Source organism: Fundulus heteroclitus, unplaced genomic scaffold (genome assembly GCF_011125445.2).
Source record: "Fundulus heteroclitus isolate FHET01 unplaced genomic scaffold, MU-UCD_Fhet_4.1 scaffold_86, whole genome shotgun sequence".
Lineage (NCBI taxonomy): Eukaryota > Metazoa > Chordata > Actinopteri > Cyprinodontiformes > Fundulidae > Fundulus > Fundulus heteroclitus.
The window spans coordinates 944838-1089016 of NW_023397318.1; the positions used below are offsets into that span (position 1 = coordinate 944838).

Sequence of the window (144179 nt, forward strand, 5' to 3'; positions counted from 1 at the left end):
GCCATCTTTAAGTGCACAGCAATGTTGTATAGTATGGTTCAACCAGTCCATAATATAAAGCCTTAAACTGGTTTACAGTATACATCTAAGAGAACAATAAGAAAGGTCAGAAAACAGATAACCTTTGAAACTTTTATTATCACCAGGGTTTTTTTTATCAGACTTTTCCAAAGCCATGTGAGCCCTTGATTTCCATCATGGCTTTAAATCGCTCCTCACACTCCACTCCTCTTGGAAGGAAAAGGGTGATGCTGCAGGTAGGGGAGTATGGCAGGCGTTGCTCTCCTGGTTCCTGGTCAAAAAATTCAACTGATGGGTTTGGTGAAAACCCAAGCGGGGGAATGGTATCCGCCCCTGACACAAACAAAAGTATTTGCTCAAAGGAGATGTCTACTTCTCCATCTGTAGAAGGATAGGGAGAGGTCCCTCACCATTGATTCAAATGCAAATTAAGGACAGTTGTGTAAAATGGGGTACCGCGCGCAAGCTATTTTTAGAAACACAACGTCACGATGACGTCACATCACGTGGTACGCAGTGGGGCAAACTCCGGAAACCCGCCGCTGTTTTGCTGTAAAAGAGACGTGCGTCAGCCTAGGTTTTACTCTGTAAACGACTGCTTTTTCCAAATCTAAGACCATGGTTTTTAAACATTGTTGCTATGGAACGTGCAACAGCGACTCGAGTTACGCTGATCGGCCGCATATGAAGGATGTTTTCTTCAAGACTGCCAAGGAGAAATGTGTGCGCTGGTACACCAGGGCGGTCGGCCTACACAACAGTTCAACCCGGAAAAAGTTACCAAATTCATCTACATATGTAGCAAGCATTTTGTTGGAGGAAAGGGCCCAACCGAATAACATCCTGACCCAATTCCAGCGACATCAAGTCAAGGTAAGAGTATTTTGGTGGCCGACATGTTAATAAAGTAGCGCCTGCTACCATGACAGCATATAGGCTATCATGGTAGCAAGCAGGCGCTAACATGATAGCCTGCTACCAGGATAGCTTACTCAAAAACATTTCAAATGAGACAAACATTAAACATATACCCATTTCTGGACGGTGATTGCAAACAACAACAACAGAAAAAAAAAACGGCCACCGCCGCGCAGGAAAAAAAACAAAGCTTACCGTTCATCAACTCGGCCAGTTTTCCAGTCTTTTTAAACCCTCGAACCTCAAGCCATCGTTTGAGCTGAAGGTTGGTGTGTTCTTCGACAGTGCGACCAGTAAACCGTGTGCCTGGGACATCGTCTTGGGAAAGTTTAACGGCTGTAAAGTCGGTCATATCGCTGGTTCTGTTGCGCTTGTAATAGCTGGGTTATCCGTGCGTTCTCTCCTGTATGCCCTACCTAAGCGGCAAAAGGGGCGTTGCTCTTGAGACGGTGACGTCACGTGCACGGTACCCCATTACCTTGAATAGCAACCAGCCACCAATCCCACCAGAAAATGGTCTGCTCTTCAGCCTCCCTGCGGTTGCTTCCAGGTGGACTCCATTTTATAGTGAAGGGAGACTGCATGCAGCTTCTCCCAAGTTTCTCACCTACGTTTGTAAACACAGGGAGAAACTGCATACAGTGTCTTTCCACCACCTGTCAGAAACCACCACATGAGTTGAACCCACTTATATATTGTTTCACCATGCTGGCCAATCTGTAAGTTAAAAAATGTGTAAAAACACACTCGTCTTTTCATTTTCTAATTATAACAACCAAACAAACAAAAATCTCCTTCAATATTTTTATTGCATTTGTAGTTGTTGTTACCTGTGGAAAACTTAGTGCTCAACAACTGCTGAATGCAGGGATAGCGTCACATTATACTGTTTATTCGGTGGAAAATGGTATAGTTTCATGCTCACTTTGCATTCTTGGAAATTTAATATGTTTAGACCGGCCACTGATGATTCTAATCACAAAAAAGTGGTAGACAGACGTTTAAAAATTGATTTCAAACGTTGAATCTAATGAATTTGGGCTTTCACTGCCATCTGCTGTCATATGAGAGTAACTACAACTTGACGACCATAAGTTTTTCATATTTCTTTTGTCATTTTAAACATGAAACTACCAAAGCACAAGCCAAGTAGTAGAACTAAATGTTGAAAAGAAATTAAAAGCTAAATAAAATAAAGCAGGTCACTTAATAAAGCTGCATTTTCTGTATGCTTTGTATTTTTATTCACATAATATTTTCAGAATTAATAATAACATTTCTGTTAAAGATTTCATCTATCTTCTGCACCAAGGGCATAAGCAGGGAGAACAAGCAGAGTGAGTTTTTTTGTAATATCAGACTTTATTATTGAACTAAGCAGGATTTAAACAGGATTAGAAAGAAAGGTGCATCTTCTTTCTGCCTTTCCCCAACGATCAGGGATCTCCTGGTTGTGTCTGGTGCTGCAAGTGTTCTTATTGGGTAAAACACCTTTGAATCTAATGGCTGAGCACATAAAAGACAACCTCCTGATGATATAATATGCAAAAAACGGCACCAAACGTTATTAACGCCACCGCACGTATTTTACGCGAGCGCGCGTTTTTTACGCCACCGCGCGTTCTGGCTGGAAACGCGCGGTGGCGTAAAAAACTAGCCTCGTGAGACCATCCTGATCTCGCGAGCTTTCAAGGTTTCACTCGCAGATCAGTCTGGCTACTCTCCGTTAAAGAAAATTTGCAGCCGTTCACCAAACGAACGTCCAATCAGCGTTGGCTTTGAGGCGGGTTGAGGTGTGACGCAACGGGAAGCGCGACAGTTCAGTCTAAAGAACATGGCGGTTTCAGCCGATGAAACTAGCGTTAGCGTGGCTATCGAGCAAGTTTTATCGGAATTACAGAGTATTTCTTTGCTGAGCTAACGAGCCTTTACCTGCAGCAGCAAGAGTAGCTTGGCTTGTGGTTGTGTTTTCGTCGTCGCTCGTAACAGAGCGACGACAAATCTGATTGGTTCATTTGGCCCGTCTATCACCAACATAGGCCAATCAGCTAACCAGTATTTTCGCCCCTTCCCAAAATTACTTCAACGGAAGGTTTCCAGATGGATATGCGGAGCAAATCTATCTGGCGGAGTCAGGTAAGTAAAAAACGCGCGCTCACGTAAAAGACGGGTTGGAACCGCGCGTTATTGTACGGGCGAGTATTGGCCCTTTGCGCTTGCCATACACCTTTTTTTTTTTTTTTTTTTTTTTAAGTGAAATTAGTATACATCAAAAAAACATAATGAAGTATACAATACAACACAATACAACAACACAGCCAGGGTTGATTAGATAAGAACATGCAAAGACGTACATATTGAGATTGTCCTTTGAGCCTTTTCATTTGTAGAATCTGTTATTGATTTGATATATAAATCCATATCTTTAATGAAAAAAGAGAAACACGGTGTTTTATTAGCAAATTTACATTTATGAATATGAAATTTAGCAAAGAGTATTAGCAAGTTTATTATAAAGAAATGATTAGCATCCTTTCTATGAAATCTATAGAAACAAAATAAAACATTTTTCCAGCATAAGGAAAAGTTCTTCAAAATATGGTCTTCAATAAACTTGCTAAATTCTGACCAAAACCTTTGTATAAAAGGGCAGAGCCAAAAGAGATGTGTCACCGTTTCTGGATGGCCTTCACAGAAACTGCAATTAGTGTTTATGTCGCTTTTAAATTTTGTCATATAGTGTTTAGCAGGGTAAATTTTATGGAGAATTTTAAATGACACTTCCTTCACCTTGTTTACAATTAAATATTTATGGGGAATCATCCAAACTGTTTTCCAATGAATATCTGGGATGTAACGGCTCCAGTAAAATGTTATGGCTGGGCGAGAAACAATAATTTCTTGGAACAATCTGCGTATTCTCTCATTGCTTTTCCTAAACTCCAGTGAAAAACAGATTTTACCCACAGATGATTCGGCTAGAACAGGGATACCAGGTGGAACAGACAGAGTATAATTAGTGTTTTTAAACAGCATTAAGGTGCCCAAAGGTATAGCATTAATCACCATAGAGAATTCCTGGATACTAACTGGAAAATTATATATTGAGCAGAACTCATTGTAATTTATTAATTCTCCCACTTTATTAATCAGCTGAGCCACCAGTAAGACTCCATTTTGAACCCAAGTTTCAAGATACAGTGACCTATTTTTAAACAAAATATCTCTGTTGTTCCAGATGAGGTATTTGTGAGGTGAGAAGTTATGCTTATAAATGAGCGTCCACGCCAATAGTACCTGCTTATGGAAAGATGAGAGTTTTACAGGAAGTTTCTCAACATTGTAATTACAATGTAATATGAAGTTGAATCCACCAAAGCGCGAGAAAATGTGATGCGGTATGAGGTTCCAGATAGAGGCTGGATTTTTAAGGAAGTGTTTAGCCCATTTAATTTTAAATGTGTTATTTAGGGTAGAGAAATCCAGAAAGTTAAGTCCACCTGATTCGTAATTATTCATAATAACGTTTTTTTTAATATAGTGAGTACGATTTTTCCATATAAAATTAAGAAGCATACGATCAATATCTCTACATATTTTGCTGTCTAAATGTAAGGGGAGAGCAGCATAAGTCAGTCGGGATAAACCTTCAGCTTTAGAAATCAACACTCTTCCTCTTAGAGATAAATCCCTCTGAAGCCACTGGTTCAGTTTAGTTTTGGTTTTCTGTATAATTGGTATTAAATTAGAAGAGCATCTTAACTTCTGGTCTTTAGAGATTAAAATTCCTAAATAAGAAACTTCTTGCTTAACAGGAATATTGCAAATATCATTAACATGACAATCCTTAATCGGTAGCAATTCACATTTTTTTAAATGTAAAAATAATCCGGAGGCCTTGGAAAAAGTATTAATCACATCTAAGGCCAGAGGGATCTGGTTTGCATTCCTTAAAAATAGTGTGGTGTCATCAGCCAGCTGGCTGATAATGAGCTCTTTATCAGCTATGCAGATTCCTTGTACGGCACTATTGGAAACATGAGTTGTAAGGATTTGAGAGCAAAGTAAGAATAAATATGGTGAGACGGGACATCCTTGACGAATGCCACGTTTTAGGTCAAATCTAGGGGTGGTGCCGTTTGGCAATTTAATAGCACTATTGCAATTGGAGTATAATGTTTTGACTGCGTTACAAAAAAAGGGACCAAAACCAAATTTTCTTAAGGATTGAAAAATGAATTGATGTTCAATTGTGTCAAAGGCCTTATAGAAATCCAGGAAAAGAATAAAACTTTCATCAGGTACCAAATATGAATAATCAAGTAGGTCTAGAACAAGTCTGATGTTGTTAGAGATGTGTCTGTTCCTCATAAAGCCTGATTGTGTCTCATCAATAACTGTGTCCAAAACCTCTTTAACTCTGGAAGCAAGTATTGAAGCCATAATTTTATAATCATTATTGAGTAGACTTATAGGTCTCCAATTATCAATAAAGAGTGGGTTTTTGTTTGGTTTTGGAATGAGTGTTATTAGGCCTTGAGTCAGGGTAGGAGGGAGAGTGTTGTTCTCTATACTTTCTAGAAATACCTGTAAGAGAAATGGAGCTATATGATTAGAGAATGATTGATAAAACTCAGCAGATAAACCATCTGTGCCAGGAGATTTATTGGCCTTCAGAGCTTTGATGCACTTAGAAATTTCCTCCACAGTAAACGGGCTGTCACAGTAGTTTCTATCTTCTACAACAATAGTTTGTAAATTTTTAATATTGTTAAGAAATGATACTGAAATCTCTTTATTATATTTTGAGCTGTATAAATTAGAGTAAAATTTGGCACAAAAAGTTGCAATTTCTTTAGGATTGTTTGAGATAACGCCATTGATATTTAGTTGGTAAATAGAGTTTATTTTTGATCGGTATTTTTCAAGCCTAAAAAAGTAAGCAGAATTTTGTTCTCCTTCTTCCAGCCATCGTTTCCTGGATCTGATGAAGGCGCCTTCAGCCTTGTGTTTATATAAGGCATCCAGTTTGTTCTGATTTTCTATTAAACTTAATTTATCTACCTCTGAAACTTCTTCTGGGGATTTTAGGTAATAGGATGTGATCTTGCTTATGACGTCTTCCTCTTCAGCTTTCTTTAATTTAGAAATCTGACTTCCATAATGTCTTAAAAATTTGCCAATTTCGAATTTGAAAAGTTCCCAATTGTTGCAGAAAGACCCTTCCTTGTTAGCCTTATTCCAGTAATATATAACTAATTTATTAATATGAGCTTTAACTACTTCATGCTTTAGCAATGAGTTATTTAGTTTCCAGTAAGCATATTTGTAAGGAGTATTATCTGGAGTACAAAGTTGGATGCTAATGCTAATAGCTCTATGATCAGTAAGAGGGGTGGCAAGTATGTTAACAGCGATATTGTCTTTACAAATACATTTGGAAATAAGCCAAAAATCTATTCGGGATTGTCTGGAACCTGTTTTATTGCTCCATGTAAATATTTTGTCATTGGGGAATTTTTCTCTCCATGCATCAACAACATTAAATTTCTCCATAAAATTTTTTAAATTGGCACTGAATGAGGTCTGCTGCTTAGGAGGCCATCTGTCCATCGTATTGTCTAAGGCAATGTTAAAGTCCCCACCAATTAAAATTATAGAGTTTGGGTATTTGGAAAGCCAAAAAGTAATTCTGTCTTCTATTGTTTCGAATAGTTTGTTGTTATCCGATATATTATTATAACCGTATATATTAACTACAATAAAGGTATTGTTAAGGCATTCAATTACTGAGCAAATGTAGTGACCTAAAGTGTCGCAATCAGTATGTAAAATAGATCCAGAAAAATGATTTTTAAGTGTGGCGACACCAGCAGAGCGTTCAGAACCGTGAGATAACCACATTTCATTTCCCCACTGGGATTTCCAGAAATTGCCATCAGAAGATGTAGAATGACTCTCTTGAAAAAAACAAAAATCTGTTTTAAATTGTTTGGCAAATAAGAATAAAGCTTTGCGTTTACCTGTTTGTCTCAACCCCCTGGCATTAAGAGATACAAATGAAACAGACAAAGTTAGTTAGAAGGAACAACAAAGAATAAAGAACAAGAACTAAACTTTTTAAAGATAAAGTTGTGTTCACAAAGAAAGGGGACCGAGGGCTGCACCCTTTAACAGTAAAGCGGTAAGAAGCCTGACTAAATATTTAAAATAAAAGAAAAATAAAGGAAATGTAGCACTTTGCTAACAATTTTGGTTTAACTATAGTATTTTAGGATCTTACAACAAGAACAAGGTAAGTCTTCATAACTACATTATATTGACTAAAGGAGAATATATAATGTTTAAAAGGAACGAGAAGTGACAGCAGAGTGTAGATCAACCTCAACGTGTAAATGAAAAGGTGAAATTAACATTTCTAAGGATTCGTTGAGTGTGAAGGAGGGAAGACTTCTGATCCGCTGATGAAGCCACGGCCTCCAACGAAGTACGCTGGTTTACCTTCCTTGCGGGCTTTGTCTATCAAGGGCCACAGTTTGTTGCGTCGTTCTCTGTCATCCTTGTTTAGGTCCTCAGTGAATCTCAGATGGTTGTCCTTCAGGTACGAAGATGTCTTGGCTGCTTTCCATGTTGCATCTCTGAGGAGTCTGGAGGTGAACTGAATGATGACCCCTCTAGGTTTGTTGCTGCCTGTACGTTTGGCTCCAAGACGGTGCACAGTGTCGATGGCATCGGGCAGCTTCTGTTTATGTTCTGGTAGAACTGACTGGCAGATTTCTATCACTTTTCTTCGTATGTCTTCTTTCTCTGTCTCTTCAGCTCCTTGTAGTTTGAGATTCCACCTCCTGGAATATCTTTCCAACTCAGCAAGCCTCTGCTGGTAGTTATCCACCCGACCTACTTCTCTAGTAACTCTTTTTTCCAGGTCATTCACTTTCGCCTTCACATCATTCATTTCTGCGCATACAAAGTCAATAGTCTTTTTGAGACCCTCAATCTTCAGCGTGTTCTCCTTCACCATGCTCTCTATGTTGTCAGAGCGGGCGTTTATCAGCGCAGACAGACTGGAAATTATCTCATTTGTAGCAGAAGGCTCCGGGTTGCTGCGTTCATACATCACCTTTTTCGGTGCTGGCGATTTCAGAGGAGTAACAGGTAGGGCAGGAAAGTCGGCAATTTCCTCCTCATTCAATGTCAAAGATAAGGGGGCAGCTGCGTAGTTGTGGTAGTTATCAAATAACATGTTACCGGTTGTAGCGTTAGCCTCATTAGCCTTGTTAGCCTCATTAGCCTCGTTAGCCGTCTCAGACGCAGGCTTGGACTTGGATGTATCTAGACCTCTTTTCGCTCCTTTCTGGTTCGGCATTCTGTTATAACTATTAAGTATGTTGTCTTGTAGAAAATCCAAAGTGCTATTGTTCATAAAGTCAGGTATTTACCGCGTTTTATGAATTTTTGTGCAGATCTCGGTAGAGAACGTCTCCTCACTCCGCCATCTTGAGCGAAACCGCCATACACCTTTTGTCTGAAGATGTGTGACACAGACTGAGTGGCAGCCATTTAAAGACTGCCATTTAACGGCTGTGTGCAGAATATGATCGTACGAAGCTAACTTTTTGGTTAGCTGTGCCCACCACTGGTCTTGAGTGTCTAACTAAATGCACACATCTAATCCACATAGTACAAATATTCCAATAATCAAACCCACAGTTCTGCTTTTAATTCCATCCATCCATCCATCCATCCATCCATTTTCTGACCCGCTTTATCCCTCATGGGGTCGCGGGGGTTGCTGGTGCCTATTTCCAGCATTCACTGGGCGAGGGGCGGGGTACACCCTGGACAGGTCGCCAGTCTGTCACAGGCTTTTAATTCCATGCAGCCACATATTCATTTAAAAACTCATTCAGCTGGATGTAAATCCCTTTTAAATGAAATGGTATCATTCTTTTCTGTCAATCAGGCCACAGCAGGTAAAACTGAACTCAGTGTTTTCTGACACTGCTGTGAGCAGCACTGGTGCTCCATAGGGCTGTGTCAGTTCACCGTTTTTATTTACACTGTACACTGATTGTCAGACAGACAGATACAATTTTATCCAACTCCTCTCATGTGCTTCACTCTGAATTTGTGCTATTGATCTCCGGAAGAAGGTACAAAGCCCCCCTTATACAACAGATATAAACATTTGTTCATCCCATCCCAAATAATAATAGACACAAAAATAAAAATATGAAAGTTGTGTGTATTAAAGCAAAAAAAAAAAAAAAAAAAAAAAAAAAAAACATTAGGATATTAATATATCAACATTTGAATTTGATAAAGTAAATGACAAGTCAAATTATTGATTGGGAACTATACATACAATAATTATGTAATCAATCAATTACAAAACAAAACTTGTTTTACTCTTTCTCTATTTTGCCATAATTCAATGTTCAAACAATCTATTCCAGCCTCGTGTAATCTTATTCAATCGTTCTACGTAGAACACGTAAAATCTCTGACCTCATTTGGTTCTGAAGAGAAACTAGACGGAGAGGGGTTATTTTTGCTGCCTTTCCCACCCCTACTCAGTAGATGGCAGTAAACTATATTCAAGCTTGTTTCCCAACCACCAATGGATGGAAAAGAAGCTGTCAATCCCTTCCTGTTTACGTTTGGCAAAGTGACGTCACGCTAGAACTGATGAACAAAGTGTTTCGGTATTGACACATCTTATAACGTGAGAAGCAACGCCCTGCTGATTTGATAAGAAACTGTATATTTGTTCAATCCCCGTAGCCGCTACTGAGAGGAAGACCCCGCTGTTGGTGCATCTTCCACGGGAAGCAAGCTAGCCAGCCAGCGTTCTTCGACTTAGCTTTGGGAAGCGAGTATTTGCTATAAGTTATTGGGTTGGAACGAAGTGGCCGCAGAGACTCTGACTTCCTGATTCAAGCAGCGTCTGGTGTCATGGAAAACAAATATAACCTTAAAAGTCCAGGTAAGGTCATTGTCAACTGTTCACCCATTCATTTCCGTTTGTAATAAGATGATCTAAACAACCAAGTCTCTACACGCATGATTACCGCGTAATAGCTGCGTATTGTAGAGCTGAAACTGCCACGCTGACGAGCACATCCACAGCTTCTTTTAGGAACTGTATCTGCGGGGTCCCGATAGTTCTTGTAACTCCATATAAAACTAGGTTGGGTTCTTCCTGATTTAGCTGTCAGATTGAACTCGCTGATCGCTGGTTCAAATAGATGTTACTGCGATTGATTCATGAAATATGTCTTTGAACCCGATGATTGGGTGGAGCCGTGAGGGGAAATCCAAAGGAGATCTGATGTTTCTGGCTGACCAGTGCAGTTTACTGCTGTAAGGTGAATGGTGGGAGTAAAGCAGATGTTTCTATGGCTCTACAGAGAGGATCCCGGGGCCCTGCACGCTGACCAACAGCTGTTAGGTTGAGTTCCCCCCCCCCCCCCCCCTTTTTTTTCAACATTAAAACGATTTGGAGGTAAGGATGGGGTCTGTAGGAGATAAATAGTTGGCAGATTTGGGGGCAGCTAAAATTAAGTTTAGGTGTCCATTCTTGTGGCAGGTCTGAAGGGTTGCCTATACATTGGAAATGATACTGTTTCATTTGCCTCAGCTGGGAACGAGTAACACCCCAGTGTTAACACAGTCGGAGAAGTCAGGATTCCAAAATAAAAATAATAAAAAAGTCAGGTTCCCAATATGGCGACGGCCAGGAAAGCTGTTGTTTAGTTTGTAGTACCTCTTAAAAACAATATTTTACGCTGTACTTTCCACATGGAAACACCACTTTTGGATGGATGGATGGATGGATGGATGGATGGTTCAGAGCTGCAGCCGCTACACCCAACATTGATTTTAGGCGCACTCTACAACCTTTTGTTGTAAAATAAACATGTGTTCATCACAGCTTACTGTTCTTGATGTGAGGAGCTGCTGTACTAGAGCTGACAATCTGCCTTAAAAAACTTCTCCGACTTTCTGAGGGGGGAGTCCGACTTTAGCGGCTGTTCCAGTTGATTCTTCTGATCGGAAGTGAGAATTTCCAAGTTCCGAGTGGAACGGGAGTGCAGCACGAGTTCTTACGTTAATGTGTATAAACTTGTGAACTGTAATGTGGGTTTAGTGCAGCTGGTGGTACAAACAGGTGTTTTAAAGTTAAATATGTTTTACTGTTATTTGGAAGACATTTGAAGTTGCTAGCTTTACATATAAATTTGCACGTTTCTCATTTACACTCTAATTTCTGGATAGAAATTTTAACATTTAAAACCACTACTACTTATTCCACTGTACAGTAGTGTCAGCTTCAAACACCTAAAACATTCATTAACAGCATAAGAAGGAGAGACTTCAATTCAATTTCAATTAAATTTTATTTATATAGCGCCAATTCATGAAACATGTCATCTCGAGGCACTTTACAAAGTCAAAATTAGTCAGATTATACAGATTGGTCAAAAATTTCCTATATAAGGGAACCAGTTGATTGCTTCAAAGTCCCGACAAGCAGCATTCACTCCTGAAGAAGCGTAGAGCTACAGGAAGAGTCGTCTGCATTGTCCATGGCTTTGCAGCAATCCCTCATACTGAGCAAGCATGAAGCGACAGTGGAAAGAAAAAACACCCATTAGCGGGAAGGAAAAACCTCCAGCAGAACCGGGCTCAGTATGAACGGTCATCTGCCTTGACCGACTGGGGGTTACAGAAGACAGAGCAGAGACACAACAAGACAGAAGCACACATTGATCCAGTAATCGGTTCTACATTAGATGGTAGTAGCGGGTGAGCCGTCTTCTCTGGATGATGTCACAGTTTAACAGAACGTCACACCAGGTGTGCCTACTATGAAGAAAAAGAGAGAGAGCAAAAAGTTAAAAGCTGAAATGACGACAGTCATTTCAATGTAATACAATGCAAAACTGGAGAACAGTAGACTGAAGAACAGTAGAAATCAGTAGAGTGAGAAAATTAGACCCTGATGTCCTCCAGCAGCCTAGGCCTATCACAGCACAACTATAGAGGTAGCTCAGGGTAACATGAGCCACTCTAGTTATAAGCTTTGTCAAAAAGGAAAGTTTTAAGATTAGTCTTAAAAATAGACAGGGTGTCTGCCTCACGGACCAAAACTGGGAGTTGGTTCCACAGGAGAGGAGCCTGATAGCTAAAGGATCTGCCTCCCATTCTGGTTTTAGAGACTCTAGGAACCACCAGCAGACCTGCAGTCTGAGAGCGAAGTGCTCTGTTAGGAATATACGGGGTAATCAGAGCTCTGATATATGATGGAGCTTGATTATTAAGGGCTTTATATGTTAGGAGAATTTTAAATTCTATTCTTGATTTAACAGGAAGCCAATGAAGGGAAGCTAAAATTGGAGAAATATGATCCCTCTTGTTGATTTTCATCAGAACTCTAGCCGCAGCATTTTGGATCAGCTGAAGACTTCGAACTGAATTTTGTGGACTTCCTGATAGTAAAGAATTACAATAGTCCAGCCTTGAAGTAACAAATGCATGGACTAGTTTTTCAGCATCACCCCTGGACAGAATGCTTCTAATTTTGGCGATATTCCTGAGGTGAAAAAAGGAAACTCTGGAAACCTGTTTAATATGGGATTTAAATGACATGTCTTGGTCGAAAACAACACCAAGATTTTTACCTTTATTACCAGAGGCCAAGTTAATGCCATCCAGATTAAGTGATTGATTAACTACTTTATTTTTTGAGGACTCTGGCCAAAAGATTACAACTTCTGTCTTGTCAGAATTTAAATGCAGGAAATTTAAAGTCATCCAGCTTTTGATGTCATCAAGACAATGAGGTTTGGTTTTCAAATTATCTTGCCAGGAGAGGAGCTCAGATGCTTAATACAGATCTCTAAACTCGCTCTAAAGCACTCCGCCCTGTCATGAATCAGAGGACCCTGAATTCAGCCAGACAAGCAAAGGTTGTAATAAAAAGTTGACAGAGCAAAACAGGCAGAAAACCAAAAAGGGCACCAAGCCAAAAAGCTAGGAGGCAGTGACCAAAAAACTCAAACAGTCTACAGCCAGCAACCCAAAATAAACTGGTCAGAAGTCTCGTTGGTCTAATAAAACAAAGTGAGAAGAACAGGGGTCCGTTTTTCGTACGTTGCTTAAAACATCCGAGATCAAATGAGACATCCAAGATGATTTCATCCGGCTAATCCTGATCCGGCTAATTGGGTTCTTCGAACACACCTGTTGTTTACGATTAGTATGGCTGGATTGAGACAACTGCGCGTTCATGCGTTTGTTTAAAAAGGGAAATGTATCGATAGTAGAAACAATGATCAGCAGCGCTGCTATTGGCTGTTCAGCATGGCCAAAGAACGGCCACAGTTTTTCTCCCAAGCACAACACGAGCTTTTAATGGAAGGTTATGCCGAATTTGAGTCATTAATTAAAGCACCTCAAAATCTGTTAAAGCCAGGAGAGAGGGCTGGCAAAAAGCAGCAGACAAATTAATGCATAAATACTGTCCATGGTAGATGTTTCTATCACTTTCTACAGTATGAATTTTTGCATTTTAATAATTTGATATTTACTTTGTTCTTTTATATCAGAGCCTCCACGGGACCCACTAGAACATGGGGACAAGTAAAAGTGAAATACAAGAATATTCTACAAAATGGTAGCCTTTTTATTATTATACTTTATTTTAAAAAGGCACTTGTTATGTCAAGAGATCCACATTTCGGTGTCATTCCTTAGAGATGGGAAGTAAAGGACGCATGCAAACTGTGAATTTTAACAAAAAATAATCCTTATCCATAAAAAATGAAAATTTTCCTGTTCCAAGTCATCCACAGTTTACACGGTAAAACTGTATTGCTCCGTGGCTAAATAATCCATCCATAGTTTTTTTGTAATACAATATACGGCTCGACAGGAAGCAAGCCTTTCAAAGTAAACTAAACTTCACAATAAAATGGCCCGAACAAATCTTCTTACTATAGGATAAAAATAAAAAGCAAACCATCATACAAATAACTTAAATATTTTAGATTTATGGCTCCAACACCACTTTTTCCTCTTTAAAAGCCACTGTTAAATGATGTGTTTGTCTGTTTATAACAGCCACCAAGAGAAATCTCTCTACAATTACACTGTCGCGCTGCGCTAAAGGATCCTGTCTATTGCGCAATACGCGATTAATTCGAAAAACTGCAAATTATTCTTGCACCTTCCGCAACAGGTTGCAGTCGTAAAAATGGACATGGCTACAACAGACTTCCCTATCTCCTCCGCTTAGATAGAGATTAGATACAGCCGTGATCTAATCTTGTTTACATGAAATAAGCCTGCTCTGGAGCAGGCTTAAGCTGGCGCACATGTTGCTATGACAACAAGTGCAGGATGTCTTTCGAACAACCAAACGATCCAAGATCATGCAAAATCGTCAACAATGAAATCCTGCTAACTGAGTTAGCGACGTACGAAGAACGGACCCCGGGTCAAATAATTAAGGCAAAAACTAACAGGATCAGGTCGGGTTTCAGGTAGACACGCAAAACAGAAAACTGGCATGATCTGACTTACCCCAGACAGGAAAAAAAATAAACACACACACACACACACACACACACACACACACACACACACACACACACACACACACACACACACACACACACACACACACTGCAAGGGACAGAGGCAGGAATAAGTAGGGGAGTGAGCAGGTGAATGGAATGAAACTAATTAGACTAGGAGGAGCTATTCAGGGAAGTGGCTGGAGGTGGAACTGAACTACTGACATGTGAAAACAGGTTAAACTAAAAAAACAGTTCAAGAACCAATCTAGAACACACAATAAATGATAAGGCCCAACCTAAGATGGAACCAAGACTGAAACAGGACACAAGCTAAAATAGAAAAGAACCCAAAAACAGAAACTAAACTAAGGCAGGAACTCCAACTATGACAGAACCCCTCCCTCAAGGGCGGATTCCAGACGCCCCTAGAAAATCTGACACAAAAACATGACAACCCAGACCGGGAGGGTGGAAGGGGGTACTGGACGGAGGGCCAGAGTCCTAACAAAAAGTCCAAACAGAAAACAACCCTCAAAAGGCAAACCCAGTCCATGGGATGTCCCGATGAACAGACTCCAAACAGTCAGGATGTCCGGATGGCGTCCTGGAGGAAGGCCCTAGTGTGGCAGGGTCTCTAGAGAAAGATTATGCATCAAAAGGGGCAGGCAACGGAGCAGGGCTTTTGGCGGCCGGCGACGGAGCAGGGCTTTCGGCGGCCGGCGACGGAGCAGGGTCCCCCTGGACCACCCCCTCGCAGGACTGAGGAGCGCTGGCTGGAGGCGGGTCCCCCTGGACCACCCCCTCGCAGGACTGAGGAGCGCCGGCTGGAGGCCAGTCCCCCTGGACCACCTGCTCACAGGACTGAGGTGTGGGGGCCAGTGCTGGACCCTCGGCAGCCGGAGCAGGAACAGCAACGCCAGTCAGGCCCCCGGCGACAGAAGACCAGGGGAAACCACCCTCAATAAAGACCTCGGTGGCTGGCGTGGCAGGACCCTCTGATGCCAGTGAAGCGGGAGGGCTCTGAGTGACTTGCAGAGCAGCAGCAGGACCCAAGCAGGTTTGGGCCGTGGTGTGCGCCGCACCCTCATTGGACGCCGGGCTGGAGTGCGCCGCACCCTCCTCGGCAGCAGGTGCAGGGGCTGAGGCGTTGGCCGGACCCCCCTCGACAGCAGGTGCAGGGGCCGAGGTGTCGGCCGGACCCCCCTCGGCAGCAGGTGCAGGGGCCGAAGCGTCGGCCGGACCCTCCTCGGCAGCAGGTGCAGGGGCCGAGGCGTCGGCCAGACCCCCCTCGGCAGCAGGTGCAGGGGCCGAGGCGTCGGCCAGACCCCCCTCGGCAGCAGGTGCAGGGGCCGAGGCGTCGGCCTGACCCCCCTCGGCAGCAGGTGCAGGGGCCGAGGCGTCGGCCGGACCCCCCTCGGCAGCAGGTGCAGGGGCCGAGGCGTTGACCGGACCCTCAGAGACAGAGGCAGGAGCCGAGGCGTTGACCGGACCCTCGGAGACAGAGGCAGGAGCCGAGGCGTTGACCGGACCCTCGGAGACAGAGGCAGTTACTGCAACCCAACCCACAAAACCAGGAACAGAAACTGAGGCCCCAGCTGGTCTCTCAGAAACAGGAACAGAGTTATTGATTGTGGCTTTAGGAGCAGCGGGTGATGAAGGGTGATGTTAGAATGCCCGGAGGGCTATCCTGTAATTCTCCTCTAGCTCCTTTAATTTAGCCTCCAAGTCAGATGAATAATGGTAAATTAAAGTCTCTCTCAGTTGCTTAATGATGGGAGCAAAAGTCCTTTTTTTGTCCTCCAGTGATCTATAGTCAGCATCTGGAGTGACACAAGGAGGAGCTGTAGGAAACTCAGCTCCAGAAAAAAGAGAGCTCTGGTCTTCTGGGCATGAAGGTGGGCAGAAAGCGGCAGCAGGAGCAGAGAAGACAGAAGCAGTGCCCGAGGTGACTGCCAGACCGGCCGCTCTGTGTCATCGATGGCGGGACAGCTGCAGGGGAGTGCTGCTGCTAAAGAGGTGCCGCCTGGGACCAACACCGGGAGGACAGATGGCAAGCCTGGAACCTTCCAGTGATTCTCCCAGCATCATGGATCTGCCAGAGTGTAAGCTATGGGCTTGTGGTGGGCTCATGTCCAAAAATTAAGGGGGAAAAAACAAAAATATCCCCGGCAAAAAATATATTAAAAAAAAGTGCTTGTCTGGCGAAGGGTCTGATTATGGCCTGATCATTCTGTCATGAATCAGAAACAGAGGACCCTGAATTCAGCCAGACAAGCAAAGGTTGTCAGCCAGACAAAAAACTCAAACAGTCTATAGCCAACAACCTAAAATAAACTGGTCAGAAGTCAGGCTGGTGTAATAAAACAAAGTGAGCAGAACAGGTCAAATAATTAAGGCAAAAACTAACAGGATCAGGTTGGGTTTCATGCAGACAGGCAAAACAGAAAACTGGCATGATCTGACTTACCCCAGGCAGGAAAAAACACACACAATGATCGGGCAGAGTGCAAGGGACAGAGGCAGGAATAAGTAGGGGAGTGAGCAGGTGAATGGACTGAAACTAATTACACTAGGAGGAGCTGATCAGGGAAGTGGCTGGAGGTGGAACTGAACTACTGACACGTGAAAACAGGTTAAACTAAAAAACAGTTCAAGAACCAATCTAGAACACACAATAAATGATAAGGCCCAACCTAAGATGGAACCAAGACTGAAACAGGACACAAGCTAAAATAGAAAAGAACCCAAAAACAGAAACTAAACTAAGGCAGGAACTCAAACTATGACATGCCCGCTCCTTTCTTTTTGTTAGACATTCTCAAGCTAAGGGGTAGAGATAAGCAAAACAACTGTGACATTCGAGATAGTACTGAGCAGTTCACACAGTTCAGTTATCCGTAAGCACTCCAGATGTCTGAATAGAGTTTATAAAAACACTTATAGTCACAACATAGTTCTCTGCTTTCTGCAGGCCTTCTGCAAAGATGAGAGATAGATCAGCCACATGAAATACAGTTTAATATCTAAAACCTTAAAACGTCGTAGTAGTAAAGAGCAAATATATATGATAAATGCAGTGAACATAGTACATAAGATAAATAGTAAGAATAATTCTATCAAGTAGAAAAATTTTATGTTTCAGCAGATTGATTAAAATTCCAGTAGATCTCCTTTAATATCCACACCATCGCTCCCTTAATCTTTTTATGCACATTTGATTACAGGATAAATGCTTATTCGGGGAAAAAAAAAACCTTCATATTCACTGATGTAATGTATAGAAAAATCTAAAGATTTTTTTCATACATGATGAATCAGGAAGTTTAACTTTAATAATCACTGTTCTAAATACTTATTGGATTTCCACTGTTTTTGTGTTTCCCAACTTTGAGTCCAAATCTTAATCTTCATGTAAAACGTATCCTTTATATCCAGTGGATAGTGATGCATTGCGTGCAGGTCGGTTTTAAACATATTAAACATCTAGCTCCTGCAGCTGTTACCAGACTTTGTCAGCTCTTTCAGAATAGAACTGAAATCGAGAATGAAACTTTCCCGATTCACCGAGTTTTTGTGCACATCAGCAAGAACACTACAGCATATGTATGTCAGCAGATTATTTCCTCTTCGTGTGTCCAGCTCATGTTCACACGACAGGTGTCAGACTTTAGTCAGGAGGGCAAAACTAAAAACTTTATCTAAATAAATGTTTAAAAAGATATAGATAAATTTACCTGACAACACAAAGAAGGCTAAAGCAACTCAAACAACAACACCCTCTGGCCAAGATCTTTGTTTAAATATGTGGAAGGATGATACAAAACTGGTTCAGAAGGTATGCGTCCAGTTTCATTGGGTGTAAAGCTAACCCAGTATTTCAGAAAAACATGGTCATTCCCACAGGCAAGCATGGTAGTGGCTGTGGGATGATTTGGGTTGTTTTTTTACTTTTGGACCTTGAAGACTTACTATTGCTGATTGAAATGTTAATTCTGTGTTCTACCTGAACATCCTGAAGGAGAATCTCTGGCCATCAGTTTGTGACCATGTGCTCAACTGTGCCTGGGTCATGCAGGATCTCCACCTCCAGCTGGCTCAAAAAAACAGGTGTTAGATTGGCGTAGTCAAAGTCTGGCCCTCTACAAAACCAAGGGGGTGGCATAAGCAGTTCTTCATTTTTAAGGGGCAGTTACTTTTGGATGTAGGGCCTAGTTGCTGTTGATTTCCTGATCATTGTCCTTGCCTCTGAGTTGACTTGTCAGACCTGCCTCATTTGTTGCAGGTATGTGGATGTTGCTGCTTTCTTTGTGGCTTCTTCAGAGTTGCCATTTGCCAGTGGTTTTCCAACGTGCTTATACAGTTAGGCCCAGAAATATTGTGACACAATTTTCATGATTTGGGCTCTTCATGCTGCCACGTAGGATTTGAAATGAAACAACTACAATGTAATTGAAGTGCAGATCTTACGGTTTAATTCAAGGGGTTGAACAAAAATATATGATTAAACATGTAGACATTGTAGCTATTTTTATACAAGCGCTCCTCATTTTAGGGGCTCAATAGTAATTGGAAAAATAAACATTAACGTAAGTAAAATGTTACTTTTCAATGTTTTGTTGCGAATCCTTTGCAGGCAATGGCTGCCTGAGGTCTGGAACCCATGGACATCACCAAAGGCTGGGTTTCCTCCTTTGTCAAGTTTTTTCTTTAAAAAACACTTAGGTTGTTTTTGCAGTATGTTTTGGATCATTGTCCATCTGTAATGTGAAGCGTCGTCCAATCAACTTTGCTGCCTTTGGCTGAATCTTAGCAGAAAATATATCCCTATACACTTCAGAATTCATCCAGCTGCATCTTTCTTTTGTCACATCATCAATAAACATAGGTGCCAAGCCATGCATGCCCATACACTGCCTCCATCGTATTTTACGTGGTGTGTTTTGGATCACAAGCTGTTCCAATTCTTCTTCAAACTTTCTCCTTCCCATCATTCTGGTACAGGTAGATATTAGTCTCATTAGGCCAATAACTAATTGGACCTCCACGTCGAGAGGAGCCAGTTGAGGTGGCTCAGGCATCTGATTAGGATGCCTCCTGGACGCCTCCCTGGTGAGGTGTTCCGGGCACGTCCCACCGGGAGGAGGCCCAGAAGGAGACCCAGGACACGCTGGAGGGACTATGTCTCTCGGCTGGCCTGGGAACGCCTTGGGATTCCCCTGGAGGAGCTGGCCCAAGTGGCTGGGGAGAGGGACATCTGGGCCTCCCCACTGAAGCTGCTACTCCCGCGACCCGACCCTGGATAAGCGGAAGACAATGGATGGATGGATGGATAATCCAAAGAATGCTGTTCCAGATCTGGGCTGGCTTCTTCAGGTGTTTTTTGACAAAGTAAATTCTGACTTTTCCATTTTTGAGACTAATTAAAGGTTTGCACCTTGTGGTAAATCCTTTGTATTTACTCTCATGAAGTCTTCTTTTTATGGTACACTTAGAGACTGATCATTAACTATTTCCTGTAGAGTGTTCTTTACTTCAATGGATGTTGTGAAGGGTTTTTTATTCACCATGGAAAGGATTCGGCGATTATCCACCACTGTTGTCTTTCATGTACGCCCAGGCCTCTTCCACGAGCTCACCAGTGCGCTCCTAACATTAATGCTATTTCTCTAATGGGTTTCTTCTTTTTTCAGCCTCAGGATAGTCTGTTTCACCGCCACTGAGAGCTCCTTTAACTGCATGTTGTCTTTTAACAGCAACAGCTTCCAAATGCAAACGCCACTCCTGGAATCAACTCCAGAACTTTAAACTGCTTCATTGATGACAGGTTAATGAGGGAAGAGCCCATGCAGCCTTGTTATTTATTTTGCAGTCTCCTGAGTCGATTGTCCAATTACTTTTGGTCCCTTGAAAAAGAGGCAGCTACGAATTAAAGAGCTGTAATACCTAAACCCTTACTCCAACTTAGATGTAAATACTCTCAATTTACTGCTGAGAATCCATAAGCCCATATTGATTACATAATTGTATTGTGAATATGTTTTCATAAACAGCTAAAATAACAAAACTTGTGTCACTGTCCAAGTATTTCTGGGCTAAACTGTAGCTCTTCTCAACACCTGCAGTTCTTCCTTCCTGAAGTGCAGTTTCCTCTATGTGTATTACCTTCCCTCTCTTTGTCACCACCCGGCTACATTTCTCCAGCCCAATTGACATTCCAATGTCCCTGCTGTAGATCCTGGTAGTGTGGATAAGTGAGTCGATGTCTCGTTCACTCTTAGCATACAGCTTGATGTCATTCATGTAGAGGAGGTGACTGATGGTAGCCTATTTTTTAGTTGGTATCCATAGCCAGTTTTGATTAGTCAGCTGAGGGAGATCAGGCATAGGCCTGTGCATAGGCACAATAGCACAAAACATTATTGGGATAGGGAGTTGTGTATTCTGTGTGCTGTCTGAGCCGGTGTCTCACCAAGATTTCATTATGATAACAGGCAATGACAATAAAGATTCTTGATTCTTGAACAGCAGTGGGGCCAAAGCATCACCTTAGTGTACGGCACATTAGATCGAAACTTGTACAGTTAGCTCAAAGTTGGACTCAAGGGGTTTTTCCACAGCTTTGTGGAGTTTACAACGAAGGCTCTCACTCAGAGTGCTGTTGACTTTGTACAGATTCAGGCATTCCAGGGTCCATGTGTGTTGCATTGAGTCATATACTTCCTTGTAATCGATTCAGGGTGTGCACAAGATTGTCTGATTTTACAGCCTCAGGTGACTGTTCTGTCAACAAGCAGTGGGTGTTTGGCTCTTCTGGTGTTTTTACCAATTCCTTTTTTAACTCTGCCGTGTGTTGCTCCATATGCCTGGTCATATTAGCCGCTTTGATGCCTGAAAGGAGTGCCCATGTTGTAAAGAGACAGGTAATTGCCCAAATGTTGAATCGGATTGTTCCCTTGGTGGGATCCTTCTTGGTCATCAGTCTTGGGTGAGTCCCATTCCTCAGACTACTCAGTGCAGCTAATTAGGGTTCCAAGCCCGCAGAGCAGAAAGAACGGGCTATGCAAGGCTTAGCCATTCGTCTGCTCTGTGAGCAGAGAACCCTATTGTTTTTTGTTCGTTTTTTCATTAGGCGACTGCCATGCAAATGCATGGGCAGTGCAGTTACTATGTGCCTTTAAGGGTTTTCACCATTAATACAGCCCGAACCGTAGGGTTTACCCCCACAAAGCATATATCAAAACGTGTGTCTCCATGCCGTGAAGTGTGCTATTTGTACTTCGTGCCATTTCGAGTTACCATGGCGATGTAAATAGCGAAAAACCATGCCAAAAAAGTCCAATACAATATTTCCAGCAAAAACTCATAGCTTGTCTTGTTCCCCTATCCGTTACGAAATAAACACAGAAAAAAAATTACGTTTCTAGCATTTACGGTTCCGGAAAAACGAAGTGCTGCTCACCGCCATCTCTCACCCAATGCTCTTCAATCGCCATGTATACAGTTATCCTCCGCCTAATGCACGTCTATATATGCCTGGGGTTTGGTCCACTGGTTAAAATGTGGCACTGGCACTCCAGAGGTTGCAGGATCAAAACCTGGTGTGGCAGGTTAAAATCAGGTTAAAATCTGGTGTGGCAGGCACATTTTCACCCCCATAGTATTCATGTCAAAAAGTGCCTCTTCATCCAGTCAGGTGCTCTTTTTGTATAAGCTGCCATTTTGAGTTACCATGGCGACGTAATAAACTAGAAACGTTCAATTTCTGAAGAAATTGAAGAAGGCGCCCGCCTGGTGGTGCGTATAACTAAAGTTATTTAATTGTTACTATTAAAGAAAAAAAGAAAAAGAAAATTTGGGGGCTCCCCTTTGCAGCAGTGGGCCCGAGCGGCCCCTTAGTTTGCTTATGCCTGGGACCGGCCCTGGGTGTCTGTCTGCAGCATGCAGACAGATGAGTCAGAGTGTATGTAATTGGATTAGAATGGAATACTTTGCCTCGAACAGCGCTCGATCTTTCGGGAACTGTTAATGGTAGAGACGTAATTTTTTTCTGCGTTTATTTCGTAACAGATCAAGGAACAAGACAATCTATAGGTTTTTGCTGGAAATATTTGAATAGAGGCATAAAAAAATCATGAAAACGTGTGTTTCAAAACCTCTCCATAGGAAATGAATGGGGAGGGTTTGGGGTTGTTGCCAGTCTGAGGTGATTTGCGAAAAATCTATAAATCCTACACCAATGAGGGTTACATTTCCTGAATCCAGATAAAAAGACCTATGCGTTGATGTATAATTTGTGTACGTAGAGTGAAACTTGAGCGAGTAGGCTGAAGTTGTTAGGTGTTTTTTGGATAATTTTGTCACCATGGTAATTTGAAATGGCGTGATGAGAAAAATCTATAAGTCCTACATCAATGAGGGTTAAATTTCCTGAATCCAGACAAAAAGACCTACGTTTTGATGTATAATTTGTGTACGTCGAGTGAAAATTGAGCGAGTAGGCTGAAGTTGTTTTTTTTTTTTTATAATTTTGTCACCATGGTAACTTGAAATGGCGTGATGAGAAAACGATAAAAGATATCCACATACCGTTTTCACTTCTGAATAGTTCAAAGATATATCTACAAACTGGAAGCTAAACAGTGTTCGTAGGTGAAAGCATGACGACACAGTAGAGCGTTGAAAATGGCAATTTTTCGATGTTTTTTTGCGAATTTTGTTCCAACCGTAACTCGAAATGGCGTCAAGTACAAAAAGCCCGCTTCGCGTCAAGTACAAAAAGCCCGGTATTGAGACAAACATTTCGATACATAGTATGTGGGGGTAGACCTTACGGTTCGACCTGTATTAACGGTGACGGAAAAATAATTATAATAATAAAGAACCCTTATTAGGTGGATAGTACTAGGCTCCGCCATGCATTTTCAATGCATAGGCGGGCGCCTCACAAGAACCATGCAAAATCGTATTATCTCCCTTTTTGAGGCACTTCCCAGTACAGGATTTGGACCAAACTAACAGAGTACCATCACCCGGTGATACTGAACACAACTGTTTTAGCGGCTAATGGTTAGCATGTTGCTAACCGGAAGTAGCTCTAGGAAGGTCCTACCAACTTCTGCTTGGCAGAGTCTGTACTTCCTTTAGAGAGAAAGCTCCACAACAAATCTGGGCCATGTCGGATAAAGCATGTCCATTTTATGAGGTGTCAAACATTTATTTTTAACCCCTTTTTGCCTCTGCTACACGCTGCAGAAATGCTTCAAAGACACTAAAATCACACATTATACTCAGTCCCCCACATGATAAAAATAATGATGAGTAACACAGGGCTGCAACTGTCAGTGAGTCTCCATGACAACGCTGCAACCAAGAGGCTCCTTGGAGGTCAGGGACATGCTCCACTGACTTAACATGGCACCTTTCGGCGGCTACTGCGGGGGCTGGGAAGACCGTAGGAAGCTGAAATTCGCAGTGTTCCTGTTAGTATTTTTGACAGTACGTTACGCACCACGAGGCAGTCGCCTTGCTAAATTTCTTCAGAAATGTTCTACTTATTTATTCTTCTTCATAGGGTTCCAAGCCCGCAGTGCAGAAAGAACGGGGTATGCAAGGCATAGCCTTTCGTCTGCTCTGTGAACAGAGAACCCTATTGTTTTTCTTCCATTTTTTCATTATTTATTCTTCTTCTTCTCCGATAAAATGCATTCTGTGGCCCATGTGGACTTGTAACGAATCGATTCAATCAGGTATCCGAGTACAGAATGTGCACCGCTACTCAAACCCAGAAATTTAGACCCCTCAATAACTAGAGGGCGCTATAACAAAGGACAATGCATTTCGGCCTTTAACCACCAAACTATTGGTCCCACACTCAAAAACTTCACATCACTTTGTTTATTGGATGATTCTGCATCATAAAGAAAATTGGCACACCTTTCGTTTCCCAGCTACTTTTGCGCTACATGGCTACAAAGGTTAAACCTTTCTTGTTAAACTCCTCCTACATTTTTTGTGCAATCCACACAAAACTCCATATATAACCTTGTAATGGACAAATAAAAAAAAGTAACAGTGGCGGATATTTTAATTTAGATTTTTTCGAAAAGTAATGCTAAAATAAGTGATAAGTAGCTAGCTAGCTCTAAATGTAATTGCTGATAATTCTAAAACCATAACAAATTTTAACATTCATAACCCATACTCCAAATAAGATTTTGCACACGTGTTCCGCATTTGAGGATCGTCCATCACTAGGGGGCGCTGTGATGTCAAGAAATCTACTGTGTAACAATGGCTGATTGGATTTTTACAAAACCTTCTTTATTCCCCTCTAGTCATAGCCCTGAACTAAAGTATTAAATATGGTAATGATTGAAACAAGTGGGCGGGGACTATTTCCAAAAGTGTGAAAAAAAGTTGAAAACTAGAAAAATTCACCTAAAATCAATGTTTTGGTGTAATGAGCTCAGATTTTCAGGATTTATTCCTTGAATAAGGTGTAACAATTCTCTCACTGCACGTATTGAAGTTTTTGAACGTTGTACTCTGTTTTTTTAAAGTTTGTAAAATGGATAAATCAATGTATTTTTTCGCAAATATTGTTCACAGTAGATTATATAATTGAAAATAAATGTAAGGTTGTGTACTTATTTATGATTAAAATATTAAGGTATTTAAACATTTTGATTATGCACTGTAGAGTTTGCATGGTGGTGTTTATTATTTATGGGATACTAGTAGAGAAATTTAAATTTACATTTATTTCTTTAAGGTTGGGTATCAGTTTGTTGTTTTTCTTGTGTAAATATTAATTGACTGAGAAATTTTTTACATGATTTTGTAATTTATTTCTTTGTTGGTTTACTTTAAGGGTTTTACCTGCATTGAGACTATTTTGATCACCTGTCTTCACAAGCATATTCAAAAATAAAGAGAAGAAAAAAGGAATCTTGATGGTTATTGAGTGGAATACAGCTGTTTAGAACTGCGTAATCACTCCCATCCTTTTCAAGTAAGAAAGCTGCACAAATTGAAGGCATAACTTGACACCATTTTATCATCAGCTTGCTGATTTTCTGATTTTGATTAATAACAGGCATTTGCTGAACTTCAATCAGGGCAATTTGGCTTTAGGAAAAGGGTTGGAAAACACGTGAAGTGAACTACACATTCGTTCACTTTATTTAGCCCATGCCCTGACTAGAGGTTTGTTTGGATAATTGATTAGCTGGAAAGCCACTGCAAAATGTTCATTAATGGTGCCAACAATAGATAAAGGAATAACTGAATCAAAGAGTTTATTTTCTTATGAATATGAACTCGCAGACGTGCAATTTTCTGTGTCTGGAGGACATGGTGAGGTTCAGAAAAAGCAAAAACAGATTCAAAATATATAAAGATCCATATTTTTTATTTATTTATTTCAAACAGGTTTTTATAAACAAAAGTAACCAGTAGATAAAGAGAAAATGTATTCAATTCAATTAAATTTTATTTATATAGCACCATTTCATGAAACATGTCATCTCGAGGCACTTTACAAAGTCAAAATCAATCATATTATACAGATTGGTCAAACATTTCCTATATAAGGGAACCAGTTGATTGCTTCAAAGTTTCGACAAGCAGCATTCACTCCTGGAGAAGCGTAGAGCTACAGGGAGAGTTGTCTGCATTGTCCATGGCGTTGCAGCAATCCCTCATACTGAGCAAGCATGGAGCGACAGCGGAAAGAAAAACTCCCCATTAACGGGAAGGAAAACCTCCAGCAGAACCGGGCTCAGTATGAACGGTCATCTGCCTCGACTGACTGGGGGTTACAGAAGACAGAGCAGAGACACAACAAGACAGACAAAAAGCACAGAAGCACACATTGTTCCAGTAATCTGTTCTACATTAGATGGTAATAGTGGGTGATCTGTCTTCCCTGGATGATGTCACAGTTAACAGAACGTCAGACCAGGTGTACCTACTATAAAGAAAAAGAGAGAGAGAGCAAAATGTTAAAAGCTGAAATGACAACAGTCATTTCAGTGCAATGCAATGCAAAACTTGAGAACAGTAGACTGGAGAACAGTAGAAATCAGTAGAGTGAGAAAAATAGGCACTGATGTCCTCCAGTAGCCTAAGCCTATAGCAGCATCCCTCTCCCCGGCCACTTGGGCCAGCTCCCAGAGGAGCTGGCCCAAATGGCTGGGGAGAAGGATGTCTGGGCCTCCCTAATGAAGCTGCTAGCCCCGTGACCCAACACCGGATAAGCGGAAGTAAACTGACGGACGGACGGACAGACTATAGAGGTAGATCAGGGTAACATGAGCCACTCCACTATAAGCTTTGTCAAAAAAAGGAAAGTTTTAAGATTATTCTTAAAAGTAGACAGGGTGTCTGCCTCACTGACCAAAACTGGGAGTTGGTTCCACAGGAGAGGAGCCTGATAGCTAATGGATCTGCCTCCCATTCTACTTTTAGAGACTCTAGGTACCACCAGGAGACCTGCAGCCTGAGAGCGAAGTGCTCTGTTAGGAACATACGGGGTAATCAGAGCTCTGATATATGATGGAGCTTGATTATTAAGGGCTTTATACGTTAGAAGAATTTTAAATTCTATTCTTGATTTAACAGGAAGCCAATTAAGGGAAGCTAAAATTGGAGAAATATGATCCCTCTTGTTGATTTTCATCAGAACTCTTGCTGCAGCATTTTGGATCAGCTGAAGACTCTGAAAAGATCATGAAAGAGGAGGTGAAGATAACATTAAAATTCAAAAAGGAAGATGAAAATATTGCTCTGAGCCCAAAAATAGTTTCTAAGGAAACAAAAAAGAAAATAGGGGAAGTTGAAATGGCTAAAATGCTGAGAGATGGAAGCTTGCTAAATGTTTGTAAATTGGAAGAACAAAAAAGGAAAGCAATGAGTGTTAAGAGTATTGGAAATCAAAGAGTGGAAAGTAAAAGAGTGTTGGGAGAAAAGAAAGGATCCCGAGGAGTTATTTATGGAATTCCAGTTAATGAAGATCTAGAGAAATTAAAACATAAAATCATGTTAAAGTCAAGGATATAAAGAGATTGCAGAAAACAGTTAATAATGAGCGAGTTGACAGCTTATCTGTGCTTCTGGAATTTTCTACTCCAGAAGTTCCAGATAGAGTCAAAGTGGGTTTCTTGTGTTATTCAGTTAGGCCTTATGTTCCACCTCCACTTCGGTGTTTCAAGTGTCAGAGGTATGGTCACATTTGCTGCAGTGTGCAGGGGCAAACAGAGCTGTTTAAAATGTGGAGGGGACCACAAAATACAAGAATATGGTGAAAATGTTCAGTATAAATGCTGTAATTGTGGTGGGGAACATAGGGCAACATATGGAGGGTGTGAAAGATTATGTAACTGGTAATTTAGTAGAGCAGATTGGGAGAAATATAAGGAAATAAGTGAAGATAAAATTAAGGAAATTGACATGAATCTTGGTATTGATTCATTAAACAAAATCTTTTGTAGTTCAATCATAGAAGCTGTTCAACAGTCAGTTCCAAAGAAAGGAGGGATACATAAAAAGAAGATAATTCCATGGTGGACAATAGAATGTGACCAGGCTATTAAATCCCGAAATAAAGCTTTTAAAATTCTATAAGGAAATCAGAATTTTCAAAATTTAATTGAATACAAGAAGATGCAAGCTATAGTAAAAAGAGTTATAAGAAATACAAAAAGAGAATATTGGAGAAATTATTGTAATTCATTAGGAAGAGAAACAGATATATTGGACAAAGTATGGAAAATGATTAAACGAATGAATGGTATTAAAAGGGATTATAGTTATCCAGTTTTAGTTAGTGATAGAACAACGGCAGGTATTAATGAAGAAAAAGCAACAATGTTGTCACAAACATTTGTACAAATACATAGTTCCAATAATATTAGTGAAGAGTAGAAAACGGATAGAGCTATAACTTTATTGGAAAAAGGACATATGATAAACAGAGGAGGAGGAAATAGTATTATTAAAATCGATTTTTCTATAGCGGAGTTAAAACGAGCCATGAGGAAAGTTAAGATGTCAACCCCAGGGAGTGATCAAATATGGTATATAATGATAAATAAGCTAAGTGAATACTCAAAATTAATATTATTAGATATTTATAATAGAAAATGGGAAATGACCTAGAAGTTGGAAAGAGGCTATTGTGGTTCCAATTCCAAAAACGGGTAAAGATAGCTCAAAACCAGAAAATTATAGACCTATTGCTTTAACATCATGTTTAAGTAAAATTATGGAGAAAATGGTAATTGAAAGATTAATTTATTTTGTTGAATCAAAAGGGTACTTATCAAATTATCAAAGCGGTTTCAGAAGAGGAAGGAATACTATGGATCCAATTGTGTGTTTACAACATGAGGTACTAACAGCAAAAGTTAATAAAGAAAGTGTTTTGGCAGTGTTCTTAGATATAGAAAAGGCTTATGATATGATGTGGAAAGAGGGATTATTGATCAAATTGAGGAAAATGTGAATTTGTGGAAGAATTTGTCATTGGGTAGAGAACTTTTTAACAATTCAATTCAATTTTATTTATATAACGCCAATTCATAAACATGTCATCTCGAGGCACTTTACAAAGTCAAAATCATTCATATTATACAGATTGGTCAAACATTTCCTATATAAGGAAACCAGTTGATTGCATCAAAGTCCCAACAAGCAGCATTCACTCCTGGAGAAGTGCAGTGCTACAGGGAGAGTCGTCTGCATTGTCCATGGCTTTGCAGCAATCCCTCATACTGAGCAAGCATGAAGCGTCAGTGGAAAGAAAAACCACCCATTAGCAGGAAGGAAAAACCTCCAGCAGAACCGGGCTCAGTATGAACAGTCATCTGCCTCGACCGACTGGGGGTTACAGAAGACAGAACAGAGACACAACAAGACAGACAAAAAAGCACAGAAGCACACATTGATCCAGTGATCTGTTATACATTAGATGGTAATAGTGGTGATCTGTCTTCCCTGGATGATGTCACAGTTAACAGAACGTCAGACTAGGTGTACCTACTATGAAGAAAAAGAGAGAGAACAAAAAGTTACAAGCTGAAATGACAACAGTCATTTCAATGTAATGCAATGCAAAACTGGAGAACAGTAGAAATCTGTAGAGTGAGAGAAATAGGCCCTGATGTCCTCCAGCAGCCTAAGCCTATAGCAGCATAACTACAGATGTAGCTCAGGGTAACATGAGCCACTCTAACTATAAGCTTAAATTATATTCTTGATTTAACAGGAAGCCAATAAAGGGAAGCTAAAATTGGAGAAATATGATCCCTCTTGTTGATTTTCATCAGAACTCTTGCTGCAGCATTTTGGATCAGCTGAAGACTTCGAACTGCATTTTGTGGACTTCCTGATAGTAAAGAATTACAATAGTCCAGCCTTGAAGTAACAAATGCATGGACTAGTTTTTCAGCATCACCCCTGGACAGAATGTTTCTAATTTTGGCGATATTCCTGAGGTGAAAAAAAGGAAACTGTGGAAACCTGTTTAATATGGGATTTAAATGACATGTCTTGGTCGAAGACAACACCAAGATTTTTAACTTTATTTCCAGAGGCCAGAATGGATAATACAGGTAAGAGTTGGTAAGAGTCTTTCAGGGAGAAATTAAAAAGAACCACACAAGGCAGTATTATCAGTCCTTTATTATTTTCAGTTATGATAAATGATGCACTTAAAGAAATAGAAAATGAATTGGGTTGTTCATTGTTTGCTGATGACGGAGCTATTTGGAAACGTAGAAGGAATGTTAAATTTATTGTAGGGAAAGTCCAAAAAGCAATTCATAAGATTGAACAATGGTCTTACAAATGGAGTTTTAAATTTTCGGTAGATAAAACAAAAGTATTGCTTTTTACTCAGAAAAGAAATCAAGAAGTACAACTGAAGTTATATAATCAAGATTGTACTGTTCTCTCTATGTGTTTTGCTCTTGCGTGAACACAGATAAACAGCCAGCCAAACTCCTTATTCAAGAGCCAGGAAGTGAGCGGCTTGCTCCTTTATTATCTTCTTACACATTTAGTCAGCATTTCTGACTGCTTTGAATCCAGTGTAAAACTAGAAAAGAAAGATACAAAAAAAATGGCTTAATAAACAGCCATGTAAATATCAGTATTAACGTATCAAAGTATCAGCTGCTTAATATTAACTCAACAGGTATTTTCACAGCCGGCTAGAAAAGCGGCAAATTAGCAAGTAAACACACACACTCTGCTGTCACACAGACCACGACATTTTACCGTTGCTTTTATACACAAAATAACCATAAAAGACATTAACATATCTTATCGAATCTGTAAACAATGAGCAACACTTATAACCATTGCTTTCGGAGAGATTAACTGCATTGTTGCTGCCCTGAGACGATGCACACACGCTGTCTTCCTCTTGTTTGCGTCTTTACTTCCTACTTCCGGTTTGGAAGATTTTCAACATAAAAGCACCGCAAATTCATTTAAAACAGAGAACGGTATATTAACATTTCAAAGTAGTTTTTAAATTTCTTTTAAACATATTAAACATATTCAGGGCAGAACAAAGATCTAGAGAGAGTAAAGCAATTTAAATTCTTAGGAGTATGGTTTGATGAAAAACTATCCTGGAAAGTGCACATAGATAAGGTTATTGAAAAATGTAAAAGGATACTTAATATATTGAGATGTTTAGTTGGGTATGAATGTTACATTCCTGCAGTGAAAAATAAAAGGGTTCATAATAAGGTTGGACATACATATATATATATATATATATATATATATATATATATATATATATATATATATATATATATATATATATATACATGCCTACATACACATGTACTGACATATATTCACTTGGTGATAGCAGCAGAAGTTCTTCCGGATCATTGCACAGGTTATAGCACAGTGTATTAAATAGATTATTGCACATTATTTATTGCCCAAAGTTAGAACAGTTGTGGTTATATAGAACAGATTGCTGGATCAATGTGTGCTTCTGTGCTTTTTTGTCTGTCTTGTTGTGTCTCTGCTCTGATGACCGTTCATACTGAGCCCGGTTCTGCTGGAGGTTTTTCCTTCCTGTTAATGGGGAGGTTTTTTTTCCCTGTTGCTTCATGCTTGCTCAGTATGAGGGATTGTTGCAAAGCCATGGACAATGCAGACAACTCTCCCTGTGACTCTACGCTTCTTCAGGAGGGAAATGCTGCTTGTCAAGACTTTTATGCAATCAACTGGTTCCCTTATATAGGATTAAAGATTAAAAGCTTCTTTCTTTTAAAGGGCAGCTAAAGATATTTTAAAGCTGCTTACAATTATGTTTGACTGTGTAGGAATGGTTTGGAAAAATGTTGCCATCTAGTGTTGAAAATTATAACTGTTTTTCCTTCAAAACACAATTTTCCTTTAAAAATTTGTCAAAATAATATGGTTGGATGTAGCAAAAATGTTTTTGATAACTTTTGATCCTTTATGTGTGAGGAATTTTTTGGAGTAACCTTGAATGCCATAACTGTAACGGTTTAGAAGTAGTTTAATCAAATGTAACACCCAAAAATATGGAAAAATGACATCTTTGATGAGAAATGAATGATTTCCTGTAGGATGTAGCCCATTGCTTCAAGAGGCTTTTTTGTAGGCCCTGTGAAGTTACATGCACTTACCGAGTTTCATAATTCTCAGACAAAGCATGGCTTGGGGCCTACTGATTTAATGCGTTTTTAATGGTTTTCCACAAACTTGATATTTGCAATGCGACAGCTCAGGCAAATATGCATATTTCATAAAACCTTTGATAACTTTTAACCCTCAAGGTGTCATCTCCACGCTGAAAAAATTTGAAAGTGATAGCTTAAAATGCCTAGGACTAGTTCGTTAAAGTTCGAGGCAAAAACCGTCAATATTTTACCCTTTGTGCCAAAATGGCAGGCTTCCTGTGGGTTTTAGAGCATACCCACAATAGACTTTTTTTCATAACTTTAAAAAAGCTACCTAGGTAAAAAATTTCAGCTTTCTACGTGTTACGGTTTGGCCCAACTCACTCTAGTTGGCGCTGTTGAGCGGGTTTGCCACACCCGCTTTCAATTACACTCAAATCATGCAATTTCTCACGGGGGACAATTTTGGGTAAAGTTTGGTGAGTTTTCATGCATGTTTAGGCCTCCAAAAAGCCGTTTCAAAAGTCCCAAGAATAAATAATAATAATAATTAAAGCCGCAAGCGGCGATGAGCGGCCCTCGCAGCCAAGCACCGCTGGGGTACGCGCACCGCCTGCCGCCAGCCACCGCAGAAAATGTCACGCATTTTACGCGCACGTCCACCGGGCAATTCACACGAACCCGTTCGGCAGTGAAATCAGGTGCAGATCGGTTGATGCAGCAAGGAGATACAGCCGTTGAATAATGATATTGCATTTGGCCACCGGGCCGGACCAAATCGTTTGGCGGGCCGTACGTTTGACACCCCTGGTTTAAACATTACTTTACTGGTTGAAATGCAGTTCAAAGTCTTCAGCTGATCCAAAATGCTGCAGCAAGAGTTATGGAGATAGTTTCCTGCCAAAAGGTTGTAAACAGAAAAGGTGTTGCACACAAATAAAACTTGTTTTGCACACAAAAAGATGTGTTTCACACAAAAGAAATTGTTTTGCAAACTGTCCGCCAACCTTGCACTCAAAATATCATTTATAAGTTTTCCTCCAGTACAAAATGGTCTCTGCACACACAAAACAGCCTCTGCTCGACTAAGAAACAATCCCACCCACGCTGCGGTAAATTTGTGCCAAAAGTCACGTGATGCATTAAGAGTTGTTGTTCAGACTTCCCGACATTGAGAAGAATTCAGTTATCTCTAAACTATTAGGCTAATTTACTAAATGATTGCATTATTAGGTGCTGTAGAATGGATTGAGGAGGTGAGACCATTAAGAGCTGTCATATGTTCAGATTCAAGTTCATCATTGATTAGTTTAAAAAGAAATCATTCAGAAAGCCGTCCAGATATCTTATTAGTAATTCAACAAATATTATATCATATTCAGATGATGGGGTTATCAGCTGTGTTTCTTTGGGTTCCTGCACATATAGGAGTGAAAGGTAATTAAATGGCTGATAAGAAAGCTAAAGAGTCGATAAATAAAAGTAAGAGTGATTAAGAATAGACATGGGTAAATCAGAGGTTCAAAGTATTATGCTGCCATCTTGTGGTCAAAAATAATACCCGTTTTTATGACAAAATGACATCTTTGATGAAAATTAATTGACTTTTACATTCCTGCAGTGAAAAAGAAGGTTCATAATAAGTCATTTGGTTGGACAATTATTCAGAAAGCAAGAGAATTAGGATTAAATCATTGAAATATTAGTCCAACAGTACCATTATCAATAACACCACCATGGATCTTACCTGAATCAATAGTAGATTTAACAATATTGGAAAAGAAAAATAGAGATAAAATGTATATATGTAATTCTTTAATAGTGGAGGAATATATAGAACAGTTTTATAATTATGTAAAAATGTATACGGATGAATCAAAAAAATCAATTAGGACAAACTGGAGTAGGTGTAATAATTCCAGAGTTTAAACTGCATATAGGGAAGAAATTAAATGAAGGAATATCTGTTTATACGGCAGAAATGATTGCATTATTAGGTGCTGTAGAATGGATTGAGGAAGTGAGACCATTAAGAGCTGTCATATGTTCAGATTCAAGTTCATCATTGATCAGTTTAAAAAGAAATCATTCAGAAAGCCGTCCAGATATCTTATTAGTAATTCAACAAATATTATATCATATTCAGATGATGGGGTTATCAGCTGTGTTTCTTTGGGTTCCTGCACATATAGGAATGAAAGGTAATTAAATGGCTGACAAGAAAGCTAAAGAGTCGATAAATAAAAGTAAGAGTGATTAAGAATAGACATGGGTAAATCAGAGGTTCAAAGTATTATGCTGCCATCTTGTGGTCAAAAATAATACCCGTTTTTATGACAAAATGACATCTTTGATGAAAATTAATTGACTTTTACATTCCTGCAGTGAAAAAGAAGGTTCATAATAAGTCATTTGGTTGGACAATTATTCAGAAAGCAAGAGAATTAGGATTAAATCATTGAAATATTAGTCCAACAGTACCATTATCAATAACACCACCATGGATCTTACCTGAATCAATAGTAGATTTAACAATATTGGAAAAGAAAAATAGAGATAAAATGTATATATGTAATTCTTTAATAGTGGAGGAATATATAGAACAGTTTTATAATTATGTAAAAATGTATACGGATGAATCAAAAAAATCAATTAGGACAAACTGGAGTAGGTGTAATAATTCCAGAGTTTAAACTGCATATAGGGAAGAAATTAAATGAAGGAATATCTGTTTATACGGCAGAAATGATTGCATTATTAGGTGCTGTAGAATGGATTGAGGAAGTGAGACCATTAAGAGCTGTCATATGTTCAGATTCAAGTTCATCATTGATCAGTTTAAAAAGAAATCATTCAGAAAGCCGTCCAGATATCTTATTAGTAATTCAACAAATATTATATCATATTCAGATGATGGGGTTATCAGCTGTGTTTCTTTGGGTTCCTGCACATATAGGAATGAAAGGTAATTAAATGGCTGATAAGAAAGCTAAAGAGTCGATAAATAAAAGTAAGAGTGATTAAGAATAGACATGGGTAAATCAGAGGTTCAAAGTATTATGCTGCCATCTTGTGGTCAAAAATAATACCCGTTTTTATGACAAAATGACATCTTTGATGAAAATTAATTGACTTTCTTTAGGGTTTACACAATTGGTCCAAGAGACTTTTTTGTAGGGACTGAGAAGTTACATCTGCTTACCAAGTTTCATAATTCTCAGACAAAGCATGGCTTGGGGCTTACTGATTTAATGTGTTTTAATGGTTTTCCACAAACCTGATTTTTGCAATGTGACAGCTCAGGCAAATATGCATATTTCATAAAACCTTTGATAACTTTTAACCCTCAAGGTCTCATCTCCACGCTGAAAAAATTTGAAAGTGATAGCTTAAAATGCCTAGGACTAGTATGTTAAAGTTTGAGGCAAAAACCGTCAATATTTTACCCTTTGACCCAAAATGGCAGGCTTCCTGTGGGTTTTAGAGCATACCCACAATAGACTTTTTTTCATAACTTTAAGAAAGCTACCTAGGTAAAAAATTTCAGCTTTCTACGTGTTACGGTTTGGCCCAACTCACTCTAGTTGGCGCTGTTGAGCGGGTTTGCCACGCCCGCTTTCAATTACACTAAAATCATGCGATTTCTCACGGGGGACAATTTTGGGCAAAGTTTGGTGAGTTTTCATGCATGTTTAGGCCTCCAAAAAGCCGTTTCAAAAGTCCCAAGAATAAATAATAATAATAATAATAATAATTAAAGCCGCAAGCGGCGATGAGCGGCCCTCGCAGCCAAGCACCGCTGGGGTACGCGCACCGCCTCCCTCAAGCCACCGCAGAAGCTGTCACGCATTTTCCCTGCCCGTCCACCGGGCGATTCACACGAACCCGTACGGCAGCGCTCCCCCACAACTCACAAAAAATCAGGTGCAGATCGGTCGATGCAGCGAGGAGATACAGCCGTTGAATAATGATAATGCATTTGGCCACCGGGCTGGACTAAATCGTTTGGCGAGCCGTACGTTTGACACCCCTGGTTCAAACATTAGTTTACTGGTTGAAATGCAGTTCAAAGTCTTCAGCTGAAAGGTTGTACACAAAAAAGGTGTTGCACACAAATAAAACTTGTTTTGCACACAAAAATATATGTTTCACACAAAAAAAATTGTTTTGCAAACTGTCCGCCAACCTTGCGCTCAAAATATCATTTATAAGTTTTCCTCCAGTACAAAATGGTCTCTGCTCGACTACAAAACAATCCCACCCACGCTGCAGTAAATTTATGCCAAAAGTCACGTGATGCATTAAGAGTTGTTGTTGTTCAGACTTCCCGACAGGAGAGGTTAAACCATGTTGATGGAGATGAGCAGACAGGACGCTCTCGGGTAGGAGACTGAGTGACAGGCTGGTTGGAAACAGGTGCGTGCGTTGCTTCGTCAGAGAAATCTATCTGAAGGAAGAAGGAAAAGGTTGGCGGTAGGCATAAGCAAGTTTGTGACTGGATCAGGATGGCGGCTCAGGTTGTAGAGGATGAGGAAGAACTACATAGTGATATGGATACGGATAGTTGAACGCCAGTTGCTAGTTACCGGGGAAGTGGAAAATTCAAAAGTAGTGAAGCAGGCAGAGGTTCTGGGAATTCAGGAGACAAAGGAAATCTTGAAGACGACAGTACAGATGATGGAAGCAAGGGTGTGCATAAAAAGATTCAATTCAATTCAATTTTATTTACGTCAGACCAGGTGTACTTCTATGAAGAAAAAAGAGAGAGAACAAAAAGTTAAAAGCTGAAATGTCAACAGTCATTTCAATGTAATGGAATGAAAAACTGGAGAACAGTAGACTGGAGAACAGTAGAAATCAGTAGAGTGATAAAAATATACCCTGATGTCCTCCAGTAGCCTAAGCCTATAGCAGGACAACTATAGATGTAGCTCAGGGTAACATGAGCCACTCTAACTATAAACTTAAATTCTATTCTTGATTTAACAGGAAGCCAATGAAGGGAAGCTAAAATTGGAGAAATATGATCCCTCTTGTTGATTTTCATCAGAACTCTTGCTGCAGCATTTTGGATCAGCTGAAGACTTCGAACTGCATTTTGTGGACTTCCTGATAGTAAAGAATTACAATAGTCCAGCCTTGAAGTAACAAATGCATGGACTAGTTTTTCAGCATCACCCCTGGACAGAATGTTTCTAATTTTGGCGATATTCCTGAGGTGAAAAAAGGAAACTCTGGAAACCTGTTTAATATGGGATTTAAATGACATGTCTTGGTCGAAGACAACACCAAGATTTTTAACTTTATTTCCAGAGGCCAGAATGGATAATACAGGTAAGAGTTGGTAAGAGTCTTTCAGGGAGAAATTAAAAAGAACCACACAAGGCAGTATTATCAGTCCTTTATTATTTTCAGTTATGATAAATGATGCACTTAAAGAAATAGAAAATGAATTGGGTTGTTCATTGTTTGCTGATGACGGAGCTATTTGGAAACGTAGAAGGAATGTTAAATTTATTGTAGGGAAAGTCCAAAAAGCAATTCATAAGATTGAACAATGGTCTTACAAATGGAGTTTTAAATTTTCGGTAGATAAAACAAAAGTATTGCTTTTTACTCAGAAAAGAAATCAAGAAGTACAGCTGAAGTTATATAATCAAGATTGTACTGTTCTCTCTATGTGTTTTGCTCTTGCGTGAACACAGATAAACAGCCAGCCAAATTCCTTATTCAAGAGCCAGGAAGTGAGCGGCTTGCTCCTTTATTATCTTCTTACACATTTAGTCAGCATTTCTGACTGCTTTGAATCCAGTGTAAAACTAGAAAAGAAAGATACAAAAAAATTGCTAAATAAACAGCCATGTAAATATCAGTATTAACGTATCAAAGTATCAGCTGCTTAATAGTAACTCAACAGGTATTTTCACAGCCAGCTAGAAAAGCGGCAAATTAGCAAGTAAACACACACACTCTGCTGTCACACAGACCACGACATTTTACTGTTGCTTTTATACACAAAATAACCATAAAAGATATTAACATATCTTATCGAATCTGTAAACAATGAGCAACACTTACAACCATTGCTTTCGGAGAGATTAACTTCATTGTTGCTGCCCTGAGACGATGCACACACGCTCTCTTCCTCTTGTTTGCGTCTTTACTTCCTACTTCCGGTTCGGAAGATTTTCAACATAAAAGCACCGCAAATTCATTTAAAACAGAGAACGGTATATTAACATTTCAAAGTAGTTTTTAAATGTCTTTTAAACATATTAAACATATTCAGGGCAGAACAAAGATCTAGAGAGAGTAAAGCAATTTAAATTCTTAGGAGTATGGTTTGATGAAAAACTATCCTGGAAAGTGCACATAGATAAGGTTATTGAAAAATGTAAAAGGATACTTAATATATTGAGATGTTTAGTTGGGTATGAATGTTACATTCCTGCAGTGAAAAAGAAAGGGTTCATAATAAGGTTGGACAATTATTCAGAAAGCTACAGAATTAGGATTAAATAATTTAAATATTAGTCCAACAGTACCATTATCAATAACACCACCATGGATTTTACCTGAAACAATAGTAGATTTAACAATATTGGAAAAGAAAAATAAAGATAAAATGTATATGTGTAATTCTATAATAGTGGAGGAATATATAGAACAGTTTTATAATTATGTAGAAATGTATACGGATGCATCAAAACAGCAATTACGACAAACTGGAGTAGGTGTAATAATTCCAGAGTTTAAACTGCATATAGGGAAGAAATTAAATGAAGGAATATCTGTTTATACGGCAGAAATGATTGCATTATTAGTTGCTGTAGAATGGATTGAGGAAGTGAGACCATTAAGAGCTGTCATATGTTCAGATTCAAGTTCATAATTGATCAGTTTAAAAAGAAATCATTCAGAAAGCCGTCCAGATATCTTATTAGTAATTCAACAAATATTATATCATATTCAGATGATGGGGTTATCAGCTGTGTTTCTTTGGGTTCCTGCACATATAGGAGTGAAAGGTAATTAAATGGCTGATAAGAAAGCTAAAGAGTCGATAAATAAAAGTAAGAGTGATTAAGAATAAACATGGGTAAATCAGAGGTTCAAAGTATTATGCTGCCATCTTGTGGTCAAAAATAATACCCGTTTTTATGACAAAATGACATCTTTGATGAAAATTAATTGACTTTCTTTAGGGTTTACACAATTGGTCCAAGAGACTTTTTTGTAGGGACTGAGAAGTTACATCTGCTTACCGAGTTTCATAATTCTCAGACAAAGCATGGCTTGGGGCTTACTGATTTAATGCGTTTTTAATGGTTTTCCACAAACCTGATTTTTGCAATGCGACAGCTCAGGCAAATATGCATATTTCATAAAACCTTTGATAAGTTTTAACCCTCAAGGTCTCATCTCCACGCTGAAAAAATTTGAAAGTGATAGCTTAAAATGCCTAGGACTAGTTCGTTAAAGTTCGAGGCAAAAACCGTCAATATTTTACCCTTTGACCCAAAATGGCAGGCTTCCTGTGGGTTTTAGAGCATACCCACAATAGACTTTTTTTCATAACTTTAAAAAAGCTACCTAGGTAAAAAATTTCAGCTTTCTACGTGTTACGGTTTGGCCCAACTCACTCTAGTTGGCGCTGTTGAGCAGGTTTGCCACGCCCGCTTTCAATTACACTAAAATCATGCGATTTCTCACGGGGGACAATTTTGGGCAAAGTTTGGTGAGTTTTCATGCATGTTTAGGCCTCCAAAAAGCCGTTTCAAAAGTCCCAAGAATAAATAAAAATAATAATAATAATAATAATAATAATAAAATCTGCAGTTACAATAGGCCTTCGCAGCGCTTAGCTGCTCGGGCCTAATAATAACAATAATAATAAAATCTGCAGTTACAATAGGCCTTCGCAGCGCTTAGCTGCTCGGGCCTAATAATAATAATAAAATCTGCAGTTACAATAGGCCTTCGCAGCGCTTAGCTGCTCGGGCCTAATAATAATAAGAAACACTACAGATACAATAGGCCTTCGCAGCGCTTCGTTGCTCGGGCCTAATAAGTCTCTGGAGTTCTGCCATAAAGAAGTAGCGGACTTGAAGCACCAGAACATTGCCTTGAAGGATCAGTGCTCAACCCTGATGGAAAAAAAAAAAGCTGAGGATCTCAAAAATAAAATGGAGGAAGCATATCACTACAGCAGAACCCTTAATCTTAGGCTTTACGGCGTTCCTGAAAAAGGTCAGGACAACATTAAAGTTCGAATTGAAGAAATCTGCCGTAAGGTGCTAGCTGAGACGGAGGCAGTTGTGTTCGTGTCTGCAATAGATGTGATCCACAGAATTGGAAAGCGTTAGGATGGAAGCCCCAACACACACAGGGCAGTGATCATCAGATTTACATCCAGAAGAGCATGATATGCCTTATGGAAGGGAACCAAAAAGTGAAGAACCGACTCCGCTTCAACAGCCAACAGAGAAGCACATATCAAGCTGTGGCCAGCAATAGAAGAAGCTCGGGGGGGGAAAGTATGAGGTAAGATCACTGTCAAAAGAAACTTGTACATAAAAGGACAGCTGTGTGCATATTAGTCAGAAGTTGTGCATAACAAACATTTGTAAACTCATAATCTAATGCAAAAGATACAACATACAATTTAAATAGTTACAACTTCAATAACTAATATATACAAGTTTCAAGTTTAAATTTGGCCTTTACTCTTCATAAACACAAACAGCAGCGGCTGCTTGAGAATATGGATTTTTTTCTTTGAGAATACGAATTCATAACAGTGGTCTGATGTCACAGTTTTCAAGGCTGGTTAATGGAGCACAGAGTGCGAAGATAGGAGCGTCACATGTGTTCTTCAGACTGACCACTTTCCCAAAATGCACCGCGGCCACAGCTTGATTCAAGACAACGCAAACAGAGCTCACAGTGGTAAGTTAAACATTCCCTTTTCTGCTGCTGCTGTTCTTCAAAGGTACGTTTTCAGATCATTTGAGGCAAAAACATTATACTTTTAAGCTTCTCTATATGGCCTGTTTACAGAGTTGGTGCGTAATTTGAAAAGAAAAGTCCGACGTTGAGTGGAGCTGAGTGACCCGCAGACCTCCGAGGCTAACCGCAGCCAGGGCTGATGTTAGTCCGTCTGTAGTACACTTCTGTCAGCCTAGTAGTGTGCGTAGTACACTACTAGGCTACTGAGAGGAGAAAGAGGGAAAGAAAACAACGGCTCATATCTTCGCACTTTGTGCTCCATTAACCAGCCTTGGAAACCGTGACGTCAGACCACTGTTGTGAATTTGTATTCTCAAAGAAAAAATCCGCATTCTCAAGCAGCCGCTGCTGTTTGTGTTCATGAAGAGTAAAGCCCAAATTTAAACTTGAAATTTGTATATATTAGTTATTGAAGTTGTAACTATTTAAATTGTATGTTGTATCTTTTGCATGAGATTATGAGTTTACAAATGTTTGTTATGCACAACTTCTGAATAATATGCACACAACTGTCCTTTTATGTACAAGTTTCTTTTGACAGTGATCTTACCTTATAGAAAGGAGAAAAGGCTTATTATTTATATTGGTAATAAAGCTTGTGTTAACGGAAAAGTTAGGGTATGAACCTTTTACAGTGGATTCAATACAGTTCTGTTGATATGAGGTTGACAGTTGGGTTATATTTAAAATAACGTTACGGTGTTGAATATTTGTTCGATGCAGCACTTTCATAAGATACAGTTCGCTACAGTCTACGTTGACTAAGTTTACGTTTAATTTGGAGCTCTGCACCGGCTAATGTTCATTTCTATTATTTCTATTAATGCCAGGGGTATTAGGAATATTGTAAAGCAGCTACCTTTGTTTCCATTTTATCAGAATAAGGGTGCAGAGTTTTTTATCCAAGAAATCCACACACCACAGAACTGTTTCTGTGAATGCAACATTCTGGAAAAATCACTGAGAAAAACAAATGTGGTTTTCTTTTAGCAACAACAGGTCGGTTGCTGTTTTACAAGGAAAATTCAGAGGAAGCATTATACAAAAATATACAGACTCCAATGGTAGATGGATTATTTTAATAGTTATTATTGATCAAACCCAATTTCTAATAATAAACATTTATGGCTTCAATATCAAAAACAAATTATCAATTTATTTTTAATATTAGATAAACCAGGACCAAATCTTTATTATCCTTATTTACCTCAGCTAAAATAATATAGGGAGGGGATTTTAATACATTAATGGATGAGAACATTACTGTATTATAGCTGGTCACCAAGGAACTGAACAACATCCAATTTAGAAACCATCTGTAACAGAATGGGCCTAACTGCTATATGGAGAAAAATAAAGATTTGGAAGACAATCTCTTCATATGGAGTAATAAGGACAGATCTCTAGAATCCCGTGTTGACTTTTGGTTAATTTCTTCAGACATTGTATATAAAGTGATTAGCTCAGAGACAAAACCATCAATTTTTACAGACAGCAAGACTCATTAATACCCAAGCAAATATTGGGAACTAACGACATTTGAAATCAGGAAACAAGCTATAAGAATAGGGGGAAATGATAACACAGAAGAAAAAAGAAATGTTAATAAGGTCAAGAATAATCGAATTGTCGAAGGACACAAAATTATTTAAGGAAGAATGTAAAGAATACTCAAAATTTATGAAGACAAAGCCAGGGGTGCTTTTATTAGATGTAAAAGGAAATGGCTTGAAAAAGGCCATTTCAAAATATTTCTTCAACATACAAAAAAGAAACAGAGTAATCATTAATAGGAAAACTTAAAATTAATGACGTTCTTATTGAGGATGAAGTGTGTCAAAATATGTAACAACCTTCTACCAGGAACTATACACAACTGATTTAGAGAATGAAGAAAGCATGGATATATGTCTTAGAGACCAAAAGGAAAATAAAAATGTCAATGTCTACTTAATCTCCAGGGGGAGCTTAAAGTAGACATTGAAATTTTTATGTAGAGCTGCTGCTTCTCTGCATCAAAAGGAGCCAGTTGAGGTAGTTTTAACATCTGCTCAGGATGTCCCTTGTGCTCCTTCCTTTGGGGATTTTCCGGGTGAAGACCCAGAATTCGCTGGAGGGACTAGATATCCCTCCTGGTCTGGGAACACCTTGGGGTCCCCCCGAATGAGCTGGAGATTGTCGCTGGGTAGAGGGAAGTCTGGGTTTCTCTTCTGGATGTGTTACCCTAGCAACCTGATCTCAGATAAACAGAAGACAATGGATGTGTGGTGCCATCGAGCCATGAGGACAAATCAAAAGGAGGTAATTCTCGTTGTCCTCTGCGGAGCGGAGGACCTGACTGGGCTTGGAGAACTGCCAGATTAAAGCTAACTGTTGCAGAAAGCTGACTCCAGAAGGTGGAGCGGCCTCAGACAGAAGCCGACACAGGACCTGTTATCCCAAGCTGAGAACAAAAGCCGAGCTGAAATCGCCCGCTGCAACCGGGTTAAAAACCCATAAGAAGGACTCCTGAGCTGCCTGCTCCAACCGCCAAATTCCGACTAGGCCATTCCCTCACAGCCGCATGCCCACGGCTGCTAAGCAGCTTTCCCCTGGAGTTCACCCTCTCTACTTCGACTGCTTCCATCTGGATTCCCAAAGTGAAGCGAACTGACACTAAGGCACCGGCAGGTTTGGCAGAGAAATAAACAGGGAAAGTTAAATGGTTTGTTTAGAAGGTTAGTTAATGCGTTTTCATGGTGTTTTTGGAACACGTGGAGCTTACAGGGTAGCTCCCGTTAGCATTCTTCAAATCATGCAATTGCTGATGTAATTCAGGTGTGTTTTTACAGTTATAACATACGTTATCTCTACAAAGGTTTTATACATTTATTGGATATTGATGTTTGTGTTATCCGGTCCACTCATTACGACCAGACTGAAGCCAAAGCTTTTTAAAATCAGCGCCGAATGTCCACTAGCTAATGCTATTAGCTTCCGGTAACATTCGCCCTTCTCGGATACGCACCTATGGTCGTTTCAAACATAATGTTTACTTTGTTTCACTCCACCATCGTTTGGTAGTGCTATGAGTGTTATTACCACATTAATATTAAATGTTAATGTAGATTTTAAGGTGTTTAGGATTACAGCGACCCTTAGCCTCCTGGAGGCATTAATAAAATCGAGCCTTCTAGAAGTTTACTGATGTTTACTGAGAAAATCATTCTTTAAAATGTTATTTCATCAAATAATGTTTTGTTTATCTCAGGATTTGCATTATGAAGGAATTGAAACACATACCAAATGTTGTCCTGAATTACTTTAACTAATTTAACCTCAATTCACATTCTTTAAGATGAACTTTGGTTCTTTGACTCAGATCTCCAGTGAGCCAGGATACACTGATTTATTCTGATGATGATGATCGACCGACCACTTTATTTAGTCTTTTGTTTCTTTTGTGTGTACATAGTTCCTTTGCTTTTTTATCTTCCTTTTGCGTAGTAGTTTTAGTTAAGTTTCACAAGCCTCATATAGAGGATTGTTGATTGAAATATAGTGTTAATTCAGATAAACAGCATTCTACAGTGATGTTCTCTTGGTGTTCATTTTCTGTTAATAAATGATTGAACTTGAAGAGAAGTTGTCACTTATTTATTCTAAATGTGTGCAGAGTTTGCTGTTAAAAGAATGCTTTTCAACTATTGTCCTGATATCAGCTCTTGATAAAACAGACAGAGTGTTATTTATCAAACATTAAATAACTTTAAAACAGTGTGTAATAGCACAACGATGGATGGATGGATGGGTGCTGTGACACTCCCACTGAACGTGCCCACGGAGAATCATCCTTGTGCAAGCTTGTCCCGTCTGTTTGTGATGACTGTTTATATTTGAACTGCTGTAGTTAAAACGGGGTGTGGTATTTAGGCGGAGGTATGAACAAGGTGTGCTGGTTTCCTTCTGTGAACAAAGAATAATAAAAAAAAATTGGAGCCATTACATCTGCCTGGTTGCAACTTCATTTTTTACTGTTTCTGTCCTAGCGGTGAAGAGGCTTATGAAAGAAGCTGCAGAACTGAGGGATCCAACGGAGCACTACCATGCCCAGCCACTGGAAGTAAGTTTCAAACAGTTTCACCCAAATCATTTAAAACTCTACACAGCTTTACAGTGTATATCTTATCTCTAATTTTCCTACTGCATCTGTAGAAGCCAACCCAGGCTATAAAACATTACATTAGTGGGAACAATTGAATTATGAAATGGGTAAACAGTTGAGTGTAAATAAGTCATGTTCAAGAGAAGTTTATGGAAATTTAAAAGAAACATTGTGATGGGGCAAAGTGATCAAAGGTCAAGGTAAGTGTTTTCAAATTCTTCTTCAACACTTAAAGCATACAGAAGTAGTATTGCCTCAAAACTGCTAAATCATCAACTGCAGGGATTGAAAATGTTACTTCAAAATAGTAATGTATTTAAGTTAATCAAAATAATAGACATATCAGTACTAAAAAATGTATTTAAACACATTTATTTGCACTCAAAATCTATATAACCTGACGTATTCATACTTGCCCCAATTGCTGCACTTCTTCTGACTGCTACATTCCAATAACAGACACTCAGCCATTCATTTCATGATCTGCTGTATAGATGAGGTAAGCAGACTTACCTTATCTATCAGTCTGACAGATAAACAAAGAAACAGGAAATTGAACTCATTAAAGCAGAATTCTGACAGGAATTTAGAACAACTTTTGAGAATATCATTAGCTGATTAAAGATTCAACTGTCCAAGAGGATCACCTTTATCAAAAGTTAGTTCAAGGTTTTTGTGCAGAACTTGGATTCTAAAAACTGCCTTAACTTTAATGAAACTTTGGAGGAGAGAAGTAGAAGAATAAAGTCTATGTGAGCCACCTTTGGTCCATCAGCTCTCGCAACCTTGAACTGTTGCTTAGAAGGGCCCCATTTGGTCTGATATCAGACCGGGGAGTCCCCTCTCTTTGGGGAATAGCATTTGAAACTCAGCAAAAGCATTTCCCATGTTCCAGTCTCTGGAGCACCAATGGGATTGGAAATGTCTCCACACAGCTGTACGGCTGGGAAGGTTTCCCTCAGACAAGCTGGCTTCCCTCTCACAGCTCAAGCTTGGGAGCGTCTTTGTGGTCTCCACACCTGGACTTGGTAACCTAATGGTGACCAATTAGACAAAGCTTCAATCCTGGTTAAACTTATCTCTTGTCTCTAAAGCAGGCACAAAAGACAAAAACAGTTAAAGCTTTCTTAAATAAAACACTGAACAAAACAAGAAAGTTATAGTGAATAAAAACGTCACAACCAAAGCAATCCAGGCTCAACTACTCAGTCTGGGTCACGGTTCCCTCTAGGTTCTTTCTGGCTCTTCTCCTTGCATTGACTAGCAGACAAACAGAAGTCAGCCCTAAACCTAAACCTAATCCACAAATTCATCAGATGCAGACCATGGAGGAATTTTCCACCTGGATTCCAGCCACATTACCAAGGCCAACAATATCCATTCTTTCAAAGTGTTTTCTGTATATTCTCAGAGAGTAGGGTTTCATAAAATGACATACAGGGACACTGACAGGAGGCAGTGTATTCAAAACGTACACCTGCATTAAAAAGATTCACAAACAAAACAATCTTGAACAACCATAATAAGACAAACCTTTTAAACAGCATTATTATTAAATACATGTCAATACATGCAACATGGTGTTTATCATTATATCCTTATATTCACAAACTTTCACAATCTCAGAAGCACAGGCTGGGGAATAAAACGTAATTTTGACTCAGTGTAATGTCATGATGAAGGCCTTTTGCAGCTTTGGTCAAAGCATGACTCATCAGATTCTTTTTCAGCATCTAAAATGTTGCAGATGTTTTCATGGGAATTTTTTTTGTCCTTGTTCAAAGGAGACTGCAAATTTAAATCAATCATTTTGTTACCTTTTTACACAACAGAGCACTGTTACATCACTGTCACTGCTGTGACCTCTTGTTTGACTTCACACATTATAATCTGGCCTCACCGGGACGTTTCTTTGTGGCTTCAGGACAACCTCTTTGAATGGCACTTTTCTGTACGTGGGCCTCCAGATTCGGATTTTGATGGTGGGGTGTACCATGGCAGGATTGTGCTTCCCCCAGAGTACCCTATGAAGCCTCCCAGCATCATTCTACTAACAGTAAGATATAGAAACAGCCCATGTTTTGGTCACATGATCTTCTCCTGAAGTAGAACAGGAAGGCATCAGATTAGAGTTTTTTTAAACTTCTAGCTAAGACTAGCTGCAGCATGTCGTGTTTGTTTATGCACTACCGACAAAAGCTGCCCTGTTTTTGAGAATGAGAATAACTTATATCCATAGCCCTGCTATTATAACCATCTAACTAGGGTTATTCCAAATGATTGTAAATGTCCCCTTGTTCTGCAGTTTTTCTATTTGTATTATTTCACGTATTATAAGTGTTATTTGTATGTCAGAAAATATTGAAACATTTGTAGGACAGAATGTTTCATTCTGTTCTCAGGTTTTTTACATTCCCTCTGTCTATAATAACTTTGGATCATTTGTTGTATTCATTAGTCTGTAGCCAGCCACTTGCCTCCAGCTTGTATTTTTCTGTTCATTCTCTCAGCCAAACGGGAGATTTGAAGTTGGGAAGAAGATTTGTTTGAGCATCTCAGGGCACCACCCAGAGACTTGGCAGCCTTCATGGAGTAGTAAGTATTATCAAAAGAAAGGTTTGTTTTACACCTTAGAGAGTCATGTTCTGGCTTCCTTTTCTTATTTCCCTTTCCCAACAACTGCAGGCTAGATGTTTTGAGTCTTAAAATCTGCATTGGTCCTATTTTCAGCAAAATATATAGAATTTTATAATGGTAATCAAAATAAAGTAGTTGCTAATAATCACCAAAAGTAAAGAATTAGTACAGCAGGAAATCATTGAGTTATTCTCCAACTCTTTTTTTGTTTGTACGTGTTTGGGTTTTAAAGTCACAGTTCAAGATGTTTTCAGTATGCTTGAATCAAGAATAAATAAATAAAAATCTTTTTCTTTTACCTTGGTCAGGAGTAAACAAACAACCATTTTAATTTCTCAATTAAATTCACTTTATTATCTGGTAAAATATAAAAAAGCTATATGTATAAAACTAGGTTGAGATTTGGTTGGATGTTTTTGGATGATAGTATATGCAGGCACAGCCGATGGATGGATGGATGGATGGTGGATGGATGGATGGATAGATAGTACAACAATATAACTACGTTAGTTAAAAAAAGTCAGTGTTGATGTTAAGAATGCTTTGATCAAGACTATGGCCATACTTCAGAATAAAACAGATTTAATGCAGTGTCCAAGTTGTACCTGAATTTAGCAGACAGCTGATGGGAAAATCCCCTCTTTGAGTAATTGAGATAGTTCCATATGACATAAAGTTCTCGTTCAGTGCACATTTCTTTTTCCACTGTAACTGCTTAATGTTGCAAGCAGAGTTTACTGTCAAGTTCTTTTAACTCTTTTCTGCCCAAACTTGAAAATGGCTTTAACATGGAAGAATGCATGAGGACAACACTATCTTTCTCTCTTCTTTTTAGTTTATTAAAGACAAAAGTCAGGTTGATAACGTTCAAACAGTAAAGAAAACATGGATTTATTATTTACAAGTTAACATGCTTAATCTGTAGTTCACTAAGGGATCGTTCACAATTCTCAACATTTTCCAAACTGTACAAAACCTACTCTATTTTGGACCCTTAAAAATGATAAATGTTCAGACATTGACAATGTTCTACCTTTGCATCACCTTGGTTAATATGATCCACAATAACATCCAATAACCAAAGAAAATGTCTAAGTGTCTTTTACCAGTGGAATCTTCCAGGTTCATCTGACAAATTTATTGTCCTAGTTTGTCTGGGGCTGTGGCTTGGAGAGTCACACAGGTCTGTTTAAAAGCGTTGGTTCCATAATAATACCCTAATACCCTTAATTACCCCTAGCTTTTGTTCCTTGACCTTTCATGGGGTCAATAGTAGGAACTCTATTGTGGGGAGGAAAGGAGTTTCTGAGTGCTGTGCCAATTTGGGACAACCTTTAACTCTGACATCATTACGTGACAGAAACGGACATGGATGCGAGTCAAAACCAGGCCTACAGCCTTTCAAAATTGAACTTCAAAGTGTGCGCTCTCTTCTCTTCAGCCATTTTTGTTAATTTCTGTGAGGTGGGGTGTGCTTATACATCATGTCACGCAAAGGATTGTGGGGTTTCTTATAGCTCCTTAAGGTAAGGGACATTGTGAGGTTCCTAGGCCAAAGAAGGGCCAGACGCCCCCTCTCCCATCAGGTAAACGCTTCAGAAGCATTAAATCCAAAACAAATAAACTTAGAAACCACTTCTTTCCAAGAGCTGTGAGGGCTATCTCCCCCTGATGGGAGACTGTGGTCCTACATTTACATGTTAAAATTGCCCACTGTTATTTCTGCAATTTCTCAGCACAGGGTGACAAACCCCTAATGAGAGTTTGTCATATGTTACTACCATATGTTACAACCATATACCATCTAATGTCAAATATGTTATAGTCCATCATGTGTTAAAATCACTTTATTGTTGTTGCCTATTTTGCACACTCTTCTCTCAGTAGTATCTAAATCATGGGTTAAAGTTCTCCATCGCTGTGACGGATTTCTGTCAATTGGAAAATGAGGGCAAACAACAGATCCACTTGGTTTATTTAGACTTTTTATTCAAGGTATTAAACAGAAGCTTAACCAATGAAATCTGGCAGAACCGTTACATTAGCCAATCAGAAAGAGAGTAGGGCGGGTCTTTACAAAGTGGACATCTGCCAGTCTGAGGTTTGTCGTGTTCCATCATTTTAACTTTTGAAATAGCATCTCAAACTGGCCACAGATGGCATGAATGAAAGTAGTGGTGGTCAAACGTTTTCTATGGATTTATTTGAACCAGCAAGTCAGAAAGTTCAGCAGATTGAACATCTGAGAACAACTTTCCCACTGTGTCTATCGGTGCTCTGGCAGTTAAATTAATGAGTGGTATTTCCACCTGTTGCCACGTCATCTGTTAGCTTTTATTCCCTTGCTTCCAGAAACTTAGCTGATAAATGCGGGCGACCAACCAGGGATCTCCTCGTTATCCACTACTACGTTTTTATTTAAAACACGAAGAAGAGTAACCCTAAATCAAGTTAATTTAGCATGATGGGATTTTTCTTGAAGAAGAAAAAATGTTGACCGATGACGGCGGTGTTAAGAATAAATAAAGATGGGCTTAGCTGAGAGAAATGGACAAAAAATGGAAAGATTGTAGGCCATGATGCAAAAAGTTAATGTGCCAGGCGTGTTTATGAGTGTAATATGCCACCAAATACTGCACGTTTTCTGCAGCACGTCTTGTCTTTGACTGTGAAACAGCTACAGAACTGAGACACCTGTTCCATGGCGAACCGTATGTGTAACCAGAAAGTTCGCACATGTGCATTTATAGCCGAGCATGATCTGTCCCTCACGATGTTCCAGCCTCTCGTTGACCTGATCAAGTCGATTGCTGTAGATCAGAGTCCACTTTCAAAATTGTCAGTATCAAATGCACATGCCTCCGTTCTCTGCACCCATAGCATTGCTGCCCAGTATAAAACAGAATTGTTGGCCAAACAGCAAAAAAAAGTGTTTTGTTTAAATGCAGATGAGCCTACAAATGCAAACAGAATTGTTAATGTACCACTGTGAAACTGTGATTATGACGTGGGTAAAGTGTTTCAGCCTCCAGAACAGTCAATATTGCTGATGCAGTAACTGTCACATGTTGAGTAAAAATTAATATAAACCTACACAGAATGTATAGTCATTTGCATGATAATATTATAAACTCTGTCAAACTAGCAAATAGCTAGAAAAAATCAATTTGAACATGTTAAAGGCAAATTTGGTTTTAAATAATTTTCATATTCCAGTATTTTAGTAGTGTCGTTTGTCTGTGTTCACCTTTCATTGTAATATTTATTTTATGACTTCCTTAAGATCACCCTCTGAATTAATATGGTACTAAATAATAATCAAAAAATAAATAACAGAAAATAATTTGAACTTACATTCACTTGGATAGATATGAAAGTAAGAAATTTATGAAAGGACAAGGTTGTGGTTGTATGTTCATAGGATTGATTTCTATTGAATGTGACAGGGTGCCAGTGGAATTAATGTACAGGTGCGAAGTAGATGATATAATGATGCAAGCTGCTGTCTCTTGTACTAGTTGCAGTTTATGGAGAGTTTTCCGGAGGACAGGAAGGGAAGGGAGTTGAAATTGTAAAGTCGAGAGGGGAGTGGACTGTGAACCAGTTTGTTTAAAGTGTGAAGGAAGAACTTGATGCTACAAAGGTGAAAGATCCATCCATCCATCCATCCATCTTCTTCCGCTTATCCGGGGTTGTGTCACGGGGGTAGCAGCTTTAGTAGGGAGGCCCAGACTTCCCTTTTCCCAGCCACTAGGGCAAGCTCCTCCAGTGGAATCCCAAGGTGTTTCCAGGCCAACCGAGAAACATAGCCCCTCCAGCGTGCCCTGGGTCTTCCTCTGGGTCTCCTCCCGGTGGGACGTGCCTGAAACACCTCGCCAAGAAGGCGTCCAGGAGGCTTCCTAACCAGATGCCCGAGCCACCTCAACTAACTCGTTTCGATGTGGAGGAGCAGTGGCTCTCCTCTTAGTCCTCCCTGGATGACTGAGCCCCTCACCCTATCTCTAAGGGAAAGGCCAGACACACTACGGAGAAAACTCATTTCGACCGCTTGTATCCGGGATCTAATTCTTTCGGCCATGACCCAAAGCTCATGACCATAGATGAGGGTAGGAACGTAGATTGACCGGTAAATCAAGGGCTTTGCCTTTTGGCTCAGCTCTCTCTTCACCACAATGGGCCGGTACAGCACCCGCTTCACAGCAGATGCAGTACCAATCAGCCTGTCAATCTCCCACTCCATCTCCCCCTCATTCATGAACAAGACCCCAAGATACTTTAACACCTCTACTAAGGGCAGTACATCCTCCCCAACCTGTAGATAGCACTCTACCCTTTTCCAGCTCAAGACCATGGTCTCAGATTTTTTGCACTGATCTTCATCCCGTCCACTTCACACTCGGCTGTGAACCGCTCCAGTGAGAGCTGTAGATCACGAACTGATGAAGCCAGCAGAACCACGTCATCTGCGAATATCAGAGACGCGATCCTAAGGCCACCAAAATGGATCCCCTCAACACCTTGGCTGCGACTAGAAATTTTGTCCATAAATGTTATCAACAGAATTGGCGACAAAGGACAACCTTGGTGGAGTCCAAATCTCACTGGAAACGAGTTCGACTTACTGCCGGCAATGCAGACCAAGGTCTGACACTGGCCATACAGCGGCCCAACAGCCCTTATTAGAGGCCCTGGTACTCCATACTGAAGGAGTATCCCCCAAAGGTCCCCCCAAAAGACACATTTGGTCGAATGCCTTCTCCAGATCCACAAAGCACATGAAAATTGGTTGGGCAAACACCCACGCACCCTCCAGTATCCTGCTGAGGGTATAGAGCTGATCCGGTGTTCTACACCCAGGACGAAAACCCCACTGCTCTTCCTGAATTCGACTATCTGACGGATCCCCCTTTCCAGGACCCCAGAATAGACCTTTCCAAAGAGGCTTAAGAGAGTGATTCCTCTATAGTACACACCCTTCGGTCCCCCTTTTTAAATACAGGGACCACCACCCCAACCTGCAAATCAAGGGGAACTGCCCACGCAATATTGCAGTCGTGTTAACCAACACAGCCCCATAACCCTCCAGAGCCTTAAGGTACTCAGGGTGAATCTCATCCACCCTCGGGGCCTTGCCACCAAGGATCTTTTTAACCACCTCTGTGACCTCAGCACCAGAGATGGGACAACCCGACCCAAAGTCCCGAGGCTCTGCTTCCTGTTTTCAATGGAAGACGTGTTGGTGGGATTAAAGAGGTCTTCAAAGTATTCTGCCCACCGACACACAACGTCCCGAGTCGAGGTCAGCAGCACGCCACCCCCACTTTAAACAGCGTTGGTACTGCACAGCTTCCACCTCCTGAGATGCCGGATAGTGGACCAGAATCACCTCAAAGCCGTACGGAGGTTTTTCTCCATGGCCTCTCTGAAGTCTTCCCACGCCCGAGGTTTTGCCTCAGCAACCAGCCGAGCTGCCTGCCGCTTGGATTGCCAATAAATCCAGATAGGACTCCTTTTTCAGCTTGACAGCTTCCTTCACCACTGGAGCCACCAGCGCTTTCGAGGGTTGCCACCACAACATGCACTGACAACCTTGCGGCCACAGCTCCAACTAGCCACCTCAACAATAGAGGCACGGAACATGGTCCACTCAGACTAAATGTTCCCCACCTCCCTTGGGACGTGTTCAAAGCTATCCCGGAGGTGGGAGCTTCAAAGCTCCGTCTCACATGGTACTCTGCCAGACATTCACAGCAAACCCTCACAACACTTTTGGGCCTGCCAGGTCTGACCGGCTTCCTCCCCCACCATCGGAGTCAGCTCATCACCAGGTAGTGGTCAGTGGAGAGCTCCATCCCTCTCTTCACCAGAGTGTCCAAGACATGCGGCTGCAGGTCAGATGAGACAACAACAAATATTTAATTATTTGATTAAATAATTTGTTTAAGTTAAATAACCATAGTTCAACTTGAAGAAGGTAAATTGGGGTCAAATTATTTTGACTAATTCACAAGAACATTTCACATGTTTTTCAACCCATTCACAATGCAAATCCTGAGTTAAACAAAATATTATTTGAGGAAATAACATTTTGAGGAATGATTTGTTCAGTAAAATGATTACCTTAGGAGCGCTTAAATGTATTAATGCAATTATACCTCCGGAAACTAGGAGGCGCTGCGGCGATCGGTCGCTAAAATCGGTTACTTTAAAGTTACCAAAATTGTCTTTAAACCGACATTAATATTCAATATTAATGTGGGAATAAACAGCAGCCTAGTGACACAACCAGCACTTATCGGGTTGACAAAGTGTCACGACAAAACAGAAAACAAGTAACACAACCAGCAATTGTCAGGTTAACAGAGTGTTACAGCTAAAACCTACCACAACAAACAAAACCACTCAGCAGTGAGGCAAGCTGCTCTAAAACACAGCTGCCCTGTTTGTGTGGGAGAGCTGCGTGCAAATCAGGAGGGCTCTCCACGGATTGGTAAGGCAATCAGGTGAGTGTCCAATCCAGAACGAGGATGATGGCAGCAGGAAGTGACTGAAGGCAAAACAGGAAGGACTTCAGGAGGTCTGAAAACCCCCACAGTGGCACTAGCTGGCAGGAAACTGGAACTATACCTGCAAACATACACTAAGAAAGAAAAACAAAACAGACAAAGGCCACTGGCCGTAACAATTGCTTCAACTGGTAACAATTAGTTGAATTAACTTGATCCAACTTAATTTATTTAATTTATATAAAGTTAAACAATCAAATAAAGTTGGGTAAATTTTATTCAATTACTTGTTACCCTTTTAGAGTATAGTGAAAAATAACAGTAATCCAGCCTTGAAGTAACAAATGCATGAATCAGTTTTTCAGCACCACCGCTGGACTTAATATTTCAAATACAGGCGACATTCCAGAGGTGAAAAAAGGACATCCTAGAAACATTTTAATATGAGAATTAAATGGCATGTCCAAAAATAACACATAAAGTTTTTTTTTACTTTATTACCAGAGGCCAATTTAATCCTATCCCGATTAAGTAATTGATGAATCAGTTTCTTTTTCAGACTTTGGTCCAAAGGTGACAACTTCTGTCTTCTCTGAATTTAAAGGCATCCCATGCTGTCTTATTACCTCTGTGATTATATGAAGATTAGTAACTTTTGTGTATAGACCATTTGTTTTTTTTATGTTATTTTATTTTGCAATATTAACACTAATGTGATTTGAAGTTTGTTGTTCAGTCTGCCAAGGACTGCAGATGAAAATGAGCCTCTAACAGACTCTGGCTGTAATTATGTAGATAATGTGTGACCCCAGGTGAATGGTGGATGTTCATTGAGACACTGTTTGAAATCTATAATATGGTTGTTGAGCTTGTGTAGCCAGTGAAAAAGTAACCTTCTACTTTTTGCTTGTTTTGTTTTTGTCTTCCAGTCCGAACGGCACTAATAGCTATAATTGGATTCATGCCAACAAAAGGTGAAGGGGCAATAGGATCTCTTGATTACACCCCAGAAGAGAGAAGGGCCCTTGCCAAAAAGTAAGAATTTCTTTTTAGAATTTTTCAGTTGTTTCCTATTGTGTAGTAGAACTTATTCTATGCATTGGATTGGGAGTGATAGGAGTGTTAAAGGTCATTTTACACATAGTGTTCTCACCACAACAACAACATACGAATCAGCACCCAGTGCGCTTTCAGTGTTGATTTCGGATTGAACTCGGAGATTCAACTCAATTCAATTTTATTTATATAGCGCCAATTCATGAAACAAGACATCTCAAGGCACTTTACAAAGTCAAATTCAATCATATTATACAGATTGGGTCAGATTATACAGATTGGTCAAAGATTTCCTGTATAAGGGAACCAGTTGATTACATCAAAGTCCCGACAAGTAACATTCACTCCTGGAGAAGCGTAGAGCCACAGGGAGAGTCGTCTGCATTGTCCATGGTTTTGCAGCAATCCCTCATACTGAGCAAGCATGAAGCGACAGTGGAAAGAAAAACTCCCCATTAACGGGAAGGAAAAACCTCCAGCAGAACCAGGCTCAGTATCAACGGTCATCTGCCTCGACCGACTCGGGGTTAGAGAGGACAGAGCAGAGACACAACAAGACAGACAAAAAAGCACAGAAGCACACATTGATCTAGTAATCTGTTTCACATTAGATGGTAATAGCGGGTGATCTGTCTTCCCTGGATGATGCCACAGCTAATAGAACGCCAGACCAGGTGTACCTACTATGAAGAAAAAAAAGAGAGAGAACAAAAAGTTAAAAGCTGAAATGACGACAAGCAATGCAAAACTGGAAAACAGTAAAACTCAGTAGAGTGAGAAATATAGGCCCTGATGTCCTCCAGTAGCCTAGCCTTTTCAAGATGGCGCTGCGCGGACATCTGCCAGTCACCTCGGCTGTGTCTTCTATTTTCCTACTTTTTCTTCTTTATAGTGTTTTTTGGAGTGTTTTAATATTAGTTAATGCCGTATCTGGCATTCCGGGATTATATGCACCGAAGAGGCATACTTTTAGGACTCTATTGCTGAGTTTTTTGCTACTTTTGACACTTTTGACAAGTGGTAAGGGGAGACCCCTTTGTCCACGACTACGAGCCCATTGTTTATATGCGGACTCAGCTTCTCGGACTGAGAAACCTGAGATACCTGCTGAAATACGGAGGAAACGGAGAGGCTGCAGGGGCGGCAGGACAAAGCGGAGAAAGAGTTATTTACCATCGGTTGTCATGTGAAATGTAAGATCTCTCCACAACAAAACTGAGGAGCTTGCATCACTAACCCATTTCCAAAGGAGGTACAGAGACGTTAGTATCATGTGCTTCACGGATGTCGCTAAATGAAACTGTACCGGATTCGGTGGTCACACAAGATGGCTTTAAACTCATCCGCGAGGACAGAACTTTGGCGGTGAGTGGATAAAAAGAGGGGAGGGGGGCTGGCGGTGTTTGTGAATGAGCGATGGTGCAGCGCGGCTCATGTTCACGTGAAGCAGCAGATATGCTGCTCAGATGTTGAAATTCTCGCAATGAGTTTAAGACCTTATTACTTGCCGCGAGAGTTTGACCACGTGATCGTGCTCTGTGTTTATATACCTCCCTCAGCGGACGCCACCGCTGCGTGTGAGCGGATTCACGCGGCTGTAAACAATCTGCAAACACAGCACCCCTGTGCTCTCCTGCTGATCACAGGGGATTTCAACCATGCCTCTCTTCGTTCTACCCTCCCCACGCTCACCCAGTACGTCACGTGTGCTACAAGTGACAATAAAACTCTGGACCTATTTTATGCTAATGTTAAGGACTCCCACACCTGCGGCCCCCTCCCCCCACTCGGACGCTCGGATCACAACCTCGTCTACCTGCTCCCCCATTACATTCCACTGGTGAGGAGGACAATAACGCAGAAGAAGTCAGTGAAAGTTTGGTCAGATGAGGCCAGTGAGAGACTGAGGGATTGTTTCAGAACCACAGATTGGAGCATGTTCCAAAGCTCTCACGGTGATGACATCAACAGCCTGACCGAATGCATCACTGGTTACATGAACTTCTGTGTGGAGAGCATTGTGCCAACACGACGGCTACGGTGCTTTGCTAACCACCCCCCACCCACACGTGCTGAGGGCGGTCAGTGAGCCGCACGTGCTCACTGACCGCCCTCAGCACGTGCGGCTGCACGGCTGTCAGACAGAGGTGGCACTCTGCAGCACCGGGCCCCCACAGGGCACCGTTCTGTCTCTGTTTCTTTTCACCCTCTACACCTCGGACTCTACTTACAACATGGACAGCTGCCACCTTCAGAAGTTCTCTGATGACTCGGCCATTGTGGGCTGTGTGTCTGAGGGGAATGGTCGGAGTACCGGTCGGTCATCATGAACTTTGTGGACTCATGTGAGAAGAACCATCTTTGCTTAAACACCAGCAAGACCAAGGAGATGGTGATCGACTTCAGGAGAAGACCCCCACCTGACTCACCTGTGAACATCCAGGGGCAGGACATAGAAACTGTGGAGAGTTTCAAATACCTGGGTGTTCACGTCAATAATAAGCTGGACTGGACACATAACGTCAACGCTCTATACAAGAAGGGTCAGAGCCGCCTCCACCTCCTGAGGAGGCTGAGGTCCTTTGGAGTGAGCAGGCCCCTGCTTAACACTAGAAATCCCAGAGAATTTCTGTTTTCTTGCAAGCCCCCCTCCCCTCTTCAAGTTTGTGTATTCACTCTACCTTGCTAACTATCCCGATTGTAATGCAAATAACCTGTGACGGGTCCTAGTTCCTGAGCTGAGAACAGGTCATAGCCATGCTTTTCCAACAAAGCAAGGCAGAGCCTGTTTATATTGTCCATTCACCAACAGACTCATTTATATTGTAAAGCTCACTATGTGAAAGAAAGAACAACTTAGAGAATAATTGTATTTTGTCTTGTCTCGCCTTTTTATGTCATTCAACATTTCAGCTTAGAAAATGACAAGAAGTATGACTTCAGTATTGGAGTAACATTGATTTCGCCCAAGGAAAAGCACTACATATAAAGCTACAACTGTCCCATTTAGCAGTTTCCACAAACCCAAAGTGAGTCCTTACTGCATTTGTGACAGGTATACTTTGTGCAGTGCACAGAACGCTCAGTGCTGTGGTTCCTGTTGCAGAGATTGCGCACACCTGGCACTGTGTTGTTTTACCATGAGAACGTCTCTTCATTTTTTCTTGTATTGCCTTTTCCTGCATAAACCTGTAACAAAGTTCATCAAATTGTCCATAGTTACAGTCCTGCCCTGGTCCATAAATGGCTCCATCAGTTTCACAACAACGTTCTCAGACAGCCTTGCTCCTGTGGGGCGGGAGGGGTCTTTTCCCAAATAGGGGATAGCACTACACATGTATTTTGTGTCCAGATCCACTGCAATCCAAAACTTAATTCCAAATTTATCAGGCTTGGATGCAATGTATTGCAGAAAGGGACAATGGACCTTTGATGGAAATAACTGCTCATCAACAGTAATATGTTGCCCTGGACTGTAGGACACACACAGTTCTGTACAAACTGTGGCCAGATGTTTGAAATAGCAGCAAATTTGTCCGTTTTCACACGTTCCAAACGAGTGTCTTTGTTGTAGAAGCGCAGATATTTCATTATCAGGGGCGGATTTACCATTAGGCGAAACTAGGTAATTGCCCAGGTTCCTGGGGGCCCCGATTATCCAGCCAGGCTTTGATAATGATGTTGTTCCACCAGACTGAGAGAGTCCAGCATCATCCACTCTGCTGGTAAGCAGTCTGATCGTGCACGCTACTCATTAGTACTGAGAGGACCGCTCCAGGTGAAGAACAGGATCTTGCCAAGAAATGGAGACGGGCGCAGATTTACTTCCAGCTATTATTTCATTCAAATGAAAAATGGAGAACAGATAAGCAGATCATAGCTTGTCTACTACAAAAAGGGACAAAGGAAAACATAGAGGAAAACAACAAGAAAAGGTATAAGAGAGGGACAAAAGGTAGAAAAAATAATGTATATCTATTCTGTTAAAATTTTTGTATCTGTATATAATGGGTCTGTTTTATGTGTAGTCTTCACAATTTAGAGGGCTCTATGCCTTTCTTTGCCTTGGGCCCCAAATTTCCTAAATCTGCCCCAGTTCATTATGTCTTGAAACCGGTTTCGAGGCATTGTGGCTTTGATGTGTGAATTCCCAAAGTCTATGGACCACAAATCCCGCATGGCGTCAACACTCCCCTGTGCTGCCTTCATAAACAGAACAGCAATGAAAGCCACCAAATTTGAAGTCAACGTTTTCGCCATCAGAATCACAGTCTGGCATGTCTTGTAACATAGACAAAGCTTCCAAAGCGCTCAGTCTCCGTTTGGTACAGTACAAGCACCCCCACCCCCCCCACGCCAAACCGGTTTTGAGCTGGAAACCTATTTCCAGTGCGAACTCAGTTGGGTCCTCCAGTGTATATATATATATATATATATATATATATATATATATATATATATATACGCGCACGTGTGTGTGTATGTGTCTGTGTGTATGTGCGCGCGCTCCGTTGCAGCACGGCGCTGCGGCAGAGCGTTACTTGAGTTATATTTGCCCCGTAGTAAATAGGGCAGGTGGTCATTATTGTATAAATATTAAAATATAAAAGCGTTCCAGCACATGCAGCATTTTCATTGATCAGTTATCAGCTGATCGCTGCACGGGTGGCTTCGCTCCGCTGTCTGAAATCATTGCGGTGTTGGCGACACTGATGACGTAGACCTAGTTATATTTAATTACAAATAGGATTTTTTCCCCCTGCTCTCAGGTAAAACACTCGTCAACAGAGAGGCTTGAGCTGAAACCAAAACTGAAGGGGGTGGAATGGTTCTCCAATGACAGGGCTAATAAGGCATTTACATCTGAACAGGGATTCATGAGTTGTGAAGTACTGTTGGGGGGACTGGAGGCTGACAAGAATTCTCGTATCCCTGGGACTTCTCGTGTTAAGATCTTCTATGACTCTGTGGTAGCCTCAGCCCTCCTCTACGCTGTCGTCTGCTGGGCCAGAATGTAGAGGAGCTGAGCAGCTCCTTTAGTGACAAACTTAAACATCATGTCTGTAAAACGGAGCGCTACCCCAGATCATTCATGATCTGTGAGAAATTGCTAAGAAATTGAAGATTTCCTACAACGGTGTGTACTACTCCCTTCAGAGGACAGCACAAACAGGCTCTAACCAGAGTAGAAAAAGAAGTGGGAGGCCACGTTGCACAACTGAGCAAGAAGATAAGTACATTAGAGTCTCTAGTTTGAGAAACAGATGTCTCACAGATCCCCAACTGGCATCTTCATTAAATAGTACCCACAAAACACCAGTGTCAACATCTACAGTGAAGAGGTGGCTGCGGGATTCTGGGCTTCAGGGCAGAAAAAGCCATATCTGAGACTGGCCAATAAAAGAAAAAGATTAAGATAGGCAAAAGAACACAGACATTGGACAGAGGAAGACTGGAAAGAAGTGTTGTGGACGGATGAATCCAAGTTTGAAGTGTTTGGATCACAAAGAAGAACGCTTGTGAGATGCAGAACAAATGAAACGATGCTGGAAGAATGCCTGACGCCATCTGTTAAGCATGGTGGAGGTAATGTAATGGTCTGGGGTTACTTTGGTGCTGGTAAGGTGGGAGATTTGTACAGGGTAAAAGGGATTCTGAATAAGGAAGGCTATCACTCCATTTTGCAACGCCATGCCATACCCAGTGGACAGCGCTTGATTGGAGCCAATTGCATCCTACAACAGGACAATGACCCTAAACACACCTCCGAATTGTGCAAGAACTATTTTGAGCAGAAGCAGGCAGCTGGTATTCTATCGGTAATGGAGTGGCAAGCGCAGTCACCAGATCTGAACCCCATTGAGCTGTTGTTGGAGCAGCTTGACCGTATGGTATGCAAGAAGTGCCCATCCAACCAATCCAACTTGTGGGAGCTGCTTCTGGAAGCGTGGGGTGCAATTTCTCCAGATTACCTTAATAAATTAACAGCTAGAATGCCAAAGGTCTGCAATGCTGTAATTGCTGCAAATGGAGGATTCTTTGACGAACGCAAAGTGTGATGTAAAAAAAAAATCTTATTTCAAATACAAATCATTATTTCTAACCTTGTCAATGTCAAAACTCTATTTTATATTCATTTCGGAACGTATGGTGGTGAAGTGTGACTTTTCATGGAAAACACAAAATTGTTTGGGTGACCCCAAACTTTTGAACAGTAGTGTGTATATATATATATATATATATATATATATATATATATATATATGTGTGTGTGTGTAATGCCAGAAGCTGATTGAATATGCCTATTATTATTATTAATTATAATTTGGTATTATAATTTAAATAATAGGTTATTCAACTCTAAAATTAGCTGTAACAAAATATGGTCTAAATGGTGGTGATGCCAGAGCTGGAAGCTTGTCATAATTTATAATACTAATGCATCTATTAGTTAGCTGTTATGAACTCAGGTGTGCTGGAACAAATGATCTGATCGGACTCTGAGCGATCAGATTTATCCAGCGACGGTGACGACTCAACTTATAACTGCAATTAGAGTGTAAACCGTTTCCCTTTTTATCACCAATCCAATGAAAATGTCTCTGTGTTAATATCAGATATTAATTCCGAGAAGGAAGTAGCTTTTTATGCTGAATAACCATGCAATTGTGAATTGAAATGAACACAATTACTAATCCACAGCTGTTGTTTTACTGAACCAAAAGCAATTCCCTGTTACAGTAATTCTCTAATTCAACAACCTTGGCATCCTACTCACTAATAAACTAAACATGCAAACTATATGTGGAAATAAAAAAAAATATTAAAATGAGAGGTAGCAAATCTTAGTTCAGCTCACGGTTGTTTAAACACCACATCCAAAATATCACACGACACCCTTCCAAGATGGCGACTATGATGTCTGCAACCGTGCGTGATGCGTGAGGGGAGGTCCTAATGATGTCACCATGCTTACGCTAATAGGGGGTGGTGCCTCGCTTTTCGAGAGGGAGCGGCTAACTGGTGAGTTTAAAGAAAAAACGCAAACTAAGTTTCAAACAAAGAGATTGAATCCGCTGATATGAGGAAGCGTCTAACGCCCAGAGAGAGAAGGGAGAAGATGGAAGAAGATGGAAAAAGAGTTAAAAAAAAAAAGACCCGCGGCAGGGGTCACTTAAGAACCACAAATCAACACAGCCAAATTCACCTTCAAATGCGTGCACATTCAACAGAACAATATTCAACAGTTATTACACTCTGCCTTGGAGTAAAAAGCATTTAACTAAATCCCTAACACCTGCCCAGGCACTTCTAAATTTTAACTTTTTCGAAAAGTAACGCTAAAATAAGCGATTGTTAGCTAGCAAGCTCTAAATGTAATTGCTGATTATTCTAAAACCATAACAGATTTTAACATGTCCTTCATCACAAATACTTAAAATAAGATTTTGCACATGTGACCCGCGTTTGAGGATCGTCCATTAACTAGGGGGCGCTGTGATGTCAAGAAATCTACTACGCAAAAATGGCTGATTGGATTTTTACAAAACCTTCTTCATCCCTTTCCCCTTACAGTCATAGCCCTGAACTAAAGTATTAAATATGGTAATGATCGAAACAAGTGGGCGGAGGCCTATTTCCAAAAGTGTGAAAAAAACCTTGAAAACTTCAAAAAATTACCAAAAATCCATTTTGTGGTGTAACGATCTTGCATTTTCAGGATGTATTCCTTGAATAAGGTGTAACAATTCTCTCACTGCATGTATTGAAGTTTTTAAAAGTTGCGCACTCTGATTTTTTAAAAGTTTGTAAAATGGAGAAATCAATGTATTTTCCACAAATATTGTTCAATCCCCCAAAAAATGGCCTCTATTTGTAAAGCACATGCAGACTAAACATTAATTTCAGTTTGGTAAAAATCCAGGCGATTTTGAAACTATTTACAAGACATTGAAATTTAAATGTGCAAGACTATAAAGTTTATTTTTTTTTCTCTCAAACGCTTTTTTCACTGGGCATTTAAAAAATCACGTAAGTAGATAAAGCACTCTTGGAAATACATGAATATTTTCAGAATTTTGGAGCAAACCGTTGAATTTTAATAATTTGTTCTTATCGTGAAATAACATATATGAAAATGTGGGCATGTAGGGAATTAATTTAAAAATTCCTCTAGATGAAAGCATTTGATTATAGATGGATTTTTACACACACAGAACGACCCTTCATTCAAAAGGGGCTGGGTGCTGCCGTTTCCCCCTCTCCCTTCTGCCAGCTGACAAGCGGGGACCTCAATATATATATATATATATATATATATATATATATATATATATATATATATATATATTAGGGCTGTCAAAATAACACGTTAATTTCGATTAATTAATTTAAGAAAAAATAACGGATTAAAATAAATAACGCAGATTGATCAATGTCGTATAGTAGTATAGTAAGGGTTTTCAATAAGTGAGGCGCGCCTCCCCTGGGGGGGGCCAAAGAGTCACAGGGGAGGTGCATGAAGACAGAGAAGAAGACAGCGCTGCCGCTCAACTATGTAGCGATATTCGTGCCTTCTGTTTGAGCGCGCAGGAACCAATCCAAGCGCGCAGTGAAACAACTCTCAACGCTCAAAACCGGTCTGGCACGGTCTGAAAAACTCTTCTCAACCCACTGTCCTCGCGATGAGTTCCATCTCTGCTTGCACGCTACTTTGCTCGCGCACACCTGCTCGTTTCACGCTCAACACCAGCTATGCACTCGCTCGGCAGTTAAAGCCAATCACAGACAGTTTTTTTTTCCCCCATCCAAACAGAGTATGGCTTGCAAATACTGCATTCAGATGAATTAAATCAAAATGCTGCAGCCTTTGGCAGAAATTACTAAACATCACCGTGGGATTGAAGGAAAACAAATAAAAAAGTGTAATATTTTAGCCTAAAGTATTTAGGCTATAGTATTTAGACTAAAATATTAGAGTTACTAAGTGAGGTGTGAAAAATGTTTTTGTCTCTTTTCTCTCCAGCTTCTGGGAGGTGATGCAAAAGTTTATTCTGATCATAATCATCATGAATGTCATCATTACTTAAAGAGCACTTTAACACGAGGTAAAACAATGTGCCAAACATCAGAAATACATCAGATAAGAGATAACAACTAATAAAATGCTTGTTTGTTAAAATAGCACTAGGTCTAAATTGTGTATAATTAGCCTAAAAAGTAGATTGGAATTCGGAATATGTTGACGTCTGTTAAATTCAGGTTATCTTTTTATTATTATTTCAGTTGACGTCTCCTGTTGACGTGAGTTCAGTTTGACATTGGCATCTGTTTAGTTCAGTTTGTCTACTGTTGAAAACAGCACTTTAATGTATCTAATGCTGATTATTCATTGAATCATTTGAATTTAAATATTTAAAATATTTTCACAGCAAAAATTATATGCGATTAATTTAGATTAATTAATTACAGAGTATGTAATTAATTAGATTAATTTTTTTAATCAATTGACAGCCCTAATATATATATATATATATATACATATACATATACAGGGGTTGGACAATGAAACTGAAACACCTGGTTTTAGACCACGGTAATTTATTAGTATGGTGTAGGGCCTCCTTTTGCGGCCAATACAGCGTCAATTCATCTTGGGAATGACATATACAAGTCCTGCACAGTGGTCAGAGGGATTTTAAGCCATTCTTCTTGCAGGATAGTGGCCAGGTCACGACGTGATGCTGGTGGAGGAAAATGTTTCCTGACTCGCTCCTCCAAAACACCCCAAACTGGCTCAATAATATTTAGATCTGGTGACTGTGCAGGCCATGGGAGATGTTCAACTTCACTTTCATGTTCATCAAACCAATCTTTCACCAGTCTTGCTGTGTGTATTGGTGCATTGTCATCCTGATACACGGCACCTCCTTTAGGGTACAATGTTTGAACCATTGGATGCACATGGTCCTCCAGAATGGTTCAGTAGTCCTTGGCAGTGACGCGCCCATCTAGCATAAGTATGGGGCCAAGGGAATGCCATGATATGGCAGCCCAAACATCACTGATCCACCCCAATGCTTCACTCTGGGCATGCAACAGTCTGGGTGGTACGCTTCTTTGGGGCTTCTCCACACCGTAACTATCCCGGATGTGGAGAAAACCGTAAAGGTGGACTCATCAGAGAATAATACATGTTTCAAATTGTCTACAGCCCAAGATTTGCGCTCCTTGCACCATTGAAACCGACGTTTGGCATTGGGACGAGTGACCAAAGGTTTGGCTATAGCCGCCAGGCCGTGGATATTGACCCTGTGGACCTCCCGACGGACAGTTTTGGTGGAAACAGGAGAGTTGAGGTGCACATTTAATTCTGCCGTGATTTGGGGAGCCGTGGTTTTATGTTTTTTGGATACAATCTGGGTTAGCACCCGTATATCCCTTTCAGACAGCTTCCTCTTGCGTCCACAGTTAATCCTGTTGGATGTGGTTCGTCCTTCTTGGTGGTATGCTGACATTACCCTGGATACCGTGGCTCTTGATACATCAGCTAATTGGACCTTCACACTCTGCTCTTATTGGTTCAATGTGCAATTAATGAAAATTGGCCACCAGGCTGGTCCAATTTAGCCATGAAACCTCCCACACTAAAATGAGAGGTGTTTCAGTTTCATTGTCCAACCAATGTATATATATATATAAAAACAAAAAGTTAATAGCTGAAATGACAACAGTCATGCAAAACTGGAGAACTGTAGACTTGAGAGTGAGAAATATAGGCCCTGATGTCCTCCAGCAGCCTAAGCAGCATAACTAAATAGGTAGCTCAGTGTAACATAAGCCACTCTAATTATGAGCTTTGACAAAAGGGAAAGTTTTAAGTCTAGTCTTAAAAGTAGACAGGGTGTCTGCCTCACGGACCAAAACTTGGAGTTGGTTCCACAGTAGAGGAGTCATTAGATCTTAGTCATAAAACAATCTCATCAAGTTCCGTTTACTCTGCCCATTTGGTAAAAAGTTATCTAAGTCAACCCAGGGGATTGAATTAAGTCCCTGAATTTGCAGTAAGCCCTACTCCTGAAGGAGCTTTAAGTAATAGTGGACAGTTGATGCCATCAGTCCATACGTTTGTAGATATCCCTTCTGCTGAGCATGCATGTAACATCTGTGGAAAAGGATAACTCCCTTCTACATAGCTCACTACAAGCCATCATCTGCCATGACTGACTGGGGATTTTAGAAGAAAGAGCATATACCTAAAAAGTACAGAAACACTGGTCCAAGAGTGCTTTCCCCGTTAAAGAAAAAGTCTAAAGTAAATGGAAACAGCTCCCTAATTTTCTTTATCTTGGCGAGAACCACAGCTCAACATATGAGCTGTCTGCCTATAGTCAAATCTATAGGAGGAAAAACAAACATACAAGTAGTTGCACCAAAGGTTCCTTCAGTTGTTTTCTCTAGAACCACTTCCTAACCCTTGCTTTAGGAAGTGGTGTTAAACATTGTTCTTAAAATAACTACCAAGAGTTTACAAACTGGATCTGCAATCACACTCTTCACTTCTAAAAACACTGCTAGTATCACAGGTATTACAATATAAATCAATCAAATTTTATTGTCAATTACAATTTGCATTGCAATCAAAAAAATCAGTTCCAGTACAACCGTCCATCACATACACTTAAACAAACAAACATTTTGGGGGGAACAATTGACTGAGGCCTTGCGTTGCCAAGGAACGCAGCCAGTCAGTCGCTGCTAAATAGCGCAGCCGTCAAGGCCACATTCCTCCAAACAGCCCCGAACCCCGCCTACACGGAGTTCACGAGGCGCTGCCCTTGATCTGTCGAAGAAAGAGCAACAACATGGGGGAAAGAGGGGGGGGGGGGAAGAGACAGATGTTTGCCTATTTATGCTCTCACCAATAAAGAGACAAACAACCGACACAAAAAACCCTCATAGCACGAAAAGCACAAATAACACAATACAACATGTATGCAGAAGGTAAACATTTGAGACCTGTCGCGTGTGCGTAATTCATCAGTTTTATGAGTATCAGTTATGCGTGTGTGTATGGGCGAAAGTGTTTTATCTCCGTGAACACTCTCCAGAGGCCATTGTCCTTGATGTTATCAGCCGGCCCACAGTTCAGCAAAAGCATCCACAGGTGTCCGCAGGGGAGGGGGGTAGCCGGGGGCTTTTCTGAGCAATCTCCGCCATAACAATCCAGGAGTTGATAGGGAGGGAATCCAAATATGTTATTTGTTATGAGACAAGCTGCACTGCCTTTCCTGTCAGCTTTTAAGTCTTTCGCTGGCTCCACATAGTAAATGCAATTTTCCAAATTATTGGGCTTTTTCGCGCTTCACTTCCAGATTTTATCCCATCTTCCCTTGAGTTCAACCACCAAAGTCAGTCTGCGTTCCAACACAAGCAGCTTTTCGGCTTCGCTCCATTTACCTTCCAGGTTTGTCCGTTCACAGCCATAGTGAGCGCGTCATGCAGCCGGCAGCCTGATCAAGGCCAAATGGCTCCGACGTCCGCTGTATTTGCCGATACTTCAAAAATCCACAAAAAACAATAAGTAGAGATCCCAGTATCCTTAATCCAATGTGAAAATTTTAAACGTCCAGGAATGACAAGGTCGAAAGACACACCGTTTTCCTCCATGAATTTAGGGTGTATCTCACAAAATAAGTCAAATCAGGACCGGACGGGTCCCCCTTCCGTTGCCTACCCGTCGAAAAAAATTTATCAATAGTATTGAGAGACCAGCTTACCAGATCCATGTTTTTCAGAGTTTGGTTGATATGAAGAAAGTGCTCAGAAGACAAGACATAGCAAAGCAGGAGGGGGGGGGGGGGGGGGGGTGATGGGGGTAAAAGCTGCAGAGAGAAAAGACACGACCGACCTCGGAGAGAGACAGAGACAGACCACAAGCTAAAGCAGCTAAGTGGAAATATGGGCCATCAGCTGTTTGTACAATTTCTTATGTTTTCCTGTAAACAGCTGCCAGGCAAATGAGGTGTGGTCAAGCCACTTGCTCTTGCAAGTCCACAAAGTCATTATCGCCAATACATATGGTCTCAACAGGGTACATGAGCTGGCATGAAATGATGTTTTTGACATTTTACCCACTCCTGGTTTAAATCTATGCAAATTGCTTTAGCAGTATATTTGCAAATGTTAGCAGCTGGCTACAGACTTTTTCAAGCTTGGCTGCACTGTGTGATAGACTGTAAAACATACAGAAATAGTTCAGGATTTAGGACATTCTCCTAAACTTTATTTCAATGCAGCCCTCGTGATTGAATAACAGAATATTCTATATTGTGTCTAAAACATTATTTTAAGGTCCTTTATGTTTATAAAGGAATCTATTCTTACATGTACATCATATAAAGAGGCCTCATTAATGGTTTGACATTCACAATCACAAGTGACATTTTCATATAAGAAAATTTGTGAGCTGTAAAACTGAAAGATCTGTGTGAGACGAGATAATATCTCAGTATCATCTGTGTTCTCTTCCAGGTCCCAGGACTTCTGCTGTGAAGCTTGTGACTGTTCAATGCGTTCTGCCCTCTTACCGCTGACCTCCAACAGCAACCCCAGTGCTGAAGATCGCCAGGCCAAGGAACTAGCGCAGCAAATCAAATTCAAGGTACAAACACCATCTGTGGCATGAAGCATAGTTCATTTAGCCATGGCATTCTGGGAAATGAGGTCATGTTAGCTGTGGTCACTTTTCCCTTCCTGTGGTCTTACAGGTCACACAGCCTTGTTTCATCTGTGTTTGAACTCAATAAACTGGCCAATTGATCAGGAACGTATTAGTACCAAATGATTAGTACTGTGTGGAGAGCCAGACTAGTTGCTTTTGTGGAATTTCATTGTTGAGAACCAAAATGCTAGTTAAAGTTGTTACATCACGTTGATCAGACCCTGGTGCACAAAGAGTACAAGCTGACTGTTTCTTTTTTGAAAAAAAAAAAAACATTTAAAATGTCAAATAACGTGAATATGTAAAAGCTGTCCAAAAATTGGATAATGGAAGGCGAACTGCTGTATGTGCAGAACGATCTGGCTACAAAAAATTCTAACTTTTCTATCAAGTTGATCCAGTTGCTTGAAGTCTGATTGAAATCTGTCTGCTTTAACCATGGTATAATGCTACAACCATATGAACCAACCTAGACTACTCGTTGTCTTCTATACAAAACTGACCAAAGATATACTCAATGTGACTATGTCAAGATCGAGAGATTGATTCAGGACCCAGTATTCAGGCCGAACAAGCAGGGTGAATGAAAAAGCAGGTTTATTGGAGGTGTTCTTGAAAATACAGGGACAGGCAAGCTCAGAAATCCAAAAACAGAAAATGGTCAGGTAATACAAGCAGGCGGTCAGAACTGGGCAGGAAAAACAGGATCAGGATACAGGGTGGCTCAGAAGTCAAAAAAGAGGCAATTGGGTAATGTCAACAGAAACACACAAAGGGAATCCTGGACAAAACTCACCAAGGGCTCATAAAGAACAATGATCTGGCAGAGTGCAGGAGACAGAGGCAGATATAAGTAGGGGAGTGAGCAGGTGAACAGAGTGAAACTAATTACAAGAATGGGTGGAGCTGATCAGGGGAGACAAAATGGCTGCAACTAAACTGAAGCTGATTGGATGGTAACTGGTGAAGGGGAGTGAGAGCAAGACAAAAGAATGCTGGCAGGTGAACTGAATAAAGGCTGGTGACAGAAGTGATCAGAGCAGGCCAGAAGAAAAGTACAAAATCAAACCACATTAAAACCCAAACTATTCCATTAACCAAAGCTAGTACAGAACCTAAACCTAAGACAGAATTGATTACATAAAAGAATCACTAAACCAAAACATAACTTAAACTAATCCAGAACCAAAATCACCATAAAGACCAAATAGAACATAAGCAAATAATAAAAACCCAAATCATGACAGACTATTCCTTTTACTCTCAAGTCCTTGCATTGAAAGACTTAAATCATAATAGTGGCACTTAAGTTGTGTTGCTTATTAATAGTGTATGAAAGTTGTATGGAAATGGTCCAGGTGAGAGTTTTTCTTAGTAGTTGAGTAGGATCGCTTCAAATATCCTATTAAAGAACAATTTTCCTTTGGTGGTTCAAAACACGTTGTAGATGAATAAGGATTGGTATATAGCAAGTTCATATGGCCATGTAAAATGCAACTGTGATATCAGTCATGATAATGATCTATGCCTGTATTATTCCTACTGACACACTGTGTTGATAACTGCACTTTCTTGTGTATCGATATAGGCAGAGTCTAGTTTGGTAACGCAGGCTGGTACCAGCGCAGACAAAGCTTTAACAGTCACCTCTGGAGATAGCTTCACCTCTGCTGAGCAGCAAACTACAGAAAGGCCCCACGCGGAACAGGTTGGTGGCACACTGCAATGTAAGAGCACACTGAGAGGTACACAGCCGTACTGTTTTTTTTTTAAATCATTATTTGAGAGAACACTGTGAACGTTTGCATCCTGCTCATGTCACATTTTACCCATTTTGACATTTGACAGTGTTGAAAATACCATAAACATAATTTTTCTGTCTAAAACTTGAACTTTTGTAAAGTGACACTAAAAAACACAGGAATAAAAAAAATTTAAACTCTTAGATTTTGTTTACCGGTGGGCTTCAACACAGACACGGGATTGGCTCCTGCAGTTTAGTATCTTATAGGCTCTCATTAGATTATAAAGACACCTGAACTGATATTTAAATGACTTAGCACCTGCATAACAGTAGGTACGCATTCATCTGTAAGCCATAATCATCAAAATTACATGAAATAAATGGATAATAGACAGTAATCTTCTCTGTGTAATGAAAAATTATTTAGGATTTTCCTAATCTTGTAACTTCTTGGGATGAACCTATAGTTCAAGAGGCCCTGGATGTCATCCTGCAAGGTGAGGAAACCGACAGCGACTGCTGTGAGAGCAGGAGATGTGGAGAAACTGTCCAATTACAGCTATACTCTCTATAGTCATCCTGACATTAGTGTTTTATAAACTATGTGTACATTCTAAACAGATCTGTAGTTAAAAATTCTCTGTAGACAGTCATTTTGATGGGATTCTTGAGCCAAATCATGCTAAGAAGGCATTAAACATGAAATTATATGCAGGTTAAATGATGTTGGAATAATTAAAAGAGTAGAAATGAAAAGCAGAAAATGAAAGGACAATACAAATTCATGCAAAAATTGTATTTTCATGCCTTCTTTAACTGTTGAGCTGTTGGTTATAGTTGGTTGTTTTCATTTCACAGCCAGACATCAGCTGTCTCTTAATATAAGAGTAGGCAAGCTTTGTAGCTTTTAGCTTGCATGGCCATAGCTTCTCTTCAGCAGCTCTGAAAATATCAGCAGGCTGTGTTGCCTAAGAGGATTGATTTTGGTGCCAGATGCTATCCAGGGAACCACAGAGACTGATTCTGAAGGAGCAGAGGAGAGGGTCAACTTAGATTAGTATCCTGTGTTTAAAATAAACCAAGCAGAGCCAAAATAGTACCTACCATCTGTTTCTGGTCTTGAAGCTAAATCTAAAACGGATCTACAGCAGCATGTATCTGGCTGTATTAACCTTGGGTTTCATCAACCCAGTTACTTTCCTCAAAGAAACCCATGTTTCCTTTGCCCTAACAGTCCCAAACCACCTGCTAGTTGTTAGTACAGCCTGCTGACCTGATCCCTTGAAGGTCAGGGTCATTTTTACATTCATTAAGTTTGCTGGATCTATAGGAGGGAATCACATGCAGACTTTACTTACATCACTGGATCCCATCCATAAGGAACCGACCATCGGTTACTCACCAGGAAGCCTCCTCCCCAGGCCTGGCTAGAGGGTGGAGTCTTGGTAGTTGGACTCCATCTCCTGGTATGTTCATGGAGCATCCCCCTTTGTGAGGGCAAGACAATATATACACAGAATATTGTTTTAATAAAAGTAATAAAAATTATAAATCTCACATATGTATGTTTAAACAGGTTTCTTACCACTAGTGTTTATTTTAGAGGCAAGGAGCCAGTGGTTCACACAAAAAAGAGCAACTGATATTCCAACTAGGATAAAAGACATTAAGTCTGACAATCTAGTTGTTGTATAACTGCTCTACAAGGTGCTTATAATTCTTTTTTTTTATCAGTTCAAGTGTTATCTTTAAGCCCCTGAGCACATCGACAGGAATAGTTCAGATGCAGTTGAATAACATCACCTGTCCTGTGTGATTATAAGCAGGAGGTGAGGTAGAAGGAAGAATACTGCCCTTGGGGTTCTAGTCAGTTAAAAGCCTTCAGCAGCCTGTGAGAAGTATCAATAGCAGCAGAGTTCAAGTTTAGGCTGATGGAACAGCAAAAACCGCTTAAAGATTCTGTTGATTTGAGAAGTTAATTGGTGAACTCCAAACATGGAGCCCTGATTCTAAGCAGCTCACCAGCCACAGCTCTTTATAGACGTGTGATGTCTGAAATGACACATGTAGCATTGCTTTATGAAAATGCCGATATAGGAATAAATAAAATAAGTTATAATCATCAGAAGGTCTAAGTTCAACTCTGGGAGAATGTTGAAAATTTGCTTAATAAGACTCAACACAGAATTCAGGTGCAAAAAAATAGTGTAATATATGAAAAGAAAAATATTTACAATATTTACAGTTGTACACAATAAGTACAAACAAGCCAGTTAAATTTTTTTCAAATGAACAATTACAGAAATGGTTACTAAACTGTGGTCTGCAATTTCCACTTCATATAGCCCCACAAGGCTGTATTATTGTCCAAAAAGGTTGATTATTAGCAAAGGACTGAATGATATTGAAAAGTTAGTATATAAATGTGGGTTGCGGGAAGCGAGCTGCAGTGCCTCCTACCGCACTGATGGGAGTTGCAGTCGCTTCTTTCCGGGCTGAGGCATGAGGCCTGTCTCTAGCTCGCCACCCATCATATGGGAACAAAGGAACCTGGCCTGTATAAACATGAGCAATAATTAGCACAATGATTAACAATGCTTAGTTCCTAATTGATATCATAAACATATTTATATAGTCATCTACATGTACATGGTCTATCTTAATTGTTAAAAAATTATATACAAAACAATTATTCACAGAGTACTCTAACAATTGTTTACCACATTAAATGGTTTCGTACATAAATACACTTTAGAAATGCATTTCAGGAGACGCGGAGGAACATCATGGAGTGAAGACGTGCTTCTCGAGGCTCCGCAAAAGCAGGGACAAAACATTTATTTTAAAGCACACCCCTATTTATAAATCAGCCTCGCATATGTATATAATGGTGCGCTTCTAATCCCTGGTTCATTTGACATCTTTTTTGGTCGATAAGTCGTTTGTTTTAATAACTTTTTGTAGCAGGCCGCGGTCGTCGCCTCGAACCTAGCCAGCGTGCACTAGCTACATAGCGCCCGACCCGGGCCCGAAACGGACTGGTTTGTCACTTTTGGGTTGATCCCTTGTCCCCTGCACGGTGGCACTAGGACTGATATTACTGCGGGCACGGGTGAGCATAAAAGAGTGGTTTCCGTCCTTGGATGGTCCATTGTGCTAAAGCTAATTATTGGCTGCGCTCGCTCGTGTCGCTGAACTGGGACGTCATCGTTTACGACAACTTTCTTCGGCACTGTTTGGGACCATTTTCTGTTTTAAAGTACTGCGACTCTTGTAAAATGGACAAGAGGGAAACTAAGGGACCCCGTCAGAGACGTACTGCCGCTGAGACGAGCTCCGGATCGGGCGCGCTCCGGATGAATGAGACGCCGCTGGGGAGCGACGAGCGTGGATCAGATACACCGCTCAGTGAGGCAACATTCACCAAAGCACTGCAAGGTCTGAAGCAAGACATTTGTGATACTTTTGACTCGAGGATCGACTCTCTTACTCTCACATTAAGGTCAGAAATTAATTCCGTGAAGGCTGAGCTTAATGCTAATATAAACTCCATCCAGTCTCTTGTTGAAACTCAGGGAGCCACAATCAAAGAGCTCGAGGTCTCTGCTACCTCTTGCAGTGATGAATTGTCCTCCCTGCAGTCCTCTGTATCTGTTTTAGCAGAGGAAGTTAAACATCTACAGGCTAAATGTGAGGATCTGGAGGGAAGGTCAAGGCGTAATAATATTCGTCTCATCGGGCTGGCTGAAGGACTGGAATAAGATAAGATAAGATAGTCTTTATTGATCTCACAATGGAGAAATTCACTCGTCACATCGGCTCATACAAGAAGGTGCAGAGTAGGGAAGGTGCATTCAGTTATATACAGTGAATCTTCATATCTACAATGAATCAAAAGAATACCAAAAAAAAAATACAAAAAAGGAAATAGGAATGTAAATGTCTCATTTACATTCTTAGTGGTCTATATATATATATATATATATATATATATATATATATATATATATAATATATATAATATATATATATATATATATATATATATATATATATATATATATATATATATAAACATATCTATATACTTAAATATATACATATATCTATGCGCCTACTTACATACGCACCTACGCGTATGTACGTGCATATACATTGTATACATTTGTACATACATACATACATACATACATACATACATACATACATACATACATACATACATACATGTGTACTGACTTATGTTCAAGTGTTGATAGCAGCAGAAATCACTACATCAGGATTATTGCACGGGTTGTAGGACAGTGTATTAAATAGATTATTGCACCTTGGTTATTGCACATTAATTATTACAGTTATGGTCACAGTTGCAGTTACAGTGCAGCATTGTAAAATCTGATAGCAGCAGGAATAAATGACCTGCGGTAGCGCTCCTTTTTACAGACAGGATGTCTAAGTCTTGCACTGAAGGAGCTGCTCAGCTCGTCTACAGTCTGGTGCAGGGGGTGGAAGGTGTTGTCCATGATGGATGTGAACTTGGACAACACCCTCCTCTCAGCTACTTCCTCCACTGAGTCCAGAGTGCAGCCTAGGACAGAAGTGGCCTTCCTCACCAGCTTGTTCAGTCTCTTTCTGTCCCGCTCTGCACTGCCAGGAGCCCAGCAGACAACAGCGTAGAGGAGGGCTGAGGCCACCACAGAGTCATAAAATGTTTTTAGCAGAGGCCGGCTCACTCCAAAGGACCTCAGCCTCCTCAGGAGGTGGAGCCGGCTCTGGCCCTTCTTATACAGGGCGTCGGTGTTGTGAGTCCAGTCCAGTTTATTGTTGATGTGAACACCCAGGTATCTGAAACTCTCCACAGTTTCTATGTCCTCCCCCTGGATGTTCACGGGTGAGTGAGGTGGGGGTCTTCTCCTGAAGTCGATCACCATCTCCTTGGTCTTACTGGTGTTTAGACACAGATGGTTTTCCTCACACCAGTCCACAAAGTCCATGATGACCGACCGGTACTCCAGCTCGTTCCCCTCAGACACACAGCCCACAATGGCCGAGTCGTCAGAGAACTTCTGAAGGTGGCAGCTGTCCGTGTTGTAGGTGAAGTCCGAGGTGTAAAGGGTGAAGAGAAACGGAGATAGAACGGTGCCCTGGGGGGCCCCGGTGCTGCAAAGTGCCACCTCTGACTGACAGCCGTGCAGCTGCAAGTACTGAGGGCGGTCAGTGAGGTAGTCCATGGTCCAGTCAACTGGGAACTGCCCAGTTCTAGAGAATTCATCTCACAGCTTCTGCGTGACCTTTTGGGATTGGAGGATGTGCCGCTTCTGGACCGGGCTCACAGATCTAGCAGGGAAAAACCTAAAGAAGGAGCTCCACCTCGACCAACTATCATCAGAGTGCATTATTTTCATGTGAAGGAACTGATTCTGCGCCGGGCAGGAGCTGCTGCACCTCTTCTCTATCAGGGCAGGAAAATTTTTATCTTTCCAGACTTTACGTCATCAGTGGCCAAAAAACGCTCACAATTTGGGAATGCCAAACGTCTCCTACACTCGTGCCCTGGCGTTAAGTTTGGTCTGTTCTACCCTGCTGAGTTAAGAATCACACTGCCAAATGGAGCTGTGCGCAAGTTTTCCGACCCCGAAGCTGCCACAGACTTTATTAAGAAACTGGGAGGTGGTGCTTCTTCTGACTAATGACTTTGACTTGGTTTGAGGCTGATGTTCGTTATTTCTGATTTATATTTGTGAAATGGTAACCTAACTGAAGGTTTCTTTTTTTTTTTGTGTGATTTCACAAACTGTAGGGGGTGCTTTTAGTACCAGATTTTGTTAATTATTATTTTTATTTTTTTATCTTATTTAAGATGTTTTCTTTATTTTTGTTTAATTTTTTAAAAAAAAATATATATTTTATAAATATTACTATATTATTTATATTTTATTAAATCTTTTTTTTTTTCAAAATACCTTTTTAGTTTTCTATCCTTACTACTGATTTATTTCCTATATATACTTTATTTGTTTATTTATATTTCTGTGTGGGTATAGGTGTGCAGATGCATATCTACTCATACACTTAATTAGATAATATAATTTGATCCACTTATTTTTGTTCCTGCTTTGCACTGGTGGGAGCTTGAGTTCTACTGGGTCCGTGGATGCTTGGGAAGAGGTATCTAGTAGTTAGCAAAAGGGGTATGCGCGCATCTTGTTTGGGAAGATGCTTCAGCAATCAGGGGTAAGTTCAAACGTTCTTGTTTTGTCGTACTGTTTTTCACATGGTATTTGGTCTTTAAGTGCTATCAATGGGTCACTCTTTACACAGATTGATGGATGTCACAATCTAATTGTGATAATTTACTAAAGGGTCAGGTTTTCAAGTTTTGTAGCTGGAATTGTAAGGGTTTAAATCAACCCATTAAAAGGAGTAAAGTGCTCCATCATTTACAGCATTTGGGTGCTCAAATTGTGTTTTTACAAGAAACCCACTTGAAAATCTCAGATCATTCTAGACTCCGGAAGGGCTGGGTTGGCCAAATATATCATTCAACTTTTCAAGGTAAATCTCGAGGTGCTGCTATTTTAATTCACAAATCAGTACCATTTGTGTCTTCTAACATTATTACTGATCCTAATGGTAGATACATTATTGTTTGTGGGAGCATCTTTAATACAAAATTAGTTTTGGCTAATGTACACGCACCGAATTGGGACGATTATAATTTTTTTAGGTCCTTTTTTACCAAAATTCCAGATTTATCTTCACATTTTCTTATCTTGGCTGGCGATTTGAACTGTTGGCTGGGCCCTTTGGATCGGTCATCAAATAATATTAACAGACAATCACTTTCTTCCAAAGTTGTTAATAATTTTCTTAAAGAATTCTCAGTTATTGATGCCTGGCGCTTTCTTAACCCTACTCGTAAAGAATATACATTTTTCTCCCCAGTTCACCATACATACACTCGTATTGATTACTTTCTTTTGGACAGCCGACTGATACCGCATATCCGATCTTGTTCACACAATGCCATTGTAATTTCAGATCATGCTCCTGTGACATTGGACCTGGTGATGGGAGGTGGTTCTCCTTCTGTTGTTCCTTGGCGCTTGAACACACGTCTGTTGTCTGATGATAAGTTTGTTGCCTTTGTTACTTCGAAAATAGACTTCTTCATTGCCACAAATGATACCCCAGGTGCATCACCCTCTCTCTTGTGGGAGACTTTTAAGGCTTTTATACGAGGACAGATTATATCCTACAGTAGTTTCGAAACTAAGCAGAGAAAGGCAAAGTTGTCAGAACTTACAACTCGAATTCTGCAGTTGGATGAACTATACGCAGCTTCCCCCTCACCCGAGACATACAATGTTAGGTTGTCTTTACAGGCAGAGTTTGACCGATTGGCATCAGTACAGGTGGAGGAGATGCTTTTGAAGTCGCAGCATGCCCAATATGAATATGGTGACAAGGCCAGTAAACTACTTTCTCACCAACTTCGTAACGCGTCAGCAACACATTTTATCCCACAGATCCAAACTCACAATGGTATCTCTTCGGATCCACAAATAATTAATAACCAGTTCCAAGAATTTTACTCGTCATTATACGTATCTGAATGTCCATTTGATATTTTGTCTCTGGACTCTTTCTGTGATAACCTTGTTTTTCCTGTACTAGACCGAACTTATAGTCTTAAAATGGAAGAGCCTTTGGCTGTAGAAGAAGTTCTACGTGCTCTTAATAATATGCAAAGTTCAAAATGCCCAGGACAGGATGGATTTCCTGTCGAATTTTACAAAAAGTTCAGTCTTAAATTGGCTCCCCTCCTACTGAACATGTTTAGGCACTCATTTGAAACTGGAATTCTCCCAGCATCCTTGTTACAGGCTTCTATTTATTTGATCCTGAAGAAGGATAAAGATCCTTTATCTTGTGGCTCCTATCGCCCAATTTCTCTTTTAAACGTAGACTATAAAATTCTCGCCAAACTTTTAGCCCTCCGTTTAGCCCTCCGTTTAGAAACTGTCTTGCCATCTTTGATTAGTCCTGACCAGACTGGATTTATTAAGGGGAGATATGCCTTCTCCAATGTTAGACGGTTATTTAATGTGCTCTATAACCCCACAGATTATTGTGAAGCTGAATTTGTGATTAGTCTGGATGCGGAGAAGGCGTTTGACAGAGTGGAGTGAGGTTACCTTTTTTATGTACTTCAACGTTTTGGATTTGGTAATAAGTTTGTTTCGTGGATAAAGCTCTTGTACACTTCCCCACTTGCCTCTGTCAAAACAAATTCCATTTACTCTAAATATTTTCCTCTTTTCAGAGGCACTAGACAGGGGTGCCCCATGTCCCCATTACTTTTTGCAATAGCTATAGAGCCATTGGCCATCTCACTTAGATCCAATATACATTTAAGTGGGGTCACAAGATCAGGCATTGAACAACGGCTTTCCTTGTACGCCGACGACTTGCTTCTCTATATTTCTAAACCAGCCTCTTCAGTCCCTATTGTACTTTCAACTCTTGATCAATTTAGCCGCGTCTCTGGCTATAAACTAAACCTTGGTAAAAGTGAAATTTTTCCATTAAATTCGGTGGCTCGAAATACCCCTCCCTGGGCTGCCACCTTACCGTGGTGGAGGGGTTTAAGTGTCCCAATGATCCTAGGAGCTATGCTGTCAGGGGCTTTAAGCCCCTAGTAGGGTCACCCAAGGCACACAGGTCCTAGGTGAGGGACCAGACAAAGCGCAACCCAAAATGCCCCTTATGATGAGTAAGATTATTGGACCTCATGTTCCCTCGCCCGGTCGCAGGTCACCGGGGCCCCACTCTGGAGCCAGGCCTGGAGGTGGGGCACGTTGGCAAGCGTCTGGTGGCCGGGCTTTTGCCCATGGAGCCTGGCCGGGCTCAGCCCGAAGAGGCAACATGGGTCCCCCTTCCAATGGGCTCACCACCTGTCGGAGGGGCCAAAGGGGTCGGGTGCATTGTGCAACGGGTGGCAGTAGAGGGCGGGGACCTTGGCGTTCCGATCCTCGGCTGCAGAAGCTGGCTCTTGGGACGTGGAATGTCACCTCTCTGGTGAATGAGCTTGTGCGCGAGGTTGAGAGGTTCCGACTAGAGATAGTCGGACTCACCTCGACGCACCGCTCTGGCTCCGGAACCAGTCTCCTTGAGAGGGGCTGGACATTCTTCCACTCTGGAGTTGCCCATGGTGAGAGGCGCCGAGCTGGGGTTGGCATACTGGTTGCCCCTCATCTCGGTGCCTGCACGTTGGGGTTTTCCCCGGTGAACGAGAGGGTGGCCTCCCTCCGCATTCGTGTGGGGGGACGGGTTCTGACTGTTGTTTGCGCTTATGCGCCAAACAGCAGTTCAGATTACCCACCCTTTTTGGAGTCCTTGGAAGGGGTACTGGAGAGTGCCCCTCCTGGGGACTCCCTCGTTTTGCTGGGGGACTTCAACGCTCACGTGGGCAATGACAGTGGGACCTGGAGGGGCGTGGTTGGGAGGAATGGCCCACCTGATCTGAACTCGAGTGGTGTTTTGTTGTTGGACTTCTGTGCTCGTCATGGATTGTCCATCACAAACACCATGTTCAAGCATAAGGGTGTCCATATGTGCTCTTGGCACCAGGACACCCTAGGTCGCAGTTCAATGATCGACTTTGTTGTCGTTTCATCTGATCTGCGGCCGTATGTCTTGGACACTCGGGTGAAGAGAGGGGCGGAGCTCTCCACCGACCATTACCTGGTGGTGAGTTGGCTCCGATGGCGGGGGAGGAAGCCGGTCCAACCGGGCAGGCCCAAACGCACTGTGAGGGTTTGCTGGGAACGTCTGGCAGAGTCCCCTGTGAGGCGGAGCTTTAACTCCCACCTCCGGGAGAACTTTAAACACGTCCCGAGGGAGGCGGGGGACATTGAGTCTGAATGGACCATGTTCCACGCCTCTATTGTTGAGGCGGCTAGTTGGAGCTGTGGCCGCAAGGTTGTCGGTGCATGTCGCGGCGGCAACCCTCGAACCCGCTGGTGGACACCAGCGGTGAGGGAAGCCGTCAAGCTGAAGAAGGAGTCCTACCATGCTTTTTTGGCCTGTGGGACTCCGGAAGCAGCTGATGTGTATCGGCAGTCGAAGCGGCAGGCGGCTCGGCTGGTCGCCGAGGCAAAAACTCGGGCGTGGGAAGAGTTCGGAGAGGCCATGGAGAAAGACTTCCGTACGGCTTCGAAGCGATTCTGGTCCACTATCCGGCGTCTCAGGAGGGGGAAGCAGTGCAGTACCAACACTGTTTACAGTGGGGGTGGTGTGCTGCTGACCTCGACTCGGGACGTCGTGCGTCGGTGGGCAGAATACTTCGAAGACCTCCTTAATCCCACCAACACGTCTTCCATTGAGGAAGCAGAGCCTGAGGACTCTGGGTCGGGTTCTCCCATCTCTGGTGCTGAGGTTGCCGAGGTTGTTAAAAAGCTCCTCGGTGGCAAGGCCCCGGGGGTGGATGAGATTCGCCCTGAGTACCTTAAGGCTCTGGATGTTGTGGGGCTGTGTTGGTTAACGCGGCTCTGCAACATTGCGTGAACATCGGGGGCAGTTCCTCTGGATTGGCAAACTGGGGTGGTGCTCCCCCTATTTCAAAAGGGGGACCGGAGGGTGTGTTCCAACAACAGAGGAATCACACTCTTAAGCCTCCCTGGTAAGGTCTATTCAGGGGTTCTGGAAAGGAGGGTCCGTCGGATAGTCGAATCTCGGATTCAGGAAGAGCAGTGTGGTTTTCGTCCTGGCCGTGGAACACTGGACCAGCTCTATACCCTCAGCAGGATTCTTGAGGGGGCATGGGAGTTTGCCCAACCAGTCTACATGTGCTTTGTGGATCTGGAGAAGGCATTTGACCGTGTCCCCCGGGGATCCTGTGGGGGGTACTCCGGGAGTATGGAGTACCGGACCCTTTAATAAGGGCTGTCAGGTCTCTGTCAGAGTCTGGTCCGCATTGCCGGCTGTAAGTCGGACTCGTTTCCGGTGAGAGTTGGACTCCGCCAAGGTTGCCCTTTGTCACCGATTCTGTTCATAACTTTTATGGACAGAATTTCTAGGCGCAGCCAAGGTGTTGAGGGGATCCGTTTTGGTGGCCTTAGGATTGCGTCTCTGCTATTCGCGGATGACGTGGTCCTATTGGCTTCATCAGGGCGTGATCTACAGCTCTCACTGGAGCGGTTCGCAGCCGAGTGCGAAGCGGCCGGGATGAAAATCATGCCTCCAAATCCGAGACCATGGTCTTGAACCGGAAAAGGGTAGAGTGCCTTCTCCGGGTTGGGGAGGATGTCCTGCCCCTAGTGGAGGAGTTCAAGTATCTTGGGGTCTTGTTCACAAATGAGGGGAGGATGGAGCGGGAGATCGACAGGCGGATTGGTGCAGCGTCTGCTGTGAAGCGGGCGCTGTACCGATCCGTTGTGGTGAAGAGAGAGCTGAGCCAAAAGGCGAAGCTCTCGATTTACCGGTCGATCTACGTTCCTACCCTCATCTATGGTCACGAGTTTTGGGTCTTGACCGAAAGAACGAGATCCCGGATACAAGCGGCTGAAATGAGTTTTCTCCGTAGTGTGTCTGGGCTCTCCCTTAGAGATAGGGTGAGGAGCTCAGTCATCCGGGGAGGACTCAGAGTAGAGCCGCTGCTCCTCCACGTCGAGAGGAGCCAGTTGAGGTGGCTCGGGCATCTGGTTAGGATGCCTCCTGGACGCCTCCCTGGTGAGGTGTTCCGGGCACGTCCCACCGGGAGGAGGCCCAGGGGAAGACCCAGGACACGCTGGAGGGACTATGTCTCCCGGCTGGCCTGGGAACGCCTTGGAATTCCTCCTGAGGAGCTGGCCCAAGTGGCTGGGGAGAGGGACGTCTGGGCCTCCCTACTGAAGCTGCTACCCCCGCGACCCGACCCCGGATAAGCGGAAGAAGACGGACGGACGGGCTCGAAAATATTCACTTGCTTCTCTCCCATTTAGGTTTGCCTTTGATGGTTTTACATATTTAGGTGTGAAGGTCAAATGTAAATTTTGCGACCTTTTTAAATTTAACTTTGAGCCGTTGGTGGACAAGGTCAAACAAGACCTAGATAGATGGTCTTTGCTTCATTTATCCGTTGCTGGGAGAATTAATACGATTAAAATGAACGTGCTTCCCAAGTTTTCTTTTCTCTTTCAGTGTGTCCCTGTTTTTATACCCGTTTCTTTTTTTAGCAAACTGGACCAAATCATCACTGGATTTATTTGGGATCATAAACCCTCTAGAATTCGTAAATCATATCTTAGGAGACCAAAAAGTGTGGGTGGAATGGCACGGCCGGACTTTATGTTTTATTATTGGGCATTTAATATTAGAATTCTTAATTATTGGTTAAAGGCAAATGATTTGGACAACGCCCCGGCTTGGCTGGATTTGGAAACCTCATCCTGTATACGATCGTCTTTGTCTGCCTTAGTTTATGCTCCCAAATTGCTATCAGGTGCTGAAATTCCGAACAACAAAATGGTAAGGGTGACTCTGAAAATTTGGTTTCAGTTCCGCCGCTATTTTAAATTAAACTTTTTTTCTTTACAATCTCCTATCTTCAAGAACCCTCTATGATCGATAGTGCTTTCTCCGTTTGGTTTTCTCATGGTATCAAAAGCTTTAGTGACCTCTATGAGGAGGGTACATTCGTCTCCTTTGATCAGCTTTCTGCAAAATTCGACCTCCCAAAGAGCCACTTTTTTCGGTACCTACAGGTCCGAAGTTATGTTAAGGAGAAAACTTCTCTTTTTCCCTCTAGACCTCCTGTTAATGATTTGGATAAACCTTTGTCACCTCCCCCACCGAAAAAGGATCCTATTTCATGTTTGTATGAGAGATTGTGCTGTCTTCGTGAGTCCCCAATTCTCTCAATCAAATAATGGGAAGAGGACTTGGGTTTTCTGTTTCCAGATGACTTGTGGGATAGAATTCTTTACCGTGTACATGGTTCGTCACTGTGTGCCAGACACGGACTAATTTAGTGTAAGGTCCTGCATCGCACTCACTAGACTAAGACCAGGCTGTCTAAAATATACCCAAACGTTAGTCCGGAATGCGATCGTTGCCATCAAACTCCTGCCTCACTGATCCATATGTTTTGGTCATGCCCATCACTAAAGCAATATTGGACAAACATTTTTGCAGCCTTGTCTGAAGTAGCTCATGTGTCCATCCAGCCTGATCCACTAACTGCATTGTTTGGTGTACTTTCTGAGACGGTTTCTTTGTCAAGACTTAAGGCTGATCTGGTTTCATTTCTCACTTTGTTGGCGAGGCGTAGAATATTGCTGTGCTGGAAATCAGCTTTACCTCCCTCATTTGAAATCTGGATTACACTTTAGTAAACTTGATAAGATTAAATTTACCCTACGAGGTTCCACAACTACAAGACTTGGCAACCGTTTTTTGATTTTATTCAGACATTGCCGTCCCGTATGGTGCCCAACTAAATTTAAATTTTGCTTTTGCCTGACCTTTTTATTTACATTATCATATTATTTATCAAATTATTTATTTTGTCATTAATACCCATTGATGTACCTTTTTCTTAAATCCTTCCCCCCCCCTTTTTTTTTTCTCCACTATTAAGACCTATATTTATATCATTGTACTTTGCACAAAAGACTAATGTCTTTTTTATTTCTTTCTCTAATATATCTACTTTTTGTTTTTTTTTCTTGTTTTCTTTTCTTATTCCTCTGGATTTTATTTGGGAAGGCTTATCCATGTGTTCTGTACGACTTATGTTCGGTTCGGTTATAGAAAAAAGTCTACATATCTTGTTCATATATTTTTGCACGTTTTGTATTTTGATGTTAAAACCTAATAAAAAAAAAAGAAAAAAAAAAAAGAAAAAAAAAAAGAAATGCATTTCAATTTGCCTATGCATGTAAAGGCTTTCAGCCAATAACCATGAAATAAGGTTAATGGTTTACTAATTTTAACCCAGTTGGCCAAATGAAAAACTTTTGTTTTTCATTAACCTGTTATTTTTAACAGGTTAATACAATATTATCACAGTGGAAGCTAGACAATTTAGTTGTTAGCCATGATTCTGGAACAATGGAAACCAATAGCGTCTGCGCTAAGCTAACATTATCAACACAGGGTATTTAGCATTAGCTAAATAACCATTGTTTTCTTTTCTTATTCCTCTGGATTTTATTTGGGAAGGCTTATCCATGTGTTCTGTACGACTTATGTTCGGTTCGGTTATAGAAAAAAGTCTACATATCTTGTTCATATATTTTTGCACGTTTTGTATTTTGATGTTAAAACCTAATAAAAAAAAAAGAAAAAAAAAAAAGAAATGCATTTCAATTTGCCTATGCATGTAAAGGCTTTCAGCCAATAACCATGAAATAAGGTTAATGGTTTACTAATTTTAACCCAGTTGGCCAAATGAAAAACTTTTGTTTTTCATTAACCTGTTATTTTTAACAGGTTAATACAATATTATCACAGTGGAAGCTAGACAATTTAGTTGTTAGCCATGATTCTGGAACAATGGAAACCAATAGCGTCTGCGCTAAGCTAACATTATCAACACAGGGTATTTAGCATTAGCATGCTACAAACAAGGTAACACTCACCAGTTCTGTCCTTAGTGAGTTTCACAAGGTTCACAAAATACACCGACCTTCAGTAGTAGAAGTATCTAAAAGTTGCAAGGCATACCAGTGAGTGTTATAGCATTTAAGATGGAAGATCATTACTTTAAGTCGGCTAATTGCCTACCTGCAGCAGCTCCATACAGTCACCAGCCCACACTAAATACAACAGTGAGCGGCCATACTTATTGAAATCTCACCGGAAGTCTCATGGGAAAATCTCGTGGGAAAATATCGCAGCAACTCTGGTGAGATTACAGACTTAGTGCCTGATGGAGGAAACTTAGAAATGGAAAAATGAAGGAGGAGAAGCCTTAAAACAGCTTGGTTACACACAGACTTACTTACACACAGAATCCTTAGACTACATCACTGCCATGACAGACGCGCAGAACATCCTGAATGCATCTCAGGAGAACCAGGAAAGATAAAAGTATCTGACTGATAACATGTTTGCCTCTCGTTTTGTCTGAAGGATTTTCTCAATAATGTCCCCCTCCACAGGCAGAAGTATCTCCAGCAGCCGGTGTGGAGGACCCTCAGACCCCCGATGAAAACAGCCCCATTCGTCCACTTAGTCCTCGACAGCGGCGAGCTCAGCAGCACAGCCGACAGGCCCAGAGAGCTGCCAGAGAGCCAGGAGCTAGCAGAGCGATGTTTGCCCCAGCACCTCGCCACAATGAGAGCCACGCAGGCTCTGTAGTCCTCATCGTTGTTCTCACCCTCGCTTTGGCTGCTCTCATCTTCCGCAGAATCTACTTGGCTAATGAATACAAGTTTAACTATGATCTGTGATGCTTCCCTTTGCTGCTATGGTCTCTACAGAACTTTCAGCAGAACTGTGTGGAGGCAGAGCTGAGGCAGTAGCTAACACTGACTCTTGGGGCTTTTCCACTAAAATGGTTCCAGGACTAAACCAGAACCAGGTAAACCGGTTCTAATACAAAATCCAAATGTAGCTAAGAACTGCTGGTTATTCACAGCCAAAGAGCCAAAACAAAGCCTCACTATGATGCCACATAGAAAGTGTCTTCCAGGATGTGCCACCTTCCCTCTGGTGTATTCTGTGTTTCAGCAGAGGAATAGAGCGCAGGGAGACAGTTTACCCAGACAGCGTGCCGTTCGTCCCATTGCCTCTGCAGACAGATGTCATACTTTTAGTTTATTGAGTGTTTTTTGTACAATGCTTGATATTTGGGAGATGCTTTACAATGCACACCCTGCTGTGGAAATCACCTGCATTCAGAATACCAGCTGATGATATTTACATTTTATAAGCATGAAAGCTGTAAACCCATTCTCTTCCTCATGTTTTGACTTCACATGGCCAGTAAAGCTTAAAGTTTTTCTTCCTCCTGATTAACAGTACAAATACAACAGTAAATCCTAGAGTTGAAGCAGTGCTTAAAGCATTTTAGTTGGTTCTTGGTCTCCACGAACCTGCCCCAAACCCCTGATGAAAGTGGTTCTTGTCCCGGGTCCAGCATGGAACTTGTGCTGCTGTAGCACCTCTCTCTATGTGTTGGATTTAGCCTGTCAGAAGTTGCAGCCAAACCCTAGCTCTGATTTGGTACTGGAACCAGTTTGCTGGAAACCCCCTTTGTGCTCTCCCACCTCAGCATCCCCCTACCCTAAGGAGGACTCATTCCTACAGAGGAGGTGTTACAGTCGTCAACATATGACCTTCAGGGTGTCTTTTAATTACGATTAATTTTACTCCTTGCAGCATTGTGCTTTTTTTTAAATGGGAAGCTTTTTGTGTTTATGGAGCTCATGCCACACACAACATTTCTCCCACAACTTATGTAATTGTTGAATATCCATTGGCTGTAATATTCTATTAATTAAACTGTAACTGACAGGTCAGAGACATGCAAATACAAGATGTTTCTCTTAGACTCATTTAATCTTAAAATGATCCACATGAAGTGCATGAACTATAATGATTTACTATGTTCTAAATTCCTGCCTCACAGGAATCTGATTACATGATGTCGGACCAATAATCTGGGGAAAGTCTTAGTTTTAAATCTGTAAACTACCGCACGCCTATTGTTTTATTCTCTCTCTTTTTTTACAGATGGGAGTGAGCAGATAGGAGTATTACATAATCTCATCTACCACAGACAATAACCTGTGTGTGTATGTGTGTTCGCTTTTAAATCAAAAGCTGCTGATTTTTAATTTTGTGAATTCTTTTGACTAAATTGAAGCTCTCCCTTCACTCTAAAGAGTATATTCATATTCATTTATACATGCAAAATGCTGCACTGTGATCATTATAATATCTTTAGATCAATAGCAGGGCTGTTAGTACTTTTACTTGACTTCTAGTGCTTTTAAGAACCTGGTTTCTTTGCCAAAGAATCACCATCAAGAAGGTGTTCGACTTGAAAGTGAATGCTCACAAATGATTCTATGAGTTGTCGTTTGAAAATTAAGGTGTTACCCAGTTAAATAAATCCAATGATAAAATGAAGTTTGTGCTTATTTAGAAAATATTTGCTGATGAAAATGGAGAAAAAACCCCGGTAAGTGATTGAGTTTGTGTGTAAGAACTAGAACTTCTATACAAAGTTGGTTGCTTGGAGACTTAACTACCTTATGGGGCGTTAGTTGGTAAGGTTAATTGGTTAGTTTATACTTGTATTTACCTGTTATTTTACCTGTTATTTATCAGTTAATGAATCCTATACATCCTAACAACCCACTTATTAACCGTTATTTAATATTTTCAACATATTATTTTAAACAGCTGATCTTTAAGACCCTAACAAGACCCCGTAACTTTAACCACACTCTCAGAATCAGAATCCTTTATTGGCGTTGTGCAAGAATGCACAACGAAATTGAAAACACAATCAAAAGATTGGCCAGCGTAGAGAGGGAGACAGAAACAAATATCAGGAGCTGTGCAGAGAGTATTTCACTATCTCCTGGGGATAACATCAGTACTGCCACTCCTTTACCACCAACGTTTGTTAGCGCCATCGTCACCTCTGGCATCACCCGAGCCCCAGATCAAAGATCATCGGTGTCATAACACTCTACCAGCTACATTAATCTCTCACCATCTCCACCATGTCTTCTCCGTACCTCGTCTACGGTGAAACACCCTCGGTGGACCCAGCTCTTTTTACCCAGTCAGGCGACCCCCACTTACTTATTACCTTGAATGTAGGACGCATAAAACAAACAAGTATACTTTTAGTTATATTTTATGCACGTAAAGACAGAGAAACAGTTACAGTCACATCAGCGCTGATGGGCTCTTGATCGGCAAGAAGCCCCGATTGCTCATCACACATACATTATATAGAGATCTAGGTACACACCCATGCAAGAGCTGTACACATCCAAACTGTGACATCAGTAGAGAAACTGTGTCACCTCTGGGGTGGTATCTGATAGACATGTGCCAATCTTTTGGGTCAGTGCTATCTAAGTGTGCCATGCAGTTCTGGGATAAACAGCTCGTTCCACTTGACCTCATTGATATCCTTACACTTTACAACCTAGAAACCCCAATGAGTGGTTTGCATTGTGAAATTTGTTTTCAGTATACCATATATGATACAGTAGGAATCGTTTTGAAAAGTAGGACAATGAGTTGACAGGTTTAGTGTTTCAACAGGTATAAACTTTGTCAACTTCTAAAATAGTATTATGGGAAAATGAAATTTATTTAAAATGAAAAAGATTACTACCCCACAAAACTATGTAAAGTTGACAGGAAAACATAAAGATAATTTAACATGCATGATTGGAAATCTCTGACTTGTCAAGTAAGTAAAAAAAAAAACAAACAGGTCAAATGGTGGGAGAGTGTGATGTTACTAATGGAGTTATGGAGCAAAATGGATCATTGTGTGTGGGAGAGGTATCTGAAAAACTCGAGATCCTTTGCTTTTCTGTGCTGTCGAACAGGAAATCCTTTACTATTATGTGTACGTGAAGAAGGCAAAACTGTTTTTAAACAAAAAAGTTTATAGTTGATAAGAAATGCAGTTAAAATTTAGAATAGTAGATATAAAACAACACAGTATTGCAAAAGCAACAATAAAATTGGTATTAGTAAAATCCCTCTTTTGCTTAGTAATAGTTTAATTTTACAGTAGTTACGAAAAGAATACAACGTTGAATAAAACAAGTAATGTTTCAGATTGTCAGAAAAGCAATTGATGAATTTAGAAACTTTTACTGTTATGAGATTTATGTCTTTCTAAAGTTTTTTCCATACTTTTATAAAGTTTTGTAACTAACGTGCAGATAAACTACAACTGTAAATGATGGGTTTTTTTAAGTTATTAGATTAATGTGTCTTGTAACCTTTGAAAAAAGAGCACAACAGTATAAAATGATAAGTACTTTTTTATTTGTAGTTAAACTGATAAAACATGAAGACTGATATGTTACTGAACCGTAAATTCATGTTTTTCAATTTGTAATATCATACTTGTGTTTTAACGATTCAACAAATGTCTTATTCATCTGATATTGATGAAATACAGTCATAGCAATCTGATTTGATTTCTCTAGCAATCGGTTAACCATAGTCTATTTCGCTAAGAATACATAAAATACATGTGTGTGCTTTACAAATTGATTTGCAAGATTCATAATAAACTGACTAATCTAATGTCTTAAAACTCAGGTGTTTCCTTCGGAAGGCTACATTTTTTTGGTGCTTTACTGTCACTCTATATTAATTTTCATTAAGAAACAATGTTTTTGACTGATCAGAATGATACAAGATGAGGAAACTAATGCACACGTATGTAAAAGACTATGCATTTCCCTTAAATGTATAAACTTATGTAAGCTATTTAAAAAAACAACGTTTTATCTGTAATAGTGTGAGGGAGAAAAAAAATGTAAACCGGATAAGATGTTATGGTTAGTGCTTTCATTAATGTCTTTAACTACAAAAAAGTAGACTTATAATTTAACTTAATCAGAATAAGGATTTTCTGGAAAAATGATTTGCGTGAAAGGGTCAGTTAAAGCCTGTCCGTGTTCAAGTACTGTGTAAATCTGAGCTTTTGCATTCCTACCTTTAAAATATATTTATTGTGTTAAGGAGCAGAAGCTGAGCTGCGTCAGGCAGCTTGTCTAATTATCCTGGTGTGAGGAAAACTGTAGACTACATTTGTCTTTCCAACACATTTAAATTAGTCTTTATAGCGTTCAACATTGATATACTACAAAACAAATAGGAATAAAACTTTAAAGACACAGAAACCTTTCCAGTCTCAGGGTTTGAAAGGACACATAAGCTAAACATAAAGTAAATTCTGAAACACAGTTTCACATTTTAGCTACTTCCTTGTAACCATGTTTTGGCAAAGTTTTTTTAAACTGCTGTGTTTTTATCTTTTTTTGATGCCACAATTAGGAAACTAAATTAGAGAATGTAACTGAAATTAAAATAGTAAAATAGTTCAATATTTGAAAATGTAGTAGATAAGAACTTTTTAAAAATAGTCAATGGCTGATGAAATGGAAACAAAACATCTACTTGTTACATCCACTGATGATCAGACATGGTACCCTGGTAATCTTGCACAGTACTTGTATCAGGGGTCTGAATCCTACGGTTCCGAAACCACTGTTTGCTCTATAGGCCCTCCTAAAGGACCCTTTCCAACTTAAAAATATATATGGGATAAATATTTTTTCAGATTTGAAAGGTAAAAAAAAAAAGCTTTTTCTAGACATTTGTTGTCTTTTTTTCATGCTATGTTTGCATAGAATTTCCACCCCAGAATGACACTAATACAAGTTCTTTGATTCATTTAGTCCTTTTATTTTTGTTCACTATGCTGCAAATATTCCATAAATATGGAAAGTACAAAAAGCACTTTTAAGTAAACTACAACAGGGTTATATAGGTTTTTTGGCTCTAGACAAATTTTGTTCATTAAGAATGTGGGTAAAGATGGCTCTTCAATTCAATTCAATTCAATTTTATTTATATAGCACCAATTCATGAAACATGTCATCTCGAGGCACTTTACAAAGTCAAAATCAATCAGATTATACAGATTGGTCAAAAATGTCCTATATAAGGGAACCAGTTGATTGCTTCAAAGTCCCGACAAGCAGCATTCACTCCTGGAGAAGCTTAGAGCTACAGGGAGAGTTGTCTGCATTGTCCATGGCTTTGCAGCAATCCCTCATACTGAGCAAGCATGAAGCGACAGTGGAAAGAATAACCACCCATTAGTGGGAAGGAAAAACCTCCAGCAGAACCGGGCTCAGTATGAACGGTCATCTGCCTCGACCGACTGGGGGTTAGAGAAGACAGAGCAGAGACACAACAAGACAGACAAAAAAGCACAGAAGCACACATTGATCCAGTAATCTGTTCTACATTAGATGGTACTAGTAGGTGATCTGTCTTCCCTGGATAATGTCACAGTTAAAAGAACGTCAGACCAGATGTACCTACTATGAAGGAAAAAGAGAGAGAGCAAAAAGTTAAAAGATGAAATGACAACAGTCATTACAATGTAATGCAATGCAAACTGGAGAACAATAGACTGGAGAACAGTAGAAATCAGTAGAGTGAGAAAAATAGGCCCTGATGTCATCCAGTAGCCTAAGCCTATAGCAGCGTAACTATAGAGATTGCTAAGGGTAACATGAGCCACTCTAACTATAACCTTTGTCAAAAAGGAAGGTTTTAAGATTAGTCTTAAAAGTAGAGAGGGTGTCTGCCTCACGGACCAAATATTGGGAGTTGGTTCCACAGGAGAGGAGCCTGATAGCTAAAGCATCTGCCTCCCATTCTACTTTTAGACACTCTAGGAACCACCAGCAGACCTGCAGTCTGAGAGCGAAGTGCTCTGTTAGGAACATACGGGGTAATCAGAGCTCTGATATATGATGTAGCTTGATTATTAAGGGCTTTATACGTTAGAAGAAGAATTTTAAATTCTATTGTTGATTTAACAGGAAGCCAATGAAGGGAAGCTAAAATAGGAGAAATATGATCCCTCGTGTCGATTTTCATCAGAACTCTTGCTGCAGCATTTTGGATCACCTGAAGACTTTGAACTGCATTTTGTGGACTTCCTGATAGTAATAAATTACAATAGTCCAGCCTTGAAGTAACAAATGCATGGACTAGTTTTTCAGCATCACCCCTGGACAGAATGTTTCTAATTTTGGGGACATTCCTGAGGTGAATAAAAGGAAACTCTGGAAACCTGTTTAATATGGGATTTAAATGACATGTCTTGGTCGAAAACAACACCAAGATTTTTTACTTTATTACCAGAGGCAAAGTTAATGCCATCCAAATTAAGTGATTGATTAAGAAGTTTATTTTTTGAGGACTCGGGTCCAAAGATTACAACATGCTGTCTGATAATTTTGCCAATCGGAAGCATATATATAGTAAAGAGAATTGGTCCAAGGTCTGAACCCTGTGGTACTCCACAGGTGACCCTAGAGTTTGAGGAAGATTTATTAACATGAACAAACTGGAATCTGTCCGACAGATAAGATTTAAACCAGCCTAATGCTTTCCCCTTAATCCCTTCAGTATGCTCAAGTCTTTGTAGGAGAATATTGTGATTAACTGTATCAAATGCAGCACTGAGACCTAACAGGACAAGTATAGACACAAGTCCATCATCTGAGGCCATGAGAATATCATTGGTGACCCTACCAGAGCTGTTTCAGTGCTATGATGAGCTCTGAAGCCTGACTGAAACTCCTCAAGTAGGTCATTACTTTGTAAATGTTCACATAGTTGATTAGCAACTACTTTCTCAAGAATTTTAGATAAGAAAAGAAGATTTGATATGTCATGTTTTTCAAATGTTTTGCCCACATGCAGAAAACGTTTGGGAGACTAATACACAGTTTAAGATGTTTATTAAAGGAGCAAGGTGCAAAAATAAGTCGGAACTGCTAGACGCCTGGATCGAGGCCCGAACGTCTGGGCGGGATTAACTGCAAGGGAAGAGAGATAATGAGTCATGGATCGAAAACCAGAAAGATGCCAGATTGTGCGCAGCTTACCATTAAAACTTACCCTTAGTCAGAGAAACACGAGCAGGGAAGAGTAAGCACAGAGGCAACTAGTGTCTACTCTGATATGTGGGTGGTGACTGGAGGGCGGCTGGTTGAAACTGGCAAGAGACCCGAAGCAACCTCCACAGGTAGGAGGGACAGACGGATTGACCAGAGTACAGAAAGCTGAGGGTGCCAGTGGAATCCGGGAGGGGGGACCTCACCCCAACTAGGTACGTCCTAGGAAGTTTGAGGGGGAACGCCTGAGCAACATCTGAGCACAGGACTTCCACTGAACAACTCCTCATCAGGCCAGGTAAGTGTATCCAAGCACACAAAACTGTGACAAAAATAGAAGAGCCAAAATTAGTCCAAGGTAGAAGAGCAAAACTCACGATACAAACATCTGGGACGGGTCAGAGGCCACGTCGTACCATGACTGGTTTAAGGCTCTGGCATCTTCCATCTGTCTCTGCACTGCTTAAGAAGCCAGCGGAACCTGCTCCTGATGAGCCGCAGGTGTGGGGCACGCCCCCACAGACACCAACACCACCTGTGGGAAAAGACCCAGAACCAGTGCAAACAGACAGCACCCTGACAAGATATAGGTCTGTAATTTACTAACTCATCTTGATCAAGAGATGGTTTCTTAAGTAAAGGTTTAATAACAGCTACTTTAAATGCCTGTGGTACATATCCATTTACTAAGGATAGATTAATCATGTCTAAAATAGGACCACTGATCAAAGGGAATACCTCCTTAAACAACTTGGTTGGGATTGGGTCTAACATACAGGTAGAAGGTTTAGATGAAGCTAAAGTTTTAGATAGCTCAGAAAGCTCTACTGCTTCTAAACAGTTCAAACACTGTGCAGGTTCTAATGATTCCTCCAATGCTGCCTCACTTACTGAGGATAAGGTAATCATGTTTGGGAGGATGCCAATTATTTTATTTTTAATGGAATCAATTTTATTTATGAAGAATCCCATACAATCATTACTGCTAAGAGCTAAGGGAATAGATGGATCAACGGAGCTATGACTCTGTAAATTTGGCAACTGTACTGAAGAGAAATCTAGGATTATTTTTGTTCTCCTCAATTAATGATGAAAAATATATGCTGCCCTAACTCTGCGAAGGGTCTTGTTATACAACAATAGACTGTCCCTCCAGATTAGGTAGGATTCCTCTTGGTGGGTAGAGCGCCATTTTCTCTCCAATTTCATAACATTGTGCTTCAAGGAACGCAGCTCTGAATTAAACCAGGGAGTCAGCTTCATATGAATATTCACCTTCTTTTTTAAGGGAGCTACATCGTCTAATGCAGAACGCAATGACAACGTCATACCGTTAACAAAGACATATATTTGTGAATGGGAAGAAACAACATTACTGCTATCTGCAGGGTATTTCTGCAATACTGACAATATTAAAAGGGGGGCAGACTCTTTAAAGTTTGATGCAGCATTGTCCGATAAAGATCTACTATAATGGAACCCTCTTTTGGGGGTGGAGAACACAGTTAGATTAAACTCAAATGTTATTAAAAATGATCAGATAGGACAGGGTTTTGAGGAAATACTATGAATTCTTCACAATCAATACCATATCAGATCATATCAATATCAGCACAAGGTCCAAAGTATGGAGCCAAGAGTGCATTGGTTTATGCACATTTTGAGCAAAACCAATTGAATCTATGATAGTTTTAAAGGCTACACTAAGGTTATCACATTCTGTGTCAACATGAATGTTAAAATCACCCACTATAATAACCTTGTCAGTGTTTGTCACCAAATCAGAGAGTAAGGGCCTGGTGGACGATACAAAACAACAAACAGAAGAGGTTTTATTGCTTTGCAATTTGGATGAGGGAAACTGAGGGTTAAATGTTCAAAAGAACTGTAGTTATTAGTTGGTCTGGACTAATTAATAAATCAGACTGAAAGATGGTTGCCACTCCTCCTTCTCTTCCCACAGATCTGGGAAAGTGGAAATTTTAATAATTGGAGGGAGCTGACTCATTTATACTAACGTAGTCCTCTTGTAGCCAGGTTTCTGTGAGACAAAATAAATCAATCTGTTTATCAGAAATCAATTAATTAACTAATAAAGTCTTTTGAGACAAAGACCTTATATTTAATAGACCACATTTAATTGTTTTATTTTTTGGTTCAAGGTGAGCCATGTTGATTTTTATTAGATTTTCATGATTTGTTCCTTTTAGATCAGTTTTCGATCTGTTAAGTTTTGGCCGTGGGAAAGACACCGTCTCAATGAGGTAATGGGTGGGTAACAGTACAGAAGCTGCAGAGAGGTGTGTTAAACTACGGCTCTGGATTGTAAAGGTTGCTGATGCATCTGATGTACTTGTAGTTAACATGTGGACATATATCTTATTTAATTGTGATCAATGGAGAGCTGTTAGGGGATGTCAGTGTATGTGTGTGTGTGTGTGTGTGGGGGGGGGCAGACAGAGTGGGGTCTTTACCCCTCTTATCCCCCTATGCCTGTGGTATGTGTTGACACATTAGGTGGGCTGGGGTAGGTGATCACAAGGACGCTCTGTGAGAAAGAAGCTGATACTGGCCGAAATAGCTATTAGAGTGCTGTCTGCATGTGTTAAAACACATACCGGATGATTATACAGGATGATCCGGCAAGAATCTCTAAATATATACTTGGAGTCAATCAGTGATTTAGCATCTTAAATTGTGTTTCATGCTTCCACAGTGAGAATTGGAACATTCAACAACTTCAGGGCAAGAGAGAGAAAAACGATCTATGTTTTTTCATTTTTGTATGCTTCTTCATTCCTGGCAGCTTCCTAATTTCTCTTTAAATTAGGTTCTTCACCTCATTTAGTGATAATATCATGAATCAGGATTTTGATGCTTTCTGTAACTATTTTTAGCTTCATGCTCCCAGCAAACAGCAGGTCAGATATGCTTTCAGTTCAACAGCAAAAAAGGACATCACTTTATTTATCCTGTTTCAGCTTCTCTATGCTGGTGTCAAGGGAATTCTAGATTTGATTATTAGGTAATTATTGAGCTTCAAGATCTGGGAGCTGAATTCGTGGTTTCATCAACTACAGCAAGTCTTCCAGGTCCTGAAACACTAAAGCAGCCCAGACCATCACACTACCACTGTTTGACTGGTCTTCTGAAATGCTTTGTTCGTTTTACATCACACGTAACAATTCAATTCAGTTTATTTGCACAACACCAATTCACAACAAATATTGTCTCAAGGCAATTTACCAAAAAAAAAAAAAAAAAAAAAAAAACGAAACTGGGATGTATACAATTCAAAAAGTATTTTGTGTTCTGCAGTGTCTTTGGCCTTGGAACACCCGTGGATGACATTTTTGTCCTGTCTCTTTTTGTTATTGTTAAATCATAAATACTGACCATAATTTAGAGGACTGCGGTGTTTCAAATGTTGCTGGGCTCTTTTGTGACTCCCTGGAACCTACAAAGCTTCAATGCTCTTCAAAGTTTTCTCCATTTCTGGATCAGGACTCTCGCTGCATTAAAACAAGCTTTGTCACCCTTTCCAGACTAAACATCAGTGACGTTTTTCATCATCTTACCTTCAATTTGTTGCTTTTTTTTTTCAAGAAATGTTTGCAATTTTGTATTTCCTGTACTGTATTTGAATTGTATTTACTCATACTATCTTGTCTGAGATTTTTTTTTTTTTTTAATCTGTTGACCTGAAAGATCTACAAGCAAAAACACAAGAAAGCTGTAGAAAGGAGCTACTTTTTCAAGACACTGCATGACATCTAAACAGAGCAGCCTACTGTATAGAAGTTTCACAGTTAACGATGTTCATCAAACAGAATGACAGCAGTAAACCTGAACAGTTGCAAACTACAGTATTTCCTACTGTAATGGTAATTGATTTTGCAAGATTGCCCATTCAGTTCCGGTCTGCCGGGCGTGCTTGCAACAGGCACAGTGTCCGCGTCTCTGTTCCAGATCAGAGTATTACTGAATGCGCAGATGTTGATAGTGATTTGCTGAAATGATGAGGCGGTTAGGCCAATCCAAGGCCGTTTTCAGCAGGAAAAGGGGAGCTGGCTTGGATTCCCCCAGCTTCCCCCAGCACAGTCTCTGCTTCAGCACTCGTGTCGACTTGTTGGTTTATTTTGCTCTGCGACGCCTCGCGTGTGGTGCTGATGCTGCGCGCTTCCAAGTGACAAAAAGCCGCTCTAGACTTTGACCAATCGGATCGCTAATCAGACTTTATCGCTGCATCTCGCTCTGAGAAGAAACCTTAGAACTTGTTCGCCACAGCCTATCACCATTTTCCTGCCGCGTCTGAAGAGGAGATGATACCGGGCTCAGAGCACCCTTCCTTCGGATCCAAGGTCTCTCTCATGGAATCCCGGCTGGACCTTTAAAACTCATCATGCCGTATACCGCAAGGTTCCTGCTGCTGCTTCTGTGTTTGATTCTGACGGCGGAGTCCCGGAGAAAGGGAAGCAGGAAAAGGCGCTGGTCTGAACCAGAGGAGACTCTCAAGCCCGGGAAGTAAGTATTTTTTGATGCTCATGTTACATTGTAACGGCAGCTTAGAGTCAACAAAAGCTGATGGGTTACAGACCCTGCTTGGGGGGGGTTAAAAAAATATATATATTATATGCTTCAGGCTGAACAATGGCTCTATGACCACTCCTACAGTGTTGAAAAAGAAATTATCAATAAAATCTCAAAATATAAAAAAAATCGAACAAACAAAAACCAATAGTGTAGTCAGTGTTGCCAAATTAGGCAGGTTTCCACCCAATTAGACTTCTTTTGAACACATGGAGCTGGAACAAAAATAGCTTATGGGCACGTTGTAAAAATTTGGGAAGCTTTTCACAACTTTTGTTGGGCTTTTAGAAAGATTTACTAACAAAATATATCAAAATCGTTGTCTATGTCTGGCAGACAACTAAAAACATTTAATATATTCAATATTCAATTTTATTTATATAGCACCAATTCTTAAAACATGTCATCTCAATGCACTTTACAAAGTCAAATTCAATCATATTATACAGATTGGGTCAAATTATACAGATTGGTAAAAAAAAAGTCCTATATAAGGGAACCAGTTGATTGCAATAAAGTCTTGACAAGCAGCATTCCCTCCTGGAGAAGCGTAGAGCCACAGGGAGAATCGTCTGCATTGTCCATGGCTTTGCAGCAATCCCTCATACTGAGCAAGCAGGATGTGACAGCGTGAAGCGACAGTTAAATAAAATACCATCTCCTTGAACTCATTTAACTGGTCAATTATTTTTTTTAAATGAGTTGAATCTGTAAAATCTGACAACATCAATGAATAATAGTTACAATGAATAATATTGATTAATATTTGTTAAAAAAAAAAAACAAGAAAAAAATAATGGTTAATCAAGTGTCACTATGAAATTGTATTGGTCAATGTAAACGGCCCAAGAGGCGTTGAGTTCTACTGATTAACTTAAAAATATTTCATGGCTGCGTGAAAGAGAAATGTTTGATTGAGCTCTATACGAGAAATTAAGTTTATATTAAGGCAGATTTACTACTCATGTTGGTAAGCTATTGATAAAATTTCCTTTCCGGTTGATATATCATGATTGTTAAAGTGATCTTGTGTGTTATTTGGTTGTCTGATTGTATATTTTGTGCGGAGCCGGTATGCAAAGTTTTTTTTCTTTGCTTCAGCGCAGTTATGTGCTAATGGCATGTTCTTATGTGTTTAATAGTTCTTATGTGTTTAATAGTTCTGTGCTTTTAACATGAGAGAGTTTTGAGATTTGGGCTTGTTTTTTTCTTTTAAGTTGGGCAGGTTTTATGCTGGGTTTTGGCTGGACACTAACACTAAAATAAACGTGTAGTGTTGTGTCTGGACTCAAAAGTCAAGCATAAGCTACACGCTGATAAACATGAGCACTGGTGTCAGGCTGAACACTGACTAAGGTAAAAATTCATACTAGAAGAGGCGCTGTAATTACAGCAGCTAGGGAGCACAAGGATCAGAACAGAGTTCCCTTCTGCCTGCAAGTAACCCAAGTTCCTTCAGTTTGGCAGTTTTACTGTTTGGTTCTGCTCCTTGTGCTCCTAGCTGTCTAGCTAACCCTCCTAGCGTGAATGTTTACTCCAGTGTTGACTTCAATGCTGATGTTTCAAACAGAAATTAATAGCGTTGCTTCCAGCTCACTCTCGTTTGCTTCATTGTCACTTCTTGTAATTGTTTGGTAATCAGACCGAATATTCATCCCGCTCTACCGACACCGATGGTGACCACAGCCGATACGTGGCGTCTCTCTCAAGGCTATGAATGTCTGACCCAGCGAACCGCCCCTCTCCAGCTGTGATTGGCTAGCATGTTACCTTCAGTCATTGATTTGATTGGTTCTATTGTATGATTGACACATCAAAGATAGTACTAATAGATCGATGGCCACTCCGAGGTTTAAAAACAAACAAAAAAAACCAGCTTCCAGTCCAGGGCGGGCACGGCTGGTTCAGCGAGCGGCCCCCCAATGCCTGCCCCCCAATGTCCGCCCATGCCGCCGGGTCTGACGGTTATCTGTTGATCATGTTCGCATCGTTCCCTTCCTGCCATCCCACAGGTTTCCTGGGTTCACGGTTGGCTCACCATAAAAGACAGACAGGTTGTTGAAGTTAGTCCTGTCCATATTCAGTCTGACGTCAGTGGCGGTTATAGACCAAATTTACCAGGCGGGCCAAGGTGGGGCCTGTGTATTTTTCATAGGGGGACATAAAAGAATCAAACAGTAAAACAGGGCAATATTTAATCATTTAATAATATTGGGTGAGCCACTTATGACTTTGTAATTGCAGGTTCCAGACCCCTGATCTAGCAGAAGAAAACAGTGATCACATCTCAATATAGCTGAAGCTAAATGTGAAACATCTTACTTTTTAAATCCTTGTTAGAGTGAAACTATAAAGGGGGAAGAAAAGCAGTTATGGTTTCTTCACCAGTGCATATAATCGTCAGAAGTGTATTTAATGTTTTGTCTTTGGTACAGGGGCCAGGGCCAGTTCTACAGGGGCACTGGCCCCTGTTGGGCCCCTGTCTGGAACCGCCCCTGCTGATGTTAAACTAATCATTTGGGCAACCATGTTTCCAATTCAAAGGACCCCAGATTTGAAATACCATCAATGATCAAACAAGTAGCTACCTTTAGAGCTGTTAGGTCTCATGATTAATGGCTCAGAGACAATACGTTACCTCTTACACGGGTTAAACTGCTCAGCATTTTTTATACGTTACCTAAATAATTTCTTGTGTTTTTTTCCGTTAAAGTCTTAGGTTAATGTTATTTTGAGTTTTTTTGTATTATTAATTTTAGTCTAAAAGCCTAACTAGGGACTGGGCCATTTGCTAGACAATCAGAATCAGCTATATTCAGAACACAAACAAGGAATTTGACTCAATGAAGACAGAGACACTAGACGTGTCTTTCATCCATCCCTGCTGGGGTCACAAGGGGTGCTGGTGCCTATCTCCAGGTGTCACTGAGCAAGAGGCGGGGTACACCCTGGACAGGTTACCAGTCTATCACAGGGCAACACAGAGACAAACAACCATTCACAATTTTAGAGAGATCAATTAACCCAACAGTCATGTTTTTGGACTGTGGGAGAAAGCCAGAATACCCGGAGAGAACAATGCACATTCACAGAACATGCAAGCTCCACGCAGAAAGACCCAGAGTGGACTCAAACCCAGGACCTTCTTACTGCAAGGCAGCAGTGCTACCCATTGTGCCACTGTGTCTATGTCTTTTAAATATATATAATTTATGTCCTGTCCCTGCTCAGACAAATTTGAAATTCAAATGTCTTTTTTAAAATTTGAGCTCACAAAGGAAGGCCCAAACACACAGAAGGGTTTCTGAAATCTTCTCCAACCTGTAGTTTACGACAACCTGATCATTTCCATGTTGTCTTATGCAAAGAGCAGCTGCAGCAAGGCCGATCAGAATCAGAATCAGAATCAAGTTTAATCGCCAAGTAGGTTTGCACATACAAGGAATTTGACTTGGTGATGATGGTGCAGACAGAAATAAGAATACAATAAAATAAAGTAAAATTGAATAAAATCGATATATATAGAGAAGTAATATACATTCAGTAGACTGTGTGTTAATGTAATGCAGAAGCTTGTAAGTCCTGAACGGGGGAGAGAGACAGAGTCACAGGCGGCTCTTGATAGAGTATGTACCGAAACCTTAAAATGCTATTGAGATTTGTATGTAGCTAATTCAGCTAATATCAAAAGAATAGAATAGTATCAACAATAGAAAATCCACAACAAAGAAGGGATGTCAAAGCATCCCTTCTTTGTTTTCCACTTCATCATTTCTAAATAAGAAGTGGGTAACGTAGCCAAAATTTGTTTTACAAAAAGTGAGTAAAAATAAATGACACAATTACATAATAAATACAGTAATAAATAATAAAAAATGTTCACAACATAGAACTTTGGAAACCTATACTTACAGTAGGACTGCAAAGTACTTCCATTGACAATGGACACAATGCTTTTCAGTAATCTCCGAATGGCTCAGTGAGATAAGCAGATAGAAGACAACGTTAGAACAATGAAACTTGTGTAGAGACAAAAAGCACACCTTAACACCTCTGTGGGTGTGTATCTGTCTGGTGAATTTTTAGTTTGTCATGTTTGTTCCTTTTTTCAAAAACGCTACTCAAATCAACGTAAGTGAATGTAGCTAGTTAAAAAAAAAGAATGTTTCTCACAACATACAAACTTTCTAAGAGCCCAAGCTGCATGTTTTCACTGAATCAGAAGCCCACACTTAAGTTTCAGTGTCAGAAGAAGAAGACAAAAACAATTAAAACCGCAAGCGGTGATGATCGGCCCTCGCAGCCAAGCGCCGCTCTGGCCTATTGGCCACCGCGGGGGTTTGCGCACCGCCGGTCGCCAGCCACCGCAGAAGTTGTCACGCATTTTTCCCGCCCATCCACCGGGCGATTCACACAAACGCGTTGGGCAGCACTCCCCCACGACTCACAAAAAAATCTGGTGAAGATCGATCGATCGATGCAGCGAGGAGATACAGCCGTTGAATAATGAAAATGCATTGGGCCACCGGACCGGACTAAAGCGTTCAGCGGGCCGGATTCGGCCATACGTTTGACACCCCTGGTTTAAACATTAGTATACCATTTTAATCAAAGGTGTCTTACTAGCTGGTAATCCAGCTTTATGTCAAAAGTTAACAAAACCTTTTTAGGTCTTTAAAGTTAATTGTTATTTCATGTGTTTAAGGGTTTCGTTTCTTGCATTAAGACAGCTTTTATGAACGTTTGACAGTTAAATTGGTGGATAAACACCCGAAAGAAATACTGTAACAGTAACACTTTATCAATTGGAAATATTGCTAAAGTTTTACTTTAGCAATATTCCACATGTGGCCTCTGGTAATAAAGTCAAAAATCTTGGTGCTATTTTTGACCAAGACAGGTCATTGAAATCCCATATTAAAAAGGTTTCCAGAGTTTCCTTTTTTCACCTTCTAAATTAGAAACATTCTGTCCAGGAGCAATGCTCAAAAACTAGTCTATGCATTTGTTACTTCAAGGCTGGACTATTGTAATTCTTTACTACTATAAGGAAGTCCACAAAATGCAGTTTAAAGTCTTCAACTGATCCAAAATGCTGCAGAAGGAGTTCTGATGAAAATCAACAAGAGGGATCATATTTCTCCAATTTTAGCCTTCCTTCACTGGCTTACTGTTAAATCAAAAATAGAATTTAAAATTCTTCTACTAACGCATAAAGCCCCTAATAATCAAGCTCCATCATATATCGGAGCTCTGATTACCCCTTATGTTCCTAACAGAGCACTTTGCTCTCAGACTGCAGGTCCGCTGGTGGTTACTAGAGTCTCTAAAAGTAGAATGGGTGGCAGATCCTTTAGCTATCAGGCTCCCCTCCTGTAGAACCAACTCCCAGTTTTGGTCTGTAATGCAGACACCCCGTCTACTTTTAGGACTAAGCTTAAAACTTTCCTTTTTGACAAAGCTTATAGTTAGAGTGGCTCATGTTACCCTGAGCTACCTCTATAGTTATAATATTAATTGAACTTTATTGAACTTTATTGATCTCACAATGGAGTAATTCACTTCTGTATTTTAACCCATTCCCTTGGGGAGCAGTGGGCTGGGTTAGGGTTAGGCGCCTGGGGAGCAATCAGGGGTTAAGGGTCTTGCTCAGGGACCCAGAGTGGCAGTCTGTGGGAGTTGAACTCAGAGCATCTGGGACCCAAGCTCAATGCTCTAAACAGCTGCGTTGTGTCTCTTCTCTGTCTTTTGTAACCCCCAGTCGATCGAGGCAGATGACCGCTCATACTGAGCCCGGTTCTGCTGGAGGTTTTTCCTTCCCGTTAATGGGGAGTTTTTTTCCCTGCTGTCGCTTCATGCTTGCTCAGTATGAGGGATTGCTGCAAAGCCATGGACAATGCAGACGACTGCATTCTGTTTTAGCTGTGGCATCATCCAGGGAAGACAGATCACCCGCTACTACCATCTAACATAGAACAGATTACTGGATCAATGTGTGCTTTTGTGCTTTTTTGTCTGTCTTGTTGTGTCTCTGCTCTGTCTTCTGTAACCCCCAGTCGATGGAGGCAGATGACCGTTCATACTGAGCCCGGTTCTGTTGGAGGTTTTTCCTTCCCGTTAATGGGTAGGTTTTTTTCCCGCTGTCGCTTCATGCTTGCACACTATGAGGGATTGCTGCAAAGCCATGGACAATGCAGACGACTCTCCCTATGGCTCTACCCTTCTTCAGGAGAGAATGCTACTTGTCAAGACTTTGATGCAATGAACTGGTTCCCTTATATAAGATTTTTTTGACCAATATGTATAATCTGACCCAATCTGTACAATCTGATTGATTTTGACTTTGTAAAGTGCCTTGAGATGACATGTTTCATGAATTGGCGCTATATAAATAACATCAAATTGCATCATCTCTTTAGACCAAGTAAACTATCACATTTTATGAGACAGTTATCTCATTTTAAAGATATAATCATCTAACGTTATTACTCTTAGCAAGTTAAAGCTCCATAAAAGTTTTAGACCAGGTTTTAGTTCCACTCTTTTATTATGCACATCCAGGCTACCTATAAATATAAAGTATGGCATGCCAAAAAACATTTTCAACAAAAGGCAATTTTAGTAATTGCCTTGCAATTTTATATCTAAGCATTAAAAATGATAATTTTTCACCAATTTTCACAGCAAGATGGAAATAACGACTATCCAACATTTTAAGATTTTGTAAAAACTTTTTTCTTTTTTTACCTACCTTTTGAAATTAATACTTGTTTCTACTTCTCCAAAATTATACTTCAAGAAAACTATTGTGCTGTCCTGGGGCCATATGCAGCTAGACAGCTAGGACAAAAGTTCCCCACACAAAGCTTCCTTTTCTTGCGTTCTCTGAATAACCTTTATTTACAAATCTGGCTTTAAACATTCTTTTTGTAAAAGGACGAATATTTTCCAAGGCAGAAGCGTGTGGAACAAATTCAACTTCAACAGGTGAGAGCACTCATTATCTCACGTAATTCACATAGAGATCTAACAAAGTTGTGATGTCTCACTCTGATTAAATTTGCACCCAAAACGTTTCTAACTGTTTTTACCATGGATTTCATCTGACTAAGAATTAATTAATATCTTATTTATGTAATGTATTCACAACATGAATTCCTTGCTGTCTTAACAAAAGGCAGAACAACTATAATGTTACTTTCTATAATTATTACAGGTTCTGCTGAGATGTCAAATTCTGGAGAGTGCTTAGACACCCTGACACACAAATATGAATTAACTTCATTTCAAGTGCACTCGTGAACTTGTTTTAGTTGATTTAGTTTTGTTGATGTACTGTAGAGCGTGATGAGGTCTGTTGTGGTATTGTGTGCACTGGATTGAGGGGACAGTTGGTGTTGTCTGTCAAACCCAATCTTCTTAAGCTGCAAATTCAGTAAAGTTACAAGATGTCTTGCAACCTCTCATATGGAACTAGTCTAAAAAATAAATTATGCATTTTATTGTAAATATAAAATACTTAAAAACAAGATAAACATAGAGTATACAAATGTTTACAAATAATTATAAACATTGTTTTGCTTTGAGTCAAGGTCCAGAAAAATATTTTAAAATTCTTTTTAAATCTTTATTGTGCTCCGCTCCGACCTATTGGCCACCGCAGGGGTTCGAGCACCGTCGGCCACCAGCCAGGGCAGAAGCTGTCACGCATTTTCCCCGCCTGTCCACCGGGCAATACACACGAAGGCATTGAGCAGCGCTCCCCCACGACTCGCAAAAAAATCTGGTGCAGATCAGTTGATGCAGCAATGCATTTGGCCACCGGAGGCAGTGGCGACCCACCAGCTTAAAATCTATGTATTGACGTCTTAAAAATGGTCTTATAGCTTAAAAGATCATCCTGTTTTGGTTGATTTTGTAGCCGAATAGAAGAGATGTTCTCAAAGCATTAAATAAGCCTTTTGACTTTTAAAAATGTTGTCCTTTTAAGGTAATTTTAAGTTACTTTTCATTAAATTTGTCAATATCCTATGAAAGTCTGGACATATGGCAGCTGCGTTTTAGGTGACTTCGCTACGCCACCACGCCGCACTGCTCCATGGAATCCAGTTGGGCCTGGAATCCACAACACACTAACATGTCTTCTGTCTGTGGACACAGTTTCATGTTGATTAGCTCAGAGGGGTAACATAGCGACTGTTAACAATAAAACATGACACTTCCTGTTGTTAGGGGGCGCGGCCTAAGCAATGTCATCGTTTGACCATTGGGTATTGTAGGAGACCTAGTGGTGATTAACTACTGAAAGTTTGGTGGCTCTGTGAGTTTTTGTGTATGAAATATAACAGTTTTGTGTTTCATGGCGAGTAGGTGAACTTTGACCCCTGCTAACCCCCCTTCACCATGCTCAAAAACTCACCGTTTTGACTTTTAATTGGCCATGCCTTATGATCAGACTGCCCGAGTTTCAATCCGCTCGCTCAAAATCTCTAGGACAAGTTTGATCATATACCAATGCTGTAAACCTCAAAAATTAGGTCAAATTACGACCTTCAATCTAAAATGGCCAACTTCCTGTGATACTTGCACAATGACATTAATTGTAAATTCTGAGCGTCTTGTTGAGCTCTACAACTGTCACAAATCTCATGTCTCTACGATGAAGTAAGTGAATAGCAAATTGCTAGGTGGCGCCGTTGAGGCATTTTTCTTTTGATTTTTGTGACGACCTTAAAATACAAAATTTTTAAACAGTCACTATGCATCTGCAAAGTTTGGTGAGTTTTTGAATATGATAAAGCCCCCAAAAAGGCCCCTCTTTAGGGTGGCAGATTAATAATAATAATTAACACTACAGATGCCTTCGCAGCGCTTCGCTGCTCGGGCCTAATAAAAGATTTACCAAGTGTAACTGGGAATATTATAACCCCAGTTCCACTTGGTTTGGCCGCGCACTGCTCTGCTCCGCCCACTTGCGAGTGTTTCAGGAGCAGTTTTTTTCTTCAGGGACAGACCGTGTTTCTCCCGCCCTGCTCAAGAGCAGGGTCAGACTGGGCTGAGTTTTGAGTGAACACAGCTTTTCAGTGATTGGCTGAGGAGCAAGGAGAAACAAGAAGGTTTTTCTCAGAGAAAGTCCAGTAAAACTGAAGAGTGACGACATTAATATTAAGGACCACCATGAACAGAGTGGGTCAAAATGAAATATAATTTTACTATTTAAAAACCATGAACCACGCCTGAAGAGAACAAAAATAAAAGTGACACTTCAGCTTTCTATATGCAGACATGCGTTGTCAGAGACTTATTGAAGCGTCTCTCATTTTACACACACTGGATGGACATTTCTGTCTCTGAAGGGTCCAGCCATCTCATGCGGTAGAAGGCAGCGGCTGTCTGCTAACACAGCCGCCTGCAGCCAGGGAGTCAGCGCAAAACCAAACCTATAGAAAAGACTTTAGTGAGCTCCCTTTCCACTTTTGTAGGCAGTCTTACAAATGCTGCTGCCTTATCACGGCTACAAACCCCACATATGAAGATTCATACATGCTTGCAGACGGAGCAAAGAAATTAGAATCTCCATCCATTTGCACTTTGCAAAAATGTATCAAAATGTATCAGAGAGATACACAGCAAGTTATGCGCTGGACCTATAGACCATGTAAAATGTACGGTGGCCCTGAGGTTCAAAGCACTACACCATTAAGGAAAGCACTACAACATTAACAAAAACATTACAACATTAACGGAAGCACTACGACATTAAGGAAAACACTACACCATTAACAAAAACATTACAACATTAACGGAAGCACTACAGCATTAACAAAAACATTACAACATTAACGGAAGCGCTACAACATTAACAAAAACATTACAATATTAACAAAAGCACTACAACATTAAGGAAAGCACTACAACATTAACGGAAGTGCTACAACATTAACAAAAACATTACAACATTAACGGAAGTGCTACAACATTAACAAAAGCACTACAACATTAACTGAAGCGCTACCTCTTCCTTTTTGTTAATGTTGTAGTGCTTTCCCTAATAAAACCAGGTGCTTCCTGCTGCACCTGGTTTCATTAAGGAAAGCAACTACAACATTAACAAAAACATTACAACATTAACAAAAACGTTACAACATTAACAAAAGCACTACAACATTAACGAAAGCACTACAACATTAAGGAAAGCACTACAACATTAACAAAACGGAAGAGGTATGTCACGGTGGGAGACCTAAGAAATCGTTGATTGGACAACTGCTCGTTTTTACTTTTGAACCGGAAGTTATTCTGGCTTTAATGTGTTTTTTAAAAACATGAATGTTCTCGGTGATCCAAACCGTACTACTACTGTTCGAGATTACAATGGCCGTGTGACACACGTATTTCACTAACTTCACACGCTCACACGCAACACATGGTATTTCTCACGCATAAAAATAACAAAGCCCATCTGGGCTGCGGATGATCCGTTCTTAGCTCTGTCCATCCAAGAGGTCAGTCTAAACCCGCCTTCTGTGGAGCTAGTTCAGCTTCTTTCACATCCTATTTCTGCTGCAGTTCATGTTAACAGAGCAGCAGGAAGAGCGATCAGAGTTATGATGTTTCCAGCAATAAAAGCGCAAAGCAGGAGGCAAGGGGGAGAGCGGCTCCCAGATGAAGCCTTCATTCAGAACCAGTCATGGCTGCACGCTGGATCAGAAAACAGCTTCACTCACATACATCTGGGACATCTCCATAGGAATTGCCTTTATTGAAGGCTGGGCCTTATCAAAAATCCTTGCATATGATTGGATAAGCCACTTGTCTGTCATCTTTATCGACGTGCTATTTCAACCACTCACACCGAAGCCAACCCGTGACGCTGTGAGAGCGACGCAGGAAAAAAAACTTCTTTTTTTTTTGTGTTTGCGGCTCTTGTGGCACGCGTTTTATGGACAGTGAGCTGACTGAAAGAGGGGGGAAGACAGGCGGCAATGCGCCGCGGGTCGGAGTCTATCCCGGGCCGACCGCGTTGAGGACTAAAGTCCTCCTAATATGGTTCGCGCTAACCGCTCCGGGGCGGGCGTCCAGAAAACAAAACTTGCCAAATCCGGTCGGGAGAAGGGCGAAAACATCGTTTCCACCAACAAAAGCCTTCAGAGCTGTTCGCTCATGTTCTTTTAATGAAACAATACTAGGTAGATTGGACAACACGGAAGAAATAGCAGCATCAATGCTAACGCTTGCTTCCTCGATGCGAGCCGCCATTGTTGTTGGAATCTCACGGTCGCCTCTCCACTACGTCACATCCATGAAACTCCAGCCCTGCGTCCTGATTGGCCAGACAATAAAATTGGTTGGAGAAATCACTCTCTATGGGAGATGTCCCAGATGTATGTGAGTGAAGCTAGGCGGAGCGACATACATCTTGCGAGAGTCAGGTTAGTCTAAAATGCCATGTAGTCTGTTTATAAGTTTCGTTTTTATTAATTCGGCTTTTTTTTTAACTACGTGCGCTGTGTTTCTGTGCCTCAACGCTCTAACTGGTCTGCTCCTCTCCCCTCCCTTCCCTGGGACCCAGGAGCTTTTATCAGCGGCCAGCCTTATCACTGCGTTTAATGTCTTTTCACTCCTACCAAAATGTCCCAATTAAATTCAATAGTAGAGTCAGTAGCTGTTTTTCATGCTCTTTTCTTTTTAACGACACAGAGCCAGTGGTGCTTCGGTGGGCACGGTGCCTTGGCTTGAATTGAGGTGCGCAAAATTACGTTACATGTAATTTAGGTGCGCACTTTTAAGGGTCATTTTAAAAAAACTTGTAACATCAGGGGCATCAGCTCAGACCCATTATTCCTTCTCTTCCCTCTAAAGGAGCCATTTACAGTCTTTATTTATGCATTTTCCCCACTGTTTATCCCTTGTGCGCTGTGCGCGACAGTAAAATCAAGCAGCTGGATCATGCGTAAAGACGCAGCGTGAACCCCTGTATGCTTCAAGGGTTGCAGCTGAGGGGAAAATGTTGGACCTTATAGGCTTGATAAAACTCCACCTCATTCACAAATGAGACCAACATGGATAGAATAATGATAAGCTATAGTTTCATTATCAATTACAGTAACATAAAAAAATTGGTTGCAGTTACAACAACACAACCATCATAACAAAGTTTGTAGAAGTAAAATTATCGAGTCTTCCTCTAAACCCCCCCCCCCCCCCTCCCACACACACACACACACACACACATTAACTCTGTGACTGAAAACAGGTGGGCGCAGCAGTGATCTTCTTTTGCAGAGCCCGTGAAACGCAGCTCTGACTCTCCCCACTGACACAGCAGCCCGCAACTTACGGGCTAGATGGCTCTTCTCCGCCTCTTCACCTCTATGAGGTAAGGTTACTGTCAAAATAGACTTGTACATAAAAGGATAGTTGTGTCCATATTAGTCAGAAGTTGTGCATAACAAACATTTGTAAACTCATAATAATTGAAATTTCATGCAAACGATACAACATACAATTTAAATAGTTACATCTTCAATAACTAATATATACAAATTTCAAGTTTTAAATTTGTGCTTTATTCTTCATGAACACAAACAGCAGTGGCTGCTTGAGAATACGGATTTTTTCTTTGAGAATACGAATTCACAACAGTGGTCTGACGTCACGGTTTTCAAGGCTGGTTAATGAAGCACAGAGTGCGAAGATAGGAGCCGCGAATGCGTTCTTCAGACTGACCGTCTCAGAATGCACGGCGGCCGCAGCTTCATTCCAGACAGCGCGAACAGAGCTCACAGTGGTAAGTTAAACACTCCCTTTTCTGCTGCTGTTGTTCTTCAAAAGTATGTTTTCAGATTGTTTGAGGCAAGAAAATTATACTTTTAAGCTTCCCTATGTGGCCTGTTTACAGAGTTAGTGCGTAATTTTAATAATAAGTCCGATGTTGAGCATCTGTGCCAACTGGTAGGTTTGTTAAGATTGCCAACTGGTAGGTTCTTTAAGATTGCCTATTTCCTACTTTTATCTTTAAAAAACAACAACATTGAGGATGGTATTAAACATGTGATCACGTTGAAATGCTGACTATTTATCTGTAAATAATTAAAATGAAAACATAATTTTAATATATTAGTAACAGTAAGGCAGTAGGGTTAAGCTACTTTGTTGCACCTACTAACCTTCACAGCATTGATCATTAGGGAAAAGTTATTTCTGTCTGCCCACCTTTATAGTGATTAATCTATAAATTATGTGCAGTTCTCAGTTCTTTCAGTGAAATGGTAAAAATACAAGGGAAGGGAAGCCATTTGTTAAATTTACTATACTTGACTAGTACACTATACATTTGACCTTTTCTTTCTTGTAAACTATATTAATCTGCATGTTAACCAGGTATAGTTTTATGGTGTGAAAAGGGGAAAATTGAAAAAAAAAAACAATTATCTTAACATTTGGTATTTTTTATTTACAGGAAGAAACAGAAACAAAATATGTGAGGATAAACACCTCTGTGCCAATCCTCCCACTGTTTTTTTAATGAAGGGGACCTTAAACCAGCCTTCAGGCTAAACAGGACGTCCTCCTCCTTCAGCTGCTGCCTATCCAGAAGGCTCATGGATGGCCACTGGAGATAGAGGTGCTGGTGACCCTCTACTGGCTGGCCTGCGGTTCATCCTATAGGGAAACAGCTTACCAGTAAGATCTCTTACCTTCTTGTCCTTAAGTAGAGCCAGCAATGACACACAATTGATACATAGATTATATTAATTGGATAGAAGATTAAGACATATCAGCATATTACCTAAATTACAAGTTAATTTTATATTTGGTACAGGTCAAGTGGAGGCTCGCTACAACAGACACCACGCCAAGGCGAGAAACATCGTTGAGTGTGCCTTTGGTGGTCTGAAGACACAGTGGCATTTCATCTTTTTAAGGGCGCTGGAGGTCCGCCTGACGTTTTCACCAAAATTAATCAATGCCTGCTGCCTCCTCCACAATATTTGTATAGAGGCAGGGGAGCAGCTTGACATGGAGGACGAGGAGGTTGACCCAGAGGAGGACGGCTGAAGACAGGGAGCTGCTCCAGCTGGCTGCATGTTTAAGTGAACATGACTACATCTGACCTAACGCAGATCAGTTGGAGTCATGTTCACATGCTGCTTCATTTCATTTTTTTCACCACCTGTAAAACACATTAAATAATCAGCAAATTAATTTCCATTCCAACAATTTTTAATTGTATGTTTGTAGGCGTTGTCTATTTGTATAAGATGTTAATATGAGTTTTTTTCTTTGTTTTAAACCATGTTAGTAACTATTAATCATTTGTTGAATATATTACACCTTGATTCTGGTCCAAAGATAAAAACATTTGTCTAAAATAAATGTCTGTTTTTTTCATATACTGTTACTATTGTTTTCTTTCCCTCTTTCTCCTCTCAATTCTTCATGTCCTCACTCAGAAGCAGGGGCGGATTTACCATTAGGGAAAACTAGGCAGTTGCCTACGGCCCCCAAGTTCCTGGGGGCCCCGATTATCCAGCCAGGCTTTGATAATGATGTTGTTCCACCAGACTGAGAGAGTCCAACATCATCCATTCTGCTGGTAAGCAGTCAGCACAGTGTACTTCCTAAAGATGACCCAGCTCTGGCCAATCAGCTGTCTGATTGTGATCGCTGCTCAATAGTACTGATAGGACCGCTCCAGGTGAAGAACAGGATCTTGCCAAGAAATGGAGATGGGGGAAGATTTACTTCCAGCTATTATTTCATTCAAATAAAAAATGGAGAACAGATAAGCAGATCATGGCTTGTCTACTACAAGAAAAAGAAACAAAAGAAAACATAGAGCAAAACAACAAGAAAAGGGATAAGAGGGGGACAAAAGGTAGAAAGAATAATGTATGTCTATTCTATTAAAATTTTTGTATCTGTATAATGGGTCTGTTTTATATGTTGTCTTCACAATTCAGAGGGCCCCATGCCTTTCTTTGCGTAGGGCCCCAAATTTCCTAAATCTGCCCCTGCTCAGAAGAAATTCATTTAGAATAAGAATCAGACATACTTTAATAATCCCAGAGGGAAATTGCTTAGGAAAAACATAGATTTTATTTATTTTTTATATTTTTTATATGCTGCTGTCATCCTTGGGAGACATTTACAATTTATTCCAGCAGGTATTGAGTTAATAAAGCAACACACGTCAGTCAGATAAACACAAAACAAATAAATCATAAGCAGCGGTACTATGCACACTACTGGACCGATAGAAGTGTGCTACAGACGGACATACATTAGTCCTGGCTGCGGTTACCCTCGGAGGTTTGTGGGTCACTGCTCCGCTCAACGTCGGACTTTTTATTAAAATTTACGCACTTACTCTGTAAACAGGCCACACAGGGATACTTAAAAGTATAATGTTCTCGCCTGAAACGATCTGAAAACGTACTTTTGAAGAACAACAGCAGCAGAAAAAGGAGTGTTTAACTTACCACTGTGAGCTCTTTTTGCGCTGTCTGGAATGAAGCTGCGGCTGCGGTGCATTCTGAGACGGTCAGTCTGAAGAATGCATGCGTAGCTCCTAACTTCGCACGCTGTGCTCCATTAACCAGCTTTGAAAACCGTGACGTCAGATTACTGTTGTGAATTTGTATTCTCAACGAAAAAATCCGTATTCTCAAGCAGCCGCTGCTGTTTGTGTTTATGAAGAATAAAGCACAAATTTAAACTTGAAATTTGTATATATTAGTTATTGAAGTTGTAACTATTTAAACTGTGTGTTATATTTTTGAATGCAATTTCAATTATTATGAGTTTACAAATGTTTGTTATGCACAACTTCTGACTAATATGCACACAACTGTCCTTTTATGTACAAGTCTATTTTGACAGTGACCTTACCTCATACACTTCTCTCTCTCTCCCTCTCTGTGCCTTATTTTATGTTTTACTATCATTTCTACTTTATCCTTAATAAATGTCAAAGGCAATCTTGCATATACAATAATTCAAACAGTATTTGTATTTTTTTTAAATTTATCTTTTTTATATAATGATTTATTTTTTTATCGTTTACCATTTCTCACAGGGGTGGGGCGGCGGAAGGTTAAATTCTCCCTCTCGAGGCATTTCCAGGCATTTCTAGGCTGGTTGAAACACAAACCGTGCGGAGATAGACCAGGTAGAGAAGAGCGCAGCTGGGCAATCTAAACCGAGTAGGGTCGGTGGAACTGCGGTTACATTATCTGTATATAGTCGGTGCTGCTGGTCCTCCTGCTGATTACCTCTGAAGCTTTCCTCACTAAACTAAACATTTCAAGGGGTTTTATGTTCAAACATCAGGACAAATACCATAAAGTTAGTCTGAAACTGGAATTTAAATTGGCCAGTAAGATGTATCATGTATTTCATAGTATTACACACTGAATACCTGTATTCATCTTACCATGTAACAAAATGTGCATTTATTTGTCTCTGAAAATAAGCCCAGATGGCGATGCAACATGCCGTCTTCCACTGGGTGCACCACCACCTATGTTTTTATAAACTAGTCACTCTAATCTATGAGAACATTTTCATTTTTGATGTGATTGTTATTAAACTTTGGCAGAATATGTATTTGTGACTGCGATAGACTGGCGACCTGTCCAGGGTGTACCCTCCCTCATGCCCATTGACAGCTGGAGGCACCATAGGCACCAGCTGTTGTGTTGGATAGCTGGATTGTGTAGACAAAGCAGACATGTGGAGCCTAAAAGGGTGCAGGTTCAGAAAGAGCACCAAAGTAATGATTGAGGACGTTTTGGGGGTCAACTGTAGATCAGTAGGAAGAGTAGTCATCAGGGGATGGGTTGTGAGTTTAATACCGGCTTCCTCACCACCACATTGAAACACTCAACATCATCAGATCTGTATATCTCTGAGGGAATGTTACACTGTTTGCTGTGGGATTATGATAGTAAATAAAAGGTCAGGGGGAGAAACCACCCTGATTATGTTATGGGAAAACCATTGAATTCCTTAAACCATTCACTTACTCTGATCTTCTTTGGTCTTTGCCTTTGTCAATCTGTAACTGTGTTGACATACCTCCTCTTTTGATTATAAACTTGAACACAAATATTTGTCTTTGTAGGCCCCTTGGTGAAACACCTGATGCTCTGGTTCTTGTTGGGAAGACAGCCTTGGAGGCTGGTATGGTAAATGGGTGCGTACCTCATTGAACTTTAATCTCAATCATTCAGTTACCAAGTTCTAATCCTATTTCTTTCTTTTGTTTCGTAATGTGATCTTGCCTTAACTTGACCCATTTCAGATGTACAATAACAACCCTCTTGAAGGACTACAATAAATAAAGTCAGTTGGACTGGCCTGGATCTACTGTAACTGAATCTGATGTATTTGGTTTATTTTCAGCAGTGCCCAGGGGCAGTTTTAGTTGTGAACTGGTTCAGTCTAAATAAAGCAAGTAAAAAAAATAAAAATAAAAAAAAAATGTAAACTCATTTGATGTGTAAAGCAAATATGTTGAGGACTAACTTAAGAATACCAAAGGGTTACCAGCTTTACTCCTGTCCATTAATAGTGTAGTAAAGGTGTAATATTTCACATCTTAATCATAAGAAGAAGTTAACAGACTGTAACAATGCAGCTCTCACAACAATACAAGAGATTCCTTCACTATGTCCCGAAGCATTTCAATAGTCCAGGTAGAAAAAAAAAGAAATTACAGATCCTCTGGACAGGTTCTTCTTTGTTACGTAACTTGTCTTAGAAACTTCTTCAGTTTAAAGAGTTAGAGGTAAACTCAGCCTCATTGGCAGTGCTTTGCATAGTGAATCAACAATTTTAACAATGACAATCAAAACTGGTTGCTCACATGCAAAAGAGGACCATCGGGCAAACAACTGATCAGTCCCAGGGGGATCGTTATAGTTGCCGGGGGGTTGAACAGTTATTGCAAGCCTGACTCTGCCCCCCGGGAACTATTAGAAGCCATCTAAAGTCTTTCATACCTCAGTCTCACACAAAAGGCCCCCTCAGACCCCCACCAACAACCCGTCATCTTTTCTTACCCTAGAACAATCAACACCCCTGAAAGCTGTTAGCCTGGCCAGCCAGACTAACTTTTGCCCCTCTTCGATACAGCCGAAGTTAATTTGGAACTGTTTCCATAGAGTGTTTTTTCTGGGGCGGGGTTAACAGGGGCAAAGTAAACCAATCAGAGAAACTGCGGATGTCACAAAAAAAGGCACAATCAGACTTCCGCTGTCAACATTTCTCAATATGATTCAACATGGCAAGCCGTGGTCAAGCGGAGACTACGGTGAATGATTCTTTTAAAACAGAAGAAAGCGCAAGAGCAAACAAACGCTCTGTAGCGGCGGCCATCTTGTTTGTCTTGGCTGAGGGATTCTTGGGCGCTGCACGTCACTCAACATATAAAGCCCGCCCATGCATGTGATTGGTCAATATCAGAAAAGCGGGCTCTATGGGAACAGTTTGCTGCTTAGCAAAGCAAAAGCAAACCTGAGTCTGGCTGTCAAGGCTAGAAAGCTGTGTCTACTTTCCCCTCCATTTCTGTCTGTATACTAATGACTGCACAACTGCCGACCTGTCCGTGAAACTGTCGTTGGGCTGATCCAGGATAGTGATAAGGCTGCATACAGACTGGAAGTGGATCAGCTGGTCCACTACAACCACCTGACCGGAGATGGTCCTCACACGTTGACGCCATCCATAAGAAAGCCCAGCAGAGATTAGACTGATCATCTTCTCCACTGCCATCATTCAATCTGTCTTGTGCTCATCCATCTCTGTGTGGTTTAGCTCATCCACAAAACTTGACAGGTTCAAATTGCAATGAACAATTAGAACTGCAGAGAGATTCATCAGGACTGACCTTCCATCTATTCATAACCTATACAGGTCCAGGACCAGAAAAAGGGAAGCTAACATAGCTGTGGACCCAACTCATCTTGGCCACATGTTATTCAGCCCTCAGGTTGGCACTACAGAACACTAATGACTAAAATGAGTCAGCACAGAGATAGTTTCTATCCTCAGACAATGACTCTGATGGACACTTTACAGTCAGGGTAGCCAGCTACTCTGCTGTGAAGGAAAAAAAAAACATAGTACAGGTGTCTGTTAAGTGTAACAGTTAGTAACCCTAACCCAACACTGTTTTTTTGCTTTAGTTCAAGACCCTTTTATGGTTGAACGATTTATAGACTATTGAACTAAGTAGCTGCGACAGACTGGCGACCTGTCCAGGGTGCACCCCACCTCTCGCCTCTGGAGATTGGCACCAGCAACCCCCGCAACCTCATGAGGGATTAAGCTGGCCAGAAAATGGATTGATGGATGGATGAACTAAGTAGCTAAAGATCCCCTAGAAAATAATCAGATGCTTTACTGTCAGTACCAGCAACAATCAATGTCTCAGTAATTTAATAGGCCAAAATGCCTTTAAAGGGTTGAATAAAAGTCTGGTTACTTTCAAACAAAATATAAAAAAGTAATATCAAGCCTTTACATCATAAGATAAATTACACCGTTTTTAACATGGTTGTGCACAAAATAGCATAGTTTGGAGCAGTAAGGAACTCTTGCTGTTAACATGGTCACCTTTTGATTGATGAATAAAATCTGGATGCTTGATCCATCTTTTCTGAACCCTGTTTTCTTTATGTTTTTTGCCCTTTTCAGTCATCTGTCAAAAAAGATAATTGATGGCACCAAAACCCGAAAGCTGAAAACCAGCCATCTTCTGCGTGTAGACGAACACGACTTCACCATGAGGCCAGCTTTTGCAGGTAAGCACAATTCACAACAAATATCCTTTCAAATGTCATAGTCATGTCCAATATAAATGACTTTCAGATAGTCCAAATTCATTTTAAATCAATCCAGGCCATCCCAGCCAGTCATGAAGTCCGGTTTACATCTAGTCACACACACTACAAAATTGGTATTAATCTCTGCTGTTTTTGCCTTTAAATGCTTTAAAGGTTTCAGATGATTAAACACATTTCACTAGCAGACAAAGATAACCTTAAAAATAAAAAGCAGTAGCAATGACAATTTAATTTATGAACAGAAAAAAAAGTTATCCAGGCAACCTCTCACAGTGTGAAAACAGTGGTGAACACTCCCAGGGCGGACCAGCCTATTAAAATTACTGCAAGAGCTTATCAAGAACTTCCTAGGTGACATCCAATGCTGATCAAAAAGAGCACCAAGAGCCAACTCATATTTGGCACACACAAAAAACATATTGAAGATCCTTGGATGTTGGGAACAATAATTCTGTCAACTGACATGAGAAAAGTGGAACAATTTGAAATGTGTGCATCCTGTTACATATGGGTTAAAACCCAAACATTTCAGAAAAATAAAAAGTTACCTGCAGTTGAACATAATGGTGGTTGTGTGAGTCTGAGTCTGCTTCAGGGCCGTTTTTGGAATGAGACAACAACTGTGATTAAAAGTGAATTCTGCTCTGCACCAGAAAATTCACACAAGGTGTTAGGTTTTGGGGGTAATTACCTAGACACTTAGGGCATGTTTGTTTGGATATTCTTCTTTCTCTTCATAAATGAAATCCTCACACCATCACAGCTGAATTTTTATTCTTATTCAGATTATCTTTGTCTGGTATTACAATTAGCTTGATGACTTCAAACATTTAAGTGTGACAAAAAAGCAAAAACATAAAAAATCTTTGAGGGGATAAATACTTTTGCACAGTTCTGTGCATAACCATATTGCAAAAAGAAACAATAGAATTTGGAGGGACATGGGAGGTGGTTGGCTCAAGGGAACTGACCAATTCCATGACCTGACTGAGTCTGCAGCTTAAAAATATGCACTACAAGATGTTTTAGGTTAACAGCTGCCAATATGCTCAGCCTGTCAGTCAGCTGTTGGCTTGTCACAGTTCACTGGTTCTGCTCACTATAACAAGTGTTTCTTTTTGAGAGTTTCTTCTTTTCTTAACAGGCTTATTTTCTGTTCACACCCACACAGACAGAAACTAATGATAAATGGAGGTCATTCTTCCAAGGACCACAACAACAGAATTGTTTTTCCATGTTCTGTCATACTTGGGTTAAACTGGCAGAACACAGCAGTAGAACTTCTTCTCTCATCTCAGTCTTGCTCCAGAGTCATGGTTCTTGATCCGTTTAAAGCCCTGCCAGGCTTCTCTGAAGCTGTTCAAGATGTTTTTTGTGTTTTCCTCTGCGCGTTGTCGGTGGGCATATGTAGGGAGAAGCATGGTGCCTTGTTCATTTGTAGTCATGAGTGTGTGTGTGTGTGTGTGTGTGTTTGTGTGTGTTTTCTTCACACTTTGAATGTCAGAAAAGACCCCTGCTGCTCAGGTTTTACCAGGCAATTTGAAATAAGGAGCTTATATTTAAACTAAAGAGCCCAGTTCTCTGTTGTTTAGTATTAAACAGTCTTGTTTAAAGCACTAGAGGGGAGGGGAGCTGAAATGCTCTGCAGTGAATTTTGTGCTTTTTTCAGGAAAACAGTTGCAGCCACAGATGGGAGCATACATCCTACTGAGGAGGTCTTTTTGTTTTGCTTTTGTCAACTGTTATTACTGGATCCTGCAGAAAAACAACAAGACAACAAATGCCATCTTCTTATTGTAGCATCTCAAAACACTGACTTCTGTGATCCCCTATTGGAATTTCAGTGAGAGAGATTTCAGTGCGATCATATGGCTCTGGGAGAAGTGTGAGTGCAAACAGCTGTTCTAGTTTCTATTACTTTCATCAAAGCTTCTTACACAACTGCTTCCTGTGTGTTGACTGTCCCGCAATAAGTACAGCCTCATTTCTTAGCATGGAAAAGATTCTTTAGGCAAAGACAGCAGAACCTTTGGCTGACACTTTTATTCAAAACCACTTAACTAATGACGGTATAACAGTTCCATTTGATATCAAAGAAACTTGTCCAATATACTATTATTAACCACTTTGTTTTAAACTTTTACTTACAAACTTCTTTAAAGAGCAAAACAACTTTATGTTCAGCAATGTGAAGATGAAGCTGTTTCTGGTATCATTATTAAATCAAATGCAGAAAGAGAAAACATCAGTTTTGAGTCTCTTTGGGTATAACTATTTATCCCTCTGTGCTTCATGTTTTAAAATGTCTAGGATAGATAGATCTGCTGTGCATTAGTCATAATTGGATAAAGAAATTGTGTTGGGAAGACAGGCTTGGAGGCTGCATCACTGGAATTCCCTTTTTTGGGTTTATCCTTGTAATGCATAGGCCTAGCAGTCTGATCTAAGCGTGGTCAACCGGCAACGGATTTACTGTTGCTAATCCATGAGCAGATGAGTGTGGGACGGGTGTCCTCACAGTTTGTTGAAATCACATAGAGGCCGCACAATCTGTGAAAGCTGAGCTGGGGTTCATGTTTAGGTGCACCTGAGAGTATAAAGACTCACTTGTTTGTGGCATCAGGTGTACTGTGTGTAAATCTAAAGTCTAATTGTGTAACATGTGAAAGAAACATCTGGATGTGGCAGTTTGGTTTATTAACTATTAAACAAACCATTCACTGTGATTATGTTTGGTTAAAGGTAGCTTTATAAAAGCATCAGAAAAATCGAATTACCTGAATGCACTTTGTTTGTGAATAACAAAACTTGATAGATTAAAAATAGTTGACCTCAAAATTGTACCTTATTTGACCTTTATTCTTATTTGTACATGTGACTTAATATTGTGTTTTATATAAACAAATAATCATGGGACACTATAAAACACCAAAGCCTGTAGAACATGTGCTGGCCTCATTAGTGAGGTCTAACTCTGCTGACAAAGCTCCAGGAAGCCAGAACACAACCGTCCTCTCCTCTGGCTACATTCAGCCTGGAAGCTGGGATCATTTAAAACATGTGCTAACAAATAAACAAACTTAGAGCACTAAATTTCTCAGATGAGTGGATATCATGTAGTGTGTGGCATAACTGTCTAATCAGGAAAATACAGGAGAAAGCCTGTTTACTTAATGACTCAGATATTTAGCCTAATAAAAAAGGAATCAGGATATTAGCTCAAATCTCAAACCCAGCAAAGAAACACTTGCTTTCATGACACAGAATGAAAACAAATAAATTATGTTTTTTTTTTTTTTTTTTTGCTCCTATGCTTTTGGGACATTGGCATTTTAAAAAGCAAGATTTAGAATTATATGAGCTGTGGGGCTTTAGCAGCGCTCTGAAAAAAGAACACTATGAAAGTATCATTAAGCCATTTCTGGCAAATGTGTGGGCCCATAAACAGATTGCTTTGCATTTTTATTTGACTTGAGGTGTTCACTCCTCTTGGATGTTGATATTTGTGCGTGGGACTTGAGGGTCATGAGGAAATGCCAGCAGATGCACTTTAGCCTTACACTCAAGTGCTGCTGAGAGCCATAAAGAGTCATCAGGAATTACAAAGTGGAGCTTTGCTATGACATACTAATAGATCTCATCTGATAATTTGTGAAAATGTGCTGATTCAATACACACTTCAAAATAGCAGAACAGTTTTTGATCAATCAAAAGCAGGGGAGCACACACAGTTCCCTAGCTCTGAAAGATCTCCTTAATGCAGCTGTGTTGAGTCCAGTCTAGCTGTGGTCTCATGTATAGCTGCAGACTGAGTTAAGGCATGACCAAAAACAGACCTCTGCAAAGTCGCATCCCGTTTCAGCTTTTTACAGCAGGTGTCTGATGTTATGTCACAGCAGCTGAGAATTTAATGTGTCCAGGCACGTGTTGTGTGACATATGGTATGAGTAAGAGAAAAGAGGACAAGACTGACAGCTGGAACCGGGCAGGAGTTTATATCCCATCTTCCAGGTAGCAGATTTGCTGGGCCTTGCGTTATGTAAGGTTGGCACCCATACTGCTTCACAGATTAACAATGCCACAGCAGCCAATGTCACTGCACTAAACAAATGACAGAAGGTTTTGTCAGTTTGTTTTTCTACTAATGATCAGGCCTGTAGGATACTCTTCAATATCCCTTTAAATCCCAAGTTGTCTTTATTTCTAATCAACTCTGTCAGCTGAGCAACAGGCATCAACAAACAGGAGAATCCATCCATCCATCCATTTTCTAACACGTCTATCCCTTGTGGGGTCGCAAGGGGTGCTGGTGTCTATCTCCAGCTGTCAATGGTCGAAAAGCGGGTTACACTCCGGACAGATCGCCAGTCTATCGCAGGGCCAAACAGAATCCTATCAACTATTTTATGAAATGTCTCATGTGAAATGATCTGAGCTATTAGTCATGGCTTAGATTACTCTGTGTTGTTATTTTTAGAGGGTAGTGCTTGAAAAGATGACTTCATGGCAAGGAAGCTGACCATGGCTCTGCCACGGATTGCATCACAGCCAATATCAAGAGCTGAATGGAACAAAATAACATGTAGCAAATTCACTCATGATACAACTATTCTTTACGGGGAGAAAAAATATATTTTGGTATTACGTGGAATTTATTTATCATTGATGTTAGATTGTCAATTAATTTAAAACATTACAGATATTCATAGTATAGCTAATATCAGAGAGTCATTCGAGGTCCCTTTAAATAAAAACAAAGAACTTCCCTCCAACTCATTTACTCATGTTTGGTTTGATCCAATATCCTTTCCAGAACAGAAGTGAACAGTACTATATTAAACAGAATTAGAGTTTATTAAACTGACTTAAACCATATTTTGTATTCATATTTTTCATAAATAAGCTAATTTCAATCTGAAAAGGGATTTCAGGCCATGTCTGTTTAGCTCACTTTAATTCCGCATCTGAAATGAAACCAAAATATACAGTGGTTACATGTTAAATCAGTAGCAAGTGAACACAGTCGGGATGGTACGAGTGGTTCATTGAAACAGCCCAAAGTAAATGTGAATTAAGTGGTAATCATAAAGCAAGCAGAGATAAATGATTTACTGTTTATTCTTACACCATATATAAACTTCATAGTACTTTCTTAAAACTGAAAAAAGAATGGTAATGATAAGCCTTTTGACATTCATCTGCAGGTCCTGCTGTCCCTGTTGGAGTGGATGTTCAGGTGGAGAGCTTGGACAGCATATCTGAGGTTGACATGGTGAGCTGTTTGAAATTTTTAATGCCATACAATACAAACAGTGTAAGACTATCAGGGTCAAGCGATTGCAAGTAAAACCAGCTAGATTAAAATAATAACTGCTTTCATTAGATTGTACTTAATATAATGAGTTATTGATAAGAGCAGAAATGTTAGAAGCAGCAAACAAATGAGCACTAATGCAACACACTGAGGGGATGCTGTGTTCAGATGCTGCAGTTAATGAGTCAGTGAGAGAATATTTCTCAATAACAGCATGTAAACAAATGATTGATATGAACTCATTGCTAGAATTTGGCCCAGTTATATTCTGTTTCATTAAAAATGTATTTTGTTAATCCCAAAGAAAAAATAAATAAAAGACAGAGGTTAGAAGAATATCTAGTTTGGCTGATACAATGTTGACAGTGCCAGGGCAGCTTCATGACAACCCCACTGGAAAAGAAAGGTTTGATGGAGTTTATAAAGAAACTCTTTGGTCCTGTAGTAATGGGGGTAGTTAAACATCAGCATTAGTCATGATTATAGTTAGTAGAGAATCCCCTACTGTGTAATTATGTGTTACCACAATTTCATTTTTGATGAGACAGACACAGGCTCAGTATGCACATAGAAGAAATAATGTCTCTTATCCAAGGAAACCCAAACGATTGCATCGAGTCTTGACAAGCAATATTCACTCCTCCTGAAAGAGCGTAGAGCCAGAGTGGACAGTCATCTACATTGTCAATGGCTTTGCAGCAATCCCTTATACGAGTATACCCTTTTACAGGGAGGAAAACCTCCAGCAGAACCAGGCTCAGTGTGAATGGCCTTCTGCCTCGACCGACTGGGGGTTAGAGAAGACAGAGCAGAGATACAGATAGCACAGAAGCACACATTGATCCAGGAATCCTTTTTATGGCAGATGATCTTGCCCCACCAGATGTCATTGTGGAGCTCTATGTTCACAATATTCAGTGGAACAGGATTGTTCTTTATAGAGTAATATTATAAAAAAGACAGATTCACTTACCAATAAAATTCCGTTAGAATCATTTGTGTCTATATATCTACTTCTGCCAGAAAACTGACAAGCTCAGAAGGCTAAATCCTCTTGAGGCCCCTTGATATTGGTGCTGGCCTGCCAACATTTGCTTAAATAACAAACATCTGAAATTGCAGTCCACATGCCCAACATGCTCTCAGTAGACAGATGTGGGGCACAAATACTATGGCCCTAAGCTTGGTATCTTCCAATAAAATATGTGCAACTGGAATTGCACATGTTACGTTTCTGTTCTGCTGGATAGTGTGTACCATGCCAGAGATGCCACTGGACAGGGTGTCTGCCTCACTGACCCAGATTTGGAGTTGGTTCCACAGGAGAGAGGCCTGATAACTGGAAGATCTGCCTCCAATTATACTTTTGGCAGCTATAGGAACCACCAGTAGACCTGCAGTCTGAGAGCGAAGTGCTCTGTTAGGAACATACGGGGTAATCAGAGCTCTGATATATGATGGAGCTTGATTATTAAGGGCTTTACATGTGAGAAGGAGAATTGTAAATTATATTCTTAATTTATAAACGTTTCTTCTCTTGTTTACTCTATTTCCACTGATTATGTTGAGTACTGCCCCCCTGTGTATTTGGAGAAAACTGTACTTACATCCCCATCAAGTAGGCTATAAACATCTACAGAGCTTCTAAGGGCTCATGTGTAGTCATCACAGACCTGTATAAAATCCAACTTGGGTGTATAACTCAGATTTGAGTTGAGCTTAAAGTGTGCAAATAGTCCTTAGAATCTAATAAGACAAATTGTTGAGTTTAAAAGATTACAGACAATATAGATTACTGTGCCTGTTTTGAAGGCTGCATAGTGTAGCTGGGGACTTGGCCAGATCCGGCCACTAGGGGCGAAATAGCGTCAATCGGGCTGAGTGCCACTGCAAGTAAGAAAGAGAAGAAGAGACTGACGACGGTGAGAAGCGAGTAATGCAGGCAGCAGGTTGTGTTTGCAACATTGTATCCGTCGCTCTGCCTCTTGTGGTTCAGTGTGCGTCCAGAGAAACGTAAGTTATGTTGTTTATGTGATATTTAGGCCGGCTGGTTGAGTTTATATCCGGTGCTACAGTTCATATTTCTAGCGGTGCTAATTGCTAGTTGCTTTAGATCAGGGATGGGCAACTTCCATGATAAAGAGGGCCACATTTTTTTCAGCACGACCATTGGAGGGCCACATGACCACGCACTTCAAATAATTGGATATGAAAGACGCTACAAATTATTCTCAATAATTTAGATGAATTTATATCTGTATGTTTACTGCACCAACATATAACTATTTTCTGCATATAAATGCATTTTAATATGTCCTTAAGCAAAAGACAAACCGTTTGCTTTAAAAAAAAAATTGCAAAAAAGGAATTTAAACTCCATATCAATGCATTCAGGAGCATGGGTCATTTCAAATTTACAAGGAAAGTGGCATAAAACGGCACAAAACTTAACTCAAACAATAATGTGTCTATCCAGAAACTGTGTGGGCTTTCTTACAATACTGAATGCTCTATAATTGTATTCCTGTTACTTTTTGATTATGCACATCTGTTAGCTTTTTATTCTGAAAAATCTAATGTCCCATGCTCCTGAATGCACCATAGTTTTCTCACGATGCTGCACGTTTGATCTTCTGCTTAAGACAAAGCTTTGCAGTTTCAAAACTCACGTTGGCTCTCACGGTTTATGTTGTGTGTGAATGACAAGAGACCAAAAAAAAAAATTCCCCATGTCCATACTTCTTCCCATTTTGTCTGAAAAATGTGACTTTCTCGTCAAGTTTTCCCTTTATTCCACTGCTAGTGGCCAGGGCTCTTGACTTTCTTCCTCGCTGTTGCAAAGCGGTCCATGCCCGCTATTGTTTGGGTACGGCCCCCTATCGGTCAAAAGTATAATTACAATTTTATTTTATTTATTTATTTTTATTTATTTTTTATCATTATTAAATTATTATTGATCTATTCGCGGGCCGCACTGAGTGATGACGAGGGCCGTGTGCGGCCCCCGGGCCGTCAGTTGCCCATCCCTGCTTTAGATGGTCTAAATGGTCAACTGGGTTATGTTATGCTGCTGACCATTTCCTTGTTGTCAGTTGAGTACAGGACATATATTACTATTATTTTTGTTTGTGTGCTATTGTTAAGTATATTGATGAATGTTATTGTTTGGGTAATTCCAGAACCACACACACATTGGATTAAATTACCATAAAAGGACTGACTGTTGTCATCATTTTATAAGTCTTGGGGGAACTTAGTGCGTTCTGACAGACGCCCACTTTGTGATTACAAATCAGAGAAACCAGTCTTTTAACTTTGAACCTCCGCAACAGTGCCGCTGCTTGAGTGTATCACATGGACACTCCACCATTTGAAACACTGTGCAATAAATTTAGATTTTCAACTTACAGAACAGTGCAATTTGCATGGATGTAAACAGACATTAGCATGCAAGAGAGACAGTGTTAATAATTCTCGTCGGGTCAAGATCATGTGGAACCAGTGGTATGTTTGTAACAATTAATAGACTATGAACTTGGCTGGTGGTTTATAGATTTTCAGCAGGGGATGATAGCCCTCACAGCTTTGGGAAAGAAGTTGTTTTCAAGTCTATTAATTTTTGATTTATTGTTTCTGAAGTCTTTACCTGATGGAGGTGGGACAGACAGTGCATTGCCTGGGCGGGTCGAATCTGTGGCAACAAGCCTGGCCATTTTCTGGACTCATGCAGCGTAAACAATCTAGATACACCACCTGTATAAATCATACACTCCGCTCAGCGGAGTGGTGTATGCAGTTCAGTGCAGTGAGGAATGTTCTGATCTTTATACTGGAGAAACCAAACGACCTCTCTACAGACGCATGGCTCCACACAGGAGAGCTACCTCCTCAGGACAAGACTCTGCTGTCCACCTACACCTCAAGGATGAAGGACACTCTTTTGAGGACCAAAATGTTCACATTTTGAACAAAGCAGACAAATGGTTCGAAAGGGGCATGAAGCCATCTACGTTAAGAGAGAAAAAACAACCTTAAACAGAGGAGGAGGAGTCAGGTTTAAACTTTTAAACACTTACAACACAGCAATTGGTTTGATTTCTTCCAATTTTCACCTCAATTCTCACCTCCATACAGGTGATCACAACATTTCCCCTGTAAGCCAGGCCAACGATGACCCTAACGACTCCCTATTGCAAAGGGGTGGACCAGTTTTGGTTTAATTTGCAGGTTATCTAAGCCATAACAAGGCCTTTTTGGGCAATACTATAATGCTTAGAACTCCACATTACTCCAGACATTTGAATTGAGAAAGCTTTCTGGATGGGAAGCAAAATGTCTTCAAACTTCGGAAAAGAAAGTCCAGTTGTTGTTTTTTTTTTTTTACTTTTTTTGGAATGACCATGACCTGGATATCTAAGAATCTTCACCAGCTCCTTGGTATTGTTGTTGTTCAGGATCAGGTTGTTGGAGCACCACTGTGTCAAATGCGGTACCGCGCACGTGACGTCACCGTCTCAAGAGCAACGCCCCTTTTGCCGCTTAGGTAGGGCATACAGGAGAGAAAGCACGGATAACCCAGCTATTACAAGCGCAACAGAACCAGCGATCTGACCGACTTTACAGCCGTTAAACTTTCCCAAGACGATGTCCCAAGCGCACGGATTACTGGCCGAACTGTCGAAGAACACACCAACCTTCAGCTCAAACGATGGCTTGAGGTTCGAGGGCTTAAAAAAACTGGAAAACTGGCCGAGTTGATGAACGGTAAGCTTTGTTTTTTTTTCCTGCGCGGCGATCATGGCAGTGTCGGCCGTTTTTTTTGTTGTTGTTGTTTGCAATCACCGTCCAGGAATGGGTATATGTTTAATGTTTGTCTCATTTGAAATGTTTTTGAGTAAGCCTGGTAGCAGGCTATCATGTTAGCGCCTGCTACCATGATAGCCTATATGCTGTCATGGTAGCAGGCGCTACTTTATTAACATGTCGGCCACCAAAATACTCTTACCTTGACTTGATGTCGCTGGAATTGGGTCAGGATGTTCTTCGGTTGGGCCCTTTCCTCCGACAAAATGCTTGCTACATATGTACTTGAATTTGGTAACTTTTTCCGGGTTGAACTGTTGTGTAGGCCGACCGCCCCGGTGTACCAAGCACACACATTTCTCCTTGGCAGTCTTGAAGAAAACATCCTTCATATGCGGCCGATCAGCGTAACTCGAGTCGCTGTTGCCCGTTCCATAGCAACAATGTTTAAAAACCATGGTCTTAGATTTGGAAAAAGCAGTCGTTTACAGAGTAAAACCTAGGCTAACGCATGTCTCTTTTAAAGCAAAGCAGCGGCGGGTTTCAAAAGTTTGCCCCACTGCGTACCACGTGATGTGACGTCATTGTGACGTTGTGTTTCTAAAAATAGCTCGCGCGCGGTACCGCATTGCGGACCTCCTCTCTGTTGTGGGCCTCTTCATTGTTGCATATGAGACCCACCGCAGTGGCGTCATCCGCAAACTGAGGTGGGGTGCAGAGCAGAGCAGCCGTATGTGAGGAGAGTGAAGAGAGCAGGGCTGAGGACGCAACCCTGTGGTGTTCCAGTGTTGAGGATCAGTGGGGCAGATGTGTTTTTCCCAATCTTCACCACCTGCAGCCTGTTGGTGAGGAAGTCACTGATCCTGGAGCAGAACGGTGAAGATAATTCCAGGTTGTGCAGCTTTAGGACCCGCAAATCTGGTAGCACAGTGTTGAAGGCGGAGCTGAAGTCCACAAATAAATTATCTGTACAATGATTACAGACATGAGTAAACTCACTCGTTTTGCTTGTTACTTGAATTGTTAATTGCCCAGGGCTCTATAGACAGAGGAGGAGAGAAGAGGCGTTAAAGTACTGCACCTGTGTGTCTCTCAACCTGTCTATTTTGCGCACAGTGAATTTACATTGACAGAGGCACATGGAGGGGCCTGTGTATATGGGGTGTGGAGGGGAGGCAAGATAATATAGGCTTTTACATCCAGAAATGCTACCTTTTCCCAGAAACTATACACTGTAAGGAAAAAACCCAAAGATATTTTCAGGACTGCAATAGACTGCCGAACTGTCCAGGGTGTCCCCACCTCGCGCCCATTGACAGCTGGAGATAAGCACCAGCACCCCTTGCGATCCCACAAGGGATAGACGTGTTAGAAGATGGATGGATGGATGGATGGAAAATTTCAGGAGGGCATCTGGTCTGCTGGGGAAAGTGTGATCTCCTTTGCCATCATCTGTCGGGGTAACAGCATCAGAACAACTAACTTAATAAGGAAAGTTCTGGGGACTTCTCTAGCGATGATCTTGCAAACAAGAACTTTTCATAAAATGAAGAACACTACAGACAACCCTGAGCCTACAACAACAGAGTGTCTTTAGTCAGAGGCTTCTCCAGATCCGCTGGAAGACATTGGAAGACCATTACAGGAAACCCTTCCTGTCTGCAGCCATCAGCATCTACAACTTGTTGAAGAAACTCCTATAACATGAGTCATACCAGCATTTAATTTCTCTTTAGGATTAAAAAAGTATTCTGAATTGAATGGAATTGAAGGGAAACACAAGCTCATTTTCGAGAAACACGTATTTTGCTGAATGTTGGAATAAATTAAAATAGGTTTGAGTGATGTAATTGAACCAGCCTTCTGTTCTGTTTATAAACTGGATCTAAAACGATGTTGTATAAGCTTGTTTTTGTAAGGGCATGTGAGGATTATGTTTAATTTGGATCCCGAGGTTGTGGATTTAATTGATTTGAAACAGAAGGAAGAACCATGAATGATTTTAGACTATAACTGCTGTTATGCTGTTAATGACATTAAAGCAGAATGTTGCTGGATGCTGAGTCATAATCCTTTGCTGTTTTTTATTAAACTCATGCTACATTGTCCAGTTTTTCCTCATTAACCTAACTTGTAAATGAGAAATATCGATAAGGAATTCATTATAAATTCACATACAGTACAGAATTATGTTAATAAATATCACAGTTATGTTCAAATCTACACAGATGCTTCTAAAAAATATATTAAATAAAGTTAGAGTAGCTGAGATTGTACCTAAGCTTAATAACAAAATTGGAAAAAGAATAAATTATGGACTTTCATTATATACAGGGGAATTGCTTGCAATATTATGAGCTATTCAGTAATAACTTTCGTTACACGCTCCAGATATGCAGATATACAAACATTTATCTCTATATATATCTCTCTCTCTCTCTCTCTCTCTCTCTCTATATATATATATATATATATATATATATATATATATATATATATATATATATATATATATATATATATATATATATATCTATATATAGATATATATATAGATATATATATAGATATATATAGATATATATATATATAGATATATATAGATATATATATATATATATAGATATATAGAGAGAGAGAGAGAGATATTTATATATAGTTATAGATCCAAAATAAAGTGATAGTGACGTTGTGCAAGAACAGTGCAAAGAATTAATAAATGTCAATTACAGAGGGGGCTGTCTAAATCACTGAGGGAGGCGTTGTAGAGATTGATGACCACAGGCAAGAATGATTTCCTGTGGTGCTCCGTGGTGCATCTGGGTAAGAGGAGTCTTCTGCTGAAGGAGCTCCTCTGGTGGGCCTGTGTGTTGTAGAGGGGGTGTGAGACATTGTCTAAGATGGACTGAAGCCTGGACAGCATCCTCCTCTCTGCCACGGTCATCACAGTGTGCAGCTCCTCTCCCACGACATCACCGGCCCTCCTGATCAATTTGTTTAGTCCGTTGTTGTCTGCAACCCTCAGTCCACTGCACAGCATGTGATAGCAAAGAAGACCGTACTGGCAGCAACAGACTCCTAAAACATCCTCAGCATCGTCCCGCAGACCTCAGCCTCCTCAGTAAAAAGGCTTTGGCCCTTTTTGTAGACCGCCTCGGTGTTTCTAGTCCAGTCCAGCTTATTATTAAAGTACACTCCCAGATACTTATACTTCTCCACAGTGTCAACAGGGACCCTCTGGATAGAAAGAGGGCTCACAGGTGTTTTTGTCTTCCTCAGATCCACTATTAGCTCCTTAGTCTTTGTCAGGTTGAGCTGCAGATGGTTCAGCTCACTCCAAGTGACAAAGTTGCCCACCACAGTCCTATATTTACTCTCATCACCCTTTTCAATGCAGCCAACTATTGCTGAGTTATCAGAAAACTTCTGAAGGTAGCAATAGTCATAGAAAAACCTAGCAATCAAGAACTCTGAGTAATTTTAACACATATTAAAACAACATAACACGTAAAACCAGCTTCACAACAGCTATTTATTTATTACTGGTGAGAAGACAAATGTAGCCCTTGGTGTTTGTGGGAGGTCATGGTTGTTGTAGAAATATTGTGGTCTCCCATGTTAACAGATGAACATATCCACGCTGGCTGCAAGTCACATACCTCTTAAGGTGCATTCATATTGAGCACGAATGTGTCAGGCTGAGCGATGGATTTACATGATATCCCTATGCATAGGTGCCACACAGGAGCGACGTGCCACAAGGTGATGCTAAGCGAGTTCACAGAGGCAATTCTAGCGACTCAAAATGCACTATTTTGGCGATTTAAGGTACATTGACATTGGCACGACAAACCTTTTTGACAACCACTTTGTTCACTACTAACTGCTGAAGCACTTCTCCACTGAGATTTTTTCTTCCCACAAAAAATCTTTACTTTAATTGGAGCAATGCAATCAATGAAGTCTGAAAGTTATCTATGAGTTAATCTCCTGAGTTACAGCACAATGTCCTTAAAGGTGTATTTTCTTATGATGTCCCTTTGGCGAAATGAGTCATTAGAAATGATGCTTTCAAAGATAACAGAAAAGTGATCAGATAGGGCAACATCAGTTACATTGACTTTGGAAATATTTAGACCCTTAGTGATGATCAAGTTCAAAATATGTCCCTGTTTGTACATTGCCATGTTAAGTTTAACCCAAAGTGTGTCACACAGTTTTGCACCTCTGTCTTCAGGGTTGTCAACATGAAAGTTAATGTCTCCGACAATAATTAAACACTCATAATCAACACATATCACAGATAGGAGGTCTTAAATTAATTTAAAAGTTTGATTTTGAATTAGGAGGCCTGTAAACATTCAAGAACATAGTTTGTAATGGGCTCTGTACCCGGAGAGCTAAATATTGAGTCGAATTTTCAATTCAGTTCAATTCAATTTTATTTATACAGCACCAATTCACAACACATATCATGCCAAGGCTTTTTACAAAGTCAAATTCAATCAAATTATGCAGACTAGTCAAAACGTTTCCTATCTAAGGAAACCAAGTAGATTGCATCAAGTCTTGACAAGCCAGCATTCACTCCTCTTGAAAGAGCGAAGAACCACAGTGGACAGTCATCAACAATGTCGATGGCTTTACAGCAATCCCTCAAAGTGACCATGCATGAGCTGACAGTGGAGAAGAAAAAACTCCTCTTTAACAGGGAGGAAAACCTCCAGCAGAACCAGATTCAGTGTGAACGATCATCTGCTTTGACCAACTGAGGATTAGAGAAGACAGAGCAGAGACACAAAAGCACAGAAGCACACATTGATCCAGGAAACCTTTCTATATTATATGGTAATAGCAGATTATCTGTGTCCCCTGGATGATGTCACAGCTAACAGAACACCAGACCAGGTGTACCTACTATGAAGAGAAAAATGACAAAGAACAAAAAGTTAAAAGTTGAAAAAACAAAAAATCAGCCCCACCACCGTCCGGAGACGGACGGTGATCTCATAGGGTCCAGAGAAGCGGGGTAAGAACTTACGAGAGGCAGCTCGGGAGGGAAGGTCTCGGGTGGAGAGCCAGACACGCTGACCGGGGTGGTAGGTGGGGGCTGGGACCCGCCTCTGGTCAGTGAATCGGCGTTTCTGCTCGGCAGTGTTTTGGAGTGCTGGGATGGTTTGAGTCCAGAAATGTTTGCAACGGGTGATGTGTTCGTGGACGGAGGAGACGGCGATCTGTTGGTTGTTGTCGGGCAAGAGTGGGGGCTGATAACCTTGGGAAACCTCGAAGGGGGAGAGTCCAGTGGCGGTAGAAACATGACTGTTATGGGCATACTCAATCCAAGGAAGGTACTTGTTCCAATCTGTGGGTTTCTGAGAGGTGAGGCAACGGAGGGCGGTCTCCAGCTCCTGGTTCATCCGCTCTGTCTGACCATTGGTCTGCGGGTAGTAGCCAGAGGTCAGAGAGTACCGGGCCCCAAGGGCCAGTTCATCTCCACACCCGCGAGATGAACTGTGAACCACTGTCAGACAGAATCTCCCGGGGTATTCCGTGGAGGCGGAACACGTGTTAAACCAGGAGCTGGGCCGTGAGGAGAGCAGAGGGGAGCTTACGGAGTGCGATGAGATGGCAGGCTTTGAAGAATCGGTTGATGACAGTGAGGATAACTGACATGCCTTGAGACGAGGGGAGTCCAGTGACGAAGTCGAGTGCAATGTGTGACCAAGGGCGTTCTGGGATGGGTAGTGGTTGTAGGAGGCCAGCAGGTGGTCTATTGGAGGGTTTGTTTTGTGCACAAGTGGGACACGAGAGGACATATTGCTTGACATCTTGGAACATTGTTGGCCACCAGAAACTTCGGGCTAGGAGGGTTTGAGTGCGATGGATACCAGGGTGTAAGGAGAACTTTTTGGCGTGAGCCGACTGAATGACATGAGATCTGACAGGGGCAGGGACGTAGGTGCGATTAGGTGGAGCTGTTCCCGGGTCTGGGTCTGAGGGGGGTGCTTGTGTGATGTGATCCTGTACCTCCCACTGGAGAGCACCGAGAACACAGTACGGGGAAATGATGGTGGCCGGTTCCTTCTCTGAGTAGGGAGCGGAGTACTGGCGGGAGAGGGCGTCAGGTTTGATATTCTTGGAGCCGGGACGGTAAGAGATGGTGATGTTAAATCGGGAGAAGTTAAGTCTCTTGGCGGTTTGGATGTAGGCGAGGTTCTTATGATCGGTCCAGATGAGGATGGGCTGCTCGGACCCCTCCAACCAGTGACGCCACTCCTCCAGGGCGAGCTTGATGGCTAGTAGCTCTCTGTCTCCGACATCGTAATTCCTCTCTGCCAAAGACAGCCGCCTGGAGAAGAAAGCGTCAGGTGGAGTTTCTGATCTTCACCGGACACCTGGGACAGCACGGCTCCTACCCCTGTATCAGAGGCGTCAATCTCTACTACAAACTGTTTGGATCGATCTGGGTAGATCAAGATCGGGGCACTGGAGAATCTGTTTTTAAGGCTGGTGAATGCTAACTGGGCTTCGGGATTCCAGATGAAGGGGACTTTGACGGAGGTAAGTGCATGGAGGGGTGCGGCTATCTGGCTGTACCCGCGGATGAAGCATCTATAAAAGTTTGCAAATCCTAAGAACCTCTGTAGGTCCCTACGAGTTCTGGGTACAGGCCAGTCGAGCACAGCTCGAATCTTCTCCGGATCAGATCGGACCCGCCCCCCTTCCAGGATGAGGCCAAGGAATGCAACAGAGGGCTTGTGGAACTCGCACTTTTCGGCTTTGACATAAAGTTTGTTCTCTAGTAGGCGCTGGAGGACGAGGCGGACATGCTTCAGGTGCTCGGAGGGACTGCGGGAGTAGATGAAGATGTCATTAAGGTACACAAACATGAACTGGTTCAGGTAATCACAGAGGATGTCATTTACTAGGGACTGGAAGACTGCGGGAGCGTTACATAAGCTGAAAGGCATGACCAGATATTCAAAATGACTGAGTGGAGTCTTAAACGCTGTCTTCCACTCATCTCCCCGGCGGATCCGCACCAAGTGATAAGCATTGCGTAGATCCAGCTTAGTAAAGATGGTGGCTGACTGAACTGGCTCAAGTGCGGATGAAAGGAGTGGGAGCGGATATTTATTCTTGACCGTGATCGCGTTTAAACCTCTGTAGTCGATGAATGGGCGAAGGGAACCGTCCTTCTTCCCGACAAAAAAGAACCCTGCCCCTAGTGGAGAAGACGAGGCACGGATGAGCCCTGCTGATAACGATCCTTAATGTAACTCTCTAGCGCCTGGCGCTCGTTCTGCGAGATGTTATATAGGCGGCTAGACGGCAACGGGGCGCCAGGTAAGAGGTCAATCGCACAGTCATAGGGACGGTGCGGTGGGAGTGAGCTGGCCTGAGCCTTACTGAAAACCTGTCCAAGGTCGTGGTAGTCGGGAGGAACTAATCTTAATACCTCGGGATCAACCTGGACGCAGGTAGGTGTGAAAGAAGATGACGAAGGTGCTGCTGATTTTAGGCAACTAGCATGACAACTGGGTGACCATGATTCAACTCGACGGTCCGTCCAGTTAATCTGGGGGTTATGATGCTGTAAACACGGGAATCCAAGTTCCAAAAGGGCCTGCTTAATGGGAAAGACTAAAAACGTGACCTGTTCCCGGTGATTACCCGATACCAGCAACTCAAAGGGCAATGTGCGGCGTGTGATACGGGGCAGGATGCCTCCGTTCAGAGCAGAAACCTGGAGAAGTAGCTCTAACGCCACTGTTTAAATTAGCCTGCTGGACTAATGATGGGTCGACTAGAGCTGACACCTTAAAGGTTTCCCGGCCGGAAACGACAGCAGCGGGTAAACACAAACGTGGAGGAGATGATGGGAAAGACTCAGTTTGATCCGCCGGCTCCTCCTCTACAGCCGACGGACCGACTCTTTGGGCCGCTCAGGACAGTTCTTAATGAAGTGCTCCGCTGAGGTGCAATAAATGCAGAGTCTAGAACTCATACGCCGCTGCCTCTCGTCTGGCGCAAGTCCAACACGCCCCAGCTGCATTGGTTCGGGTGGAGAGGGAGGCGGTGCAGTGGGCGCGGCGAAACGAGCGGGGGTCCGCTCGATAGGAGCCGGCCAGACAAACGGCGGTCCTGCTGGGCGGCCTCTCCCACGCGCTCGTAAACTGTTATCTAAACGCACAGCCAGGGCTATGCTTTCATTGAGTGAATCTGGCTGTTCTACACGCGCCAGTTCATCCTTTAGAGAATCATCCAGGGACTGAAAGAAAACTGATTTTAAAGCTCGTTGTTCCCAGCCCGCCGCCGCCACTGTGCGGAACTCTATGGCGTAATCTGCCACCTGTCTACCCCGCTGACGTACGGTGAGGAGCCGCTGTGCGTCCTGGGACTCATCTGACTCGGCGGCGAACACAGAGCGAAACTCAGACACAAATTCATCAAAAGTGCAGCCGAACTGCTGGCTACTAGTGAAATGGGCTTCGGCCCATCTAAGAGCTCTGCCCGTCAATAACCGGAGAACGTAAGAGATCTTAGTGTGATCTTGGGAGAAAGTTCAAGGTGCACGATTAAAAACTAGGGAACACTGGAACAGGAAACCACCACAATCACAAGTCTCTCCGGAGTATTTCTCCGGAGAAGGTGATGACGTTTCACGCTCAAACTCAGGCGAGGGAGGTGACGAAGGCTCGGGGGCGCGGTCAGGTGACACGGAAGCAACCGGTTGCTGGTTATTGCTAACGATACCTAAGAGTTGGTTCATCTGCTTGGTTAAGATTCCAAACCTCTAATACGGTCCTGTTGTGCTGTTATAGTCTGCCCGAGTGTGCTTGCTGGGTAATTTTGGCCAGATTGTTCTTCTGTCATGGTTGGCTTTATGTATCTTGCCCACATGCAGAAGCACACTCGGGAGAGACAGGTAAAGTTTAAAGGTTTTATTTAAGACCCAGGAAACGGGAGGATTCTGCCTCAGCGGAGGCAGCTTCAGGCGACGGTCAGGGATCAGGAAACCGGATCGATCACTGGGAGGGAACGAGACAGTGGTTAACTCGGTAAACGGGAGGAGGTGCTGATCTGACTGAGCTGGATGTACTGCTGGACGCAAGCTTACCACTTGGCGGATGGAGAGCCGACTGGGGAGGAAGCAGTGGGGACTCAGCGCCAGCCATGTGATGGTACCCACAGGTGTCCGGGAGACCAGCGGGTCAAAGGTGGGGCCAGGTCCGAGCAGCACCGGGGAATCCAGATGTCCAGGACAGCGAGAGGAACCAGATGACTATCCGGAGACGGCAGGGGTCCAGGGGAAGGGAAACGACTCAGGAGGAACCAGGAGGTTAGCAGGAGAGACCAACAACAGACGGAGGATGACGATGCATGGAACTTCTGCCACAAGAGACTTCACGGGGTCACGAGAGGAGGAGGACTGACACGAGGAGGTACCTGGGAGACACAGAGGTGAGTGGTTAGTTCTTCTGGTAGACACAGAGAACGAGAGGCCAAGGCTTGTCTGCATACCACAACGTTAACAATCTGGCGTCCACTCGCTGTCTGCGTGGTGTTTAAGTAGTGCCACCCGATGCTGCTTAACTGCCCGCAGGTGTGTGGGCTCCGCCCACCAGTCAACCTCGAACACCTGTGGAAAGAGTCTGAGGCAGCAGAGCCGGCAGCAAGCTGCACGGCCCTGCTGGCTGAGTCCTGAGAGTTTTCTGTTCTGTTGAGAAATTACCATTATCTCCTCTATTGCAATAGCAAGGGTTCTTTTCTGGTGCTTGCCAATAGTACAATGCACTGCTGTAGCCATTATTTCAAAGTGATCTGGTGTTATGTAATGCCACGAGGAGAATGGGATAGTGAGCGATCCATCACACAGGGCAGCAGTGTTTGAGCAGGACATCTTCCAGATGCATTGTAGCAGGGTAAAATTAGGTGACAGGACTCCAACATGCTTGAATCAATTGAAACCATGGCCAGTTAGATGATTCAGTTAACATATGTCTCACACTTCTGTAGAGCATGTGCAGTTGGTCCTGACATAACCAAATAATCCAGCTGGCACGGGTCAAACTGCTGTAATCCTAGACAAATATAATAAAGTAGAGAATGGAAGCAAGTTGAGTCCTTATAGTGACACTTAATCCTGAATCTGTCAGTTCCCAAACTCATCCCCCACTGACACGTTTCTCTCCCTTAGGACTTCACCATGACTCTGTATCTAAGGCACTATTGGAAGGACGAAAGGTTGGCTTTTCCAAGCGCCACTAATAAGAGCATGACATTTGACGGGCGTCTGGTGAAAAAAATATGGGTCCCCGATGTGTTCTTTGTCCATTCTAAGAGGTCCTTCATCCATGACACCACCACTGACAACATTATGCTGAGGGTCTTCCCAGATGGGCATGTTCTGTACAGCCTGAGGTGAGGGCAACAACTAAATCCAACTTGGCAGGCTCTCGTGCAGCCTGCTTTGAGCTGATGGGCTTTACACTGTCATTTCTTTATCCCACAGGGTAACAGTTACTGCTGCTTGCAACATGGATTTTAGTCGTTTCCCCCTGGACTCTCAGACATGCACATTGGAGCTGGAGAGCTGTAAGTTTCATAAATGCTGATTTTTACACCCTTTTGTTAGTTTTTGCTTCTTATGAGTGGCTAGGGGCATTTGAAAACAGCTTGCATTAATCAACCACACTAAATTGATTCAACAATCTAAGACTGCAATAAGGCACCGGTCTATGTAATTCCACTTTGCATTCTAAAGATCCAGTGCTTCCTCAGTCACTCTTCTGAAATTCCTTTTGTGCTATTAAGATATATCCAGTGGATAAAATTTTACTGTAAAGGTATTTGATCCGATGACAACTGGAGATAGGCACCAGACCCCTGCAATCATACACAGATAAGCAGGTTTAGACAACGGATGGATGTTATTTAACACTGAAAGCATTTCCTGCATCTTGCAAAGTTTCATAGCTACTTACTCCCAATTATGCTAACCTTTACACTTTAACAGAAGGGGCTTCCAGTCTGACAGGACTTCCACTGACAACTTTGACACCTAGAAGGATTTGTATTAAATAAAATCATATCTTCAAAAGTGTACAGGACTAGAAGACACTAATTCCTGTTCCAGCATAGGGTTCCTGCAACATTTGATGTAAAATGTAATTTTAAAGGAACTGGCAAAGAAAGAGAGTAAGAAAGAAATAGATTAAAATGTAGGAAGAAAAGTAATATGCAAGAAAGGGGATCGAGTCATTTACAGATGTGTCAGTGTAAAAATAACCGCAATAAAGGTCCATAATGTACAAAGAGAGACCAGCACCTTCCAATAAATTCCCTTCAGCGGACATACCTGTCCAAAGATAATACCAAGGATTCTCTCTGTCCACTGCACCATGCTTCAGTCTGTTTAAAATTATAGGATGTTTCCACCATGACATCAATCTGTTGTCTTAAATCTGTGGGTATACCTGCTTTCCTGTGCTTCAGGATGATGCTGATAGCAGCAACTATGATGACATTATGGTTTCCATGATATTTCCAGTATTGCAGAAGCCTGGGGAGTGTTGTCCTTTCACCATTTTCATTCATAAGGGGGCTACTAAGTTATATTCCAACATAAAATGTATAAATGATCATTCACTGGTTTTATTCTGTGCAAGATCACCAGGGTGTGGTCATATCACTAGATGATCTTGTATTGAGTGAATTTTTCTTCTTGCTTCATTTCTGTATTTTCTACAGTTTGCCAAGATAAGCAGCCATTTTTCTTGTCAAATATCTCTGCGAAATCATTTTTGTAGTTTAGGACTGGCAAATTTTGTTTAGATTTATATCCCCTATGGCTGACAGCACATGACAGCCACTGTTTTCAGTACACTGATTTTTCACACCAATATAAATGGAAAGGGTTAAACTACATTGAGCTGTAGTTCTACATGGCATCTTATGGATTTTATTAACATCCTTAGAGTGGACAAGGATCAGGTTCGTTAAGTTATCCCGTTGAGACCTTTTCTCAATCAGACTAATTAGGTAACATACTGTAGCTCTTTCTCAATATCCATTGAGCCTGTTATCTGTCCATGTCCATGCTTAACTTCACTTAAAGTCATAACCTGTATAGAATTGAATCTGGTGAATCAAATTCTCCTTGTTCCTTTGCTGAACATAGTTTATTCAGTTTAATCTTTCTTTCACCTTTATTATGTGATAATTTCTTCTGAAGATGAATGATGGTGTAGTTACTGGTAACATCATCAGTTAAACAGTGGAACTACTATCATTTTTTTTATTATTTTCTGTATTGATGGGCAGAACATCTACAGTGCTTTACAAAATAAGTAAGAGGACTAAGGTGTAACCATTCAATTCAATTAAATTCAATTGAATTTTATTTATATAGCACCAATTCATGAAACATCTCAAGGCTCTTTACAAAATAAAAATCAATCAGATTATACAGATTGGGTCAGATTATACAGATTGGTCATAAAAATGTCCCATATAAGGGAACCGGTTGATTGCATCAAAGTTCTGACAAGCAGCGTTCACTCCTGGAAAGGCGTAGAGCCACAGGGAGTGTCGTCTGCATTGTCCATGGCTTTGCAGCAATCCCTCATACTGAGCAAGCATGAAGTGACAGTGGAAAGAAAAACTCCCAATTAACGGGAAGGTAAAACCTCCAGCAAAACCAGACTCAGTATCAACGGTCATCTGCCTCGACCGACTGGGGGTTAGAGAAGACAAAGCAGAAACACAATAAGAGAGACAAAAGAGCGCAGAAGCACACATTGATCCAGTAATCTGTTCTACATTAGATGGTAATAGCGGGTGATCTGTATCCCTGGATGATGTCACAGCTAACAGAACGCCTGACCAGGTGTACCTACTATGAAGAAAAAAATAGAGAACAAAAAGTTAAAAGCTGAAATGACAACAAGCAATGCAAATTGGAAAACAGTAGAACTCAGTAGAGTGAGAAAAGAAAAATAGACCCTGATGTCCTCCAGTAGCCTAAGCCTATAGTAGCATAACTGCAGAGAAAGTTCAGCGTAACATAAGCCACTCCACTATAAGCTTTGTCAAAAAGGAAAGTTTTAAGCTTAGTCTTAAAAGTAGACAGGGCGACTGCCTCACGGACCAAAACAGGGAGTTGGTTCCACAGGAGAGGAGCCTGATAACTAAAGGATCTGCCTCCCGTTCTACTTTTAGAGACTCTAGGAATCACCAGTAGACATGCAGTCTGAGAGCAAAGTGCTCTGTTAGGAACATACGGGGTAACCAGAGCTCTGATATATGTTAGGGCTTTACACATGGCTTCCTGTTAAATCAGGAATATAATTTAAAATTCTTCAACAGGACACCAATGAAGGGAGGCTAAAATAGAGGAAATATGATACCCCTTGTTGATTTTCATCAGATCTCTTGCTGCAGCATTTTGGATCAGCTGAAGCTAAGTTGGTTTAAATCTTATCTTGAGCAACGACATCAGTGCGTTAAAATTTATGGCGTCAAATCTGGGATCCAAAAATGTAATGTGGGTGTACCACAGGGGTCCATTTTGGGCCCATTACTTTTCTGTTTGTACATAAATGATATCCCAAACATCTGCAAAGATGCCATCTGTCAAATGTATGCAGATGATACAATAATTTATGTGACAGCAGACACACCTGAAAAGGCCTCTGATCTTTTAAACAGACAGTTGTGCATCTTATCAGAGTGGCTCCAAAATAACTGCTTAACTCTGAATTACACCAAGACTGTCTCCATGTGTTTCTCCCTTAAGAAAATTACAAACAATGAACTCAAAATAATTATTAATCAACATGAAATAAAGCCGGCTGGTGAATTTAAGTATCTGGGGGTAGTTGTAGATTAAAAATTGAAATTTGATGCCCATATTAAGAAAATGACGAAAACTATAAAGACAAATATAAATTGCTTTCGAATGATTCGACCATGTGTATCAAATCAAGCTGCACAAGTATATTTACATGCAATGATTTTATCCCATATGTCTTATTGCTCCATCGTTTGGGCCCAGGCCACAAAGTCTGTTTTAAAACCTTTACTCTCACTTTACAAACAAGCACTAAAAATATTCGATCAAAAACCGGTAAAGTGGCATCACTGCAAAATTATTAAAAAATACAACATGATGACATTTGACAATTTTATAAATTTCTCATTTTTAAAAGCTATTTTTAAATGCCTTAATGGTCTTGCCCCTGAAGTAATCTGTACATTTGTTTTAAAGTATGCAAATGAAGGAATCAGGACAAGAGCTGGAGCTAGTGGGAACTGCAGGATTAAAAGATGTCGGACATCTATGGGTCAGTCCGCCTTCTCAGTGAAAGCATCACATTTATGGAACTCTTTGCCTCTGGAGCTTAAGTCACAGACTGATGTTAAACTTTTCTCCACAAGATTGAAAAAATGGCTCAAAGACAATCAAAAGTGTGAACACTAAACTGGCTTGTACTGTATTGTTTCTTTTAACTTTTCTTGTTTTTTATGTATTTGTGTGTTTTTACTAACCTCCTCCCCGTAATACTTACACCTTTTAAAAGCCTAACCAGGGACGAAGGCTGCAAATTAGCCCATGGCTACAAGCCTTATGTACTTGGACATCGGCCACCTGTTTGGTTGCAATGTTTAATTGTACTGTCCCTGTCAAATAAATAAATAAATAAATAAAAAGACATTAAACTGCTTTTTGTGGACTTCCTGATAGTAATAAATTACAATAGTCCAGCCTTGAAGTAACAAATGCATGGACTAGTTTTTCAGCATCACCCCTGGGCAGAATATATCTAATTTTGGCAATATTCCAGAGGTGAAAAAAACCTATTTAATATGGGATTTAAATGACATGTCTTGGTCAAAAATAACACCAAGATTTTTTACGTTATTACCAGAGGCAAAGTTAATGCCATCCTGATTAAGTGATTGATTAAGAAGTTTATTTTTTGAGGGCTTTGGTCCAAATATTACAACTTCTGTCTTGTCAGAATTTAAATGCAGGGAATTTAAAGTGATCCAGCTTTTGGTGTCATCAAGAAATGTCTGTAGTCAAAGTAATTGATTGGATTCATCAGGATTTATGGATAAATATAGCTGAGTGTCATCAGCATAACAGTGGAAATTAATCCCATGCTGTCTGATAATTTTGCCAATCGGAAGCATATATATAGTAAAGAGAATTGGCCCAAGGACTGAACCCTGTGGTACTCTACAAGTGACCCTAGAGTTTAAAAAGATTTATTATTAACGTGAACAGATTTAAGATTTAAACCAGCCTAATGCTTTCCCCTTAATCCCTACAGTAGGTTCAAGTCTTTCTAGGAGATTATTGGGATCAACTGTATCAAATGCAGGACTGAGATCTAACAGACAGATAAGTCCATTATCTGAGGCCAGGAGAATATCATTAGTGACATTCACCAGTGCTGTTTCAGTGCTATGATGAGCTCTGAAGCCTGACTGAAACTCCTCAAGTAGGTCATTACTTTGTAAATGTTCACAAAGTTGATTAGCAACGACTTTCTCAAGAATTTTAGATAAGAAGATATAGGAACTTCTGGGTGTTAACTGTACCGTTGTGCTCTTTCCTTTGCAGCTTCTGGCTAGTGTCATTAGCTATGTTTACATGCACAAAATTTCCCGATCGTATGGAAATGTATTCAGATTAAAAAACAAAAAACAATCGGATTTTACTGTTTATATGGGCACACAATGAATTGATCTGATCATAATATGCGTGCCTATGCACCTGACTTTATTAAGAATCGCATCACTCTGACATGTGCAGTTAACAAATTCCCCTAAAAAAACACACAGAAGAAGAAGACATTCCGTCTTTGCTGATCAACAAAACATAGTAAAGAAAGCAGTATTGTACGAGTC

The 144179-nt window shown here is 40.9% G+C and overlaps 2 protein-coding genes and 1 long non-coding RNA gene across 7 annotated transcripts in view; 2 read left to right on the plus strand and 1 right to left on the minus strand.

The window, feature by feature from the left end:
* The window catches only part of LOC118562318, a 2379-nt gene extending 275 nt beyond the window's left edge, over positions 1-2104 (minus strand). Inside the window, exons 1-2 of the long non-coding RNA XR_004930560.1 lie at positions 1418-2104; positions 1-402 (exon numbers count right to left, since the gene is read on the minus strand). The exon at positions 1-402 is cut by the window's left edge and continues 275 nt beyond it. This is a non-coding gene — a long non-coding RNA (uncharacterized LOC118562318). The remainder of the gene's footprint in view (positions 403-1417) is intronic.
* A 7469-nt stretch (positions 2105-9573) lies between these two features.
* ube2j1 (ubiquitin-conjugating enzyme E2, J1) lies at positions 9574-88137 on the plus strand. The gene is made up of 8 exons (XM_012855411.3): positions 9574-9925; positions 45235-45308; positions 47275-47406; positions 47861-47945; positions 55423-55528; positions 69083-69212; positions 70861-70980; positions 86163-88137. Exons 1-8 carry the CDS (start codon positions 9895-9897, stop codon positions 86451-86453), a joined length of 969 nt encoding a protein of 322 aa, XP_012710865.1. The 5' UTR covers positions 9574-9894; the 3' UTR covers positions 86454-88137.
* Positions 88138-97683: 9546 nt separating this feature from the next.
* The window catches only part of LOC105919937 (gamma-aminobutyric acid receptor subunit rho-2), a 60603-nt gene continuing 14107 nt past the window's right edge, over positions 97684-144179 (plus strand). Inside the window, exons 1-6 of one of the 5 annotated variants that reach the window (XM_012855409.3) lie at positions 97684-98222; positions 115417-115488; positions 117993-118099; positions 123346-123413; positions 138460-138683; positions 138775-138857. In XM_012855409.3, coding sequence (XP_012710863.3) covers positions 98101-98222; positions 115417-115488; positions 117993-118099; positions 123346-123413; positions 138460-138683; positions 138775-138857 — 676 coding nt within the window. In that variant the 5' untranslated portion in view covers positions 97684-98100. Of the gene's footprint in view, positions 98223-112619; positions 112888-115416; positions 115489-117992; positions 118100-123345; positions 123414-138459; positions 138684-138774; positions 138858-144179 lie in introns of those variants that run through there. The other 4 variants (XM_036134594.1, XM_036134591.1, XM_036134592.1 and 1 more) reach the window with 4 other exon arrangements.

Excerpts from the sequence above, each read along its gene's own strand:
- ube2j1 (XM_012855411.3), top strand. The coding sequence starts at position 9,895 with ATGGAAAACAAATATAACCTTAAAAGTCCAG. Across the intron at positions 9,926-45,234 it reads ATATAACCTTAAAAGTCCAG|CGGTGAAGAGGCTTATGAAA; the intron begins GTAAGGTCATTG and ends TTTCTGTCCTAG. Across the intron at positions 45,309-47,274 it reads ACCATGCCCAGCCACTGGAA|GACAACCTCTTTGAATGGCA; the intron begins GTAAGTTTCAAA and ends TTGTGGCTTCAG.